The sequence below is a fragment of the Lampris incognitus genome, chromosome 11, assembly GCF_029633865.1.
Source record: "Lampris incognitus isolate fLamInc1 chromosome 11, fLamInc1.hap2, whole genome shotgun sequence".
In the NCBI taxonomy this organism is placed as follows: Eukaryota; Metazoa; Chordata; class Actinopteri; order Lampriformes; family Lampridae; genus Lampris; species Lampris incognitus.
In genome coordinates, this window is record NC_079221.1 from 6,645,169 (window position 1) to 6,789,347 (window position 144,179).

General features: G+C 47.4%; 3 protein-coding genes across 11 annotated transcripts in view; all 3 read right to left on the reverse strand.

The window, feature by feature from the left end:
* Positions 1–12,159: 12,159 nt before the first annotated feature.
* Positions 12,160–26,158, reverse strand: LOC130120452 (ras-related protein Rap-2a). The gene is made up of 2 exons (XM_056288995.1): positions 25,655–26,158; positions 12,160–14,123 (listed from the first exon to the last, which is right to left on the reverse strand). Exons 1-2 carry the CDS (start codon positions 25,966–25,968, stop codon positions 13,886–13,888), a joined length of 552 nt encoding a protein of 183 aa, XP_056144970.1. The 5' UTR covers positions 25,969–26,158; the 3' UTR covers positions 12,160–13,885.
* A 1,802-nt stretch (positions 26,159–27,960) lies between these two features.
* LOC130121289 (muscleblind-like protein 2a) lies at positions 27,961–69,240 on the reverse strand. 9 transcript variants are annotated; one of them, XM_056290177.1, is made up of 10 exons: positions 69,086–69,240; positions 59,674–60,431; positions 38,063–38,227; positions 37,730–37,945; positions 37,366–37,620; positions 35,771–35,824; positions 35,211–35,367; positions 34,221–34,256; positions 33,289–33,383; positions 31,753–31,861 (listed from the first exon to the last, which is right to left on the reverse strand). In XM_056290177.1, the coding sequence occupies exons 2-10, from the start codon at positions 59,845–59,847 to the stop codon at positions 31,847–31,849; spliced, it is 1,167 nt and encodes a 388-aa protein (XP_056146152.1). In that variant the 5' UTR covers positions 59,848–60,431; positions 69,086–69,240; the 3' UTR covers positions 31,753–31,846. The 9 variants fall into 9 exon arrangements, with proteins under 9 accessions (XP_056146151.1, XP_056146152.1, XP_056146155.1 ...); XM_056290176.1 differs by lacking the exon at positions 33,289–33,383 and having other exon boundaries at positions 27,961–31,861; XM_056290180.1 differs by lacking the exon at positions 35,771–35,824.
* A 39,031-nt stretch (positions 69,241–108,271) lies between these two features.
* hs6st3b (heparan sulfate 6-O-sulfotransferase 3b) overlaps positions 108,272–144,179 on the reverse strand; it is a 96,708-nt gene continuing 60,800 nt past the window's right edge. The window contains exon 2 of the mRNA XM_056290020.1: positions 108,272–109,037. Within this exon, the coding sequence (XP_056145995.1) occupies positions 108,272–109,037 (766 nt within the window). The remainder of the gene's footprint in view (positions 109,038–144,179) is intronic.

Genomic DNA, 144,179 nt, shown 5'->3' on the forward strand with positions numbered 1-144,179 from the left:
CCCGGTCTTCCCTCTTACAGAAGGGAGATGCCTTTTCACATGGATACCCGGAGGACCGCGCTGCAGTAATGGGTGGGGAAGGGCAGTAGGAGGAGGTGGTGGAGGAGCAGGAGGAGGGGGTGGGGTGGGGTAGGGGGGTGTATCGGGCGTTCCCGGTCTTCCCTCTTACAGAAGGGAGATGCATCTTCACACGGATACCCAGAGGACCGCGCTGCAGTAAAGGGTGGGGGTGGGCAGTAGGAGGAGGTGGTGGAGGAGCAGGAGGAGGGGGTGGAGTGGGGTAGGGGGGTGCATCGGGCGTTCCCGGTCTTCCCTGTTATAGAAGGAAGATGCATCTTCACACGGATACCCAGAGGACCGCGCTGCAGTAATGGGTGGGGACGGGCAGTAGGAGGAGGTGGTGGAGGAGCAGGAGGAGGGGGTGGGGTAGGGCAGGGGTGGGTATCGGGCATTCCCGGTCTTCCCTCTTACAGAAGGGAGATGCCTTTTCACATGGATACCCGGAGGACCGCGCTGCAGTAATGGGTGGGGAAGGGCAGTAGGAGGAGGTGGTGGAGGAGCAGGAGGAGGGGGTGGGGTGGGGTAGGGGGGTGTATCGGGCGTTCCCGGTCTTCCCTCTTACAGAAGGGAGATGCATCTTCACACGGATACCCAGAGGACCGCGCTGCAGTAAAGGGTGGGGGTGGGCAGTAGGAGGAGGTGGTGGAGGAGCAGGAGGGTGGGGTAGGGGGGTGTATCGGGCGTTCCCGGTCTTCCTTCTTATAGAAGGAAGATGCATCTTCACACGGATACCCAGAGGACCGCGCTGCAGTAATGGGTGGGGGCGGGCAGTAGGAGTTGGTGGTGGAGGAGCAGGAGGAGGAGGGGGTGGGGTAGGGGGGTGTATCGGGCGTTCCCGGTCTTCCCTCTTACAGAAGGAAGATGCATCTTCACACGGATACCCAGAGGACCGCGCTGCAGTAATGGGTGGGGGCGGGCAGTAGGAGGAGGTGGTGGAGGAGCAGGAGGAGGGGGTGGGCTGGGGTAGGGGGGTGTATCGGGCATTCCCGGTCTTCCCTGTTATAGAAGGAAGATGCATCTTCACACGGATACCCAGAGGACCGCGCTGCATTAAAGGGTGGGGGCGGGCAGTAGGAGGAGGTGGTGGAGGAGCAGGAGGAGGGAGTGGGGTGGGGTAGGGGGGGTGTATCGGGCGTTCCCGGTCTTCCCTCTTATAGAAGGAAGATGCATCTTCACACGGATACCCAGAGGACCGCGCTGCAGTAAAGGGTGGGGGCGGGCAGTAGGAGGAGGTGGTGGAGGAGCAGGGGGAGGGGGTGGGGTGGGGTAGGGGGGTGTATCGGGCGTTCCCGGTCTTCCCTCTTACAGAAGGGAGATGCATCTTCACACGGATACCCAGAGGACCGCGCTGCAGTAAAGGGTGGGGGCGGGCAGTAGGAGGAGGTGGTGGAGGAGCAGGAGGAGGGGGTGGGGTGGGGTAGGGGGGTGCATCGGGCGTTCCCGGTCTTCCCTCTTACAGAAGGGAGATGCATCTTCACACGGATACCCAGAGGACCGCGCTGCAGTAATGGGTGGGGGCGGGCAGTAGGAGGAGGTGGTGGAGGAGCAGGATGAGGGGGTGGGGTGGGGTGGGGTAGGGGGGTGTATCGGATGTTCCCGGTCTTCCCTCTTACAGAAGGGAGATGCATCTTCACACGGATACCCAGAGGACCGCGCTGCAGTAATGGGTGGGGGCGGGCAGTAGGAGGAGGTGGTGGAGGAGCAGGAGGAGGGGGTGGGGTGGGGTGGGGTAGGGGGGTGTATCGGATGTTCCCGGTCTTCCCTCTTACAGAAGGGAGATGCATCTTCACACGGATACCCAGAGGACCGCGCTGCAGTAATGGGTGGGGGCGGGCAGTAGGAGGAGGTGGTGGAGGAGCAGGAGGAGGGGGTGGGGTAGGGGGGTGTATCGGGCGTTCCCGGTCTTCCCTCTTACAGAAGGGAGATGCATCTTCACATGGATACCCAGAGGACCGCGCTGCAGTAAAGGGTGGGGGCGGGCAGTAGGAGGAGGTGGTGGAGGAGCAGGAGGAGGGGGTGGGGCGGGGTAGGGGGGTGTATCGGGCGTTCCCGGTCTTCCCTGTTATAGAAGGAAGATGCATCTTCACACGGATACCCAGAGGACCGCGCTGCAGTAATTTGTGGGGGCGGGCAGTAGGAGGAGGTGGTGGAGGAGCAGGAATAGGGGGGGTGGTGGGGTAGGGGGGTGTATCGGGCGTTCCCGGTCTTCCCTGTTACAGAAGGGAGATGCATCTTCACACGGATACCCAGAGGACCGCGCTGCAGTAATGGGTGGGGGACGGGCAGTAGGAGGAGGTGGTGGAGGAGCAGGAGGAGGGGGTGGGGTGGGGTAGGGGGGTGTATCGGGCGTTCCCGGTCTTCCCTCTTACAGAAGGGAGATGCATCTTCACACGGATACCCAGAGGACCGCGCTGCAGTAAAGGGTGGGGGTGGGCAGTAGGAGGAGGTGGTGGAGGAGCAGGGGGAGGGGGTGGGGTGGGGTAGGGGGGTGTATCGGGCGTTCCCGGTCTTCCCTCTTACAGAAGGGAGATGCATCTTCACACGGATACCCAGAGGACCGCGCTGCAGTAAAGGGTGGGGGCGGGCAGTAGGAGGAGGTGGTGGAGGAGCAGGAGGAGGAGGGGGTGGGGTGGGGTAGGGGGGTGCATCGGGCGTTCCCGGTCTTCCCTCTTACAGAAGGGAGATGCATCTTCACACGGATACCCAGAGGACCGCGCTGCAGTAATGGGTGGGGGCGGGCAGTAGGAGGAGGTGGTGGAGGAGCAGGATGAGGGGGTGGGGTGGGGTGGGGTAGGGGGGTGTATCGGATGTTCCCGGTCTTCCCTCTTACAGAAGGGAGATGCATCTTCACACGGATACCCAGAGGACCGCGCTGCAGTAATGGGTGGGGGCGGGCAGTAGGAGGAGGTGGTGGAGGAGCAGGAGGAGGGGGTGGGGTGGGGTGGGGTAGGGGGGTGTATCGGATGTTCCCGGTCTTCCCTCTTACAGAAGGGAGATGCATCTTCACACGGATACCCAGAGGACCGCGCTGCAGTAATGGGTGGGGGCGGGCAGTAGGAGGAGGTGGTGGAGGAGCAGGAGGAGGGGGTGGGGTAGGGGGGTGTATCGGGCGTTCCCGGTCTTCCCTCTTACAGAAGGGAGATGCATCTTCACATGGATACCCAGAGGACCGCGCTGCAGTAAAGGGTGGGGGCGGGCAGTAGGAGGAGGTGGTGGAGGAGCAGGAGGAGGGGGTGGGGCGGGGTAGGGGGGTGTATCGGGCGTTCCCGGTCTTCCCTGTTATAGAAGGAAGATGCATCTTCACACGGATACCCAGAGGACCGCGCTGCAGTAATTTGTGGGGGCGGGCAGTAGGAGGAGGTGGTGGAGGAGCAGGAATAGGGGGGGTGGTGGGGTAGGGGGGTGTATCGGGCGTTCCCGGTCTTCCCTGTTACAGAAGGGAGATGCATCTTCACACGGATACCCAGAGGACCGCGCTGCAGTAATGGGTGGGGGACGGGCAGTAGGAGGAGGTGGTGGAGGAGCAGGAGGAGGGGGTGGGGTGGGGTAGGGGGGTGTATCGGGCGTTCCCGGTCTTCCCTCTTACAGAAGGGAGATGCATCTTCACACGGATACCCAGAGGACCGCGCTGCAGTAAAGGGTGGGGGTGGGCAGTAGGAGGAGGTGGTGGAGGAGCAGGAGGGTGGGGTAGGGGGGTGTATCGGGCGTTCCCGGTCTTCCCTCTTATAGAAGGAAGATGCATCTTCACACGGATACCCAGAGGACCGCGCTGCAGTAATGGGTGGGGGCGGGCAGTAGGAGTTGGTGGTGGAGGAGCAGGAGGAGGGGGTGGGGTGGGGTAGGGGGGTGTATCGGGCGTTCCCGGTCTTCCCTGTTATAGAAGGGAGATGCCTCTTCACACGGATACCCAGAGGACCGCGCTGCAGTAAAGGGTGGGGGCGGGCAGCAGGAGGAGGTGGTGGAGGAGCAGGGGGAGGGGGTGGGGTGGGGTAGGGGGGGTGTATCGGGCGTTCCCGGTCTTCCCTCTTACAGAAGGGAGATGCATCTTCACACGGATACCCAGAGGACCGCGCTGCAGTAAAGGGTGGGGGCGGGCAGTAGGAGGAGGAGGAGGTGGTGGAGGAGCAGGGGGTGGGGGGGGGATGAGGAGAGATGACTCACGCGGTTCCCTTCTTCCTCTTGACATTTGACATACCGATGTGGAGGATCTCAGCCGGAACAACGGCGGTGTGCCGTGTCACAGCTGCGGCGCTTGTGCCTGCGAGCCCTCCACCCCTCCACCCCTCCACCCCTCCACCCCTCAGGTACCCGTGAGTCAGCTCTTATTTAATGCAGACGCCTACGCGCCGGGGCTGCGGGCGCTTCCAGCATTTCCCCCCTCGGTTTTCCCCTCGTTCCCGTTTTCCCGCAGAGGAGCGCAACCTCTCGTTGCGCAGCCCGGCGTTCTTTGAAAGCGGCCTCGAACCCCGTCACAAGGAGTTGCGACGGGAAGGCGGACCGGAGGGAAAACCCCAGCTGCAGGAGGGCACGTCGTTGCCAGACTCCAGTCCTCTTCCGCAGCACTCCTCCGCACTTTCCCGTCTCGGGAAATCTCGTTCTCCTAGTGAAGCCCGCCGAGACCCCCGCTATCGGGTTTTAAAGTCCTCCATCCGGCCTCATCTGCCCCGGACGATGCGGCTCAGCGAGAGTCAAGACAGCCCAGCCAGACTGGCCGGGGGCGGTGGGTGGGTGGGTGGGTGGTGGGGGGGTGCAGCTTCACTCTTCACTGACTCACAGACAACGCAGCAGCAGCGTCAGGTGGGTGAAGGTGGATGCTGACGGGGGCAAGCGGCTAACAGGCGAAGCTCCGGGGTCTATTAGCCGGTTATTTGCCCCGCGGGCCTTTCCCGTTTTTAGTCTGGATCGGGGATTCAAGACGGTCTCCGGAATGAGCCGGGAGGAAAACCAAGGCGAGACCGGGGCCCGGTTCGCCGGTGATCTCATCCTCTGTGGTTTCTGCCAGCCGTCTTCGCTTTCGGTTCCGAGTTCTGTTTCCCTACACTGGAGCCTCCTCCCCCGAACCCAAGGCCTCACTGGAACAGGATACGTATCAACAGAAGGAGTTTTGCTTTTCTCTCCCCCCTTTTTCTCCCTAATTGTATCCGGACAGTTACCCCCACTCTTCCGAGCCGTCCCGGTCGCGATATTATGAACCCTACATAGGCCTCGCCAAAATCCCGTTTCTGGCTTTGTCACGTGTGCGCCACCGTAGCAACGCGAAAATATGTTGTTATGGGGTTAGCGCTCATCAAGGAAACGCTGTACACCCACAATTTAACCTGTCTAAGTTATCCACAATCAACATTAACGTTTTTAACTCAATCTTTGCTTGCTCCACGTTTGAGCATAGGATACTTCACCCCTTATCATGACTACAAACAAAACGAGCTCCTATATTGTAGTAATATGACTTTTACATTTATACACAGGTAACAACTTACTGATCAGCTTTCTTAAATGTGAGAAAGTCTATTTATTAGATATATGTTCATTTTCAGACAACTAACGTTACTTACCTCCGTTCTGTTGTTGACAGCCAGCAGTCCAAAATTACAAAAGCAGCCAGCTGTCCAAAATTGCGAAAAATACAAAATTACAAAATTGAAGGTAGCTAACGTTAGCTTTGCTTCGCACCGAGTTGATAGTTGATTGTTTCCTTAGCAACGCAGCGGAAATCCGGCGTCCGTTCGCGAGATTTGGGACAGGGTACGGGATTTTGGCGAGGGCTATGTAGGGTTCATAATATCGCGTCCCGTCGCTGCTCCGCCCCCCTCTGCCGATCCGGGGAGGGCTGCAGACTACCACGCGCCTCCTCCCATACATGTGGAGTCGCCAGGCGCTTCTTTTCACCTGACAGTGAGGAGTTTCGCCAGGGGGGATGTAGCACGTGGGAGGATCACAATATTGCCCCCAGTCCCCCCCCTCCGAACAGGCGCCCCGACCGACCAGAGGAGGCGCTAGTGCGGCGACCAGGACACATACCCACATCCGGCTTCCCGCCCGCAGACACAGCTAATTGTGTCTGTAGGGACGCCCGACTGAGCCGGAGGTAACACGGGGATTCGAACCGGCGATCCCCGTGTTGGTAGGCGACGGATTAGACCGACGCCCGTAGAAGTTCTGCTCTTCACAGCCCAAATCGACGGTGTCTCAATGGACATTTCCTCAGAACATCGTTCAATTGCTGAGGTGGTTGCACAGCCATTCACTGCTGAATAGTGAACGCGGGGCGTCCGGGTGGCGTGGCGGTCTATTCCGTTGCCTACCAACACGGGGATCGCCGGTTCGAATCCCCGTGTTACCACCGCCTTGGTCAGGCATCCCTACAGACACAGTTGGCCGTGTCTGCGGGTGGGAGGCCGGATGCGGGTATGTGTCCTGGTCGCCGCACTAGCGCCTCCTCTGGTCGGTTGGGGCGCCTGTTCAGGGGGGAGGGGGAACTGGGGGGGAGTAGCGTGATCCTCCCACGCGCTACGTCCCCCTGGTGAAACTCACTGTCAGGTGAAAAGAAGCGGCTGGCGACTCCACATGTATGGGAGGAGGCGTGTGGTAGTCTGCAGCCCTCCCCGGATCAGCAGAGGGGGTGGAGCAGCGACCGGAACGGCTCGGAAGAGTGGTGTAATTGGCCAAGTACAACTGGGGAGAAAATAAATAAATAAATAAATAAATAAAGAATCCACCCATCCATTATCCCAAACCGCTTATCCTGCTCTCAAGGTCGCGGGGATGCTGGAGTCTATCCCAGCATCCATTGGGCAGCAGGCGGGGGGGGGGGGGACACCCCGGACAGGCTGCCAGGCCGTCACAGGGCCAAACAAATAACAGTGACTGCAAATCACAGGTTGGAATCTGCTTGCCAATTTCAATAACACACTCGCACACAATATCCCCCCTCACGTTGTCTGTCTGTACGCCTCATACTGTCTGTCTGTACACCATCATACTGTCTGTCTGTACACATCATACTGTCTGTCTGTACACCTCATACTGTCTGTCTGTACACCTCATACTGTCTGTCTGTACACCTCATACTGTCTGTCTGTACACCTCATACTGTCTGTCTGTACACCATCATACTGTCTGTCTGTACACCATCATACTGTCTGTCTGTACACCTCATACTGTCTGTCTGTACACATCATACTCTGTCTGTACACCATCATACTGTCTGTCTGTACACCATCATACTGTCTGTCTGTACACATCATACTGTCTGTCTGCACACCTCATACTGTCTGTCTGTACACCTCATACTGTCTGTCTGTACACCTCATACTGTCTGTCTGTACACCTCATACTGTCTGTCTGTACACATCATACTGTCTGTCTGTACACCTCATACTGTCTGTCTGTACACCATCATACTGTCTGTCTGCACACCTCATACTGTCTGTCTGTACACCTCATACTGTCTGTCTGTACACCATCATACTGTCTGTCTGTACACATCATACTGTCTGTCTGTACACCTCATACTGTCTGTCTGTACACCATCATACTGTCTGTCTGTACACATCATACTGTCTGTCTGTACACCATCATACTGTCTGTCTGTACACCATCATACTGTCTGTCTGTACACCTCATACTGTCTGTCTGTACACATCATACTGTCTGTCTGTACACCATCATACTGTCTGTCTGTACACCTCATACTGTCTGTCTGTACACCATCATACTGTCTGTCTGTACACCATCATACTGTCTGTCTGTACACCTCATACTGTCTGTCTGTACACATCATACTGTCTGTCTGTACGCCTCATACTGTCTGTCTGTACACCTCATACTGTCTGTCTGTACGTCTCATACTGTCTGTCTGTACGCCTCATACTGTCTGTCTGTACACCTCATACTGTCTGTCTGTACACCATCATACTGTCTGTCTGTACACCTCATACTGTCTGTCTGTACACCTCATACTGTCTGTCTGTACGCCTCATACTGTCTGTCTGTACGTCTCATACTGTCTGTCTGTACACATTATACTGTCTGTCTGTACACCTCATACTGTCTGTCTGTACACATTATACTGTCTGTCTGTACACCTCATACTGTCTGTCTGTACGCCTCATACTGTCTGTCTGTACGCCTCATACTGTCTGTCTGTACGCCTCATACTGTCTGTCTGTACACCTCATACTGTCTGTCTGTACACATCATACTGTCTGTCTGTACACCTCATACTGTCTGTCTGTACACATCATACTGTCTGTCTGTACACCATCATACTGTCTGTTTGTACACCTCATACTGTCTGTCTGTACACCTCATACTGTCTGTCTGTACACATCATACTGTCTGTCTGTACACCTCATACTGTCTGTCTGTACACCTCATACTGTCTGTCTGTACACCATCATACTGTCTGTCTGTACACATCATACTGTCTGTCTGTACGCCTCATACTGTCTGTCTGTACGCCTCATACTGTCTGTCTGTACACCTCATACTGTCTGTCTGTACACCATCATACTGTCTGTCTGTACGCCTCATACTGTCTGTCTGTACACATCATACTCTGTCTGTACACCTCATACTGTTTTTCTGTACACCATCATACTGTCTGTCTGTACACATCATACTGTCTGTCTGTACGCCTCATACTGTCTGTCTGTACACCATCATACTGTCTGTCTGTACACCTCATACTGTCTGTCTGTACACATCATACTGTCTGTCTGTACACCATCATACTGTCTGTCTGTACACCATCATACTGTCTGTCTGTACACCTCATACTGTCTGTCTGTACACATCATACTGTCTGTCTGTACGCCTCATACTGTCTGTCTGTACACCTCATACTGTCTGTCTGTACGCCTCATACTGTCTGTCTGTACGTCTCATACTGTCTGTCTGTACACCATCATACTTTCTGTCTGTACGCCTCATACTGTCTGTCTGTACACCTCATACTGTCTGTCTGTACACCTCATACTGTCTGTCTGTACACATCATACTCTGTCTGTACACCTCATACTGTCTCTCTGTACACCTCATACTGTCTGTACACCTCATACTGTCTGTCTGTACGCCTCATACTGTCTGTCTGTACGCCTCATACTGTCTGTCTGTACACCTCATACTGTCTGTACACCTCATACTGTCTGTCTGTATACCATCATACTGTCTGTCTGTACACCATCATACTGTCTGTCTGTACACCTCATACTGTCTGTACACCATCATACTGTCTGTCTGTACACCTCATACTGTCTGTCTGTACGCCTCATACTGTCTGTCTGTACACCATCATACTGTCTGTCTGTACGCCTCATACTGTCTGTCTGTACACCTCATACTGTCTGTCTGTACACCATCATACTGTCTGTACACCTCATACTGTCTGTCTGTACACCATCATACTGTCTGTCTGTACACATCATACTGTCTGTCTGTACACATCATACTCTGTCTGTACACCTCATACTGTCTGTCTGTACACCATCATACTGTCTGTCTGTACACATCATACTGTCTGTCTGTACGCCTCATACTGTCTGTCTGTACACATCATACTGTCTGTCTGTACACATCATACTCTGTCTGTACACCTCATACTGTCTGTCTGTACACCATCATACTGTCTGTCTGTACACATCATACTGTCTGTCTGTACGCCTCATACTGTCTGTCTGTACGCCTCATACTGTGTGTCTGTACACCTCATACTGTCTGTCTGTACACCATCATACTGTCTGTCTGTACGCCTCATACTGTGTGTCTGTACACATCATACTGTCTGTCTGTACACATCATACTGTCTGTCTGTACGCCTCATACTGTGTGTCTGTACACATCATACTGTCTGTCTGTACACATCATACTCTGTCTGTACACCTCATACTGTCTGTCTGTACACCTCATACTGTCTGTCTGTACACCTCATACTGTCTGTCTGTACACCTCATACGGTCTGTCTGTACACCATCATACTGTCTGTCTGTACACCTCATACGGTCTGTCTGTACACCATCATACTGTCTGTCTGTACGCGTCATACTGTCTATCTGTACGCCTCATACTGTCTGTACACCATCATACTGTCTGTCTGTACACCTCATACTGTCTGTCTGTACACCTCATACTGTCTGTCTGTACGCCTCATACTGTCTGTCTGTACACCTCATACTGTCTGTCTGTACACCTAATACTGTCTGTCTGTACACCATCATACTGTCTGTCTGTACACCTCATACTGTCTGTCTGTACACCTCATACTGTCTGTCTGTACGCCTCATACTGTCTGTCTGTACGCCTCATACTGTCTGTCTGTACACCTCATACTGTCTGTCTGTACACCATCATACTGTCTGTCTGTACACCTCATACTGTCTGTCTGTACACATCATACTGTCTGTCTGTACACCTCATACTGTCTGTACACCTCATACTGTCTGTCTGTACACCTCATACTGTCTGTCTGTACACCATCATACTGTCTGTCTGTACACCTCATACTGTCTGCACACCTCATACTGTCTGTCTGTACACCATCATACTGTCTGTCTGTATACCTCATACTGTCTGTCTGTATACCTCATACTGTCTGTCTGTACACCTCATACTGTCTGTCTGTACACCTCATACTGTCTGTCTGTACACCTCATACTGTCTGTCTGCACACCTCATACTGTCTGTACACCATCATACTGTCTGTCTGTACACCTCATACTGTCTGCACACCTCATACTGTCTGTCTGTACACCATCATACTGTCTGTCTGTATACCTCATACTGTCTGTCTGTACACCTCATACTGTCTGTCTGTATACCTCATACTGTCTGTCTGTACACCTCATACTGTCTGTCTGTACACCTCATACTGTCTGTACACCATCATACTGTCTGTCTGTACACCTCATACTGTCTGTACACCTCATACTGTCTGTCTGTACACCTCATACTGTCTGTCTGTACACCTCATACTGTCTGTAAACCTCATACTGTCTGTCTGTACACCTCATACTGTCTGTAAACCTCATACTGTCTGTCTGTACACCTCATACTGTCTGTCTGTAAACCTCATACTGTCTGTCTGTAAACCTCATACTGTCTGTCTGTAAACCTCATACTGTCTGTCTGTACACCTCATACTGTCTGTAAACCTCATACTGTCTGTCTGTACACCCAGTCCCATTGCAGACGGTAAACACAGGAGTCCTTGGTATTCATGTAGGACTCCTTTTACAGAGACAAAGAAGGAAAGACAGACATAAGGAGAGAAGAACAGATGCGAAGAAAAAGAGGAGAGGACTGAGGAAATCAAAAGAGAAGGCAAAGGAAAAAAGAAAATAGAGAAAAGGAGAGTACAACAGAAGGAAAAAGAGGAGGAATGAGAGAAGAGGAAAAAAAGGGAGAGGGGAACGAGACAGAGGAGAAATGAAAGAAGGAAAAACAGGATGAAAGACGAGAAAGAAAGAGAAGAGAGGGAAAGAGTGAAAGAAAAGAGGTGAAGGAGAGATGGAAGAGAGACAAAAAATACAGACAGAGAGAGAGAGAGCAAGAGAGAGAAGCAGCGTGCTAAAGGCAGCGTATCGGTCTGGGTGTTGCCCTCCAGCGCCCCCTGCGGTCCGGAGACTCATCGACGTCCTTAGACGCCGTGTTGTCGTGTGCTTGAGGCTGAACTGCATCTCCTCGGCCAGACTTCCTCAGGATTCAGCACTTGTGACTTTAAACCCGTCTCGGAAGCCAAGTCACAGCCACGTCTCGTTAAGCCCCGGCCGGAGGGGCTAAACAGTGCTGTTTACTTCAGCCCGTGGTCAAGAAGCCCTCGCAGCCCTCGTCTTCGTAGCCAACACGTCCGTAGTTCGTAGCCAACGTAAACACAAACCCCAGAAAGCCAAAACAACATCGTCACACTGCGTACAACTCGGCAAACAACGCGCGCGGGGGATTACGAGACCCGGACGTGTTGTTTGAACGATGAGCGCACGAGAGCGGGGGGGGGGGGGGGGGGGAGAAGAGACCTCCGGCGAGCAACCCCGAGGCCGCGGCCTTCCACGCCCTCCGCTCTGCGCACCTCCACACTTGAGAAAGCCTCAGTCGAGTGTTAAACGCACTTTTATTTGTTTAGGTGTCAAATGAAACAGTGTCACCATTCATTTAGGGAGGGGGGAGGGGGGGGGTTAAAGAGTAAATGGTCACATAAAAAAATATAAAATCAACGATGAAAATGGTAACACGGGGGGGGGGGGGGGAGTCTGGTTCCCGTGGCAACATAGATGTACAGTTGAAACAGTGTCCAGATCCTGACGTGTATGTGTTCTGCTTGCACATTTCCACAGCCTATATTAATCTTAAACGATAAAAGTCCTTTTTTTGTTGTTGTCTTGTTGTCGTTTTGTTTCACTAGCCATGCATACAGTTGACGATTCCACGTGTGTTTGAGTCAGTGTCTCCGTTAGAGCTGGCACCTTCGATACAAAATATTTACACTACCAATTATCCTCCTCTTCATCGTCGCCGTTGTCGTTACTATTTGTTACTAATAGATTCGAACACTCTTGAATATATAGGAGGGGGGGGGGAGGGACGGGGGTGCTGAAAATCCCAGCACCCCCATTTCACTTTGATACCGGATAAAAACGAGCATGACAAATGTTGGCAATGTTCCTTTAAACGTCACCCGTTCCCAAAAAGAAGGCAAGTTTCTCTCTAAAGGTCGCTTTGTCGAGCTTTTCGAGACACCGAGTGATCGACGACGACCCCCCCCCCCGTCAGGGCGGAGCGGTCACACATGTTAACGCACAGCAATCTGCAGTCGGAGGAAGAAAGAAAAGAAAAGGAAAGGAAAACAAAACGTCACACGATAATGTGACGGACCATCAACTCTCCAAAAATGAGGAAACGGGGGGGGAAGATATATCTGCAAGTAAAGGGAAAGACGCCCGCTTTCCCGCCATTCTGATTCCGTTCCTCCATACAAATAATCACAATAACATGAAACAAAATAACAAAAACGGAGGCGCTTTCGAGTTAAAGTCACCTCTTTGGTTCTGCCTGTGTCGAATACAAAATCCCCCCCCCCCCGCCGCTGACCACCACAAGAAAAAGGGCAAGCCGAGAGAAACCTTTCCACACAAATCAATTACTCATCCATGTTTTAAAAGAACGGGAACAGGAGGCCCGTCTGCCCTCGGGTATGTGTACAGTAGCTAGTGCTTACTTGGTCAAGGCAGCGTCAAATGCTGAAACCTTTGGCTAGTCAAGCTGTGAGAAACGGGGTCGCACCAGTTGTCCCCCCACCTCTACAAAAACAGAAGAAGAAGGAGGAGGGGGAGGGGGGGGGAAGGCTTTAGGGAAACACTGACGGAAGCGGATCGCGGGACAACCCGAACTGCAGATAAGCTGTTCAACTATTCTGCACAAATGGTAAGTACAAGATTTTTTTTTGTGTGTGTGTGTGTGTTCACAACCCAAAAGACAAAAACAAAATAAAACCGAAACAACAAAATACATACGAGTAACATAAGGCGAGTGCGCGTTCCTTTTCGTCAAATTTCTGTGGCGGCAAATTCGTTCCATTCAAATCTACTTATTACTGACATGTCATTCTTGTTATTATGTCATGACTGACTTTATGCACCAAAGAGTTAAAATGAGTTCGACCAGGAGTTTCTTCAGTCTTCCATTTAGTTGGTGTATGAGTGTGTGTTTGTGTGTGTGTGTGTGTGTGTGTGTAGGCATGTGCGCGCTCATGTCCGTGTTTATATTTCTCTCGTGAGTGATTTCTCCTAAGCAGACCTCTTGCCGAGGCCCGTTACGCCGCAGGCCTTCGGGGCTATTGTATATTGCAAGAGGAGCAGCAGGGGTCATCCTTGTCCGGCTGGGCGGCGTAGTCCATCTGCCGAACGATCTCGGCGAACAGTTCGTCTACCATGGTTTTACTCTTGGCCGAGGTCTCCATGAAAGGGCAGCCCCACTCCTCAGCCAGAGCCTGGCCTTCGCTGGACGACACCTCCCTCTCGCTCTCCAGGTCCACCTTGTTCCCCACCAGGATCACCGGAACCTTTTCGTACCTGAGGGGAGACGACAGGCAGGCACACACACACACAAGCGGACACAAATTAAAAATAAAATAAAATAAGAGTAGACGGCGATAGAGAGATGAGGCATACGAGGCTGGTAAACCGCTGGGGGGGGGGGCAATAAGCAAAAGTTTGCTGCATTTGCAGTCTCAAAAGTCGGGCACGCACCCCTTCAGGGTTGGGTCTTTATACAATCCAAAGGCATTAATCACACCTGTGAATCAAACCGTCTTTTCACAGTAAGACATGTCAATGAATTATGCGAATTACTATAAACAATCCCTTTAAAAGAGTCATATTCTGATAAACTGATTTCCCCCTGCCCCCTGCACTGCTGGGCATCCTCCTCATCTTATTCTTCACCCATCCATCCGTTATCTAAACCTCGTATCCTGCTCTCAGGGTCGCGGGGACGCTGGAGCCTATTCCCAGCAGTCACTGGGCAGCATATTTGTCGTATATCTTATAATTCCATTATAATTCTGTTATCCTCCTTCAATGTTGTAGTCTGTAAATTGTGTAAACACAACATCCATTGCACGTTCTTGGGAGAGGGGTCCCTCCTCTGTTGCTCTCCCTGAGCTTTCTTCCTGGTTTTTTCCATCCATCCATTATCCCAAACCGCTTATCCTGCCCTCAGGGTTGCAGAGATGCTGGAGCCTATCCCAGCAGTCATTGGGCGGCAGGCGGGGAGACACCCTGGACAGGCCGCCAGGCCATTACAGGGCCAACACACACACACACACACACACACACACACACACACACACATTCACACCTAGGGACAATTTAGTACGGCCGATTCACCTGACCTACATGTCTTTGGACCGTGGGAGGAAACCGGAGCCCCCCGGAGGAAACCCACGCAGACAAGAGGAGTACATGCAAACTCCACACAGAGGACGACCCTCGAGTTTGGGGGTCCCTGGGGTTCGAACCCAGGACCTTCTTGCTGTGAGGTGACCGCGCTAACCTACTGCGCCACCGTGCCGCCCTCTTCCTATTTTTTTTCTCCCTGTTAAAAGGTTTTTTTTTTTAGGGAGTTGTTCCTTATCTGATGGGAGGGTCTAAGGACGGGATGTTGTTTTGCTGTAAAGTCCACGGAGACAAATTTGTAATTTGAGATGTCGGGCTACACAAATGAGATTGACTCGACTTGCCCTTCTACAAGTAAGCACGGTAACAAAATCTCAGCAATGGGGTAAATATCACACCTCGACAAATGTCACGATTTGCGATAGTCTCCAGATTTACAAATCACATGGTTAACAAGCCATTTTGGTATAGCACCGTTGGTGACGTGACGCCTGGGAACACATGGATGCTCCGACCAATCATATTCGACCTACCGTTTGAATAAGCCCAACCACTGGACAGCTCACCTGTCAGTCCGCCAACCTGAGTAGCGTATTGCTGAATAGTAAAAAAAAATGTGTGGGGGGTGTCTGGGTAGCGTAGCAGTCTGTTCTGTTGCCTACCAACATGGGGGTCACTGGCCCAAACCCCCGTGTTACCGCCGGCTTGGTCGGGCGTCTCTACGGACACAACTGATCAATGTCTGCGGGTGGGAAGCCGGATGTGGGTATGTGGCCTGGTCCCTGCACTAGCGCCTCCTCTGGTCGGTCAGGGCACCTGTTTTGGGGGGAGGGGGAACAGCATGATCCTCCCACGTGCTACGCCCCCCTCCCCCAGCAAAACTCCTCGCTGTCAGGTGAAAAGAAGCAGCCGGCGACGCCACATGTATCGGAGGAAGCACGTGATAGTCTGCAGCCCTCCCCGGATCAGCAGAGGGGGCGGGGCAGCGACCGGGACAGCTCGGAAAATAGGGTCATTGGTCAACTACAACTGTGGGGGGGGGGGAGGGCAAAAAAGCCCCCCCCCTCAAAAAAGTGCTACACCCACCAAAAAGGACAAAAAGAGGATGTGAAATAGTGTTAAGAATTAATCAATTTTCATTATTTTCCTTTAAAAGAAACTTTATTAACAAGTTCCACAGATGCTGGGAAATGATAAAACAGCGCAAACATCACAGGAGTCTTATGAAAAGACCCAGTGTGGCAAAGCGGCGTGGAAACTTGTTATGGAAGCAGTTTGCTGCCCGCGTGCTAGCCGACGCTGCAGCAACACATTGCGGTAACATATCTAGAGACTGACCCAGTGGTGGAACAGGAAATGGGTTATATAGCCCGAGACCCCCCCCCCCGAGGGCAGGAAGTGGCCATAATCTTTTGAGCTCTGAAGTCTCTGTCGTGCTCTTGCGTGCCGCATGCCACTGTGGAGCTGGACTACACACTGGAGAACCAGAAGAGGCGGTCGGTTACGTTGTGTAGGCCAGCGTACAGCACTCCTGAAACGGTGCAGCTTTAACGCACTTTTATCTCCATTTCAGGGCTGCAGTACGTGTTTGCCGCATGCTCATACGCGTGGATGAGAGGGAGGACAGCGGAATGGTGAGGTTGCAAGGAGGGGAGGTGACGGAGGCGTATGAGTTTAAATACTTTGGGGTCAACTGTTCACAGTAACGGGGAGTGCAGGAGAGAGGTGAGGGAGAGAGTGCAGGCAGGGTGGAGTGGGTGGAGAAGAGTGTCAGGAGTGATGTGTGACAGAAGGGTACCGGCAAGAGTTAAAGGGAAGGTTTACAGGATGGTAGTGAGACCAGCTATGTTGTATGGTCTGGAGACGGTGGCACTGATGAGAAGACAGGAGGAGGAGCTGGAGGTGGAGCTGGAGGTGGCAGAGATGAAGATGGTAAGATTTTAATTGGGAGTGACAAAGAAGGACGGGATTAGGAACGAGTATATTAGAGGGACAGCTCAGGTTGGACGGTTGGGAGACAAAGCAAGAGAGGCAAGATTGAGATGGTTTGGACATGTGTGGAGGAGAGATGCTGGGTATGTTGGGAGAAGGATGCTGAATATGGAGCTGAGAGGGAAGAGGAGAAGAGGAGGTTTATGGATGTGGCGAGGGAGGACATGCGGGTGGCTGGTGGGACAGAGGAAGATGCAGAGGACAGGAAGAGATGGAGACGGATGATCCGCTGTGACGACTCCTATCAGGAGCAGCCGAAAGCACATGTTAGGCACACCTCCGACCACATTAGGCTCCTGTATTTTGTGCGCTTCAAAAGAAGCCCAAACAAAGACAACACAGGACCAACAGATCTTGTGTGTTCACATCATTTGGTGAAAAGCAGGGTGTTCTTTCTTTCATGCTTATCTGCATGTGAGACGATGTATTAAAAAAAAAAGCTTCCCTTGTGTTGTAGCCACCGTCTGAAGCAGACACATACCCACACCTCCAACGCCGCCAGAGATACTTTGGCTCGCGATTCGGAGGAACCTCAACTAATCACAGAGGAGTCGGGCACCCGGACACCTCTCAACATCATTAGAGTTTTTGAATGTTTTGCCCTCTTGCCCTATGAAATATTCACGCTCTTCAAATATTTATGATCACTTGACGTGGGGAGGAAAAACCCCGGCCTCATCCTCGACGGCTACAGGTAGACAAGGAAGCGAGGGATGCTGGGAGATGGGGGTGGGGGTGGGGGTGTAAAGTATAAGCATCTGTAATGCTTGACTAAGCCGAGGAGCCTGGGCACTTCTCGGGGGGGCCCAGGGGCTGCAGGTTCCACTGTTAAATGAGCTTTAACTTGGCGAGAATAAGGAGCCGACTTTGATCTCCTCATGAATACATGATCCGGAGCGAACTCTAATCTCAGCCACCCCGTTTTCAGCATCCGCTCGCCGGCCACGAAGAACCGCCGGGATTTGAGAGCAGACTTCAGAGGTCACTGTGCGTGACCAAAACTCCAGACAGAGCGCTCCGTGCTTCAGGGCGACTCGCATGCAACATCTACAGCCTGCCTCTGCCACTCAGCTTTGACACTCGCGGCACCTACACTTCATTCGCAGAATTTCTAAGTAAAGAAAAACGCCGAGTTCAGGATTTCGCAAGGTTCTATTTTGGACCGCGTCTCTGTGGCAGGAGGAAGTCCAAACTTAAATTCCTGCTCCGCTTTCAATTACAGCCTCTAATCATAGCTGTGGGTGCGTAGACTGAGCGGCTAGAAACATGCCTTTTGTGGCCATGCCCATTTAGGAGAAGCCACGGGGGGCAAAGCATGTAGCGGGGGCAGGAGCGTTCATGTTCTTTCGTTGGCCAAAAGTCTCCAGTTACCAGACGCCTGTTTCGTAAATGCTCCCTTACAAAAGCTTTTCGCCGCGGCTTGTCCAGCCCCAAACGATAATCACCGCAGAAAGACGTGTTTCGGTGAAACTGCGCTACTCTGTGGAGCCACGGAAGGCTTACAAAACCCGTCACGTGGATGCGTTGTCATTTGTTGCATAGCGAGAAAAGCGAGTTCGCAGCATCACCATTTCTTCAAGGCGGCTCACGTCGAGCCTATCTACCTGGCTCTTATTGTTCCGGCTGCCTGCACGAGAAAGCTCAGAGAGATCAAAGGAAAGAGACCGGTTATAAATCACGGATGACGGATTTGATCCCGGCAAGCTTCCTTACGTAAGTCATATAGCTCACTCACAGCTCATTACAAGAGGAGTCGAGCAGCACAACAGAAGAAAGAGCTGTCATCTGGCGCCAAAGGGGAGGGTCTATAAATAGCCATAATGACAGAGAGGGAAACCTGCAATCCCATGAGGTGTGAGAGGGCGGCTTCCACAGATAACACAGCTCCCGGGGACTCGGCGTACGCGGGGTGTTGGCCATCCTGGATCTAGGACAAACTGTGGATGACATAAGGGTGTGTCATCGCACAGAGCCTATGCGATAGCGGGGTGAGGGAGGCTGTGGCGTACATGAGTTCAGACCCCGTCTTCAACACCGGTCTATTTCAAACCCGAGTGCCGTGCGGGGCCGAGCGATAACAAGCCGCAACAACCAACACAGTATGCTTGAGCTTCCAGCTTATGAAACAGGACAATGCGTGTACTGGAGGACTCTGACAACAAACACCCGTCCTGGCTCTCTCAGGCGCTCCTTATCTATAATGCATGATGCATCAACTGATACAGGCCTCGCTGAGGGAGAGCGGGACCTGGTGGTCTCTGGCTTCTTCTGATTCAAGCCTGCCATGGAGGGAAGACAAGGGCTCGGCCTCTGTTCTGGGTCTCTCCTCGTCCCGTTATTGGGTCTCAATCTATGCTGTAGCAGCCCTGTCGAGGAGCATCTGCATCCGACTCAGACGAGAGGATTCGGCTGAGTCAGAGAGGGGCGACGAGCTCCCCTATCACAGTCCAGGGTCGAGCAAAGGAAGAGCTCCTCAAGGAGGGATTTCTGGAGGAGCTCCTTGAAAACAAGCGATGAAAACTTCTGGGCCTGGCTCTTTATTGCAGAAAGACTGTGTGGCCCAACAGTGGGATTGTGTGCCAAGAGAGAACTTTGGGTTATTATTATTTTTATTTTATTTAGATAAGGAGAATGGGTGATTAAGGAAACACACAAAACAACAGCTTGGTTAGTTCTGCAGGCTCCTGCCAGAAGTCTCCTTTGGGACATGGTCTGTGCTCCCATGATAGTGTAAGGCAGTGCTCTCTTCCCCCTTTCTCTCCAAGCTCTCGAGGCTGTTCGCAGAGGACAGCACATTTGTCCCAAAAATATCCAAAGTGGAGAAAACAGTTGACGGTATACTTCACTGACTGTATAGGTTAATTGTTTCGGGATCTGCTCGATAGCTATTACCAACAAGATCACACAGCTCTCTCGGGGCAACCGAGCTTTAAATATCCTTCCACCATCCGCAGAAGTACAAAAGTGGAATATATGTGTCAACTCGGTGACAAATCATCCGAAACCTGTTTAGACCACTTTACCATAGCGTAGTTGTGAAAAGGGAATGTGGCAGGAGAGTAGCTATAATTGGTTTAGTCAAATGCATGGGTTTGTAAATAGAAAACAGAGCCCATGTGACACAGTCAATCATTTTTGCCGTTTCTCCCACGGTTGAGCTCCGCTAAGTGACAGTTCCACAAACTCAGCATGCAACATCTCTTACTTTGCAGTGACTGAAAAACAAGTTGGCTACCGGAAACCCCAGAAAGCATTGCACACAAACACAAAAGTTTCATTTTATTATCCATCTTTTTTTTTTTTTTTTTTTAGCACGGCACAATTTTAAGTTTCGACGGAACATACTTATTACCAAAGTTTGTGCCGCTGGATTAAGACGAAGTTAATTGGCAGCTCGGCCGACTCGAAACGTGCATACATGACTTGGTCAACAACAAAAGAGCTATAAATGAGAATTGTGCTTGGGCAACTTTATCCCTCGCTGTTTGCATAATTGCTTGTTTTTTTTCTTCTTCCTGTCTCTCTCCCTCATCATTATCCATGGCAACAGCTTAAAAGTCCTTTTCAGACTTTAATGGGCTTCTCTAATAATAGCACTATGACATATTGTCACTGTCTAGCATGCATTATTTGACCGCAATTCCCAGAGTGCCACTATTATCTACTGCCTTATCCTTTCGGCGGTGAATGGGAGCATCAAGACCAGCTTGGGGATGCGGCAACCAGGCTTCATGAAATACGACTTTAGCTTGCAGCATCAGAAACCCCCCCATGTACGCGTCTTGCTCGAGTTACTCGCTGCAACAGTGAATGACGAGTACACCAGCTCAGGGTGAATATGCCTATAGCGCCCCACCTTAGATGTGAAATGCAACACTTTATTATGAAAGCCAAGTCAACTAAATTAGGGAATCGGCATTTAACTTTAGCCTCTTTCCTTTTACCCGGATTTCACGACAAACTGAGAATCGGATGAAATGGGAGTGCCACGCTGGGAGGAACAAGGCCGCTGCCTCACATCCATTTCACAACAGGGATCCTCTCAACCAACTGGCACACGGACGAGTCCAGTAATGACGACTCCACAATTCGAAGAGCCCTGCAGTTCTACCGTCTATGATGTCGAACCTTTAGCCTCCCACAATATTAGTGTTAGCAAGGTTTAATCGAGTAACCCGTTTCAACACGTCCCCCTCTGCCACATTCAGGTGCGGTGTCAGGTCTTGTGCGGCCCACGGGAACGCATCACATTTAACTGCTGCTGAAATGAGGGGGCGATGAGGTCCCGAGCAGGGCGTGGTGTAATCATCTGCACCCGTGGCCTTTGTGCTAATGCCCGCCTGTGGCACTAGCAGCAGACACTGATGGGCGCCGACAGGGTCGGGAATGAGAGTGACGCACCGCAGCACCTCTGACCCGAGCTGGTGGCAATACAGCCGTGCCGGGGCACCGGCATGTGGCAGCGGTTATGGAAGTTGAAAGAGACGGACGGGAACGATGACGGCGGCTTAAACGGCAGGATTTCTCTCTCCGCTCGTTCCTGGGGTATCGCGCATCAACGTGTACCACTGCAAACTGTTTCTTACCCCACTCTTCCGAGCCGTCCCAGTCACTCCTCCACCCCCTCTGCCGATCCGGGGGGGGGGGGGCTGCAGGCTACCACACGCCTCCTCCCATACATGTGGAGTCGCCAGCCGCTTCTTTTCACCTGAATGGTGAGGAGTTTCACCAGGGGGACGTAGCGCGTGGGAGGATCACGCTATTCCTCCCAGTTCCCCCTCCCCCCCGGCAAAAGGCGCCCCGACCAATCAGAGGAGGCGCTAGTGCAGCGACCAGGACACCTACCCACATCCGGCTTCCCGCTCGCAGACACGGCCAACTGTGTCTGTAGGGACGCCCGACCAAGCTGGCAGTAACACGGGGATTCGAACCGGCGATCCTCTATTCTGTTGGTAGGCAATAGAATAGATCGCCATGCCAGGGGGACGGGGGACGCCCCCCCCCCACACTGCAAAACCTTTCACTAAAATCCGTCCCTGTCACAGACATCCCCGAGTTTGTCGTTTATCGGCACATTTGTGACCGTGGGAAAATAATGTGCGAGCTCCCCGGCAAGTTCGCAACAACTGAGCGAGGAGATTTAAATCATTTGACAGCTGACGCGCAACGCCACGACAAGTATGTCTCCATCGGCGGCTGGATGCGCGAAGCGTTTTGACGACACATCGGCTCCTCTTGGTTATCAATTACAACCGTAAGAAACGGTGAGAATCCAGCTGGACCAACAGGGGCGACTGGGAAACTCGCACAGTTAGCGACCCGTGATGCCCAGTGAACCTCCGTCTCGCTCGCCATCCAAAACAAAACCCCATTAATGGGGGGGGGGGGGCCGTAGCGTGGATATGGGTCACAATTATTTCCCAGACGAGGTGAAAAGGCCTCTCCGTGGCGGGGCATATGAAGTGTAAAGTCATAATTTTAAGCATTAACCTTAACGGCGGCATTAACTTGCTAAGCGGGTTGCTTAGACGAGTCTTTGAAGCTGAAAGAACTTTTTTTTTTTTGGGTTTTTAATTGGACCACAGGGTTAAGCGGTGTGCAGGTTTACATGGTCTGTTGGGGGTGGGGGAGTGGGTGGGTGGGGGGGGGCGGGTGGGGGGCTGTGGCAAAGGAAATGCCTGAATGAAATTAAGGAGTAACGCCAGACTCTGGGAGTTCCTCTGTGTGTTGTGTGTGGAATCACAGAACAGCTGGCCAACACCTGGTGTGTGGTCGCACACATTTATATATAAGGACACACACACCACTGTGTGTGTGTGTGTGTGTGTGTGTGTGTGTGTGTGTGTGTCTGTTTATAAATCTTTCCCCGTCTTCACTATATATGGCGAAAACACGGGTTAACTTCGTTCTCTGAGCCACCGAGTCGTAGAATCACAGACTTACACAAATGTTTACTAGGGCCAATTCAAATGATTACGCTAACCTGCAAACCGTGGCGGCGACGGGGGGGGGGGGGGAAAACGATGACAAATAACGACAATTTAGAGTCTATCAACCGCACTGGTGAACGGCCTCAGCTCTAAGTGAAGAGCCGACGCCTCCGGCGTCTCCGCTGAGAGCTCTCCACCGGGGCGGAGAGGGTCTCGCCGTCCTCCGTTCACCGAGGGCGAGCGACCCGCGCCCACCCTCGTAACACAGCGGATGTTATCGCCTCACGCCACGTGAACTCTCCGGCGCCTCCCGACACCCACCCGAGCAGGGCTAAGGCGTGTAAAAGAAGCCCTCCCCGATAATTCAGGTGTGTGTGTGTGTGTGACACATCGTCCTGGAGCTAGGGAGTACCAGAAGCACGGCGGGCCAACCCAGCACCCTCGGTTAACCTCTGCGTTGCATCATGCATGTGTCAAATCTGCAGACGGCGAGCTCATATCCAGATCACTTCTCTTAAAAGTCAGACGATCTCAAAACGCCGGGCCGCTTGTTCGGCTCTTCCCCCGGCAGCTTCAGCTGGCTCATCAAAGACAAGAGTCTGTCCTTTTGCAGGGCCCGGGAAATCAGCGGCGCGCGCTTACGCGGACCCCCATCTTGCCCCCCGCCGCACGTTTTGAGGTCTGTTGCTGTGAAGCAGGCCTCGCTGCAGAGCAGGGGATCTTGGGTATTCTGTCTGCTTATTTCACAGCGGTTGCAGCATCCAGCACAGTGGACGCTGCATGTTGCAAACAGCTGCCTGGTGAAACGCACTCTCCACCATGTCGTGACTCCAGCAGAGGGACGACTAGTCCATCCTCGCCACGTCGTGGCCGAGTCCATCGCAGGAGATGGGTACTGTTGCTCGATTTGAAAACTGCAGCACAAAGATGTAGAGGACCGACTCTGGCATGAGTACAAAACCGGGGTACCTACTTTTTTTTCTCGAGAAATCATTTTCCAGAACTTTTCAAGGACATTTTCCACTTGAATTTAGACGACAGCTGTTGTTCCTGGACGGTCGTCTCATTCAGGATTAACTTTGAATGGAAACCTCAACGGTCTCTAAGTGGGACTGTGCAAACTTTTAGCTTGTCAATGAACGCGCCGCCCGAACGCCAAGTACTGATGTGCGATCCCAGCGACCACAAAAGTATGACTAAAATGTGCAATTTCAGTTCAAAATGACCCAAAACACTACTTTCTAACCTAACTTTGCAACGATCCATCACCTCAACAACATTTCGAGTATACCCGATCAATTTTAGCATTTCCCAGCTGTTTTCCCATGACTGGGAAAACTAGTCTATAAATTTCCACGTTTTCCAGGACGCGTGGGAACCCGGAAAACAGACTGGACCGAAAAGAAAGAGTCATCGATGACTCCAGATGAACTCTGGGCTTCTTAGGATGCTGGAATTGCAGTCAAAAGGCAATTAGCCACCCAGGAGTTCAAACCTGTGACCGGTGATGTAGCGATGCGAGTAATAAAGTGGGTAAAATCTTGACTTTTAGTCAGTGTTTTGTCATCGCCGGGCAACCAACAATTAACCTAGTCCATATACTCGGGAAAAGCATTAATTCATGCACATCCCAATCGCATAAATTATCCTGCTTTCAGGGTCACGGGGATGCTGGAGCCTATCCCAGCAGTCACTGGGCGGGGAGACACCCCGGACAGGCCGCCAGACCATCACAGGGCCTCCACACGCATCAGAAACAATACCACCCATTAAATAAACCAATGAACAAACTCCTACAACAGAAACACCCCAAAAAACACTAATTTTCTCCTCTTTCAAGGCAAAGTTGAGTTTTTTTTCCTCGTGATTATTAAAGTTATCCCCCCCCCACACACTTATTACAGCCTCGGACCCTGGCTCGAACTCTGCTGATCTCTAAGGTGGGCTAAACTGATGCGCCACCTCAGAGGACTAAGGTCTGCACACTAAAACTGTTCCCAAAAGCTAATTCACTGGCAACGTCAGTTGGCCGTCTGATGCCCGCTGTGGATTCATGTGATGGAGATTCGAGTCAGTCCTAAAAAAAGGTGGGCAGACTCTATTCTGGAGATAATCATGTGGGTAGACTGGGGTAGACTCTATTCTGGAGATAACCATGTGGGTAAACTGGGGTAGACTCTATTCTGGAGATAATCATGTGGGTAGACTGGGGTAAACTCTATTCTGGAGATAATCATGTGGGTAGATTGGGGTAGACTCTATTCTGGAGATAATCATGTGGGTAGACTGGGGTAGACTCTATTCTGGAGATAACCATGTGGGTAAACTGGGGTAGACTCTATTCTGGAGATAATCATGTGGGTAGACTGGGGTAGACTTTATTCTGGAGATAACCACGTGGGTAGACTGGGGTAGACTCTATTCTGGAGATAATCACGTGGGTAAACGGGTAGACTCTATTCTGGAGATAATCACGTGGGTAAACGGGTACTCTATTCTGGAGATGATCACGTGGGTAAACTGGGGGGGTTTGGGCGCATTTACCCTCCGCTACCCCACTTGACGTGACCAGGTATGCCAAAATATAGAGCAGACACATGTGGCCTGTAGGTGCACATCATCTCTCCAGTGGGGCAGTTTCTAGACCAGGCCTGCCAGCCCATCCTGAACCCGCCGGGCCATTAGAAGCCAGGCTCAGTAGAAAATAACACAAAAGGGCACCACATCCCCCACAGAACCACTGGACGACTTAGACGCCAGCTAGGTTTTTAGGATTCCACCAACCTTTTCACTCTTATGATCTGGTCCCTCATCGGCTTGATGTCCTGGAAGCTTTGCTGGTTGACGAGGCTGTAGACCAGTATGAAGCCTTGGCCGTTTTTGATGTAAAGGTCCCGCATGGAGGCGAACTGCTCGGTGCCGGCGGTGTCCAGGATCTCCAGGACCGACGGCGAGGAGTCCACCTCGATCTCCTTGCGGTAGAAATCCTCTATGGTGGGGTCGTACTTCTCGATGAAGGTCCCGGTGACGAACTGGACGGTGAGGGCGGATTTCCCGACCCCGCCGCTGCCGAGGACCACCACTTTGTACTCGCGCATCGCTCCCCGGTCGAGTGGGCTGTAATCAAGAGGACTCGCAGGGGGGGGGGGGTGGTGGGTCGGGAGGGGGGGAATGGTCGTCGTCAATCCATTGAAACGAAGCGAAAACCCCGAGTCACATTCAGCCACCCCCGCGTCCCGTTCCGAACCGGGGGGTCAATAACGCGGAGCCCCGCTCGCGCGCCCGCTCGCCCGCTCGCTCGCGGCTCAGCTACGGCAGAGCACAAAGACTCGGTTGCCCTAAGATGGATTTCATTTTAGAAATTCCCCCACGCAGGCCACACGCGCGCACACACACACACGCGCGCACAGATATCAAGCTGAGCGTGCGTCCGACGACTCGCCGAGTTGCAACAATGTACACAGGGAGGAAGGAGAATAAATATCGCCCCCGACGACGAGGAGGAGGGACGCGGGGCCGCTCATCCGCTCAGCGCTCCCTTCCGCGCATCACACGAAAAAACAAACTTGCTCCATCGAAGACATCGGAGGAGGGGAGGGGGAGGGGAGGGGAGGGGGGAAGGAAAAAAAAAGAAAAGCTGACAAACCCTTGAACGGATCGCAGATTTTCGCCGAGTTTCGAGGGCCGCCGGTGGATAAAAGTCACCGAGGCATCGCGTCGGGGAAGTTTAGCGGAGCGACTTCGGCGTCTCTCTTTGTTCCCTTCTCACCATCTCCGCAAAACCTCACTCGCTCGCCGACACATTCCTAGCCGCCATGACTCTCGGGCGGAGACCCACCGCCGCCGCGTAACCAGCCGGTCCCCGCTCGGCTCCCGTACCGAGCTAGGAGGAAAAAAAAGGAAAGGGGGGGAAAAAAAGAAAAAAGGAGTCCCTCCTTCCAACGGAAAGATGCGGAGACGGCCCAATGGCCTCGTCCGTTCGCGGCACACCTCACTCTCGGCGGCGCGGCGGCGAGCCAGTAGGATTCGGCGGCCGCCATTTCCGCTCGTGCGTTAAAAATCGCCATCGTTCGGTTACCCCGGTGACATCCGACGGGCCGTGGGCCAATCACAGCGGCCACTCCGGGATGTGGTATCCAAGAAGAGGAGGAGGAGGAGGGGGGGGGGGGGAGAGAGTGCGCCGGATGCTGTTGCCATGGTAACGCCGCAGCGAGCCTCCGTCGAAAACCTTGTGTTGTGTGTAATTAATGAGGAAAAAAAAGCTGCTTAGTCTTTTAAACTTGAGACGGACTCTGATTGATGTCACCATGACACACCAGAGGGACAGCGTGACACGCACCCTGCTCAGCTGATGACTACGTGGCGAACCGGGTCCTTCTTTCACCCGGGCGAAAAGGCACCGAAGAGGCGATTTTACACAAAGTTGTTGCCAACAAGATCATATTAGTCTGTTTAAACCAACAGCTGTAGCTGAATGCTGCCCAGACAGCAGAACTGCTGTGGCCCGGACCCGTCCCACACCCGGCGCTCCCATCCGGCCCACATACCGCGTGGAGGGATGGCACTTGGGCGGTCCGCTCCTGTTTGCCAGATCTGGGCCAGAACCGAGCCATGGCAGTGCCGCGTGTGCCACATACTTGCCAAAGGTGGCCCATATTTGTTTTGTGATATCTAGGCCGTATTCACCGTTCACCACACGGGCCACTGCAGGGTCCTGCCAAGAGCAGCACATCTCTGCCAAAAAAAGGCCCACATTTGATTTGGCATATTTGGGCCTTATTTGCTGTTATACATGTGGGCCACTTCAGGCTCGCATCCATTTCGTCAGGGCCAGAAGGCCACCAGCGCCGCATCGCTGCCTGGCGTGGCCCACGTCCGGGTGCCGTCTGGGTAACGGGCAGCGAGTACTGCAGAATGCGTATCTCTTCCTGTGAAGGATGATTCACGGATGGTAAATGTGAGATTTTGTTTTGTTTGAACAGCAGGTGAAATGTGCCCCTTTGATGACAACAGTTATAAAAAACTGCAGAATGCTGTGCGGCCTTCACAGTCACGGTACACAATGAAATACGGCGCACAACGCGTTGTGTTTACATAAATTTTATTCTTTTTTTTAAACATTAGATTTTACACAATTTCTGACTTACTGAAACAAAACTATTTACATCAAAAGAACATATAATCATCATCCACAAATAAAATATTTAAAGTCCTCACATGAACAGATTTAAAATGAGTAAAATCTTATACTTAGGCCCAGTCCATGGTGTTTCCGGTGGATCCAAGTGGCACTGGCACAGTTTTGACATCTGCTTAGCTTTTAGCACAGCCACCCAGAAGAGCCCACCAGCCTCCCCCCCCCCCCCCAGCATCCATCAGGCTCCTCTCACAAGAGTGTCGGTATATCCGTTTTACAATCTACCATTTTGGCCTCAGACTCAACAACTTTTATAGTGATACTTTCACAGAACAGCCTACTGAACTCTAACAGACTTACGGAATTTATATATCGTCAATTATAAAAACTAAATGAGACACATACAAAAGCTGAAACTGAACAGATCAAAAGGTAAGGCAAAGTTCACAAAAGAACTGTCTGCTCAGTTGAACCAACTGCTCAGAAAGTGCTTAAGGATATTTCCATCGGGTCAGCGAGAGCAAACATTCGGACTGTCCATACTTCTTTTGACAGGGCGAGCTAAACTTTTTTTTCAAATGGTGCACGTGTGCGGATGTAACCTCCTGGACGTTCGGGCATTTTTTACTAAAATGAAAAAAAAAAAAAAAGATTCCAACGAACGTCCGATTTTAAATACCTGCAGTTTCATTGTGAATTATGCCTTTCGTTTGCAGTTGAAATAAATTAGGTCAAAAATTGTCATACATATACAAAAACCTACAATTTGAAAAGAATTATATTCTGGGAACAAAAGTGCACTTCTAAAGAGCTACTGAACCACTGACTCAAACCCCTCCACTTCCGCATCTGCCACTTCCTGTACGCGGACAGGTTTCTTTGTGGGCCGAGTTATGCTTTTTTTTTTCTTTTTTTTTTACCGCACGATGTTAACATGCCATTAAAACTATATACTGAACACAAAACGAAACGTCCAGACACACTTTCAGGTACTGGAAGGCTAACTCCCGACGCGAGAAAAGTCAAATTTCCGGCAGTACAATCTAACGTTATCAAGGGTGAAGAGAAATAAAAAGACACCTACAAAAATACGGTCTTCATTATTGCAACCTCGGGTTGCCACGGCAACAAATCAAAAACTGTTATAATATGCGACAATCTAAAGGAAAGTATATTTTTGCAGAATGTGACCTATACAATACAGCTTTTATACATAAGAAAAGCGGTTCTACGGCTTCGCCCAGACTGAGACCTGCGGTCCCGTACGGGTGGCGCCCCCGGGGCAAGGCGGTGACCAGGACCAGACGTCGCAGCTCGGCGCCGCGTCAAGGTTCGGTCCTCGTGCACAGACGGTTTTTGTGTTTTCTCGTGAGCTCCGGCCCTCCGAGGAACCCGCAGCAGAGCTGAAGCCACCTTAATAAATTACATTCGATTTGAAATCATTCCGTAACTAACCTTAAACTAACAAGCTATGTAAGTCTATTTTTCATATAGTCCATCCAACGGTGAGTAAAACGTCCACAAGGAAAACACCATACAGTTTTGGAAAAGAAAGAGGAGCCGGGGGGGGGGGGGGGGTAAATAAAAACTATATGTGATGGTGGATTGTCTGAGTTACTCTCCGTGGTTTTTTATGCAAACTATTTTCAGTCACTTGAGAAGTTCATGGAAAATTTAAAAGGAACATTAAAACGTGTATATATGCAAAGTAAAATAAAATAATACTTATATAAAAGATGATTGAGAGAAAAGAACACATAAAAGAGTGAAAACCATTCCCCATATTGATTTTCTTTCGTTTACATCCTGGATAAAGAGTCCACCCCGCCGGCGTGTGCCGCAGAGCAGACCGGCGCGCCCACAGTTCGCCACACTGACCTCTGTGAAGGACTCTGAATTGCATAATGTGATAAAAGGTCATCATCACACACCTTGCCGCCACCACAACACCCGCCGTCTGGCGTCTGACCTGACATGTCAGACAAAGCGAGGTTACTGTGCGTCACACAGACCGAGACTAAAGAGAGATAAGCCCCACCCAACCCACTGTATTTCACAACACCTCCATTTTAAATGTCATTCCTCTTCAAAATAAAACAAAACAACATTACTCTGGATAATAAGTGGAGTACACAGAAACGTGAGTATCGTTTAAGGTTTGCCAAGACACTCACAGAGAACTAATGCACTGAGTTAGCGTCACACGACACGTTGACTGCCCTCCGAAAAGAGAAAGAACTGGGAGTGTGGAGGAGATGCATTGCACAGGTAAAAGTTGAGTAATTTTCACACCAGTCTTTCCAAGATTAGTCGTCATGTATGTACATCTCTTTAGGCACTTCTAACATTCAAAGAAAACGTGATTTAACAACTGAATTTGTCACTTTAGGATTAAGATTAATAGCCCACAAACTAAACTAACTTGCGACCAGGATCTTTTCGGTTGAATGTCACCAGTCAATACTCGAGCTCTCACTGCAGTACTGACTGTGAGAGCACTACGTCCAGCACCGCAGTCTGTCTGTTGTCCATATTAACAGACTGCAGGGCCGATGTCACAGGATCTGTTTTCTTGGGGATGCAGCAACAGGCCAGCTACCATCCTAACTGATGGTCCACATGGTAATATACTGTTATACCTCGTCCAGCCATTACCCGAACTGCTTATCCTGCTCTCAGGGTCGCGGGATGCCGGAGCCTATCCCAGCAGTCACTGGGCGGCAGGCGGGGAGACTCCCTGGACAGGCCGCCAGGCCATCACAGGGCCGACACACACATTCATACCTAGGGACAGTTTAGTACAGCCAATTCACCTGACCAACATGTCTCTGGACTGTGGGGGGACTCCACACAGAGGACGACCCGGGACGACCCCCAAGGTTGGACTACCCCAGGGCTCGAACTCAGGACCTTCTTGCTGTGAGGCGACCGTGCTAACCACTGCACCACCGTGCCGCCGTTATAAATCATAAAAGAACAAATTTCATCCGGCTCGTATCTCCGTCTTGACCCCACACAAAACTTTATCAGTAGCGTTACCTCATTCTCAAGGCTCAGCGTTTTCGGTTTTTATTTTTCAAAGCCATCCAGCATGCCGAATGTCACCACAAGAGGACACTGTTACATAACCTCACACGAACAGGGACAACTTTTGGATCTGTGGAAACATAAAAACCGGGTGAAAATCAGTTTAAAAATCTGGGTATTTTTCGGTGAAAATGGGTAAAAACCGAAAACGCTGAGCCTTGCTCAGTCTATAGTTACGTTTTTTTGGTTTTTTTGATTTTTTTTTTTTTTTAGCAAACATAGATGCAAGGCAAAGGCACGCCAGGAGGTGGAGTACTGACCCTGTTCTGGGACCCCTTTTCTCAGTGACATTCTCAAGCAACTTTCAAACTGAACTGCTGAACTTGATCTTCACAAGTTTAAAACACCAGTGCTCCTCACCGAATTCTGCTCAACACAAACTCAAACGTGGCACTAGATAAACAATCATTAGTGTGAGAAATACATTTCTTTTTTGTAAGTTAACACAAAACATTAAAAAAAGAAAGGGAAAACAAATATTTACCAATATGATTGAGTCTCTACAATCTCCAGTTTTGTGTATACTATACAATTAATAATTCCATGTAACATAATGAACAGAATGTGATCCAAGCAATTCGGCCTCGTGTTGTATATGAAAGATCGACGTTTTTTCCGGACATTCCCATGGTGATCTTCTCGTCAGCATGCAGCTTGTTGTAGATTGCACGTTGCGCTAACATGGTATTTACAGAGGGACAGTTTAAGACCTTTACCAGCAGCAACTTGACACGCACTTCCTTTCCAGCTGGTTACTTGAGGATGATCTGGTTCAGAGGCAGAAGACACATCGCTCAGCGGTTGCACTCGATAGAATTTATGACCTGGCTTAACCTTTAGTTACAGACAGAAAGTGTTCAAAAACTGACCAATGGGAACCATGAGGACAAATAACAACTGAAGAACTGTCAACATTATATACACCGACGTAACAAAGAAGAACTGGCAACATTATATACACTGACGTAACAAAGAAGAACTGGCAACATTATATACACTGGTGAAGAGCTGAAAAATTCATACACTGAAGTAACAAAGAAATCATGAAATAAAAAATATGTATATTTGGCAACCTATGTAGGATCTTTTTTTTTTCTTTTTTGGATTTTTCTCCCCGATTGTACCCATCCAATTACCCCACTCTTCCGAGCCGTCCCGGTCGCTGCCCCACCCCCTCTGCCAATCCGGGGAGGGCTGCAGACTACCACATGCCTCCTCCGATACATGTGGAGTCGCCAGCCACTTCTTTTCACCTGACAGTGAGGAGTTTCGCCAGGGGGACGTAGCGCATGGGAGGATCACGCTATTCCCCCCCCTCCCCCGAACAGGGGCCTCAACCGACCAGAGGAGGTGCCAGTGCAGTGACCAGGATACATACCCAAATCCGGCTTCCCACCCACAGACACGGCCAATTGTGTCTGTAGGGACGCCCGACCAAGCCGGAGGTAACACGGGGATTCGAACCGGTGACCCCCATGTTGGTAGGCAACGTAATAGACTGCCACACCACCCGGACGCCCAGGATAAAAATGTTTGAGCACCAAAGCATACATACATAACGAAAACCTGAGAGATAAATGACAATAAACTAATTAACATCCATCCCTCAGCTCATCTCCCACACCTTATGGTCTGGACAGTCAGTCACTACAACTACACATCCCTTAGATCCACACACACACATGCACACACACACACATACACACACTTAGCATCAATTCCCAAAGTTTCCTCACAATTAACTTCTGTAATAAGACGATTAAACCACGAGCAGGGCAGAGCGATAACACAGGCACTATTACTTACATTTGTACTCTTGGCTTATGACAGGTGATTAAACTACCATTTTGTGGTTTTATCTAATTGTTTTTTACTCAACGTAGCACTAATTACATGCTAATTCTTTAGAAGAAAAAAGATCGACTCTGTACAAAGCAAAAAGCATGCAAAAAGAAACTTGTGCAACAGAACACAACTACAATGTGCAGATGAGAGGTCTCTAAATAAGTGCTGCCTGTCTTATAAGAGACAAGTGAGACGGATTATTAGCACAAATATAGGTCCAAGGTGATGCGGATCAGGCTTGATGATAAATAGTGCAAGCTGGCTGGTGCTGTATAGTCACCCCGATGATTTAAGAAGCACTTATTTAGAACTCGGCGATTTATGAAAGGAAGCTTTAAAAGGAGCAAACCTGATTGGCTGGTGCTGTTGCTGCGTAGGGGACACTTGTGGCAGAAGTAGTTGCTGCAGAGACAGTAGCAGGCGTAGCACTGTACATCATGGGGACTTTTTCGGGAAGGGAACCATGAAAGCAATGAAAAGGTAGGTGGAGCATTATGGTAACCATAGCAACGTTTTTTTCCCTCTGTCTCTCTCTCTCTCTCTCTCTCTCTCTCTCTCTCTCTCTCTCTCTCTCTCTCTCTCTCTCTCTCTCGCTCTTGCTTTCTCGCCAGACGGGTACAGAATGACATTAGCAGCAAGCCATCATTGGGTTAGACCAGCAGATGGCGTGCAATCACACAGCAAAGCAAGACAGCGGGGGACTCAACCGAGGAGGGCTAATAAAAGACAGCTTAGGAAATTTGTCCATGACTTGACATCCCAAAAGAGACGGCAGCATGTAGTGTCACTCGAATTGTCAAAGAACGACAACATGACTTTTAAAATGTTTGTCTGTGGTAAACTTGAAGTCTGTGAGAAAGTGCTGGATGAAACCTTTTTTGGGATGCTGAGCAAATTTCCTACTCCACAGTGCACGGCGAATAACTAAACAAAATACACTAAGAACAACTGGAAGGGTTTAAATTTATGGACCAATGGGTCCAAAGAATTACATTCACTGAAGCATAAAAATATTTTACAAATAATTTATGTCAAGAATATTCCGGTGATGCTGAGAAAAATACCAACAAGTTAAAACCACTAAAAACATGGTTTGCAAGAAATAAAAATGTGCCTCTTAACATGTGGAACTCAGTGCTGACCCCTAACTCTGAATGGTGTTTATCCTAAACACAACAGAACGACAAGAATATCTTCTATTTTTACTGACAGCAACAACAGTCCACCCATGTTTTCCATTCATTTCCAGACACACGAGAAAAAAAATAAGCTGGGACCTACCAACGCTGGTAGAGGGAGTCATGCACAAGACTGATCCTGTGTGGTTATGCAACGAGAGGTGAAAACACTGGTTAGGCTGAGACTGATTTTAGCATGATTTACACATTTTCCACATATAACTTTGGTAAAGGCGGCTGTTTGAAGACATCACAGTTCTTTAGTGCAGGGAGCCATGAGTGCTCCTAAAGAAAGCCCCATATTGTAAGCGAGCGTGTCGATGTGTTTTCAGGGGAATAAGCATGCATGAATAAAGTACTATTAAATCAGTGACTAGCGAAGAATGCAGGACAGACAGACAAAGCACTAGCTGACAGAAAGCCAGGGAAAGCTTTTCTGTTGCCCTTGATTCCTAGAAGCCCAAGGAAGCCCACATTGAAAAGAGGGACTTTAACTGGAGATTTCACGGCTCATATCTGTCTATAGTGTAAACCTCAGCCACTTCAGCGGTCATGAACTCACTATCAAGAGCGAGGTCTGGGACAAACAAAAATGTCCTTCAGTTTAGGCCTCTCTATGAAGCATTGACGCCTTCATTCACATATGCCCCTTTTCCACCATATGGTACCGGCTCAACTCGTTTTCCATTCCTGGAAAGTCCTGGCATTTTGGTAACTGTTACCACTTTTCTAGTACCACCTTTGTCGAGGTTCCAAAAAAACTGGAGCGGGTACCAAAAATCAATAAAGGCCAGCTACACCAAGCGGGTACTGTTACGGTAATGGAAAATGACACTCGTCGAGTTGAGCCGGTACCATGTCATGGAAGGGGGGCAACAGACCACATACTATATGCTTGACATTAAAGTCTTAGCCATGCTGATTTAAAAGTTGCATTGTCTCTTTCCTTATGTGGAACTCCAAACCCCACTTACCAATGGGATTCAGTAATTCCATATCAAATCAAGCAAAGATAGTAAAACTGCAAAGTAATGTAATTAGCAAACAGCATCAGATAAGCGTCACGGCTTCAAGCCCGAGGTTAAAAGCTTACCTGTGGGAAAGAACGCCGCTGTGGGATGTTGGAGCTGTGCATTGGCCAGAGCCTGTTGGTAGTGCAAAAAACTGGGGTTGAGGAGGGAGGTGGCCCCGTTGCTCTTCTCGAGAGCTTGTCTCTTTGGTAGGGGTTGCAGGATACTGGGGGGGAAAGCCTACAATTGACAGAAGTAGACACGACAATCAAAATCCCACCCAATCTTTGGCAAGTCTTTTTAGTAAAGAGGAACATATTCTACGTATTGTATATTCCTTTTTGTAAATTATTAATACAAAGACGTAGGTATAATTCTACAACAATGGTTACTGCTACAAGAGAATGACAAAATTCAAGCGAGGGTTAATGATTCAAAAAAGACGAATGGAGATAATGCTTCAACAAACATTTAAAAATGTTCCTCAAATTATGTAACTATTAATACAAAAAAAATGATGGTGGAATGAATCTGTACAGAAATACACTACATGAGTCTCTAACAGGTTGTAAATCAAAAATGACAAAAATCAAGTTATTACAATGTAATTAATAGCTACATGCAAAGCAAAAGGTGGAAGTACCAGGTCTACAGTTGCCTCGAGGGGTCGCTTCATTGCTTTGGCAGTCGACTGAGTCTTTTAATAGCAGGCAGCGAGCACATGATGGCAGTGGGCCAATGGGATTCAAGCGTATTAACATACAGGTAACAGCAAGCAGAGGTGCGTCATGGGGGACAGCATTGCATTGTGGATCGGTGAGAGGGAAAACAAAACAAAATAATCTGAATGTGGTATACCACATACAAACCAATAGGCATGCACAGTAACCAAGGACACACATAAGCTAACTATTATTGTACCCCCTGAATTAGTAGGGCAGCATTTACTGCCCATCAATGGCTTCATCTCATAAGATTTAGGAAAAATACTATACAGCTGCTTCGGTTATATTCAAAATAAGGTTATTTTCATTTGTAGATTGATCATTTGAAAGGCAGTATTAGTTGATCAGCGGTTGTTAATCATAATTAAAACACTACAGATATTACACTAAGAACAATGCAACTGTATTCACAATAAAACTCAGGAATACACACTGACAGTAGTGCTTAAAAGATGAGTGTTATAATACGATACACACCAGCAACTAAAGGGACTCTGTCTTCATTCTGTAGCTAAACGAAAGAGCTTCAAGTCTGTATATTGACTTGAATCTGACCAAAAACAATTACACACAACATGAGCAGAGAAAGATCTGTCATTTTATCATATCATAAGCACAGAATGTGGAGCTCTGTTTAATAAGACACAGAGTAGCGGTCACGTTCATGCTACTTTTTGCCTCCTTGGAGGATTTCATCGTATCAGTGCAGGGACCGGCTCTCTGAACTACTTGCGCGTCATAACAACTTACAACGTGAAGTGTCAGTTGGCATTGTAAGCTCAAAGTAGAAGCATGAAGTCATGCAAAACAGGAGACACACAATGTAAATGACAGTAACCATAGTCATGGAATCAATGGCAGACAACGTAGCGGGGCTTAACAAAAGGCAGTCTACGGGGGGGGGGGGGGGGGCATTGTATCATTGATAATCAACAAAAGTTTTAGAAGTAAAAAAGCTTAACGGCTTCTCTTTTTGACAAGAGCCGCGTTAAAATAACTGAACTTAATCACAGTTAATAGCCAAGTCTGCATTCAAAAGACTTAGGGAATGGCCAGCCGCTACCGCTAGTTTCCCTAGCATATATAAAACTGCTTAACAAGCCATTACACAGCTAACTGTACGACCAGTGCATACTACTGAATTCCTTGTAAAAGTTCAATGACCAATCAAACTGAAATATGTCGGAGAGCCCGCTTCAGCGAGCCGTAAGGGACAGTTTTATGGGACAGTCTGAACAACGGAGAATCTCCAGCCACTGGAGTAACATTTTATGCTTAGTTATTAACATTTACACCCCAGCTGAACACTGGAGCTAGAGGCTATGTTACTACAGTAGATCATACTGCATAAATTACATCTGAGGTACAATAAAGCAGTGCTCCACATTCTATGGTGTCATGGTGAATACTTTTCCTTCACGATAAATCTTTCGTTTATCTAAAGAGCAGTGTAATGTACTTTTTGCATGGTGCAATAACCTGCAGCAATCCGAAAAGTAAGGATCTATCTTACCATCGCTGCAGCTGCTGCCTGGGCTGCCACGGCTGTCTGGTTGACCTGCTGTTGGCTGGCTTTGATTTTGGCCTGTAAGTGTGCAGGTGGGTGGAAATACTTGCACTTCTCCCTGGAACAGCGGCTCTTGATGTAGTCCATGCAAACAGTGACAGTGTTGTCACTAGTGTCAATCATTGGACTGTCGCTAGGGTGAGCAAAGCGGCAGTCTGTCTCTCCTCTTGCACAGTTTCCCCGCTGAAACTCACGGCACACCTGAAAAGACGGAACACAGCAAAGCTGAAGGACATGCGTGTTTAAGGACCTGGCCCTTACTGTATGCGTTCTAGATGTCACCATATGACACCTTATTGTTAGTGGATACCTCCAACTTGTCTGTGCGCTGCAGCTTCTGCGAGGAGGACGAGGAAGAGGAGGAGGAGCTCTGGACTGTGACAGGCGGGCTTCCGGGGACAATGACCTGGGTGCTGGGGAGTATCTCTGTGGGTAACAGGCCCATTCCATGGCTCAGGGGTGTAACATAAGGAGCATAGCTAAGACCAGTATTTGCACCGAGCCCCTGGGATACAGGAAATGTCTGCTATGAGAGAAGAGATGAAAAGTTAGTACAACTCAGAAAAACTCACAGCAAGATGAAAGGGAATTCTTGATATGGTGGGGCTGGAAGGTTACACCCTAATGGCCATAATTAACTTACCACAGGCTGCAGGCTGGTCCCAGGGATCATAAACTGCATCTGCTGGGCCAGCATGGCAGCTGCTGTCTTCTGCTGGATCAGATTGTTGCGCCCGTTTATCTCTAATTGGGTTTTTAAGTGCGAAGGTGGATGTAGATACTTACAGTTTTCTCTTGAGCATCGACCCTGCAACCACAAAAAAACAAAGCACAGAAAAGCTGATTTTTCATGCTTTCATATGCTCTCTTGACCCCTCTCCCACTTCCCCAAGTCAACTTAAAAGGCATTATTCAATTTGATTTCAATGAGAAACCTTCATAATTTTTAGGCTTTTTATTACGGTTCATAATGATAAGTACAGTTGATGACTCATAGGAACAAAATTTAGGATGATAACAATACTTATAACCCTGAAGATCTGAATGTCTAAAGAATTAGCTTCACAAACACAACCATACTGATTGCTCCACAGAATCCAGGATCAGGACATGAATAACTCATTGATATACAAAATGGACTCCAAAAAAAGCATCTTGCTCCCATGTACAAGATAACAAACTATGAACAAACCGTTTTAATTCTGGTCCTTAATTTGTTCTTCTAAATAAGTTATTAACCACTCCCTGGGTAAGTTCTCCACTGGGGCAGGGCAGGGTAAACTCTTGTGTGTTACCCTTGGAGCAAGTAGGGGTTAACACAAAATAGCAATGCCAGGGTAAGGGGTTTGATTCTCACTTGGGCTACCCACGCCAAAAAGAAAAGAAAATGTATGCACTCATTATGCTGAATATTGCTTTGAATAAGTTAAATAAATTGGAGGCTATAGACTGTGAAGCTAGTGGTGTCGGGGAGCAAGCAGGTTACAGCAAATGATAACGCTGCAAGAAAAAAACAGACAAGTTACACTAAGATATGTCCTACATCTGAAGGATCAAACTTAAGACTGGGCCCTTAAACCTTTCTTTCTTTTTTTTACCCCCCCCCTTTCTTTTTTTTACCCCCCCCCTTTTCTCCCCAATTGTAGTTGGCCAATTACCCCACTCTTCCGAGCTGTCCCGGTCGCTGCTCCACCCCCTCTGCTGATCCGGGGAGGGCTGCAGACTACCACATGCCTCCTCCCATACATGTGGAGTCGCCAGCCGCTTTTTTTCACCTGACAGAGAGGAGTTTCGCCAGGGAGACCGTAGCGCATGGGAGGATCACGCTATCCCCCCCAGTTCCCCCTAGCCCCCAAACAGGCGCCCTGACCGACCAGAGGAGGCGCTGGTGCAGCGACCAGGTCACATAACCACATCCGGCTTCCCACCCACAGACACGGCCAATTGTGTCTGTAGGAATGCCCGACCAAGCCGGAGGTAACACGAGGATTCAAACCGGCGAGCCCCGTGTTGGTAGGCAATGAAATAGATCGCCACGCCACCCAGACGCCCCTCTCTTAAACCTTTCCGAGACTCTAAAAATACAAGGGCACTTTTCACAAGGGAAGAGCTGATTAACATATTGCTCCGGCTTATCTCCCGACCCGGTCTTTGTTCAACTCTGGCCATAAAATCACCAATGATTCCTTATTGGCTTTAATCACTCCTCAGCCAGTTATAGTTAATTTAATGCAAGCATTCAGTAAGGCTTTCCTGAATACTTTTTGTTTTAGGCTTCAGATATCGAGCAGCAAGTATTCGAAGATATTCAAATCTTCACTACTCACTACGACAGGGGGACCGACAACCAACTGTGCAATAATCAAATTACATAAATTACAGCCACTATAAACGCTAAATTGTTCATATGTTTGCTGTTACTATTAATTATGTCTGTCACATGCTATAATTAGGCTTTTATTGTAATGAATTATTGTGATTGACAGACAAAGGATTTCAAAGTATTTCCTTGTTATTGAACTAAACTTGCTATAAAAACACTTTCACAGTGACATCAGTTGCTCGTGAAAAGAATAAAGAAATAAGGCTTTTTGTTAGTGTAGACCTTTACATGAAATCTTAAATAATGGGATTACTTCTGTTGCCTTAGGATAGAAAAAAAAATTAATGTGCAATGTGCACAACCGAGAAACTACTTCAGTTTTCAGGTGATTTGACAAACTGAAGGAAATTACCAAAAAAGTAAGGAATGAGATAAGAAAAGCTAAAAGAATGTATAATGATAGGATGGAACATAAGATAGTGTGATACATAGTTTTGTTACACTTGTAATTCATTCATTCATCTTCAGCCGCTTCTCCGGGGTCAGGTCGCGGTGAAGTAGGGCACTCCAGAAATTCCTGTCCCCAGCAATGCCATCCAGCTCCTCCTGAGGGATCCCAAGGCGTTTCCAGGCCAGATTGGACATTTAGTCCCTCCAGCGAGTTCGGGGTCTACCTCGGGGTCTCCTCCCAGTTGGCCGTGCCTGGAAAACCTCCAAAGGAAGGCGCCCAGGAGGCATCCTGATCAGATGCCGAAATTACCTCAACTGGCTCCTTTCGATGCGAAGGAGCTCCCTCCAGATGTTCGAGTTCCTCACCCTATCTCTAAGGCTGACCCAGACACCCTACGGAGGAAACTAATTTCAACCGCTTGTATCCGCAATCTCACCCTTTCAGTCACTACCAAAAGCTCGTGACAATAGGTGAGGATTGGAACGAAGACTGACTGGTAAATTGAGAGCTTTGCCTCCTGGCTCAGCTCCCTCTTCGCCACAACAGTCCGGTACAACGACCACATTACTGCTGATGCTGCACCAATCCGCCTGTCAATCAGCCGCCGCTCCATCCTACCCTCACTCATGAACAAGACCCCGAAATACTTGGAACGCCTTCACTTGAGGCAACAATTCATCCCTAATTCTAAGTGCTTTTGTTATTTTTTCTTGTTATAAAGCACTTCAAACCATGCATACCAGATTCCCAAAACATCCTTACATCACCAGGGGGGAGAATGTAGGACTTGCAACTGGGGGGCAGGGACCTTGGGGGGCATCCCTTATTTCGCCACATAGAAGGTGGCAACCCAAGGACAGACATACAAACATACAGACAGAGTCTCCTTCCATTTTAGATAGGTAGCCAATGGTCATGATAACATAAGCTAATGTTGAGTCTTGTAGAGCTAACTTGAATGCAATAGCGAACGTCAATGAGTTCATTTGTTGATCCATAATTTAGCAGCCGACTAGCAAGAAAAATTGATAGGCTATGTTATTGCTAGGAGATCCCTGCACTATTAAGATAATGAAAAGTTCTCTTTTAATGTAACATATGCTTAAAGACATTTCATCCTGGGTTGGGTCTGTCTACCCTGAACAAGCACAAGCGGTGCTATCTTCTCAACGCACCCCTCTCACGTGACTCGGTCTTCGGTCCGAACATCCAGGCTTTCGTCAACTAGTTGGAGACGGCCTGGAAGGTGACAAAGCAGTTGGGCTCCCATCTTTACCCCCAACAGTCCCCTCCATAGAAGCAGTGTCAGCTACCGAGGCCCTGCCATTGCCACTTCTCCGAGAAGTCCCGCTACAAGACCACCACCAGCGTGAGCCACCTTGGGTGCACTCAAGCTTCCCCGCATCCCCGTCGCGGCCAGGCACGTGGTAGGGGTGTCGGCCCCATTCGTTCTGCTTTCTCTGGTTGGAAGCAGAATATTTCTGGTTCTGTTTATAATATATGACCTTCTTGCTGTGAGGCGACCGTGCTAACCACTGTGCCACTGGAGTAAATGATCCATAAAAGAAAAAATACAACAACTGAAACAGCAGATGTCATACGCTGTTTATTTGTTTGTTGTTTGTCGTGATTCTTTTTATCTATTTATCTTCTGCATTTAACACAGTAGATTCTTGCTCTGCGGGAAAAATAAACTTCTGGAACATTCCTATTCACCATCTCTGCTTTATATACAGACAAAAATATTAAATTTATTACACAGAAGTTTAATTGTTGAAATGTGCTTGGCTATGTGGAAAAATACATTATCTAATTTGTGGTTCTACATCATCTAACTTGTGTCCTACAATGTGACTGAAAAATAAAAATATTCTAAAAAAGGGAAAAAAGAAAGAAGAGCACACACTTTGGACTTGTCAAGCAGCTGACAGACTGCGATGAGAACCAGCAGCAAGTAAATCTGCAGCACAGCTTCAAACTGGCGGGGACTTCAAAGCTAAAAGCTATTACTTGCTTATGGAAAAGAAGCTGAGAGGACACAAACAGCCTAGTAGTCCCTGAGTGAACTAACAAAGCCAGACTCTTCTGGACAGCATTATCTCCAATTGCTGGTGAATAGTCAAGTCTATGTATTCAGAAAAACCGTGATGACTGTCTCGTACCGACCTGGTACTAAAACGCTCTCTCAGCTGAACTAGACCAGATACTGGTAAACTGACTGATATTTAAAAAAGCCCTGTGCTATACATTTGTAACGACAGCTTTAGTGTGCCAAGCTACTTTTGTCTACTGGACTCCATGACAAGTCTAAATGCTGTGGTTTCCATCAATCAAGCATTAGCCTCATCACAGATTAGCCTTCAATGTCCTACATATTTAAATAAGAAATCTTCCAATCCAGTGAAAGGAGAACTGATTTAAACTAATTTACATTTCTCCCAAGAGATTCATATCAATTATTTTTTTATCCACTGGGATTAAACAGATAATTTGTTAATTAAGAAACCGCTGCCTTTGAGATGAAAGTCAGAATTGAAGTTAAGGCTGGACGTCAACTTTTACTGCCCATGCTGTAAAACGGGGGCTTGATAACACCAATCAAATACAAGACTTGAAAAAATAGTTTAATTTAAAAAAAAAAGTTTTTTTTTTTAACATAGTGATGCTGGTCCCATGGCTCAGGTCCTGGGCAACCTGCGCATCATATTCTTCATATATTTTATAATTCAATTATAATTCTGTTATCTTCTTTCAATGTTGTATTGTGTAAATGCAACATCCATTGCACGTTGTCCGTCTTGGGAGAGAGATCCCTCTTTGTTGCTCTCCCTGAGGTTTCTTCCTGGTTTTTCCTCCCTGTCAAAGGTTGTTTTTTTTTTATGGAGTTGTTCCTTATCCGATGTGAGGGTCTAAGGACAGGATGTTGTGTTGCTGTAAAGCCCACTGAGGCAAATTTGTAATATTGGGCTATAAAAATAAAATTGACTTGTCTTAAAATTTCAAGTTTTTAATTACACAAATCAGTCTGAATTTCTCTAGATCAGTGCGTTATTTTTGCCAACATTACACAGTATCGCTGCATCTCTCTGACTTTACTTTTCAATCACTTTATTCTTTTATGCAGAGCAACTTAACCTCCAGAACAGCCGTGTCATTGAAAGCAAATCTATGGATGCAGGATGTTTTGTGTGCTTAAAGTCTTTTGTGAGCGTCGTACTATGTCATTTACATTTCGTATGAATAGGACACAGTTCCACACCAGCGACACACTGCTTAACTGTTGGGCTGGCTGCAAAAGAAGCTAAAACAGCTGTTCAGCGCACACAGTCCAGACTTGTTCATAAACAAAAGCTACGACTCCTTACGGACACACATATTAAAAGTACTTCCCATTGAGTCAAATCCATCACGTGTCCTCCGTTCCTATTCACCGCCGAGCAAAACAGTGAGACGCATTCTAAAATGGAAAGGAAGCCAGTGAACATAAAGCACCGGGTTGTTTTATGACACTTCTCCCTTTTTTTAAAAAAAGCAAAATGTTCTCCTTCAGCCTGACGCAGTCCTGCAGGTTTTGGGGCCAAATGAATGAACAAGGCTTCCGAAGTGTCAGCGACGTTTAAAGATAAGCTAAGACTATATATAAGACGATACGCCGAGAACTCAACATCCACATTAATGTTATTTTGGATTCGATGCACTACAATATTTGGAAGGCAGCTGTCCAGTGCTTAAAGTTTGACTTGAGAGACAAAAAACCCCCCAAAAAACAACAAAGCGCTGCATTGGTGCAACAGTTCCTCTCGGAGAACGATCGGAGGAGGTGTTAATGCAACACACGGGGGGAAAGTTATTGTTTAGTAAGTGTTAAATGCCTCACGGGTGTGGTCTGCAGTATGCGAGCTCTTTATTCACTCTGTTGCTCACGAGGGGAACTAGGTGAGCCTGGCTTGCAACTGTAGACTGGCTCACGCAGTTTTCTGCAACGCAATTTTTGGAGAAAATAGTAACCCATCTCCATCCAATTAACATGTCTCCAAAACGACTTATATAATTATTACTTGAGTAGGATTATTGGGAACACTTTATAATAACTACACAAATGAAGCATTAGTTAAGTATTCGTAACTGCTGAATTCATCGTTTGTAAAGCAGGTCATGCACAAATGGTTAGTGTTAATAGATCTTTTATAAATACTTATTAATACTGCAAGTCATGATTAATTCAGGTAGTTAGTAGTTGTTAGTTAAGTATTTTGTATGACCTCACCTAAAGTAAGGACTATCTATGTCTTACAAAGCATTTACACATGAGACTGAAAGGCCAGCAGTACCTTGAGACTCACAAAAGTCTAAAGGATCATAAGATCCTTTAGAAAGTGTAAGTACATGATTAACAAACTATTTACATGTACATTTGTGCATGAATTAACCATGAATTGCAGTATTAATAAGCATTTATAAAACATCTATTAACACACTCACTAACCATCGGTGGACGTCTTGCTTTACAAATTCTTTACAAATGATGAATTCAGTAGTTACTAATACTTAACTAATGCTTCATTTGTGTAGTTATTATAAAGTGTTACTGCATTATTTAAGTAGCTTGTGACATGACAGCTATACTTAATGAAAAATATATGAAAACTACATGTCAGTCTTCAAGTTTAGCAGCGCTCTATTTACAACGTTACACTTTCATTTAGCAGACGCTCTTATCCAAAGTGACGTACATCTGAGAGTTAATACAACACAAGCAAGGATCTAGTCAGGAGACAAACACAAGTAAGTGCCAAAAAACTATTTGTGGTAAATATCTGCAGTCAGTGGACTTAATCCAGACTTGAGTAGCTATAAAAAAGTAAATCATATTACAAGCCATGATTCTACATTAGGCGGCACGGTGGCGCAGTGGTTGGCGCGGTCGCCTCATAGCAAGAAGGTTCTGGGTTCGAGCCTAGGGGTAGTCCAACCTTGGGGGTCGTCCCGGGTTGTCCTCTGTGTGGAGTTTACATGTTCTCCCGGGTCTGTGTGGGTTTCCTCTGGGTGCTCTGGTTTCTTCCCACAGTCCAAAGACATGTAGGTCAGGTGAATCGGCCATACTAAATTGCCCCTAGGTATGAATGTGTGTGTGTGTGATGGCCTGGTGGCCTGTCTAGGGTGTCTTCCCGCCTGCCACCCAATGGCTGCTGGGATAGGCTCCAGCATCCCCGCGACCCTGTGAGCAGGATAAGCGGTTCAGATAATGGATGGTTTCTACATTAGGGGCAGGTGGTGCCCCTCTACGTGGTGCTGCAGTGGGCAGCTTCATCATGGCTTGACATATAAAATATATATTGGCAAGCTCAGCTTGATTAATATTCAAAACAGTCTTTTCTATCAACACAATTACATCGCGTTAAGATTTTGGGGAGAAAACTGTCATGGTGTACCTACATGTTTGTGTGTATACTGGATGTGTGTACTTGTTATGCAAGCTGCGAGGGTGGGGCTGGCCCTTCAGTATTTCTGTGAGGCAGGTCAACAGGAAAACTGCTGTGCACACACTATGGATTCCTTGTGACAGCCTGTGGGGCCAGTAGGGATGGGTACTGAAACTCAGTATCAAATGGGCACCAATACTAAATTATTAGAGACCGAAGTATTGATAAGCTCCAGCGTTAACAGTTCTGCTATCTAACCTGATTACAATAGGTTAAACTCGTTATAGCACAGCCTTGCTAAATTTATGCCAGAAACTTCCGAATTGCAGATAACTGACAGTCTCTAGAGAGTAGAGCGAAATTAGATGAGCTCCTGTTGGAGAATAGTGATTATCATGACTAGTGAAAGGCAGCTGTCAGTCCATAGCCAGCAAAGAATTTCCTGAGCAAAACGCCAAGATGAATATATCTGTAGTTAGGGATGGGTACCGAAACCCGGTATCAAATGGGCACCAGTGCTAAATTATTAAAGACCGTAGTACTGATAAGCTCCTACGTTAACGGTTCTGCTATCGGTATTGGAGAAATCAAGAAAATAAATTTCCAATTTATTTAGGCTACATAAACATTATCTTGCACCTTTTATCTCACCAACTCTGTTTCTAACTTGCAATAAAATTAAGATATTTTATCTAAAATGCATTTTCACTATTCCCAATACAGAAGAGAAATCTCTCCTGGCCCTGTCGTATGTGCAAGCCACGGGGCAGGGCCAGGTCCCTTCCTCCCCTCTCTCAGATACAAGGGCGCACACATACACTGTCATGGTTGTGCGATCTGGGTCATCGGGACTCGCCTGGCCTCCATCCCCTGATTGGTGTTTCGGTTCACCTGCGCCCCATTGCCTGAGTGACCCTGATTGCCCGGCTTCACTCACCTATTCCCCTTTCTCCGACTGGCTGTGCTGTTCTTGTTCTGTCCTGCGCACCTGCGCCCAATCTCCCTGATTGGCACCCCTATGTATATATTCCCCCCGGTTTCCCAGATTGCTTGTCAGTTCGTCTCAGAGACACTCGGTCGCCGGATGCACCATGTCCTGTTGCGAGCCTGCCCTGCGGGCTGTACCTGCTGTCTGATTAAAGCGTTGTTCTAGCACAGTCTGTCTCTGAGTCGTCCATTTGGGTCCTCCATTCCTGCTCTCGGCGTGACATACACACACAGCCTGCTCTAAGTGACAATGGTGGAGAGAGAACGAAACGGTCAGAAGTCTGGTTATACCTCACTAGGGTCGATGCTGACAATGCCCGTTGCCACAAGGGCAAAAAATCTTTTGCATGCAAGGGTGGAAACACAAACACTTTTGAAACATCTAGCGTGTAGCAAGTGCATCAATACAGGTGGAGAAATGCAGTTTTTTTTTTTAATTTTGATTTTTCTTCCCAGTTGTAACCGGCCAATTACCCCACTCTTCTGAGCCCTCCTGGTTGCTGCTCCACCCCCGAGCCAGAGAGGGCTGCAGACCACCACATACCTAGAGCCCATACAGTTAACTGAATTATACAAATATGAGTTAATGATGAAGACGTAGGTCAGGTGAATCGGCTGTACTAAATTGTCCCTTGGTGTGAATGTGTTTGTGTGTCGGCCCTGTGATGGCCTGGTGGCCTGTCCAGGGTGTCTCCCTGCCTGCTGCCCAAAATGACTGCTGGGATAGATTCCAGCATCCCTGTGACCCTGAGCAGGATAAGCGGTTTGGATAATGCATGGATGGGATAATGATTAGAAGTAATGCTCTGTCCAGACATGAGAAAATAAAGCAACATTAATTCTGTTCTTCATTTGTTTTTTCTCTTGAAAAAAAATAAAAAGAACAGACACGAGTACCATTAAAGTACTGGATCGATAAGCAGTATCAGTAAAGGTAGTAGTATTGTTAAAATCTCAACGATACCCATCCCTCGGGGCCAGACTGTGTTCCCTTGCCTTGCTTGTTTGTTGTGGCTTCTACTTGTGAGAAAACATACTGACTCAGTGGCCTACACATCAGCCTAAAAACCACTAGTCATGTTGGCGTTACGATCACAACCAGATTCAGCACCTCAGCTTTGGAGGAACAATTAGAAATTAAACTTATGAGGGCACAAAAAAAGACAAGAAACCAAAGAGAAAACCTTGATTCTGACCCAGCACGGTTAAGGAACAGGACGCGGCTAGCTGCTAGCCTATATAATAAATCACTTTTGTGTTTTCGTTGCCTTCTGCTTGGGGGTCGGCATGTTTGGATCATTATCAGAAGTCCCTGAAATGCCATCAATCTGAAACAAATGAATCTAGATTTCATTAGCAAGGTCAGACGTTTTCCCACATGAAAGATGGCCAGTCAACTGTCCTTTTCAAGAAATGAGCATTATTTGTGTGTCAGTATTTTTTTCTGGCAGATTACAGGGTGTGTATCATATCGCACAGTTTGAATTACTATTATTGCTTAATTAAGTGTGTTTCACTGCAGTGAAATGCTGTTTTTTCACTGCAGGAATGGCGGTCTTGGCGATCAGACAACTGCTGTAGGCCTAGATTATTTTGTGGTGTTTTGTTGGTGTGTTAAGTTGCATTTTAGGCCTGTTGTCGGTGTTGTGTGGAGTTTGAGGTCATGGGCAGGTACTCTTGGTCTACCGGTCAGGAAATTATAGTGTATTTTTCTCTCCCCATTTGTGTGAGAGAGAGACTGAATGTGTGTGTGTGTGTGTGTGTGTGTGTGTGTGTGTACACGTGTTCCCATTTTGTCATTTTATGAATTCATACATCCTGCTGGCTTTAATCGTAGTCTAGACCAGGGTTGGCAACCTGCGCCTCTGGAGCCGCATGCAGCTCTTTTGTCCCTCTCCAGTGGCTCACTGTGGCTTTGACAAAAAATATATGGAAATGAATAATGGGTGTTTTTCTTAACAACTCATTTTTCATTTATCATCGTTGCAGGCCTAAAGTGATTCTTGCGTTCCCCACAATGAACAGAAAAAAAAGCTTTAACATGTCATCAACTAAAATGTGCGTCATAGCCTATATCTACGGCCAGCGCCTTTCCCTCTACATTTTGCCAAACCTCAATAGCGGTGCTAGTCTGGAGACTCCCTACCTCAAGCATGAGCTACACAGTTCAAATATGGCCCCCGCCTCACAGATGAGAGCCCGAAGTACAACCCTGATATGGAGAAGATCTGCACTGACGTTCAGAAACAGAAATCACATTAAATGGGTGAGTGTGCGATCCTTTAACAGGCTATTATACTGCTACCAAGTATCTGTTTTAGCAAGTTGTGATTTTGTCAATGAATTGAATGACCCGTAGCTATTGTGTTTTTTTCCTTTCTTTTTTGCCCCCTTTTTCTCCCCAATTGTATCAGGCCAATTACCCCACTCTTCCGAGCCGTCCCGATCACTGCTCCACCCCCTCTACCGATCAGGGGAGGGCTGCAGACTACCACGCCTCCTCCGATATATGTGGCGTCGCCAGCCGCTTCTTTTCACCTGACAGTGAGGAGTTTCACCAGGGGGACGTAGCGTGTGGAAGGATCACGCTATTCCCCCCAAGTTCGCCCTCCCCCCGAACAGGTGCCCTGACCAACCAGAGGAGGCGCTATTGCAGCGACCAGGACACATACCTACATCCAGCTTCTCACCCACAGACGCGGCCAATTGTGTCTGTAGGGATGCCCGACCAAGCCGGAGGTAACACGGGGATTCGAACCGGGATCCCCGTGTTGGTAGGCAACGGAATAGACTGCTACGCTACCCGGACGCCCCAGGTGTTGTGTTTTATACTTGGGGCCCAAGGGTTGATTGCTGTACAAGGCAGAGGAAAACTGAAGAGGATTACCCCGCAGTGCACTGGCCTTTTTTCAGTCTTTTGTTTTGTTGATAACAGCATCCCCCAATAAAAATAAGAAAAAAATGTAAACGTTTTCTTTATTGTAACTCTATAATTTCATAAATGCAACAAAACATGGTATTATTGTAATGGAAATGCAAAGTTAAAGCACCAAACAATCATAAATACCCACTGCAGAGTAGCCACATGAGGTAAAACATAATGAATGCTCATTTACACCTATTAGTAATGTTGATGAGCTAATTTAGACCTAACAGGCTGTTTTACCTTCATTATGAGGCCCAAATGCGTTTTGCAGCTCCAGGCAGAATTTTTTTTCTTTTTAATTGGCCAAAAATGGCTCTTTTGATAGTAAAGGTTGCTGACCCCTGGTCTAGACCAACTGTGTCCCACCAGAATAGTCTTTCTTAAGTCGCCACTACTTAATACAATCACTTATTCATCCATCCATTATCCAAACTGCTTATCCTGCTCTCAGGGTCACAGGGATGCTGCAGCCTATCCCAGCAGGCATTGGGTGGCAGGCGGGAAGACACCCTGGACAAGCCGCCAGGCCATCACAGGGCACTGGTTCAAATCTCCAAGGATAAATTTGGGGGCATCTGGACAGATTGAATCGAGCCTGTGTGTTACATCAGCAATCAGTTGTGCAGCGGCGGATGCATTAGTTCATGGATGAATGTACACCATCGTGAAGAAGAGCTGTTGAAATCCAAGAGGCAAGTAGTAAGGCAGAATGAGCCATATTTATCAGATTTAGTCATAAACTAAGAGCAAAATAACCCCCCAAAACACACAACATCAACTAAGAGCTTGATGACCCCCTCCACCTCCAACAAACACACACACACACACACACAATGATCTCTCCCTCTCCCTCTCTCTCCCGTATATTGGTTGGTCCGAAGGAGGTGGACCTTGCTAATGATTGCAGTTGTTAAGGGTCAGATATGCCTCCCCCACTTTCTCATTATCACCCCCATTTTCTTCAGGAAATACACCTTTCTAGTTTTTATTATTTAGCAATTAATTTGTTCTGTTTTTCATCATTACCTTCTTTCAATCTGTGCACATTCACCACTTTACGTTGCAGTCTGATGTATAATTGTTTTACACTGAGCGATGGTCCAGCTAGTTTAAATGAGCACGTGATAAGTTTGCGCCTACGCAAAGATCTTACTACTGACATCACGCACAACGCCGGGCATTTCCGCCGTGCCGCACGTAAGACCAAACAGGTAAGACTAAACAGTTTATACGTTTTAACGGCCGACACATTAACACAAGTTTGTGGCTGCTCTTCTATCTTGTATTTGCTTACATCTCAACCGCGTGAATCCCTCCACGTCACTGACTGCCGTTAGCAACAGAGGTGTCGGACTAACATTAGCATACTGGAGCTAAAAATCCCTTATTTACCTTGGAAATGGCGAACACAGAATTTTATTGTAGACGCAGTGCCATGTCTGTAAATTGCAACCAACATTTGTATATGGCAACAGTTTGACCTCCTCAGTGTGTGACTGAGGAGGTCTTGTGACTGAAACAATCACGCCACTTCCTAGTTGGTATCAAAGCCATCATTGCTGTTCTGCAAGACATCGCCTTTGCATTGTTTGTGATGAGATTTTGACATAAGGTGGTGGCTAAACATCACAACTGAGACTCTGAACAACTGAACCACCGTGGTCTGCGTGAAGGAGCAGACAGGTTGGAATTTAATGTCAACAAATTAAAGTCTGAACATACACGTGAAACAACCCTGAATTTAAGTGGTCAAATAAAATAAGGCTTGTCTTGAACAGAATTACTAATTCATTCATATCCATCCATCCATTATCCAAGCCGCTTATCCAAAGTCAGGTCGCAGGATGCTGGATCCCAGCAGTCATTGGGCGGCAGGTGGGGAGACATTCTGGACAGGCCGCCAGACCATCACAGGGCTGATTCCACCTGACCTACATGTCTTTGGACTGTGGGAGGAAACCGCAACACCCAGAGGAAACCCACACAGACATGGGGAGAACATGCAAACTCCACACAGAGGACGACCCAGGACAACCCCCAAGGTTGGACTACCCTGGGGCTTGAACCCAGGGCCTTCTTGCTGTGAGGCGACAGTGCTAACCACTGCACCACCGTGCTTGCCTGGACCAAAGATCATTGACATATTAATTTCTTGTGTGTATTTATTTTTTCTATTCCGTTATTTCCTATAAATCAATGAGGTCCTACAGGTCCAGCAGATTTAATCTGTCGTGAAGAACTCGTTGCCTATGCAAACTGCGCCCTCCATCATGTTCTTAATTTTGCAGCAGGTTTTATTTATTAGCTAATGTAAAGCAAAACACTCAGAAATGAAGGTAGACAGGAGCAACAAAAGAAAATGACATTAACAGAGAGAGAGAGAGAGAGAGAGAGAGAGAGAGAGAGAGAGAGAGAGAGGCAGAGACAGAAAAGGAAAGGAAAGGAGTGAGTGATACATCCAAACCTCTTATTGTACGTTCCCATAATATTGAAAGACTACAGTGGATTTGAGTGTCCTCACCACAACATCTAGACGCAGAGCCCATCAGAAAACACTCAACACAACCCATATCATTAAAGTGAAACCAAAAACAGAATAGGCCCCTGAAGTAACATAGTTTGGTCTTAGTTTTGGTCTATACAGCCAACTCACCATGTGGTCTTTGCTTTAGAAATTTTACTGTACAGTCTGAAAAGAGGGAGAGGGATGTGACCCAGTTGCAGATGAGATGAACAAAAGGGGGAGCGGAAAGGCAAAATTATTTTTTACCTTTACACCTGACGCAATACTCTTACCTGAACAATGCAGTCTTCAGTGGCATTTCCTCTCATCTCATCCCTTCTCAATTCTTTCCATTAAAGGCTAGCAGAGCACTTGTACGTCAGCTCAGAGCCTTGGTTAAAACTTTTTAGATGTCAATCAATTTTCTTTAGACAGTACATTAAAGACTACACAAATCTGGGCATCCGGGTAGCGTAGTGGTCTATTCCATTGCCTACCAACACGGGGATCGCCAGTTCAAATCCCCATGTTACCCCCAGCCTGGTCGGGCGTCCCTACAGACACAACTGGCCGTGTCTGCGGGTGGGAAGCAGGATGTGGGTATGTGTCCTGGTCGCTGCACTAGCGCCTCCTCTGGTCGGCTGGGGTGCCTGTTCAGGGGGGAGGGGGGAACTGGGGGGAATAGCGTGATTCTCCCTGGTGAAACTCCTCACTGTCAGGTGAAAAGAAGCGGCTGGTGACTCCACATGTATCGGAGGAGGCATGTGGTAGTCTGCAGCACCTCCCCGGATTGGCAGAGGGGGTGGAGCAGCGACTGGGATGGCTCGGAAGAGTGGGTAACTGGCAAAGTACAACTGGGGAGTAAAATGGGGAAACCCCCCCCCAAAAAAAAGAATACACAAATTTTCATCTCATAAAATGAGAGCAACACTAGCATTATCAGATTCTAGTGACTCAATGGAGGATTAGTCATTATTATTTAACAATGTTTATTTTCCTGGATGTAGGGCTAAAACCTTTAGGTAAAAGAAAAATAAATAAATAAACCAGTGCTTCCTGAATAATATACAGCAATGCTATAGTACAAATAAGCATCAAGGTTAAAATACTGGAAACACCAGTCAAGGGATCACCTATTTGTCCACTCCATAGCACTGTTCATAAATCTTAGTGGGTGGCATTTTAACAGTTTTGGAGCAAATACATTTTGACAAATGCCAGTATAACAGCATGCTGCGGTAGTCTCCCCGCCCACGCACTGAATGTTAAACACCATTCGACAAAAAAAAACCATGGACAGCCCTACATCCAGCCTATGAGCGTCCGAAGTAAAAAAAAAAAAAAAAAATCCCAGTTTGCTCTTTACTGTAACGCTCTCTATGCCGGGTTCGGGGATTAGATTTGTTCCTGAGGACAAAGCAAGTATTCTCGGTACAAAGCCACAATCGATTTAGTTTTTGTTCAGAGCCGAGTGAAAAATAAATATTTCCATTACCCACTGATCTGTTGGTGTAATTACTCTTGAGTGTGTCAGTTTTGTTTGTATATCTAAAAGAAACAGAAAAAAAACCACTTCAGATATTAGATGCGGGGATAACAGGATTCTTGTATAGACAATCAAGCTGACAACCAAGCAAAAGGCTTGTGTTTTTTTCTGATTCATTGCCACAATATCTTCTTAGATATTATGATAATGAATCTTGGGGTTGTTCTGTGTTTAGATGGTGTGTGAGACATTAAACAAAAACAGAATAACATTGTCAGGGATACACTTTTGGCCACAGCTCTGGACGTTGGCGCGGGACCTATTACGGGGGCTTTAATTACCCAAGAGTGCTGCAGACGCTTTGGTCTAAATCACACGGACAAATCTTTGGTGGACTCACTTAAGTTGTCACACAGCTTGAAAAAGAGAGCCAAAAAGCATCTCCTTGTATGAGAAAGGACACTTCCTTAATTACTTGGGCTTCTTTCATTGGAGTGAGGCAAAGTATATATTCATAGTGGTGAGCGAGACCGTATTCAATAGGTTCCGAGTTAATCTTAATACAGGTCCCAGTCTATAAAGGGTGTTCCCTTCTCTGCCATTTCGCCTGACCCCTGATCGTCTCAAAGGAATGAGCTACAGACAGCAGCCTGGATTTGACCGATCACGGCTGACAGTCTGCTTAGTCTAGTGAAGTCAAGGAGTGGCCAGTGGATGTCATGAGCTTATGTCTGCTCTTTCTTGTTGGTAGTCATGAGATACTAGTCACAATATGAGATCATGCGCACAAAATCAAATTGTCTTAAGTATGTTAGGTCTAATTGGTGAATCAGCAGAGACTTAGTTTGCTGTTTACAGGCTATACTGAGAACGGTAATCCAACATTGCTACAGAATGCTATACTTCATGCCAGATTGACTGAGACAGATTCATGGCATAACAAAACACAGCAGTGCACTTGGCTACATGAAAGCAGGTAACACCATAAAAGTGATTTTTTTTTTGATTTAAGAGGTACATTAGTAGAGTATCAGAAAAGCTAGCTCTACAGACTGCAATCAGTACAGCCTGAGGCAAACAGCCACCTAGCTAGTAACAGCTGACTGTGGCCGTGTCAGTGACAGGCAACATTCAAAAACATCTCTTACAACAGGCTATTCATAAGGAGAAGTTGTGACATCATCACATGACTACAGCAATTGCACATTTCTCGGCCAGTCTCTTCCCTTCAACAGCTTATGTAATTCTATGGTCAGGATACTGGTAACGTCAAAACAAGTGGCTATATAAAATACAAGGCTATATAGGATGTAAGCAGATCACAGTAATGCTTTCCTGGAACAGAACCACATTTCAAAAAATCTGCCTTCATACGTTACAAATTGTGATTTGTATGTGTACCCAAACGTCAGTGATATGTCTGCAGGAAATTATTTTACAAAGACACTGAACAAATACTGCAATGCAGGGTTGATCAACTTCCAGCCACAGTCTAAAAATTACAAGAGAATCCTGACAAAAAAACCCTGACAATATTGGGCGAATACAAGCATGAGTGGGTGGCTTGTGCCCGTGAGCATTATAATCCTGTTTGCTGAGGGCATTAGTGTTGCTCACAATATTTCAAAAACACAATAAAGAAAGGAATTTCAGAGAGAAAATAGCGTATTGCCTATAATGCATTACTGCGATTTGCAAAAGCTTCGCAAAATTAACCTTCAAACCTGACTGAACAGAGCAACAACTTTGATGACTTCGGAAAACCCTACTTAATTTTAGCATGCTCCGCCCTGGACCTGCCTGCAGCCTCTTGTTGGGAGTACTTCAGTCACAATGGACACAATACCACATGAGAGGCATGCTGGATAGAAAGGGAACCATGGGGAAGACTAACTCAATAACTGCACTGTTTAGCAGCTGCTGTGAAAACCGTATGACATTTCTCAAGATTAATCAGATTCTAGCCTTTGCTAAGTGTTCTACTTTTCATTTAAGAAAAGCAGTTGGTAACAATACAATTTAATCTAAATGTGCAACCACTATGTGGAATATTTAACAATATTCAACACATCATTGGATGAAATTCAGAAATATCCAAAACCAAAACAAGTTTTAATTTAATTTAAATAATAAACCAGTTGTCTCCACGCTTGCCGGCTGGCCCGCTGGAGATTGGGGGTTCAAAGCCCGGTTGGGATGAGCCTACAACAAGAGTCCAAAGGCTTAGACTACAAATGATATACAAGTCAACTACCTCAGACCTGAGTGAGTGTAACACAAATAAGAGTCATACCAGCTTGGAGGTTGCCTGGGTTAACAAGGTCCGCGTCAATTGTTGGGGAACCAGGACAACCTGATGAGAAATGGGCTACTGGAACAAGACATTCATGGACAAGGGCCAAGAACCTGGAACTGATGGAATGCTACTATAACAGCAGACCCCAGGAGAGGGGCTTTATGTGGGACCAGTAGGAAACCTATTTCCACACTGACTCAGAAGTAGCTAGTGGCTCAATGTTCAAACGTCAATAGAAGTAAGCTATTGTCACAACTTGAGATTGAGAGGCTCCAACAGGAAGACTATACAATTCAGCACCCTGAATGGCTGCTCAGTAGGAAGGCAATACATGAGGACAGACTCCAACCAGCTGAAACATTCCTACCAGCCATGACAGCTGAAGCACCTGAGGTTCAGTGACAAAGTACTATCACAAAGCCTGCTTGCAGATGTGAACACAGCCTTATGCAATGTCTTGACTGCCACCATAACAGAGACCAACGAGCTTGTATATGCCACTGCAACCGTAATCCCGGAGATGCTTGAGTACAGGATTATGAACACAGGTCAATATCAGTACCCTCCATGGAAGAGTAGGCTGGAAGCCAAGATCAAAGCAGTACGAAGAGATTTTAGCCTGTCAACAGAGGTGCAGGAAGCTGTGATGAAAGACAGGACCTGGTTGAAGAAGTACAGCAAGTTGTCCATAAATGAGGCCCTGGAAACTGCCAAACAAAGGCTCACACCTCTGGCCACCAGGCTGAAGAGATACACTAGAGAAGCAGAAGCCAAAAGATTTAACGGCCTGTTCCTCAAAGAACCATCCAAAGTGTTCTCCCATCTGCAGAGTAACAAGGGAACAACACCAGACCCACACAGAACAGAGATCGAGCAATACAGGAAGGATATACATTGCCAAACAAAGGCTCACATCTCTGGCCACCAGGCTGAAGAAATACACTAGAGAACTAAAAGCCAAACGAGTAAATGGCCTGTTCCTCAAAGAACAAAGAACTAACTCAATAACTGCATTGTTTAGCAGCTGCTGTGAAAACCATATGACATTTCTCAAGAGTCTCAGATTCTAGCCTTTGCTAAATGTTGCACTTTCCATTTAACAAATGCAGTGAGTAACAATACGATTTAATCAAAATATGAAAGCACTATGTAGAATATTTAACAATATTCAACACATCATTGGGTGAAATTCATAACTATCCACAACCTCAGTGGTTCAAACCCCGGTTGGGATGAGTCTCCAGTAAGAGTCCAAAGGCTTAGTCTCCTAATGCTATACAAGTCAGCTACCTCAGACATGAGTGAGTGGAACACAAATAGAGTAATAACAGCTTAATACCAGGTTAACAAGGTCCATGTCAAGTGTTGGGAAAAGTGTATTCCCATCTGCAGAGTAACAAGGGAAAAACATCAGACCCACCCAGAGCAGAGACCAAGCGATACTGGAAGGATATATGGGAAAAAAGAGGCATCACACAATTTCAATGCCCAGTGGCTGATGGACCTAAGAGCAGACCACAGCAACATCTCAGAACAAGAACCAGTTATCATCACTGCGGCCAACATTCAACGATGAGACTCAAGCCTGAAGAGCTGGACTGCATCAGGCCCTGACATTATTCACAGCTACTGGCTGAAGAAGCTAATGGCACTCCATGAATGCTTGGCGACACAGACAAACCAGCTGCTAACATCAGGGTCTCACCCTGACTGGCTAACACAGGGGAGAACAATACTGAACATGAAGGTAGTGTACCCTTGTGGGTACAACACCTTCAAACTACCAGCTGATAACCTGCCTGTCAATAACATCGAACATGGAGTTACTATCAGTTACCATCAGCCACCTCCTATACATGGATGACATCAGGCTGTATACCAGGAATGAGTGAGACATTGACTCACTGATCCACCTCACCAGGATCTACAGCGACGACATCGGGTTGTCATTCGAACTGGACAAGTGCAGTCGAACGGTGGCAATGGAGGATTGAAGGGGTTGAATTACCAGATGGTAGGATAACAGACATACAGGACAGTTACAAGTACCTAGGTAATCCACAGGCAAATGCAAACCATGAGGAGGCAGCACGGAGGTCAGTTTCAGCCAAATACCTCCAGAGAGTGAGGCTAGTCCTGAGGAACCAGCTCAATGGGAATAATAAGATCCAAGCCATCAACACATATGCCCTACCAGTCATCAGATACCCAGCTGGAATAATAAGTTGGCTAAAGGAGGAGGTAAAGGCTACAGATATCAGGACACGGAAACTTCTCAAAATGCACGGAAGGGTTCCACCCAACGTCCAGCAGCCCGAGTCTGTACGACAAGTGAAAAGATGGGGGCCGAGAGTAAGTATCAGAGCCACTATCCAAGATCAAACAAGGAACATCCACGTGTACATCAGAAAGAGCCCCCCCCCCCAAGACGAACAGCTGAGTGAGTACCTCAAGTAGCAGAAGAGAGTGCCGAGGAAGAAGAAGAGGCGCTATCATGGAAGACTAAGCCCCTCTATGGGATGTACCATCCAAAGATGAGGTGGCTGATAGAGAAATCCTACCAGTGGCTAGAAAAGGCTGGACTGAAGGACAGCACAGAGGCTCTGATCAAAGTAGCACAATAACAGGCACCCAGCATCAGATCGGTTGCAGCAGGGGGTCTACCACACCAATCTAGACCCAAGATGAAGGCTGTGCAAAGATGCCCCTGAGACAGTCCTGCACTTAGTAGCAGGGTGTAAAATGCTAAGTGGGAAAGCATACACTGAAAGGCATAACCAAGTGGCTGAGATAGTGTACACGAACTTCTGTACTGAATACAGACAGGAAGTCCCTAAGTCCAATAGGGAGACACCACCAAAGGGGGTTGAGAATGGTAGAGCTAACATCCTGAGGGACTTCAAATTCCAGATTGGTAAGCAGGTGCTGGCTAACCAACCAGACATTGTGGTGGTCGACAAGGAACAGAAGACAGCAGTAGTGATCTATGTAGCAATCCCGAGCGACGACAACATCAGGAAGAACGAGCATGAGAAGCTCGAGAAATACCAAGGGCTGAAGGAAGAACTAGATCGGATGTGGAAGGTGAAATCCACAGTAGTTGCAGTGATTATAGGAGCACTAGGAGCTGTTACTCCCTAACTGAAAGAGTGGCTCCAGCAGATTCCAGGAACAACTTCTGAGGTCTCTGTCCAGAAGAGTGCAGTCCTAGGAACAGCTAAGACACGGCGCAGAACCCTCAAACTCCCAGGCCTCTGGTAGAGGACCTGAGCTTGAGGAAGGCACACATAACCCAAAAAAGGGCGAGGGGGAGTTTTTTATTTTTTTTTTTTTTTTTTTAGATATGTCAAGTGCTTGATCCTTAGGTCACACAGAAAGACTATTGGCCAAGCAAGCTGTGTGTAAACTGAAGACGTAAGAGATAAAATGATCAATACAAGAATAATCCACAGTCCTTTTTGTGCTGCGATAATTGTAAAATTCTGAATGAATTAAACCAGTCCTGGACACATTGAGTAAAGTGCAATGGAGTGAATAAGCTCAAACCCAACTGAAAGCCAGCAATCTATAACCACAGTTGGATGGGTGAGTTCAGAACCTGAGCTGTCATTTGTTGACCATTTTTGAAAAGGTGTGAAATTATACTATTATTAAATTACTGGCAAATTTCCTCCATGTTACATTAAAGTTGTAAGATTTCACCTTACTTAACAGTTTAAATGTACTTTTCTGTAGTGACAGAATATATGAATGGAAACAATGCTTAACTTCCCCTCTTGTGTCAATGACCAATTTTTCCTACATTAAGTAAGAGGATCATTAAATTGCCAGTGAATGTAGTGTGAATTATATTCCTTACCTTTAATGAGTCAAAGCAGGCGATAACTCTCCCATTTTCAACTTGGCAGCTCTTTGGTGGATGTGCAAATTTGCATTCCTCGTCACTACGTGAACACGTTCCTCGCTGAAACTGCCGACACACTTCCAGAGTAAGCCATTTTGTGTCTCTTATTGAGGAAATACTCAAAGCCATGTCCAGAGAATTTAATCTTGGATTGCAAGTTAAAACCTCAAATAATATTGTTCACTAGTACCCTGCGTAACCCAAAAATTCGTATGCTGATCAAGACCTTTTGGCTTTATGTAAAAGGTCCTCTATTAGAATGACCTGGTGTTTCCTCCATCAGCTGGTGTCCATAGGCTAGATGGCTGGTCAGTCTCCTAGAATTTGTCCATCAATCATGGACCAACAAACGTTCAGGGAAGGACAGTGGTGCTTACTCTGTTACACATTCAAGTATGTGTCTCTTTACTGACAGAACCCATAAATATCATGGGCTAAAAGGAGTTTCATGAAAAAAAATCTGCAGACCTGTCAGGTTAAGTAAAATTTCTCAGGTTTTTAGCATTTGGCAGATCTATCACCTCACTAAATCTCAATTTTTGGATTCTAATGACGCTGAAGTTGTGCAAAAGGGAAATGGAGGCAGAAGACTTCCAGCTGAGGTATCCTGTGTTGGTGCTCCAACCTGGACTTAAAGGGAGTATAAGCTTGTCATATACACAGACCAGCTTCAAGTTGAGGATGACGTCTCAAAGGCACTTTCTGTTGGTGATCTGAAAGATATAAAGGTAGATTTACATTAACTGATGACAACAACCCACTTTTCATTTCAAAATATCAAATGTATCACCACACTTTAGTGAAAGGCATTGGTATGCAAATGAAAAACACTTCCTTTAAATAGAGCCTACTTCTTCTTCTCTGTGGAATGGTTAGACAGAAGGAAATCATGAAATTATTTTATTCTGCAAAGAAGCTATTAAGTAGAACTGGCTGTAGCTGTCCAATTGGTCCAAAAAGAGAGTTTTTACACGAATTTTGTCGTTTCAAATAAAAAAAGCTTACTGTAAACAGCAAAGATCAAATACAATCCCCAAAATTTACAAGAAAGTATGTAAGCTCGCTTTAGGTGGATACATTTTTCATTCAGTAAAAAGAAATGCAATACATTGCAATGGAAACACATTTGCTGAATAAAATTGAAACGTGAAAACGATTTAATCACATGATCAGCTATTTCTTCATCTTATGTGGTCCATCTTTCTCATGGCTGTTGAAGTATGGTCGCATGACAAAGGCCTACATCCAGGGTTTTATTTGTTTAAACAGACTGGTGGAAACACACTGTGATTCATTTAGCGACGACATTTTGTTATTCAATTTAAATTTGTTCTAAAATTGGATGGAAACATAACAATGGATAGGGGATAGGTATCGTTAAGATGGTACTACTACTCTTAACGATATTTCTTATCGATCTGGTACTTTAAAGGTACTCTTATTGGTGCTTTCTGTTATTTTTTTTAAGAGAAAAACACAAAAATTAAGAACAGAATTAGCATTGCTTTATCGTCTCATGTCTGGACAGAGCGTTACTTTTAATCATCAAACCATGTTTGTATAATTTAGTTAAGTCTGTGTGGGCTCCAGGCTGCTAGCATACATAACAAAACTGAGGTGGATGGGGCAACGAGAGATGAGCTACGAGCTAGGCAGTCAAAAACTGTGCATTCCTCCACCTGTATTGATCCACTTTCGTTAAATGTTTCAAGATTGCTTGTGTTTCCACACTCACGTGCGAAAGACTTGTTGAACTTGTGGCAATGAGCATTGTCAGCATTGACTCTGGTGAAGTACATACTATAACCAGACTTTTGACTGTTTAGTTCTCTCCGCCATTGACTACGTTTACATGATGTTAGAAAGTCGATTTATTGGGTTAGTCTGACTAAAACTGGACTTTTACTACATCGAATTTCTTGACGTCGGACACACACACCTAGATAATGCAGTCCGATCGATTTACTCTGGCATGTATACGCTTCAATTGGCCCTAAACTGGTCTAGGCGTTCTGCACATGTTCCATAGTTCCCGCGGTGGTCTTTCATCTGGAAGTTGAACAGTGTAGTATCAACAGTATCGACAAGGCGACTGCTAGAGCGAGAACCACGCATTTCTGGACAGACGAGGAGACAACCTTTATGTTGTGTCGCTTGTTTGTCACTTTGTTGCCTGTTTGTCACTTGTTTGTCGATTGTTTGGTATGTGATGCAATAGGTCAACTGGAAGAAGGTCCAACAGCAACCAGCTGAAAGGGGGCATATCACCACCTACCGTACCGGGGTCGGACATGTACTTCTGTAAGTAAATCGATTCTCCCGGTTCTTGTATACTGGGACAACGACAGTAGTCCAATTACATGGCCTAATGGAGCTATAATCGTAGCACGACTTCACTGTGCATGTAAATGCGGTCACTGTCACTTAGAGCAGGCTCTGTGTGCGTGCGTGCACGTGTCTGAGAGAGGGGAGAGGGGGCAGTTGGCCCCGCCCCTCGGCTCGCACATATTACAGGCTCAGAGAGAGATCTCGCGTCTGCATTAGGAATAGCGAAAATGCATGATAGACAAATGTCTTCATCATACTGCAAATTAGATACGGAGTTGGTGGGATAAAAGGTGCAAGATAAAGTTTATCTAGCCTAAATAAATAAGAAATTGATTTTCTTGATTTCTCCAATACCGATAGCAGAACCGTTAACGTTGGAACTTATGGTCTTTGATAATTTAGCACGGTAACCACCCCTAACTATGGATATATTCATCTTGGTGTTTTGCTCAGGAAATTCTTTGCTGGCTATGGACTGACAGCTGCCTTTCACTAGTCATGATAATCACTGTTCTCCAACAGGAGCTCATCTAATTTCGCTCTATTCTCTAGAGACCGTCAGTTATCTGCAATTCGGCAGTTTATGGCATAAATTAAGCAAGGCTGTGCTATAACGAGTTTAACCTATTGTAATTAGTCAAATTATATTCAGTAATGTGCCAACTGTCATGGGACAATCCCGGTCCCTACAGAAAAACAAAAACAAACCATAATGAAACATTATAATAGCTTGTTTACATGACCTGGTAATGGTCGTCCAAAATATTAATTACTTATCAAATTAGGGGGGAAAATGGTGACTGGCGGCTCTATGTGATCAAACATAGATCCGAAATATGTGTGGGGTGCTCTTGTAAAACGGGGAAAAAACGAAGTACTTAAAACAAGACAACAATCCAGGCACTCCAAATATGAGAAAAAGTAGCAGTGAGGAAGGAAAATATTTAAAAATCCTTTATTGTGGCGTCTGAATCATTAAAAAAGCCAACATGTTTCAACCACTTTAGGTCTTCAAAAACAGTGGTCCAAACATGTTGTCTTTTTTAATGATTCAGACACTACAATAAAGGATTTTTAATATTGTCCTTCCTCGCTGCTAATTGTTCTTATATTTGGAGTGCCTGGATTGTCTTCTTGTTTGAATTATCAAATTACCTTGACAAAAAGACTTCACATGTAAAAACATCTGTTAATTCATGGCTAGCCGACATGCCAGCACAACTATGTTTCTTTCACATTCATTTAACACTGGGGGGCTAACACAGCAAGAAAACCACCTTTAGTGCTACAGTAGAGCAGAAAATTGAATTAAATACTTTAAAGTAATATGTAAGTAAAGTTTCTAAATTTTCTTCTTAAGACTGTGACATTATTGCAGAGGTAATAATATTTGCAACGCTGAAAACCTAATCCATATTGGGAATATAGCTGAACGTATTCTTGATAATACCAACGAGCGGACTACTGTATGGGAGCAAAGGGCCAATAACAGATAAGAGTGGATCGACCCTTCAGTCTTCTGGCCAACCGTCCTGCTACCGTTTCCACATCATTGTGCTCTAGTTTTATATATTATAAATCCGGTGGCACAATGGCACAGTGGTTAGCGCGGTCGCCTCATAGCGAGAAGGTCCTGGGTTCGAGCCCCGGGGTAGTCCAACCTTGGGGGGGGGGGGGTCATCCCGGGTTGTCCTCTATGTGGAGTTTGCATGTTGTCTGCGTGGGTTTCCTCCGGGTGCTCCGGTTTCCTCCCAAAGACATGTAGGTCAGGTGAATCAGCCGTACTAAATTGCCCCCAGGTATGAATGAATGTGTGTGTGTGTGTGTGTGTGTGAGATGGCCTGGCGGCCTGTCCAGGGTGTCTCCCCGCCTGCTGCCCAATGACTGCATGGGATAGGCTCCAGCATCCCCACGACCCTGAGAGCAGGATAAGCGGTTCAGATGATGGATGGATATTATAATTCCATATAATTTTATTATTCTGTTTCAATGTTATATTCTTCTCTCACTCAGATGTGTGTCTAATGATTTTTTTTTCTTGTCTCCCATGTATGTGAATGGTGTGAATGGTGTGATGTGAGTCTCCCCTGTATGCATGTAGTAGTCTGTCCTCCTGTCAGGTCTCCATGGTGATGGTGGTTGTGTGGCTCAGGTCCTGGGCTGTTCTGGTGGAGTCTGGACACTGCTCAGCATCCTCATCATATTTTTCATATATCTTATAATTCCATTATAATTCTGTTATCCTCTTTTAGTGTTGTATTCTGTAAATTGTGTTTTATTCTGTACACACAACATCCATTGCACGTCTGTCCGTCTTGGGGAAGAGATCCCACCTCTGTTTGGTCTCCCTGAGGTTTCTTCCTATTTTTTACTCCCTGTTAAAGGTTGTTATTTTTTTAGGGAGTTGTTCCTTATCCAATGTGAGGGTCTAAGGACAGGATGTTGTGTTGCTGTAAAGCCTACTGAAGCAAATTTGTAATTTGCGATAATGAGCTATACAAATAAAACCGACTTGACTAGTTAAGACCACTGGTTAAGGACAACCACCACTTAAGACCATCACCTCTAGTCGTCTAAATGTATGTAGGATGACCTGAATGGGCAGAGCTCACATTTTTTACAGAAATATCCGCCTTATTTTAGCTCTTAACCTCCCAAAAACTTTGTGAGCTCCCACTGGATGATGTCAAACCACAATCCTACCATGTCAACGTTGAGATACAACAGTCTACACCACTTAGGGCAGCTAAGGACATGGAGCATAGCTGACTCTACAACTAAGCTATCCAACACCACTGCATTCCATTAATCAGAGTGACATTTGAGTGATTAATATCTCTGACCTTGAATTTCTTTCATCTTTTAGCTTATGAAAAATTAATTCCGTGCACTATGTGCAGCAGTGCTGAGTTACATTTATCCATATACATCCTTTTAGGCAGACAAGTCCATCAGGACAAAATCATAAATATTTGGGGAAGGAGGAATGAATCATCGAGGTTTTCTTCCAAGATGTCTGAACAGAGATCCTATCCCCATGTGAAGACCTCATCATTTCCATTTTAGATAGAGATATTAGAGACAAATCTATTTTAGGCAACTATTTGATCTCTCTTATATCAAATAGATAAAATGGTAGCCTGAACATTTAATGACCCAGAATTGGCTAACCAGGACTCTACGGGAAAGGAAAGGAAATATGTACTGGTGAAAATAATTGCAAATATCAGGCCATACACAATCAATTCATAAAATTAATTTGATGCATTTCAGCAGAATTTCTTACGATATAGGTGCACCGGGCACAAGTTGTTTTTTCACGCGCAGATTCTGTTGGCTTTGTGTGTCAAGAACACGGCCTTCAGAAAGAATGCATCTGAGAAGTCTTTTTTTAAATCTTTCGTACCGTTGGGAAAACTAACGCCCTAGGAAAGAGTCCAACTCGATTGTTGAACCTCTGGACGTTTTGTTTGGGACAGGAAGATCCGACAGATCGAAACATTGCCGAAGCTGAATGAAGTAAGTATTGGGAGCATTTAAGTATGCAGACCTCACTGCTTTGTTCCTTGTTTGGGATAAGACGTCATCTTTCAAAAATTGTTAGCTATGAGAACAAGTTATTTACTCAAGTTTACTTAAGTACTAGTGTAATAATCTTAGAAGGGAAATCCACTCTAAGCAAACTGATACATGTCATGATGTTATTAAGAAAAACGTCCTCATCTGGCTACGTGATAAGGTACGGGAGAATGACTTAGTATTACGTGTCAGCTTTCACATGTGTATTTCATAGGAGAATTCAATATCAGTTTTGCATTGCTAACAGTTAAGTACAAAATAATCTCCTCTGGTTGTCTCAAGTGTAATAATGGAAGCAATAGGTTGTTGTATTTTCTTGTGTGAACAACTATTTTGGCTTAAAATGACTAACCCTCTCATTGGATGTCAATTATTTGCTCTTTTTGACCATAAATATTGCCGTGTGTTTATTTTTAACTCACATTTTGTTAATCATATCTGCTACAATAATCTACATTTTCTCTAAAATGGATTGATAGGGCTGCTAAATGAGACAAAATGCATGACAGTCCATCGTTGTGTCTGTTCTTTTTACACCTTTTTGTTATGCTGGTCATCGTAACAGGATGACACCTGGCGCCTCACATTTTTGTGATGAAATACAGTGTCTACAGGCCCGCCGAAAGATGTCTATGCAGAACACGAGGAAAGTGCTCCTTCAAAATATGTGCAGTCCTGTGCTAAGGAGTTAAACACCACGGACTGGTAGACAAACAAGGAAAAATGCTGTTACCCCCCCCCCACTGAAAAAAATTACACGAGGTAAACACTTTCACTTAAAGCAGCAAGCAGTTAACGTGAACACCGCGATCTGAAGTAGATTCATAACTGTTAACCCAGATACTCTACTGTACTCCCTCTTAGCTTAACCGCATGGTATTCCACAGCATTATGCAGCAAATTCCTTTAGGCACAAGTCAGGGAGCAGAGCAGGGGCACCAACCTCTCATTTCATGCACTAGTGGGGAACTTCTCTTTCTAACTTCAACTACTTTTAGCGGTCCAGCTTCTACTGTGTACTCACCATCTGAAGACAACTACCACAACAACGGCCATCATTCCCTTCTATGTGCTGTGCCGACACAAAGATTTTCTTTCCACGACAGTGTAGGAAAAAGACTGTCTTCCTAACTCTCTAGCTGAAACATTTCCAGCCACCCCCTTCCTGTCTGTCTGCCCGCCTCCAGGAAAACCCTCCCAGTCTGGAACTGGCCAATAGAAAATGAGTTGCTGTGCTAACTGAAATCTGGGTGAACAGTCCAGACTGACAGACTGCAGGGAATTTGTACATATATCTCAACTCTAGAGGTTGTTTTTTTTTTGGGGGGGGGGTTCTTGTTTATGACTGAAATTTACCTAAACCTCAGTTTTATACTAACTATACGACTTCTCTATTAAACATATCTTTACATGTAATTACTACAGTTCATTTGAACATCTCGGTGCCATTTGATTTATCCATATAAAGACTTCACTTTGCTTTTAGTTTTACATGGTTTTATCTTTTCTGGAAACACTACTTTTCATGCAAATGCATATGGGATTTCCTTACTTCCTCTGCATGCTGCCTTTGATGTACAATTTGCCACATACCAAAAGATATTTTGGTACACAGATCAAGACTAAGAACTCCTAAATTGGACAAAATTAGCACACAAAGCAAATACTGAGATGCTGATTAGAATGGCAACAACATATTTTACTAGCATTAGATGCACTATCACAGCTGTAATATTATTACGACATTAGAGATACTAGTACATAGCCTAGCCTAGTTGTTCAGCTAATGAACGGAAGGGCATATTACACGGAACCCTGCCAATGGTATCATGCAATTCACAATACTGCTCGCAGAGGGGAAACAAATAGCTAGCGGCGAGAAACTATTTTTTTTTCTGGCCTTGCGAGTGTCAAGTCAAGTCAAGTCAATTTTATTTGTATAGCCCAATATAACAAATCATAAATTTGCCTCAAGGGGCTTTACAGCAACACAACATCCTGTCCTTAGACCCTTGCATCTACTAAGGGACAACTCCCTAAAAGAACACATTTAATAGGGAGAAACCCCAGGGAGAGCAACAGAGGAAGGATCTTCCTCCCAAGAAGGTTGGATAATGGATAAGCGTGTGAATACGTATAACACTTTAGTATGGGGAACATAAAAAAACCTTAATTACTAGTGAATTAGTAATGATCAAGATGTCACTTTAGTATGGGGAACATATTCTAAGTAACCAAAACTTAATTTAGAGTAATTTAACACTATGAACACTTGTAGTTTTGTGTTTTGTGATGTAAGAACAGACCATATTCATTACGTGTCAGTAAGGGAGAATAACTCTTCTTGTGGTACTACCACCTTATAAAGGCCACACTAAGCGAAGCATATTGAGATGGTACTACTAATAAGCAATACTTCTGAGGTTATAGAGGGAAAACTCATAGTTAATGGCTTACTGGTTGTATAATAAGGCCATGCAGAATAAGGCATTAATGAGTACGTAATAACGACCAATTAAGAGCCAATATGTTGCTAATTTGCATGCTAATAAGCACCTAATTAATGGTGACTACGCTCCCCATACTAAAGCGTTACCGTATTACCTAGTTTAGTAGCCATTTTGATTCTAATTTAGCGTTCGTACATCATAGGAAAAGCATATAGAGTATACGAAACACAGAGGTTGTTAACCGGAGGCTACAGATGTAGATCTTTGCGTGCCGTTAGGTGTTCGGCTCCCATTTCCGCAACAGCGCGTTTAGTTGGGAGGGATTAACCGCGGACGTTATTTCTCACCAAGTTCGTCGCCGCGGCGGTGGACATTATACGGGACCATCTTCTCCAGCCCGAAGTTAACAGGATATGCGTAACAGCACATCCCCGAGGCCGAACTAAGCTAGGTGTGACCCCGGATTAATGTGGAACCAATGCAACGGCGTGCAACGCGTTACGTACCGGCCCCAAGTAACCAACCTAGCATACGAATACAACTGGCTTTGATGCGGTGGGGGGGGGGTGTAGAAGCCGAGATCGGACGATGCTTTCTCGTATCCGCAGGGGGTGGGGGGGGCTAGCTAGTTAACCCAACAACACGATAACTCCAATCCCCTCTTGCTAGTGGACGTTAGTTCCGGTGGTCTCCGCCGGCTTACCGTCTTTTGCTTGAGCACCGGGCCGCCGGACCAACTTCGGCTAGTCTCCCCACCCCCCCTAAAAAAAAAACACTTGTCACGACCCCCCCCTTTCAGAACCCCGCTGTCGCAAGCTAATGTCACGCAAACGCACCGACGGCGCCGCGGCTAACGTTAGCAAGAGCGCTAGCATAGCATAGCACAGCACGGCACCTGCTTACCTCATCACGAGCGCGCGGGCAAGACCGGGCTGGGTGGAAAAAAACCAAGATGTCAGAAAGCCCAAGTGGGAAGTAAACCTGGAAATCCCTTTTGAGAGAGAATGTACCTGAAACACTCCGGCTTTAGCGGTGTCCGCGGACGCTCGGCCCTGATCACTCTCTCCGGGGACGGCGCGCCGGGGCGTCCTGGCCTCGCTTTTACGCGTTACTTCGCAAGGCGTCGCGCAGCTCTAGAGCGACGAGCTTTTGACAGTTTACTGTACGGGGGCCAAATCGGTTGGACGGAGGGGGGCGGGGCGGGGCGGGGCGGGGGGGGTTCTTCTCCGAGCGAGCGAGCGAGCGCACGGGGTGGGGGGTGGGGGGAAACGGCGCCGTTACGCGCGCGCCAGAAAACGGGGAAACGACCGCGGTCCGTGCGCGGGGTCGTGATCTTTTCGAGACCGAACCGCGTCCGACCGGGTTTTTTTTTTCCGGGTCGCCAACGGACTCGGTTCCGCGATTAAAACGCGAGCCGGCGTTCCCCTACGAGCGCGATTGTGGTACGTCCCACGCAAATGCCGGGAGGCTCGAGAAGGGCGAGGGTTTGCTTGTTACCAAGGGAACAGCGGCGAAACTGCGCGTGTCGAGCGGATGTTTTAGACGTCTCTCGCGATCCTCGTCGTCCGACTTCCGTTTAAGCGAAACACGAAAGTGAGCGGGGAGCCCGCCTTGTAAGTGGCCCGATGACCGGAAACGTGTCGTTTTGAACGGGATCTTTGGGAAGAACACGAACTGGCCGTCAGCCGGCCTTTATTTATACAGCACGCTTTTTTGTGCGTTAAAATGCAATGCAGTGATCGCCTCCAACCATTTGATTTAACTAATTAGCTCACCTCCTGGATCAAGGAGGGAAAGGAACTAGTTTAATCGGGTGGTGTAGTGCAGTGTTTCTCAAGGACCCCCCTATCCTGCAGATTTTCATTGTAACCCTGCATAGGTAGCCCTGCTTGTACTTACTCGACCAATCATCTCGCAGCACTTAATTATGCAAGGTGTGCAACGGCTGACAAAATTCATTGCTGATTGGTTGAATAACTACAAACAGGTACCTATTCAGGGTTGCAAAGAAAATATGCAGGATAGAGGGTCCTTGAGGACTGGGTTGAGAAACACTGGTAGTGCACGGTTGCAACAAATGCCTGCAGACACTGACACCCCTGGTATAGACTGTACGGCAGGGGCGGATCTACGGGGTGGCAGCTGCCACCTCTGGGACACAGTCTTGCCACCCCATTTATAAATCAGATAATATGTTTTTAAAGCATATTTTATGTACATGCGCGGTGAAGGTCAATGAGACCCGCGCCAAACTCGTCTCAAACAGAAGTCGCCGATTTAGAATCCCCCCTCCCCCTCACAGGCGCGGATCTACGGGGTGGCAAAGGGGTGGCAGCTGCCGCCTCTGGGACACAGTCTTGCCACCCCTGTTGCCACCCCATTTATAAATCAGATAATATGTTTTTAAAGCCACCCAAGGAAAAAATCTCTAGATCCACCACTGCTGTACAGTGCACTGTACGTATACCGGTACTAGGCTGTGTCATGTCACATCTACCTCGGCCATGTATGCAAGTGACCTGCTAACATCTGTTGCAGCATCTCTGGTATGTTCTCTGCACCGCTGCACTTTTATCACCTCTTATTTCGCCTGTACATAGCCAAGGTCATCCTTGCGTATATAGTGTGCATCTGAATATTGTTGTGTTGTGTGTTGAGTATTCGGAATATTGTTCTGATTATTCTGATTCTGGATATTGTTCTGAATATTGTTGTATTGTGGTGTTGCGTGTATCTGAATATTGTTGTGTTGTTATTCTATGTTAAGTACACTGAGAGAGCCATGAAACTGGAGTCAAATTCCATGTAATGTGCAAACCTACAAGGCCAATAAACAAGATTCTGATTCTGAATATTGTTCTGATTGTTCTGATTCTGGATATTGTTCTGATTGTTCTGAATATTGTTGTATTGTGGTGTTGTGTGTATCTGAATATCGTCGTGTTGTAGTGTTGTTATTCTATGTTAAGTACACTGAGAGAGCCATGAAACTGGAGTCAAATTCCATGTAATGTGCAAACCTACAAGGCCAATAAACAAGACTCTGATTCTGATTTGCTCACAAATAGAAAGAGGGTAACAATAAAAGAGGACAATTAGACAAGACAATTACAGATCATTAGATAAACAACATTATGAATATGACAAATATTTTTAGACTAGTTTGTTTAATTAAGCTTCCCGTGGGATCCATAGGGGACCAGTGCAGACTGACTACCGCTCAAGTCTTTTATTTCTACATTTTCTATCTCTGCTATAGGCTCAAGGTCATAGATACTCAACTACATAAACTGTGAGAAAGGAAGATGGATCAGGTCAAGCATTTTTGTTAACATTACCCAGATAGCATCTGGATGTGGACCACTTCAGGCAATGATGCGGCACTGATGGTCTTCTGGCGCTGACAAAATGGATGTGAGCCTGAAGTGGCCCACATGTATAACAGCAAATATGGCCCAAATATGCCAAATCAAATGTGGGCCTTTTTTGGCAAAGATGCGGCGCTCTCAGCAACATGTAATCTGGATGTGACCCTCAAGTGGCCCGTGTGGTGAATGGTGAATATGGCCCAAATATCACAAAACAAATATGGGCCACCTTTGGCAAATATGCGGTGGGACGGGTCCGGGCCACAGCAATTTTGCTATCTGGGTAGCAGCCACATTCAATCGACGAATCAAATTTTATTCGTGCTGCACATTTTCTAAATTATAATGCAATGCAAAGATTTTAGCGGTTTGGAGACTGAACAGTGAAATCTCCAGAGTTCCTCCCCAGCCTTCAGTGTCAACAATGCTTTTCTGCAGGGCGGCTTCGTTAGACCCGCTTCCCACCTTTATTTATGTAGCGACGGTACAGATCAGGGCCCCTCACAGTTTGAGATCATCCTGTCTTATTGTGTGCCTTGTAATTGACCTGGCAAAGGGACCTACCCCAAAATGAAACACGTGTTGCTAAATACAGGCCTTTCCCCCCTTTGTCTATCATTACTGAGATTGAGGATTAGGAAAATATTCATGGAGACAACACATTCTTTCCAGGAGATATAAGATGGTGTGTGTGGAGGAAAAAAAAACAAAAAACAAAAAACAGCAGATCAGCTGAGCTAAGCCTGGTGCTTCTTGCGTCACCCAAGTGGCCGCATCGTGACATAGCAACCTCCAGTATGCTTCTTTTTTTTTAACAATGAAGCTGCAATATACAAAAAAAAAGAAAGAGAGAAGTTTATTACAAGGAACTAAAATGTTTTCATAGAAATGTTCCCGCTTAGTGGTCATTAGAACCCATGTTCATTGGTATCCACTAGTAGTTTTCTCATCAGTTTGACCCACAACTGCATCATGTGAACACAAATTCAAGTGTGGCAGCACTGGTATGACGTCTAACTGACAGTAATTGGTTGTGATGCACATGACAATTATAATACAGGCCTACAGCCAATCTCTTTTCTCTCTCTTATTTTAGAGAACATTCAAAATACAACATAAACCAATAGGGAAATAAAATATTCCACAAACCCATCCAACTCTACAGAATCAAAGAGGACGAGAATCAAAAATTACAACACAGGTAGACAAGACAGAACATAGTGAGGCAACCTGCAGGTGTTGGCATGGCTTCCAGCCTACAGACCCCCCCCCCCCAACAAAATCAAAGAAATCAAGCAAAAAAATACACATATACCACACACACTACACTGTTTAACCAAAATCCAGCATCACCCTCCCTCCTTCCCCAGTCACAACAGAACTGCTCCCCTCCACAAATCCACCAACAAGCTCTTCTTCTCTAACATAACCATACCGCATATTAACGTCTCTTTCCATTATACTCCTGAAAATATTCCACACCTCAGCTTTCCCCTTTTCCTAATGGGCTGTATTCCTCCTCGGCTTGACAGTGCACCTTGCATGGCTTAAAACATCCATCCGTCATCCAAACTGCTTATCCTGCTCTCAGGGTCGCAGGACGCTGGGGCCTATCCCAGCAGCCATTGGGCAGCAGGCGGGGAGACACCCTGGACAGGCTGCCAGGCCGTCACAGGGCCTACACACATTCACACCTAGGGACAATTTAGTACGGGCCGATTCACCTGACCTACATGTCTTTGGACTGTGGGAGGAAACCGGAGCACCCGGAGGAAACCCACGCAGACACGGGGAGAACATGCAAACTCCACACAGAGGACGACCCGGGACGACCCACCAAGGTTGGACTACCCAGTTCTACCCATTCATTTCAGTACGGCCTGAAAATCAACTTGCAGAAACTTTTTACGTCGGCGTTGTGGGACAACGTCATTGAAAACCCCCCAAAAAAAACCCTGAAATGAACTCGTGTTTTCAGCTGCATTGTCGATCCATTAACGATGAAGTCTCGTGTGATTTGAAACCAATGGCTGACATGCAAAACCACCAGTATGGTCCTTTAAAGCGATCCATTATATTCATTAATAGTATATAACAATTTCCCTGCCAAAATGTCTCGTTTATTAGTGCATCGTAAATAAGACTTATGAGAAGAGCTGTGATCCACGTAGTTTTTGCTGCTCATATCTGTGATTTGGTTTGCATGAGGCTAAAAGAGTCTGCGAGAGGGTCTTGTGTACACGTCAAGTTTCCCCCCGACAAATTGATTTCCTCCTGCAGTTCGACTGCAGTCACGCCTGGTAAATTACCCTTAATTGTCCATGGGAGTCTGTGTGGGTGTGACCGTGGGCTCTGTGGATGGGCTGGCAGCATGTCTGGGGCGTCTCCCCGCCTTCTGCCCGACACTTGCACCGACAGGCTCCGACCTCCGGCAACCCTGGACTGGATTAAACGGGTACAGACAACGAATGGATGGATGAATGAATGAAAACAAGTCCATTCGTTGATACAGAAATGATTCCAGTGTGTGTGAGACGTTGTTGCCTCAAGAGACAGAAGTGCAAGAAAACATTTGTGGGTGTTGTGTGAACATTCACAGCCATATAGGAAGGTTTGTAGTTAAACTTTTGCAGGGATGCAATATGCAGCCCCCCCCCCCCCCCCCCAGAAAATGAAGATTCTGCACAGAACATAACACATGGGTTTTGTTTTTGCAAACGCTGCATGCCGTGCACCGTGAGATGGTTTGATGACACATCGTTACGCGGTGGAGAGAACGTCTCACCCAGCAGACGGATCCTAACTGGCCTTTCGGTGATCACAGCAGTGCGAGAATGGCATTCTGGGAGAAGTAGAATTGAGAAACATTCGCGCCACGACGAAGCGTTTTATATCCATGATGACACTTCGGGGCGGCACAGTGGTTAGCGCGGTCGCCTCACAGCAAGGAGGTCCCGGGTTCGAACCCCGGGGTAGTCCAACCTTGGCGGGTCGTCCTCTGTGTGGACTTTGCACGTTCTCCCCGTGTCTGCGTGGGTTTCCTCCGGGGGGCCCCGGTTTCCTCCCCACGGTCCGAAGACATGTAGGTCAGGTGACTCGGCCGTACTAAATTATCCCAAGGTGTGAGTGTGTGTGGGCCCTGTGACGGCCTGGCGGGGCGGCCTGTCCAGGGTGTCTCCCCGCCTGCTGCCCAGTGACTGCTGGGATAGGCCCCGGCATCCCCGCCACCCTGAGAGCAGGAGAAGCGGTTCGGATGGTGGATGGATGGATGGAAATAAGGCTTAGTTAACACACAGGATTGAAACTAATAAGAAAAACGAGCAATTGCACTGGTATAATGGTCTACACACACACACACACACACAGATAAACACAAAAAGACCACAAACAGTAACATAGCAGCCATGACTGGTTTATTAATTTGCCTATTCGAGTCACGGCGGGCATCTTGGGGGGGGATAAGAAAGTCACGGCGGATGAAATTTATCTGACCCGTCACGCTGACGGTTCCCTTCAAAAGGACGCCGCGGCGGCATCAAGAGCCCCGTGGAAAGGTCACCATACTGCTCCCTTTGAGAGAAATGTCACCGTCAAACAGACCACACGCGGAACACGAGGACGGCGCGAACCCGGCGACCCGCGAGTCCCCCCCCCCCCCGCGCCCGATTTCAAGCCCTCCGCTTTCGGGCCGATGCGAATAACGATAAACCTGAGAGGCGCCGTAATGCTCAGGCGCGTCAACCCCCCTGGTCGTGTTCCGGCAGGCCGAGCACTAGGAAAGTGGTGGCAGACCACAGTGTGCAGGACTCACCTTGCAACATGAGCTACACCCCCCCCCCGCCCCCCGCCCCCCGCTGCGAGCTCTAAACCAACCGCCCGGGTCCGGGAAGTCTTCGCCGTATCGCCCTAAAAAACAGAAGGCGTTGAGGCCTCGAAGGCCTCGTTTGTCGGCGGCATGTTTCACGCTGCTCAGCGGGATCCTCAGAGCAGCCGAGGGGGTCACGCGACTCGGAATCACACGCCTAATGTCACGCTGACCGCGCCGCAGCATCTCGGTTACACTCTCGAGGGTCGGGGACGATGGGAGATTTGAAGGGATTAATAAGACGGGAAATTCCCCGGCACACCCTGCAGTGCGCTTGGCACCCCGGTGTACCGTGAGTTTGTGTGATTGATTCCTTTCGTCGATCCCTCTTAAATGCACAACTTACATTTTCAGAACACCCACCCATCCGTCCATTATCCAAGCCGCTTATCCTAACCAGGGTCGCGGGGATGCTGGGGCCTGTCCCAGCAGTCATTGGGCGGCAGCCGGGGAGACACCCTGGGCAGGCCTGCCAGGCCGTCACAGGGCCGACACACTCACACCTACGGACAATTCAGTACGGCCCATTCACCTGACCTACACGTCTTTGGACTGTGGGAGGAAACCGGAGCCCCCCGGAGGAAACCCACGCAGACACGGGGAGAACAGGCAAACTCCACACAGAGGACGACCCGGGACGACCCCCAAGGTTGGACTACCCCGGGGCTCGAACCCAGGACCTTCTCGCTGTGAGGAGACCGCGCTAACCACTGGGGCCACCGTGCCGCCATTTTCCATCCGTCCAGCCATTATCCGAAGGGTTTATCCTGCTCTCAGGGTCGCGGGGATGCTGGGGCCTATCCCAGCAGTCATTGGGTGGCAAGCGGGGAGCCACCCTGGACAGGCCGCCAGGCCATCACAGGGCCTACACATCCCCCCCCACACACACACACACACCTAGGGACAGTTTAGTACGGCCGAGTCACCTGACCTACATGTCTTTGGACTGCGGGAGGAAACCGGAGCCCCCGGAAGAAACCCACAGAGACACGGGGAGAACATGCAAACTCCACACAGAGGACGACCCGGGACGACCCCCAAGGTTGGACAACCCCGGGGCTCGAACCCAGGACCTTCTCGCTGTGAGGCGACCGCGCTGACCACTGGGGCCACCGTGCCGCCATTTTCCATCCATCCACCCATTATCCGAAGGGTTTATCCTGCTCTCAGGGTCGCGGAGAACATGCAAACTCCACACAGAGGACGACCCGGGACGACCCCCAAGGTTGGACTACCCCGGGGCTCGAACCCAGGAGCGCGCTAACCACCGGGCCACCGTGCCGCCATTTTCAGAAAATAAAACATGTGGTTGCTATTGTCTAAATTCTGAAGCCTTTTCTTTCTTTTTTTTTTTGCTCATCTTTCCCAGAGGTGACAGTAACACTGCAATTCTAATTTGTCATTAAGCAAAGCTTGCAACACATCTGGATCTGCTTACAGGAGGGGGGGGGGAATAAACAGGCTTCTCTGGCATACAGGTCAAGTTCTTCTTCAGTTTCACTGACTCGGAAGGTCTGGGAACCCCATCTTGCACTTCTACGCCGTTGCCCATAGATGTCAGTCTTCTACTTTACATTTCCAGGAGCTCATAAAACCAGCCCCCGTGCAAATGGATGAGGGCTGCTGGTGGTGATAATGATTCAAGAGGCCCCAAGCTGGACCTTTTGTCTTGTGATTTAAGAAGCCGTATCGCACCCCAAGTACACCAGCGGTGTGCAGCAGGGCGAAAGAGAAGCCCGGCATGCTACAATGTGGATGGATACGCCCGTACTCCGCTCAGAGACCCTGGTTGCGTTATTCCTCCATTTGGCCCCGATGCACAAAACAAGTCCCGGGCCCGGCGAGGCAGAGCTCGTGTCCACACAAAGACGAAAGCCTGAATTTCGGCGTGGCCGGCTGGACGAGAACATCCCGTTGTTTTACCAATCTCATCCAATTATACATAAATGACCGTCGGTTTCTTTTTCTGCGTGTGTGCCGGGGCCTTCTGTTCCCAAGCCCTTACTTTTTATCTCGGTAATTGCATCTTTCTAGCCTCCCTCCGTTTAAGGTCAAGGTGCCGAAGGAAATGATTCTGTCTGTTGTAGACTATTGAGCCGTGAAAATTCACCTCACTCGTGTCATGTCGAGGTGGGTTTTTCATTTCATTGCTCTCGGATGAACCGAATACTAAACCTTCTGCCGAACTGCAGACCCCGCTAGGGGCAAATCTTGTACTGAATTACAGGTCGGGTTCATCTGTACAGCCCAACTTCACAAGGTGGGCCGGAAGGGGCTTTACATCCGTCCGTCCATCCATTATCTGAACCGTTTATCCCGGTCTCAGGGCCGCGGGGATGCTGGAGCCTATCCCAGCAGTCATTGGGCGACAGGCGGGGAGACACCCTGGACAGGCGGCCAGGCCAACACACACACACAAACACACACACTCATACCTAGGGACAATTTAGTAATGCCGATTCACCCGGGGCTCGAACCCAGGACCTTCTTGCTGTGAGGTGACTGCGCCAGCCACTGTGCCGCCCAAGGGCTTTAAAATCAGTACAATATACAACAGTGTACAACATATGACAACCTCTGTCCTTGGACCCTAAACCTGAATGAGGAGAAACTCCACAAGAAAACCTTACGAGGAAGGAAAAAAAGACATATGGGAGAAACCTCAGGGAGAGAAAACGGAGGAGGGCCCCCTCTTCTAGCATGGACAGACATGCAATAGGTGTCAAATGCAAAAAGATACACAAAAATAACAGAATTATAATGCACTACTACTACTACTACTACTACTACTACTACTTTCGGCCGCTCCGGTTAGGGGTCACTACAGAATTATAATTTAACATCATACACTACACAGAGCAAATTAATGGAAATACATAGTTAACGTGGCGACACGATGACGCAGTGGTCAGCGCGGTCGCCTCACAGCAAGAAGGTCTTGGGTTCGAGCCCCAGGGTAGTACAACCTTGGGGGGGTCATCCCGGGTCGTCCTCTGTGTGGAGTTTGCATGTTCTCCCCGTGTCTGCGTGGGTGTCCTCCCACAGTCCAAAGACATGTAGGTCAGGTGAATGGGCCGTGCTAAATTGTCCCTAGGTGTGGGGGGGGGGGCTGTTTGATGGTCTGGCGGCCTGTCCAGGGTGTCTCCCCGCCTGCCGCCCAACGACTGCTGGGATAGGCTCGAGCATCCCCATGACCCTGAGAGCAGGATAAGCGGTTAAGATGATGGATGGATGGATGGATGGATGGATAATGGACATAGTTAATGCAAATTTAAACGATAACCTTGGTCATTTTTTATATCTCGGCAATCGAGCTGAAATTTAAAAGACCTGCTCGTTTTCCCCTCCTTTCCGCAACTGTTGCTCGGGTGAAATGGGAAGTATAAAGATCGCAGCAACGCCAAGCCGTCCGCCTTTAGCATCTCAGTTCACCGAGTCACCTCAAGAAGCTGTCAAGTGAAGTCTCTGCGGCGGTGGCGAGCGCCAACGGCCACTGGAAATAAAAGGGGAAACAGAAAACGTTGTCAAAGCGAAGCCAGGGCTTTTTCGAGCCATGGCCCGCTCCCTGCTGCTAAACAGCCGCGATAATATGACGGCACCATCTGGGTGGAAATGACTTGCTGCAGTCATAGTCTGGAAAGGCTGAGCTAGCAATCTATAGTTTAAACCCTGAGGGGCGGTGAAATGATTAGATGATTAGATACAACCGTATGGTGGACTGTGGCGTGACTGTAGTCGCGGTGTGGCGCCATTGGTGGACTGTGGTGGGACGTGAACCTGAAAGGTGGCTTTCCTCATTATTCCATTTCGATATCGCATGATGGCAGTAGGGCGGCACGGTGGCGCAGTGGTTAGCGCGGTCGCCTCACAGCAAGAAGGTCCTGGGTTCAGGCCCCGGGGTAGTCCAACCTTGGGGGTCGTCCCGGCTCGTCCTCTGTGTGGAGTTTGCATGTTCTCCCCGTGTCTGTGTGGGTTTCCTCTGGGTGCTCCGGGTTCTTCCCACAGCCCAAAGACATGTAGGTCAGGTGAATCGGCCATACTAAATTGTCCCTTGGTGTGAATGTGTGTGTGTGTGTTTGTCGGCCCTGTGTGATGGCCTGGCGGCCTGTCCAGGGTGTCTCCCCACCTGCCGCCCAATGACTGCTGGGATATGGATGGATGGATGGATGAATGGATGGATGGATGGATGGGTGGATGATGGCAGTAATCGTGTCCCACTCCAGTGAGATGCTTCAATTTCCAAAGGCCGACTTCAAGAGTAGAAGAGAAAGTCGAGTCAAGTCAAGTCAATTTTATTTGTGTAGCCCAATATCACAAATTACAAATTTGCCTCAGTGGGCTTTACAGCAACACGACATCCTGTCCTTACACCCTCGCATCGGATAAGGAACAACTCTCTAAAAAAAAAACCCTTTAACAGGGAGGAAAACCGGGAAGAAACCTCAGGTTGAGCAACAGAGGAGGGATCTCTCTCCCAAGACAGACAACGTGCAACGGATGTTGTGTGTGCACACAGTTTACACAATGCAACATTGAAAGAGGATAACAGAATCATAATGGAATTATAAAAATTATGAAGAATACGATGAGGAGGACGCCAAGCAGCGTTCAGACGCCGCCGGAACAGCCCAGGATAACAAAATTATATGGACTTATAAGATATATAAAAAGAAAATGTGATGAGGGGGATGCCAAGCATCGTCCAGGTGGTGACCACCGTCACCACGGAGGCCTGGGAGGAGGACCGACTGCACGTGCACACATGACACCATTCACACGCAGAAGAAGAGAAAGGAGAAGACATAATTCAGCGAGAGAGAAAAGACATGTGAGAGAAGGGGAACAGTTTGCAATACTCATTAGTCATAATCAGTTAAGTCACCAACTAATCATAATCTATACGCTATAATCTCGTCGGCAGAACAGAAGAGAGACTTCATTACCGCTACACACACGCATGCAGGGAGTGGTGGCTGATAAAATGTTCCTCCTGCGTTTTTCCCATCCTGCTGTCCTTCCTCCAGGGGCAGCCAGAAGCAGCGGTGGGCAGTCCTTTCCTTCGGTGCCCGGGGACCCATTTCAGGGACAGGACAGGAGGTTACCGGGGTTCTTTTGCTATTCGAGGAAACCCCTGTGAGCATGGGGAGAGGATGCAAAGTCCACACAGACAGGCCCCTGTTAGGGAGACAACCCACCTGAGCACGGGGGAGAACAGGTGCCGCAGGCCCCGGGTTGCGGTCATGCGAGCAGATTATATTCCCTGTAATACGGGAGAAATAAGCTGACGGAGAGAAACGGAGGCTGCTTTCCAGACGTTGCTCTCAATAGAATTCATTCAAAACCGAATGCATACTCAAACACTCGTTTGTATTTCCTTTGTTTGAAATTTATATAAAAATGTGAATTTGTATAAAACATGAAGGATTCACAATTTTCACAAAATGCTACAAGAGCACCCATACGCCCATTTCCCTTTAACTCGGTGAGCTCGCATTAACTCTGCTATACCACACATATGTATATACTTTAATAAACACCATCACTGTATTAGATTGCCTCCTACAGGACAACCTGACCTAATAGTATTTATGGCAGCATTACCTAATGCATCATAATAATGTAGAACCGGTTATTTTGTTGCCCGGTGCGGGATTCGATATGAGGTGTACTGCACCACAAGGCGACATCGCTAACCGCTGCATGCCATTGGCTTTAAATGTAGCGACTTGCTAACGTGCTCGGGTAGACTATCGCGATGACGCAATCACTGCTAGGATCGCCAGGATGCATTATTACATTGAGACTAAATGAAACATTTCAGAGAGCTAACCAAGCATTAACTTGGCGTTCACCTTAAAACAGGATATTGTGGTGACCCACATCTATATAACGAGAGACATTCACCTAAGAGGACGGTGTACCTTTAAGGGAAGAGGAGAGGGGTCAGATAATGCACTTCCGCTTCCGGTACACAGTTCAGTGTCGTTGTCGAATGTATGACACGCTAAGTTGGAGCTAGTAAACTACCTCGACTACGTCTACTCTCACGTCTCCTGTCTCGTTGTTTTCTCACTCCACAATATGCATGAAAAGACCGTGAACATGCATATTACTACAATACAACATTTACCATTGACTGAGTTCTCAGAAAAGATCGGGAGCTTTGTCTCGGGAGAAAACGGTTCCGCCGTTATACACATGCGTTACTGCAGTGACTACGGCAGCTTAACGTCAAATACACCGTAGCGAATTCGGGGGACAACGCAACCACAGGAAGTGCCGCGGCCGGGAAGCGAACCCGTATCGCCCGCACCGCAGGAAACATCGCTAACCGCTAGACTAAAGGGTCAGACCCACCAGCCAGCGGCCAGCGTGTCTACTAATCCATGCACGTTACAATACGTACATAAAACTTATGTGACTAACACGTTATCCTGTTTACAGCGTCACACTTCACATTCAATACATCTGGTATGTTTGTGCAAACCACTAACCTGCAATACGGGAGAAAGAGGTTGACAGAGAAACGTGTGCTGCTTTTCAGACGTTGCGATCGCCGAGCAACAACCATTCACTCCAGTGCTGCGTACGTTCCAAAGTCAGGGCCCCCTACTGGCCGGGAGGGGCAGTGAATCAATATTAACCAACTTATTATTATTCTCCCATGAATGGATTTTAATAAAACACATACAAGGTATAGCTGTTTCTCATCTGAATGTCTTGCCAACCACATCTGCTGTGTCAGATAATTTTCTCATCAACTTTGAAGCAGTATTGGTCTGTCCAGTTAATGTTGGCCCAGATGTCGTTGCCAATTGCCACATTGGTCCCTCCACTGTAGCTGCATTTGGCCAGCAGCTGCCTGAAGTCTTGGCTCCTTTCACTGTTAGTGACTGACTCTGTTGAAAATTTCACTGGTGACTTAAATGTGGCCCTCTCTTTTCTCCCCGATTCAGTTGCACCTCTCATTACCAGAGCTAGGTGACTAAAGAGGCCTGCACCCTGGTTTAACGACGAGACGCATGCTCTTAAGCGGGCCTGCAGGAGACTGGAACATAAATGGCGGGGATCGCCGGTATAGATCCACGTGTTACCCCCGGCTTGGTCAGGCGTCCCTACAGATACAATTGGCCGTGTCTGCAGGTTGGAAGCCAGATGTGGGTATGTGTCCTGGTCGCTGCACTAGCGCCTCCTCTGGTCGGTCGGGGCACCTGTTCATGCGAGAGGAGTAACTGGGGGGGGGGGGTAGCGTGACCCCCCCACACGTGCTACGTCCCCCTGATGAAACTCCTCACTTTTAGGTGAAAAGAAGTGGCTGGCGACTCCACATGTATCGGAGGAGGCATGTGGTAGTCTGCAGCCCTCCCCGGATCAGCAGAGGAGGTGGAGCAGCGACTGGGATGGCTTGGAAGAGTGGGGTAATTGGCCAAGTACAATTGGCGAGAAAAAGGGGGAAAATCCAAACAAAGAAGAAATACACGTGTGCTCTATCTGCTGCAAAAGCAGTGTATCTCTCTCTCGCTTAATCAATATGAATTAACATAACCCCAGATTTCTCTTTGACACAGCATCTTAACTTACTAAGAGGCAGCCATCTATTAGCTGCTCACCATTCACAGCCCATGAGTTCCTAGACTTTTTTTTGCAATAAGATTGATGAGATCATAAACAAAATTAGCTCTTCAACTCCAGCAACTCCTGCAGATCCTGTCTTACCAAAGTCATATCTATACAACGAGTCACTGATAGTCCCTGTTATTACAGCATTTGAAGCTACCTCTCTCGATACGTTGACTAAGTTTGTGTCAGCTTCTAAACCTACTACTTGCCTACTTAATCCTTAACCAGCAAAACTTTTTAAAGACCTCTGGCCTTTCCTGGGACCTACAATGATAGACACTGTTTATTTATCACTTACTACTGGCACTTTTCCCAGCAATTTTAAGACAGCTGTGGTTAAGCCTCTACTTAAAAATAAAAATAAAACACACCTCGGGGCTTCTGGGTAGCATAGTGGTCTATTCCATTGCCTACTAACATGGGGATCACCAGTTTGAATCCCCATTTTCCCTCCCGCTTGGTCGGTCATCCCTACAGACACAATTGGCCATGTCTGCTGGTGGGAAGCCGGATGTGGGTATGTGTCTTGGTCGCTGCACTAGCGCCTACTCTGGTCGGTCGGGGCAGGAACTGGGGGGAATAGCGTGATCCTCCCACACGCTATGAAAAAACTCCTCACTGTCAGGTGAATAAAAGCACCTGGTGACTTCACATGTATCGGAGGAGGCATGTGGTAGTCTGCAGCCCTCCCCGGATTGGTGGGCTGGGGTGAGGGGCAGCAGCGACCAGGATGGCTCGGAAGAGTGGGGTAATTGGACAGGTACAACTGGGGGAGAAATAGGGGAAAAGTCCAAGAAAAAAAAAACACCTAGAGCCAGGGCCTCTTATTGACCAGTCTCTAATCTTCCATTCTTTTCTAAAGTACTAGAGAAAGTTGTGTATCAACAATTGTCCACCCTTAAAGAAGAAAACTATCAATATAAACCTTTTCAATTGGCTTTCAGGGCCTGTCACTCCACTGAAACTGCTCTGACTAGAGTGGTGAATGGTCTCCTACAAGCTATGGACTCTGATTCCACTTCTGTGCTTCTACTACCGGACCTCAGTGCTGCCTTTGACACCATTGATATTAGACAGAATAAATTGTAATTTTGGTGTCTCTGGTTTAGCGCTCCCTTGGGGTAAGTCCTACTTATCTGGAAGAACAAATTGTGTCTGCTATAACAATATTACATCAAAATTTTCTGATGTTAGATATGGCGTACCTCAGGGCTCAGTTCTTGGTCCTCTACGTTTCTCTGTTTATATTTCACCTCTTGGCCAAATTATACACAGTCATGGAATACATTTCCATTGCTATGTGGATGATACTGTGCCTATAAGAGCTGATGATTGTACTCAAATGATTAATTTAGAGGGCTGCTTGGTGCTGGTGATTATTTGGATGTCACTAAATTTCCTGCTTTTATATTTGGATAAAACTGAGATGCTGGTCGCTCGCACTGCTAGGCTGAGACACCAATTTGATCAAGTAAAAATAACAACCGACAACTCTTGGTGTTATGTTTGATCCCAGCCTTTCCTTTGATAAGAACCTTAAGAAATCACCATGACTGGCTTTTTTCACTTAAGTAGCATAGTTAAAATTCTGTCTTTTCTGTCCATGGCTGACGCAGAGACTCTAATACATGCATTTGTTTCCTCCAGACGTGATTACTGTAATGTTCTGTTTTCAGGTCTGCCACACACTAGTACTGAAAGTCTTCAGATGGCTCAAAATGCTGCATCTAGAATCCTAACTGAAATTAGAAAATTTGACCATATTACACCAATTTTTGCCTCCCTTCATTTGGGTTCCTATCCATGTTAGCTCAGACTCCAAAGTACATCTGCGGACTTATAAAATCCTGAATGGGCTTGCCCCATCTTACCTGTCTGACCTCCTTAAACCATACATTCCATTTCACGCTCTCCGCTCAGAATACAGGGCTCCCTTGTGTACCCAAATTTAAAAAGAAGTCAGCTGGTGGCAGTGCCTTTTCCTATCAGACCCCATTCTTGTGGAATAACCTGCCTGCTGCTATCAGACACTCAGTTTGTTGAATCCTTTAAATCCAAACTAAAAACTGATATTTTTCCTTTTAAGTTGAGTACTTCCTGACCTGTACTGCATGGTGGGTCAGTTTCTGTCTCAATGAATTTACCAAGCACTGTTCTGCCAACGGGATTGTAGAGTATAGATTACTGACTAGTGCAAAGTCATCGCTTCTCTCACGTGGTTTTTTCTCTCTCTCTCTCTGAATGATGTCTTCTCCTTTCTCTTCTCCCATGTAGTATGTGAATGGTGTGATGTGAGTCTTCCCCGTGTGCACATGTTGTCTGTCCTCCTCGCAGGTCTCCATGGTGATGGTGGTCACCACCTGGACACTGCTTGGCATCCTCCTCATCACATTTTTACGTATCTTATAAAAGCATGTAATTTTCTCATCCTGTTTCAGTGTTGTATCCTTCTCTCTCTCTGATGTGTGACTAATCTCTTTTCTTGTCTCTTTCCCCGTGTATGTGAATGGTGTGACGTGAGTCTCCCCTGTGTGAATGTGTAGTCTGTCCTCCTGTCAGGTGCACATGGTGGTGGTCACGTGGCTCAGGTCCTAGGCTGTGCTGGTGGCATCTGGACACTGCTTAGTGTCCTCCTCATCACTCTCTTCAGAAATCTTATAATTCCATTATAATCCTGTTATCCTGTTTCAGTGTTGTATTCTGTAAATTGTGTTTTATTCCGTACACACAACATCCATTGCACATCTGTCCGTATTGGGAGAGAGATCCCTCCCCTGTTGCTCTCCCTTATGTTTCTTCCTATTTTTTAAATCAACCAACCAACCAATAAATCAATCAACCAATCAATCAACCAATCAACCAACCAACCAACCAACCAACCAACCAACCAACCAATCAATCAATCAATCAATCAATCAATCAGATTTTATTTGCATAGCACTTTTCAAACAAACAAATGTAACACAAAGTGCTTCACACAATAAAACACTAAAATCTCCCCCCTCACAAATAAAATAGAATAAAAGTACAGGCACATTTTTATAAAAGTACAGATAAGTTTAAAACTGAGTTAGTAAAATAAATAAAAGTGCCTTAAACACTGATTAATTAAAAGTAACAACAGAGAAGAATATCTAAAAATACCTAAATATATAACACACACACACACACACACACACACACACACACACACACACACACACACACACACAATGAATTTAGGTGTAGGCTGTTTTAAAAAGTGAGGTTTTTAACCTGCTTTTAAATGTGTCCAGTGTGGTGGTCTCTCTCAGGTCCTCAGGCAGGGCGTTCCATCTACTTGGGCCAAATAGATAGTAAATAGATAGTAAATAGATAGTAAATAGAAAAGGCAGCTTCCCCTGCTCTAGACCTGTTACGAGGGATGGTTAAAAGGCCACCGCCATTGGACATGAGAGTTCTTAAAGGGTTTTTTTGGGGTGGGGGTGGGGGGGGAGTTGCGAGGGTCTAAGGACAGGATGTTGTGTTGCTGTAAAGCCCCTGAGGCAAATTTGTAATCTGTGATACTGGGCTACACAAACAAAACTCGTGACTAGTCATTCGCACCAGGAAGCTGTTGTGTTTGACGTGTCATGCAAAGTCACAAGCAGTGAAAAGGCACATCTGTCAGGTTTAAATGTGCTAAGACGTCTGCTTCGCACCCACAGCTACATTTCCCCCATTCCTTTTCACTGCAGCTGCAGCTCAGCTAAAGTTAAAAAAAAAACAAAGGTAAAAATCAGTTGCATGCTGTGCATGTACTGGCGATGTGAAAAATCACAAAACATTGTTGTAATCTGGTCGACCTGCCATTTTTTTCAAGGTCATTCAAACTAAAGAAAGAGGTTTTTGTTTTTAAAGAACTTTATTAACAAAAGTGTACAAAAATAGTATACAACAATGTCAATCAAAAATGGTCACATCGCTGATTGGCGAGTCTGACCCTTTAGTTTAGTGGTTAGCGATGCCTCCTGCGGTGCGGGCGGTACGGGTTCGCTTCCCGGCCGCGGCAGTTCCTGTGGTTGCGTTGTCCCCCGAATTCGTTACGTTGTCCCCCGAATTCGTTACAGTATGATCCTGGATCATACGTCACTGACCTATCCTGGAGATTCAGGAAGTGCGCCACACAGAAGGGATCGCGTGTGCATGGTAGGCCGCAGTAAACACGTAACACCAAACGTTATTTGACGTGTGGACATTGCTTCATTCGAGACACTGCAGAGTGACCGTTAGGAGGCAACCCTTTTAGATATTGCACGGTGTCAGAATCAACTCGCTAGTGCTCACATCGACCTGACGACGAGAGACGGAGGCTACCGGTGTTCCCATGCCGCGGACGGATTGGGACCCGTCCAACCAATGCAGCTACTTGCTGTAATGGATTGGAGAGAAGGGCAGAGACGTCTTCAATACATGGGCTCTCACTGCAGACCAGAAAAACGGTATTGAAAACCTACTATGACGGCTTTGAAGCCTACGTAATGCCCAAAGATAACCCCATCCTTTGCACGTTATGAGTTCCACGAAAAGTTGCAAGGCGAAGGTGAAAATTTCGGCCGGTTTGTGACTGGATTAAGACTGCTAGTGAAAGACTGCTTACAAATGGTCAACACAATTTTTCTTGCATGGGGGTTTTTCAACGGATTCTAGCCAACTTTTGGGTGCTGAATCCAAATCTGGCATTAGTTTTTGCCTATCACGTCAGGTTTTTGAACTATGAAAAATCATTATTTTTGAGAAAACAGCAATTTTACACTCGGGGTTAAAAAATACACTGTTGCATTAGAAGATCGATAGATGCAAAAATGATTACAATGAATAGATAAACACTCAGCCTAGCATGAAATTACTTAGGAAATGAATAGGGGTCATTTTTATCCCCACCAAGATTGCCAGACTAGATGGTCAACTTTTGTAAAATCCTGAATAAGGGGCATACAGATAGCACAAAAACTTGTTGTGAGAGAGCAAATCTGAGCTCGGATTTGGATTCAGCAGCCCTAAATTAGCCAAAAACAGTTTCCAAAGTCCATGCAAGAAAAAAAACTATATTTTTGTAGACCAGTGTTAGCCTAACAGTGACGAGATGGTCAGGGACAGAATTGTGTTCGCCTAAAAACTCAACAAGAGTGAGAGAAAAGCTTCTCTGTGTAGGTCCAGAGCTAACACTGGAACGGGCTATTGACATAGCACGATCTGTAATCAACCAGTCTGTAGATGCAGTTAGCATCTACATAGCAGTTAGCAGTTAGGTGAGCTATTTTGGACACATACAAGAGGGAGTCCAGCCTGACCCCAACAAAGTCAAAGCAATCAAAGACATGCCCCCACCGCAGAGCAAGGTGGAGCTAGACACAATATTGGGCATAATCACGTCTAAGTTTGCCCCCAGACTCTCGGAGGCAACAGCCCCGCTTCGAGAACTGTTGAAAGAGAGCAGTGAGTTTGTATAGGACTCGAACCAGGATGCTGCATTCCAGCAAGTGAAAAGCCTCTTAACACAAGAGCCTGATCCCATACTAGCCTACTTTGACCCCACTAAGGATGTGAAGCTGCAGGTTGATGCCTCTAAACATGGTTTAGGAGCAGTCCTGCTGCAGGATAAGAAACCAATTAAATATGCATCAAAGGCACTGAATGAGACAGACGTCAACTATGCCGAGATCGAAAAAGGAGCTGTACGCCGTGCTCTTTGGATGCAAACGATTCCACCAATACCTGTATGGACGGCAGGTGACTGTGGCGTCAGATCACAAGCTACTTGAGTCAATCATGCGAAAGCCCTTGGCATCTGCACCGCCGCAGCTCCAGCACATGATACTACAGTTGCAAAGATACAGCGTCAACATTGTTCACGAGCCCGGAAATCAAATACCAGTCGCGGACACGCTGTCTAGGAAGCCGATTGAGTACAGTGACAACTCCCTGAGTGAAGGCATGGATTCCCAAATATACACAGTGATCAGCAGTGCTCCGGTGAGCGACCGGAAAATGTCAGAAATCAGGTCTGCCACAGCCAAGGATGAGCAACTCTCAGCCTTGAGACAGGTTATCCAATCAGGGTGGCCTGAAACAGTCAAACAATCTTCTGCTGTAGCTGAATATTGGAATCACCGGGATGAAATATCCGGGACAGATGGCATTCTGTTAAAAGGAGAAAAAATCATTGTGCCAAAATCACTCAGAGCAGACATGCTTGCGCGCATCCACACATGCCATCTCGGCATGGAGAAGTGTAAGCAGCATGCGAGGGAGATTCTGTTCTGGCCAGGGATGGGTAAACAAATAGAGACACTAGTTGGATCTTGTGGCATTTGCCTAGAGCGATGCCACTCCATCCCAAAGAGCCAATGCTGCCACACCCCATTCCTGAACGATCTTGGCAGGTCATAGCCACCGACCTGTTCAAATGGAACAACACTGACTATATAGTTGCAGTTGACTATTATAGCAGGTACTTTGAGGTCGAGAAAATCGCAAACCTCACTTCCCCAACTGTCATCCGGAAGCTGAAGGCCATGTTTGCAAGATTTAGAATACCCCAGTCTGTATTGAGTGATAATGGCCCTTGCTACAGCTCACAGAATTTCAAGAGCTTTGCACAGGCATGGGACTTTGAGCATGTCACAAGCAGCCCCCTGTACCCACAGAGCAACGGGTTGGCTGAGAAGACAGTGCAAACAACCAAAGCGTTCATGGACAAAGCACACACACAGAGGTCAGACCCGTACCTCAGCTTATTGGAATACAGGAACACACCAGTGGATGGACTCAACTCCCCAGCACAGCTGTTAATGAGCAGAGCCTTACGCTCAGTCCTTCCAACCACTGCAAACCAGCTACAACCAGAACTCGCTTGTCGCAGCGCAGTCCACGGCAGGAGAGAACTGTGCCAAAAATGACAAAAACAGTATTATGACATCACAGATGAAGGTCAAGCTGAGTCCCAAAGATCTTACATCATCACAGATGAAGGTCAAGCGCTTCGACGCCATCGACGACACCTTCTACAGACCAACGAATGTGATGCAGGCTAGGAAGTTAACACACACGACCAACAGTTGGAGCCCCAGACCACTGAGTCTAAGACTGTACAGCAAAGTGTGTGAGGTTCCCCAAGAGTGTCACCACAACACGTCACTACCAGTTCAGGACATGTGGTTAAGCCAAAAGTTATCTTTGACCTGTGGCTGTTTGAAATCAACCTAAAAAAAAAAAAAAGCAGAAAGGTTGATATTGTGTTGCAAAAAAAAAATTGTTGAAAATGTGAATTGATGTTGCACTGAAATATGTGTATTATTGTTCATGATGTTCCGGAATGTGAATTGAGCTACTCAGGGCCACTGAAGATTCATCTGCAGATTTATTTCCTTGGTGCAATAATTGAAAATGTCTGTTTTGTTATTTGTTATGTTGACATTATAGCTTACTGCACTTGCATACCACCAAGTAATTTTTTTTTCTTTAAAAGAAGGGGGATGTAATATCCATAGGTCAGGATATAATGGTATGATCCAGTAATGGTCTAGTCCGGCACGACGCTAGGCGATGACGTCACTGACCTATCCTGGAGATTCGGTAAATTCACCAGACGGAAGGGATCGCGTGTGCGTGGTAGACCACAGTGAACACGGAACACCAAACGTTGTTTGATGTGTGGACGTTGCTTCATTCGAGACACTGTAGAGTGACCGTTAGGAGGCAACCTTTTAAATATTACAGCTTCGACATACTGCCGAGCCGTATGTTGCGCCGACAGGAAGTAGACGCATGTTCACGCATGCGTAAAACAAATCGGCCGTTTGCCTCCAGAGCTTCCTGTCAGAAAGCTTCCGGTGTGACAGAAGCGTTCGGTTATGGTTAGAGGTCGAGGTTAAATTGAGGATTAGCTATCGTTTAAGGTCAAGGTTAGCTATCGGTTAAGGTCAAGGTTAAGATTAGCTATCGGTTAGGTTAAGGTTAGCTATCGGTTAGGTTAAGGTTAGCTATCGGTTAAGGTCAAGGTTAAGGTTAGCTATCGGTTAAGGTTAAGGTTAGCTATCGGTTAGGTTAAGGTTAGCTATCGGTTAAGGTTAAGGTTAGCTATCGGTTAGGTTAAGGTTAGCTATCGGTTAAGGTCAAGGTTAAGGTTATCTATCGGTTAAGGTCAAGGTTAAGGTTAGCTATCGGTTAGGTTAAGGTTAGCTGTCGGTTAAGGTCAAGGTTAAGGTTAGCTATCGGTTAGGTTAAGGTTAGCTGTCGGTTAAGGTCAAGGTTAAGGTTAGCTATCGGTTAAGGTCAAGGTTAAGGTTAGCTATCGGTTAAGGTCAAGGTTAAGGTTAGCTATCGGTTAAGGTTAAGGTTAGCTATCGGTTAAGGTTAAGGTTAGCTATCGGTTAGGTTAAGGTTAGCTATCGGTGCAGGTTAGGTTAAGGTAAGCTTTATGCTAAGGTTTGGATTAGGCTGAGGTTAGGTTATGGTTGCGTTAGGTTAGGTTTAGGCAAGTTCAATTAATTTGGAAGAAAACTCAAGGTAAATAACTGAGCATTACACGATGTATCGAATTATGTTGATGCCCAAAAAACGTTTACTGATGTGTGACTATATAGCAACCCAAGCTATATAGCCATTAGCCTCTCTATGAAACAGTATTGCCAAAGCACACTTGGGGAACCAAACACATATATGTAAGCGATATAAGTATGAAAAAGGAAAAAAAACGTTTTTTTTCTTTTGTCACGCATGTAATCTTATTATCTACATAAATTTGTGTTTTACAGAGACCACAAACGGCACAGCCAGCGCAGGCGGTGATGATGAGCTGCAGCAGCCACCTGAGCCAGGATCCATTGGAGAAATGGTATTTGTGTGTGTGTGTGTGTGTGTGTGTGTGAGAGACAGAGACAGAGACAGACAGACAGAGACAGATAAATTTGGGATATTTATATGATCATACAGGTCTTGTGAAATGGGTTATCATCTGCAATTTTGGATATTGTAATATAATTTAGCTTAGAATTTGTGTCTTTGTGGCCCTAAAGGTGGGATATGTAAGAAGTGATACATTCTTTTATTAAATAATAATAATGATAAACTGTACTAGTGATATTTAATCGTCAGTGGCTACATGCCTCAGTCTTCTTGGACATTATATGTGTGTTCATAATAACTTAGGTGTCTGAGATACTGTTGCATCAATGTTGAGATTTTGTATGTGTCGAAGTCCTACCTTAATCTTTACAATGCAGATCAGTTAGGAAGGTCAAAAGAGAGGAGATAAATACAGGTTTTAATGAGGCAGATGACTTAGAGTCATTAGATACTGGACCTCAACAAGTCAGCCTTCATTTATATCCACTGACTAGCTTCAAACAACAAAGAAGGTCATTTCAGCAACAATGGTTTAAGTCCTTTGAATGGTTGGAATACTTTTCATGCAAAAATGCTGCCCCCCCCCTTTTTCTCCCCAATTATATCTAGCCAATTACCCCACTCTTCCGAGCCATCCTGATTTCTGCTCCACCCCCTCTGCTGATCCGAGGAGGGCTGCAGACTACCACATGCCTCCTCTGATACATGAGGAGTCACCAGCCCCTTCTTTTCACCTGACAGTGAGGAGTTTCGCCAGGGGGACATAGCGTGTGGGAGGATCACGCTAGTCCCCCCAGTTCTCCCTACCCCCCCGAACAGGCGCCCCAACTGACCAGAGGAGGCGCTAGTGCAGTGACCAGGACACATACTTACATCCAGCTTCCCACCCGCAGACACAACCAATTGTGTCTGTAGGGACGCCCGACCAAGTCGGAGGTAACACGGGGATCCGAACCGGCGATCCCCATGTTGGTAGGCAACGGAATAGACTGCCACGCTACCCGGAAGCAATGCTACCTGTTTTATGCTTGCAGACTGTTTGGGAAACATCCTTCACGAATGAACAAACATGGTCTGATTAGCAAAGCAGGATTTTGCAAACTGGAAGCGAGCCTTGCAAAGTAAGTTAGAGAGCATGAAGCAAGTGCAGGACACAAGGCCTCAATGCTTGCATGGGGGAGTTACCAGGCTAGTTTGACACAAGGCAGTGACATTGATCAAATCGATGTAACCCATGTGGGGGAAATTGTTGCGAGGAGAGAATATGTGTGCTGTGTTGTTGCTGCCACCACTTTTTTAGGAATGCAAGGCCTTTCTGTGGCCATGATGAAACCAACTCAAGCAACAATAAGGGGAACGTTTTAGAACCGATGAACCTTTTACAGCAGTTTAGCTCCTTTCTCCAAAGCTACAAACCTCCCTGCAATACTACTTGTCTCTCTCCTTCTTTACAAAATGAAACAATAGAGAGTTATGCAAGTGAAGTAACGGCCAGAATCATTGAAGAGCTGAAGCAGTCAAAAATGTAGGCAGTTGTGGATGATGAGGCATGGGATTATCATGTAAATCAGCTTGCTGTTTGTGTGCGTTATGTCACTGGTGACGGCATAGTGAAAGAGCCCTTCCTTTAACTATCTGGCCTCAATGCTTTTGATGGCATTTCAATCACAGGTGCAATTGAATATGTGCTTGAATTGAATGGGCTGACTGTCCTAGAATGTGTGGCTCAAGCCTATGATGGAGCAGCTGTGATGAGTGGGGAAGTTGGAGGTGTTCAATCTCGCTTCTGTGAGTAACATCCAAAAGCAGTCTATGTTCACTGCTATGCCCCTGAGCTAAATTTGGTACTGTGCCACACTTGCAGGGCTATACCAGAGGCAACAGAATTTTTTGAAACTTTGGAGAGTGTATATTGCTTCTTCAGTGTTTCCCTGGTGAATAATGAGAAATTTGTTGGCATACAGAAACAACTGGGCCTAGAGAGGAATGAACTTGTCCAACTACCCAAAACAAGATGGGTATGCCAGCTGACTTCAGTGAAGGTTCTGGTTGAAAATCTTGTTGCTGTCTCGAGGTGCCTGGAAGGAATTGCGACATCTGTGGCAGTTGGAGTGCAGTTCTAACTTTCCAGGTTTTCCAGTGTCTACATGATGGCGATGTTCAGGACTATATTGTCCACTACAGAGGGGCTCCAGAAATACCTGCAGAATGAATCTGTGGACTTGGCACAAGCAACATTCTTCAAAGATGCAGTGTTGGAAACACGGAAATCAATGCAGGTTGGGTACCATTCACCTTTGAACCGATATCGGTCCCTACATATAATTTGGTACCCGTACCCAACGATACCTTTATCTATCTATCTATCGATCGATCGATCGATCGATCGATCGATCTATCTATAACATTTATTTAGAACATTTTGTTGTAATATACCACACAAACCCCTCCCTACCTCCCCCTCCCCTCCCAAACCCATCCCTGTAACCTCGAGCCTGTCAATCACCAGGGCAAAGTGCAAGAATGCTGTCATGTGTGTCTCAGAGGAAGCATGTGATATGCTGGTCTAGGAGTCGTAGCAGCGAGGTTAGTCACTGCAGTGGGGTTTGGAAAAGGGGGAGAAATGGGGAAGAAATAGTAGATAAAAACAACAACAAATGAACAATTTTCAGCTCGCCGTTGCCCTGTGACTGTGTTGGACTTGGAACAAGCTGTAGGTTTAGGGGCGGGGTAAACTTAGTCTCGCTCTGTCTCTTTCTCTCTAACGTGTACTCTCTCACCCAGATGCACTTGCAACAGGCGGTAAAGCAGAAGGGATCTTACTTTTATTTTAGTTCACAATACCACCAGCTCCCAAGGGACTGACATTTGGTACTGATTGATCAAACGTGAATAGATATTCGGCGGTACCAACGTTTATTCGATCGAAAACTCTTAAAAGTATCGAGTACCGAATGGCAGAGAAGCTCTACAAGGAAACACAAGAATTTTGTGAGTGCAGCAATCTCACAGAGACCCTGACTGGTCCCAGGTGCAAACAAAAACGGAAGGCTGTCTACACAGTTGAGTCTTCCTTGGGCACCAGGGCTCACGTCTCAAACATAACCTTCTTTTTTTTTTTCTAAATTTATTTCTGATTTTTCCCTTTTTCTCCCAATTTAGTGGCCAATCGCTCCCTATTTTAGTTCAACCCCCCCCCTTCCCGTACTGCATACGTTCGCCAACTGCATCTCTCCGGCCGGCAGTCTCGAATGAGACGCCTCGCCACATTCGTGACAAGGCGAATCCAGGCCGAACCACTGCTTTTTCCGACACAAACAGAGACGCATTCATGTGACAAACACAAGCCGACTCCGCCCCCCCTCCCAAAGACAGCGTTACCAATTATTGCTGCTTCATTGAGTCTGGCCATAGTCGGATCTGACGAGACTGGGGCATGAACCCCGGTCCCCAGTGGGCAACTGCATCAACACAAAGCCGATGCTTAGACCGCTACGCCACCGCGGACCACTCGAACATAACCTTTTTTATCCGTTTCTGGACTGCATGATAAATGAACTGAACACCAGATTTTCTGGTGTAGGGGTTGAACTAGTCTCGCATCGCCAGACCTATCTCCGCACTTCGTTTTAGCGCTGAACTCTGTACCAGCACTGGAGAATTGGGCTTATGAAGGGCATTCAAGCATGCAACCCATCAGCGGATGACTTCCTTGGCGAAGATTCTCTGAATCTTATTGCATCACTTTAAACCATGAAGCGAAGTAAAGAGGAGATAATGGTGGCAAAACAGTTCCTTGTGAAGAAAAAAAAAAAAGAGGGCGCAATTCCTGGCCTGTGCCGTGTGTACAAACTGCTTGACCCAGACATGTTCCCAAGCTTGAGTGCAGTCTTTCAAGCTGCCTTAACAATAATAGTTAGTAGCTGTAGTTGTGAGAGCTCATTCGGTGCGCTGCGTCATCTACATACACGGCTGAGGTAAACAATGGGCCAGGACAGGCTCACTCATGTGGCACTTCTTTCAATAAAAAAGGACTGCGTTGGGCGCCCAGGTGGCGTGGCAGTCTATCCCGTTGCCTACCAACACAGGGATCGGCTGTTCGCATCCCTGTGTTACCTCCGGCTTGGTTAGGCTTCCCTACAGATACAATTGGCCGTGTCTGCGGGTGGGAAGCCGGATGTGGGTATGTGTCCTGGTTGCTGCACTGGCGCCTCCTCTGGTCAGTCGGGGTGTCTGTTCGGGTGGGGGGAATAGAGTGATCCTCCCACGTGCTATGCAGTGGCAGCTGGTGCTGAAAAAAAAATTGAGGGGGGGGGGCAATTGGCCTTGGCGCAGCATACGTGACAGACGCTTTAATGTCCACACAGTCACAGAGTTATTAAGAAGGACAATGTAGCCTATAGATTTTATCAGGGTTCGTAGACGGTGGATAATTGACAGTCGAGATGAGGCGTGGTGGTGGGCGTGAACATGATTGACAGCCACGAGAATTATTCAATCACATTAGATCCAAAAACATTAAGACGATACCAATTCGCTGCCAATAAAAGTGAAGAAACCAATCAGACAGCAGCCTCAGGTCACCTGCTCGCCACAAGTTTGAGGGCTTGCATAAGGTATCGTTTGGCTGGCGCCCCTCACCCAGGAAGTATATGTATTCAGACAGAAATCGACCAAATACCATTTGGAACCAATGTTTAATGGCTGCTGACAGGCGCTCACAGACTGAAAAACACATTTACTTTATAATTATTTGCATTATACAATTAAATTATATTTAACATGTTTAAGTAGATTTTCATATCTTGATATTTGAAGGGGGCGGCGCCCCAGCGCCCTGTACTGGCCAGCCGCCACTGGTGCTACATCCCTGTGGCGAAGCTCCTCACTGTCAGGTGAAAAGAAGCGGCTGGCGACTCCACTCGTATCGGGGGAGGCATGTGGTAGTCTGCAGCCCTCCCCGGATCGGCAGAGGGGGTGGAGCAGAGATCGGGACAACTCAGGACTAGTGATCCTGAGTTGGTCATTGACCCCTTTGCCAAGCTAAAGCCCAGGAGGCACACCCTCACAATTCCACCCTCACAAAAGTAAGGAAGGATAGCAGCAAATAGGACAGTCTGCCACTATTCTCCTGTTTGACCTTGACAGCAGGAGGATAGTGACCAATCAAAAGACAAGGAGAGAAAAAGAAAGACATGTAAGCCTACAATATAAAAGAAAATGGAAGGACGAATCTGGTAGCCTTTTAAGACAACAATAAAGGGGCAAAGAGGGGTGCCAGACAGCAGCACAGGCAAATAAGCAAAGACCACAGGGTGGGAGCAGAAGATGAAGGGCAAGGAGAAGGGAGAGAGAGCAATGCCACCTAGAAGAAAGAAAACATCCAGAGGTGAGTCATGCTCATAATGCAGTGGATAAACTGCCATCATGGTGTAAGCAGTGTGTGTGTGTGTGTGTGTGTGTGTGTGTGTGTGTGTGTGTGTGTGTGTGTGTGTGTGTGTGTGTGTGTGTGTGTGTGTGTGTGTGTGTGTGTGTGTGTGTGTGTGTGTGTGTGTGTGTGTGTGTGTGTGTGATGCAGATCAAGGTAACCATGCTTGTTCTTTTTCACCACCAGGGCCAACAGCAGCCATGAGGGATGGAGACTGAGGTGAACTGCAACAGATTTGGAAGAGACGAGATGAGCAGTGCACAAATCAATAGTAAAGATAAGTAGCATATTAACCTCTGAATGGGTGTGTGATATTATTCAATATAAAGGTAGATATAACCTCCCCAACCTACTGATGCTGATCTCCCGTAGAAAATGACGGGCGTCCGGGTAGTGTAGCGGTCTCTTCCATTGCCCACCAACACGGGAATCGCAGATTCAAATCCCCGTGTTGCCTACAGCTTGGTCGGGCATCCCTACAGACACAATTGGCCGTGTCTGCGGGTGGGAAGCCGGATGTGTGTACGTAGTCTGCAGCCCTCCCCAGATCAGCAGAGGGGGTGGAGCAGCGACTGGGACGGCTCGGAAGAGTGGGGTTATTGGACAGGTACAATGGGGGGGGGGGGTAAACCCCAGGCAAACTTGACTTAGCCCCTGATCTTTTCAGTAGCTAGTGCTTGGTTGGGAAAACTTCCATATCTATTGCATATGATTGCGTATCACACTTGTAGCTCATCAGCGACATCAGTGTAAGATGGAGATGCTTCACCTGTAAACAATCGTGACGTAGTATGGAAGAACATTAAGACTCCATCTGCAACAGCAGGTCATGCATCATTTATTCTCTTTCATAAATGTGAACATTATTATGGTATAGTCAAGGTCACAGTGGGTGAGTGCTTTCTGACTGACTAGTTTATTTGAGGTGTGTTTTGGAGGAGTTGAAAACTTCAGGATCATCTGTAAACAGCACCGGGCATGCTTGTCTTTGAAACTGCCACATTAAGTCGATGAAAGTAGCAGACAGTTCCTTACCTTGTTACCTCTGAATAGCGGCGGCGAGACCAGCGATTACAGACCCTGTGAAGGTTTGGGCTATTTCCATCTGAACACTAGGTATTATGTTTTTGTTGACCTTGTATGAGATGGGGGGAAAAAAAATCTCTGGGAAAAAAAGAACATTCTAGCATGCTATTCTCCATCCACATCAGAAAATTATGGTCTACTTTTTCTAAATTCACAAACTTATTCATTCATAAGTTGAAAAGATAATTGGGGCATCCGGGTAGCGTTGCGGTCTATTCCGTTGCCTACCAACATGGGGATCGCCGGTTCGAATCCCCGTGTTCCCTCTGGTTATGGTCGGGCGTCCTTACAGATACAATTGGCCGTGCCGTGTCTGCAGGTGGGAAGCTGGATGTGGGTATGTGTCCCGGTTGCTGCACCATCTCCTCTGGTCGGTCGGGGTACCTGTTCAGGGGGAAGGGGGAACTGGGGGGAATAGCGTGATCCTCCCACGCGGTACGTCCCCCTTGTATCGGAGGAGGCATGTGGTAGTCTGCAGCCCTCCCGGATCCGCAGACGGGGTGGAGCAGCGACCGGAACGGCTCGGAAGAGTGGGGTAATTGGCCAAATACAATTGGGGAAAAAGGGGGGGAACCCCCCCCCCCCAAATAATAACAATAAGCTTATTCCTCACATAAGCTTATGAAAAGACTGGCAGGCATGATTAATTAGCATTAAATGGGAATAATGGTGGTAATATTAGAAATATTGACGATGAAGTTGGTAGTAATTGGTTATCTCTTTAATTATCTTTATCTGTGTTTACATCAGGGCTAAAATGTCAGTTTATCAATATCACTTTTTAGGCATGTGGATTTTGAAAGGGATGCTATTATTACAGAAGAAATATCCACGGTGAAGCCCCTTTTCCCTGGGGTACCACTTTACATTACAGCTCGGTAGTAACGGTAAAACCAGGGTTGTTAACATAAGTGGTACCAACTGTTGAATACTCTGAAGCATTACTTCAGAAACAAATAACTGGTAATCACTTTTTAATATTTAAAAACGATCTCAAACCATTTACAAACCGTTCATTGTAAATATGAACACACCTTCCACAAGTTCTTGACATTTGGTTGAAACCCTGGAAAGTGTTAGCTGACATTTTAAAAGAGCTAACTATTCATGTGGAATTCTACAGCCAACTGGACAACATACAACCAGAGCATGGGACGTTGGTCCTCAGGTACCTGACTGAGAACCACCCAGTTGTATTTTTCCAGGTGTAAAACCTCCCTGATTGGAACCAGAACCAGAATCAGAATCAGAATACTTTTTTCATTCCCGAGGGGAAATTTGGTGTTGGAAATTGGAGGCTGATTAACTGGAACAATGTAATGAATCACCTGCTAAAATAGAAAACCAGTACCTGAGGACCTGATTGAGAACCACCAGACTGTATAGACACAGGACAGACAGCAGGATGGATTTCAAAAGAGCTTTAGAGCAACATGATTGGATATACGTTTAATATGGGAATGGAGCCTTTAACCCCAGCAGTGTCACTGCCTTGCTTACCGGCATTCCATGTTTCAGCAACTGTGACTCGGGAGCTCAGATCAGCCAGCTGAGTCGTGAGGTATCATGGGGGCTGAGCGGTAAGGTATCATGGGGGCTGAGTGGTCAGGTATCAATGGGGTGAGTGGTAAGGTATCATGGGGGTGAGTGGTAAAGTATCATGGGGGCTGAGTGATAAGGTATCATGGGGGTGAGTGGTCAGTTATCATGGGGGTGAGTGGTCAGGTATCATGGGGGCTGAGTGATAAGGTATCATGGGGGTGAGTGGTCAGTTATCATGGGGGTGAGTGGTCAGGTATCATGGGGGCTGAGCGGTCAGGTATCATGGGGGCAGAGTGGTCAGGTATCATGGGGGTGAACGGTCAGGTATCATGGGGGCAGAGTGGTCAGGTATCATGGGGGTGAGTGGGAAGGTATCATGGGGGTGAGTGGTCAGGTATCATGGGGGCCGAGTGATAAGGTATCATGGGGGTGAACGGTCAGGTATCATGGGGGCAGAGTGGTCAGGTATCATGGGGGTGAGTGGGAAGGTATCATGGGGGTGAGTGGTCAGGTATCATGGGGGCCGAGTGATAAGGTATCATGGGAGTGAGTGGTCAGGTATCATGGGGGCTGAGTGGGAAGGTATCATGGAGGTAGGAATAAGGTGGATACTTACCCCACATACAGAATGACATTGCTTGATTTTCCCTAAATCAACACAGCTTAGTCTGTACAAGCCTAAAGTCCACCCAAACCCGGTTTGGGTGGACTTGGACTTGGTATATATCCGTGAATATATATATACGGATACATATATACCAAGTCCAGCTGCACTTGATTCAACTCCTTTGGAAAACCCAAACCATCTCCAAATGTATAATCCTATATATAAAATCTAATATATATGATAATATACACATATATATGTATATTATATATATAAAATCCAAATATGTCTGTGTTACAACAAGATATAGTGGGTTGTTTGATGTATTTCTGTAGATCTACAGATCATCATTCAACATTAGTCTGGAAAAACCCGGCACATACAGCCGCAGTAACAGATGGCGTTAATGCCTTGGCTCTGCAGCAACAGCAGACAGAAAAGAATGCAGAACATCATCACAGCACGGCCAATCAATGAATGCATTTATTTCTCATATCTGATGGAGAATCCAAACAAGTTTGCAGGTCTAACAAGAAAATTGCAGATTAAATAAGACATGGCAAATGGGATTTAGACTTGTCGATTTCATCACAATAGTTCGAACGGCAGCGTAGTACAAACTCTTGCACAAAGAAAACCCACTTTCATTGTCGCTGTGGCGTTGGCAATACAGTACGTTTCCATCAGGCAAAGTCATTCTCTTGCAAAAATTAAAAATATATGAATAAACAAACAGACACAGGTACAACCGTCCCTGAGAGACGTGTACTTTCACTGAGGGGCAGTTCAAGTTTATTCAAATTACTCTCGCACGTCGTGGCATGCCTCAGACTTCCGGGAATGGCAGTACAATTTAGAGTGATAATCTCCTCTTAGCTTGTGTTTCTACACCTCATTTACACCGTGGTCCAACTTTCACTTTTCCAACTTCAGAGTCGGGGACTCGGAACCTGTTTCATTTCATATGGCGTATAATAACAAAACCGCAGAAATAATAAAGCTGCTGTCTTTGCGGCAGACTCTCAAACATTTTTATTTATAATTTTACAGCATAGCAGGCAGTTCGGCGTCAGTGTGTATTTTCTCTGTTTAGACGGGGGGGGCAAACAGAAGTTGACATTGATGGATCGTAGTACAGAAAGTGCTGTAGCGGAGAGTCATGAAATGCAGCCTATCCAGGGCCAGTGGCTGGCACACAGGTTTCGTAGATGCCTACCCTTATTCGTGTGACCATTTCTCATCCTCGGAAGATGAGTGGCGTGACTTGTGTAAAGCGTTGTCAGTGCTCGGTCAGCTCAGTGTATGGTGAATGGTACAGCAGTTATCACATTTGCAAGCAAGTTGTATAAAATTTACACTAATAATAAGCACACACTCTCACACATGCACACTCGGATATGTACAGATGTGCCACAGATGTGCACGTCCGCATTCACGTCACATAAAATCCAGTTAAAGTCACATTCCGAAAGCTTCAATAAGTTACAGACGGGCGACAAATGAGAGGGAAAACCAACAATAAGTGTCTCAGTGAGGTGTTGGTGCACCACGAGCCTCAAGAGCATCTTCAGTGCTCCTTACAAGTCTCCGAACCCTACTGGAGGTATGGAACGCCATTCTTACAAAAGATATTCCCTCATTTGGTGTTTTGATGGTGGCGTTGTCTAACACGTCGGTCCGAAATCCCCCATAGGTGTTCAGCTGGGTTGAGATCTGGTGACTGTGAAGGCCATAGTATGTGATTTACATCATTTTCATCCTCATGAAACCATTCAGTGACCCCTCGTGGCCTGTGGATGGGGGCATTGTCATCCTGGAAGAAACCCCTCCCATCAGAATAGAGAGGTTTCATCACAGGGTAAAGGTGATCACTCAGAATAACTTTTTTTTTTTTTATTTCTCCCCAATCGTACTTGGCCAATTACCCCACTCTTCCGAGCCGTCCCGGTCACTGCCCCACCCCCTCTGCCGAGCCGGGTAGGGCTGCAGACTACCACGTGACTCCTCCAATACATGTGGAGTTGCCAGCCGCTTCTTTTCACATGACAGTGAGGAGTATAACCAGGGGGACGTAGCGCGTGGGAGGATCATGCTGTTCCCCCCAGTTCCCCCTCCCCCCTCAACAGGCGGCCTGGCCAACCTGAGGAGGCGCTAGTGCAGCGACCAGGACACATACCCACATCCGGCTTCCCATCCACAGACACGGCCAATTGTGTCTGTAGGGACGCCCGACCAAGCCGGAGGTAACACGGGGATTCAAACCAACGATCCCCGTGTTGGTAGGCAACGGAATAGACCGCCACGCCACCCGGACCAGTTCCCCCTCAGAGTAACTTTGTATTGATTTGCAGTGGCCCTTCCCTCTAAGGGGACAAGTGGACCCAAACCATGCTAGGAAAGTGCCCCCCACAGCATAACAGAGCCCCATGACCCCCCTCACTGTAGGGGTCAAGCAGTCAGGTTTTTCCCCTTTAATTTATCACCCGTCTGTATATGGCACATTCATGAATACTCAACCGAACCATAAGCCAGCTTTTATCGATGGTTCATGTAATACTGGCAGTACACGTTGTGGCGTTGTTGTGGACGAGGGTTTACTTAAGCAGCTGAGCTCTTTTCAAAATAGAAAATCACGTCAGCATTTATCATTTTTGTAAACAGAACCTCTGGCCAATTACCCCACTCTTCCGAGCCGTCCCGGTTGCTGCTCCACCCCCTCTGTCGATCCGGGGAGGGCTGCAGACTAAAACGTCTCCTCCGATACATGTGGAGACGCCAGCCACTTCTTTTCACCTGACAGTGAGGGTTTCGCCAGGGGGACGTAGCGTGTGGGAGGATCACGCTATTCCCCTCAGTCAGTTCCCCCTTCCCCCCGAACAGGTGCCCTGACTGACCAGAGGAGGCGCTAGTGCGGCGACCAGGGCACATACCCACATCCGGCTTCCCACCTGCAGACACGGCCAATTGTGTCTGTAGGGACGCCCGACCAAGCCGGAGGTAACGCGGGGATTCGAACCGGCGATCCCTGTGTTGGTAGGCAACGGAATAGACCGCCACGCCACCCGGACGCCCAACTGAAGTTCAAGCCATGGAATTAGCCAAGACAGTTAAAGCCATGTAAATAGTTAACCAGCCTGTAGAGAGGAAACTATCAATATTTAATTGGTTGAACTTGTGATATAAGAGCACATCCAGAGTGGAGGAAAATAGGCACACAAAATGGTGCGTTACACAAAGGGAGTGCTGTACAAAACCAGCATTATCACACTGTGACAATGACAGCCAACTTCACAGCAAGTAAAATGTGCAAGTTTCCAGGAGAGGTTTTTTTTTTTTTGGTTTTGTTTTTGAGTTTTCCTCGTTTTTCTCCCCAGTTATACTTGACCAATTACCCCACTCTTCTGAGCCGTCCAGGTCGCTGCTCCACCCCCTCTGCTGATCCGGGGAGGGCTGCAGACTACCACACGCCTCCTCCGATACATGTGGCGTCGCCAGCTGCTTCTTTTCACCTGACAGTGAGGAGTTTCACCAGGGGGACGTAGCGCGTGGGAGGATCACACTATTCCCCCCCAGTCCCCCCTCCCTCCCAAACAGGCACCCTGACTGAACAGAGGAGGCGCTAGTGCAGCGACCAGGTCGCCTACCCACATCCGGCTTCATACCTGCAGACACGGCCAATTGTGTCTGTAGGGACGCCTGACCAAACTGGAGGTAACACGGGGATTCGAACCGGTGATCCCCATGTTGGTAGGCAACGAAATAGACCGCCACGCTACTCGGACGCCCTCCAGGAGAGTTTTTGATGGAACAAACTCTAAACCCTTAAACTGACGCAATACGACTGCTATGCCACAAAATACTTACTTTTAAATTAACATCTTGTTCAAAAAAGATGTCTTGGTTAAATTGCGATTCAGGAATGTGCCAGCTAGCTGTTTTGACACTTCTTTTCAGGTGTCTTCAATGTGTTAATAATAATAATAATAATAATAATAATACACCTTTTAACATATTGATCAGTGTGTTGTAAACCATCTTAATTTTAAGTCTTACCTCAGCAATCCCGACCCACTCTTCCGACACTCATATGCTAACACAAGCTAACAAGTAAATAATGCACACCCACACCCATATACATACAGTACACACACACACACACACACACACATACAGACACACGTAAAAATTAGTGCAGACCAGTGGCGGCTGGTGCCAAAAAAAATTTTGGGTGGGGGGCGCAAGTTACCTTGGCGCAGCACACCTGACAGCTGCTTTAATGTCCACACAGTCACAGAGTTATTAAGAAGGACAATGTGGCCTATAGATTTTATCAGGGTTCGTAGACGGTGGATGATTGACAGTCGAAACGAGGCGTCGTGGTGGGCGTGAACATGATTCACAGCCACGAGAATTGTCCAATCACGTCAGATCAAAAAAAACATTAAAACAATACCAATTCTCTGCCAATAAAAGTGGGAGTGTCTGGGGCGCACAGAACTGCGCCCCCTGGAAAATCTGAAGAAACCAATCAGACAGCAGCCTCAGGTCACCTGCTCGCCACAAGTTTGAGGGCTTCCATAAGGTGTCGTTTGGCCGGCGCCCCTCACCCAGGAAGTATATGTATTCAGACAGAAATCAACCAAACCCCATTTGGAACCAATATTTAATGGCCCCTGACAGGCGTCACAGACTGAAAGCACTTTTATTGCATAATTATTTGCATTATACAATTAAATTATATTTAACATGTTTAACTAGATTTTCATTCTTGATATTTGAAGGGGGCGGCGTCCCAGCGCCCTGTACTGGCCAGCCGCCACCGGTGCAGACACCCATGCAGACAGAGGTGCACCCATACAGGTAAGTGCACACATATACATTGCTAAAAGATGAAACCTGCACTGCTTAGCTGACTGCATCTGTGACTTACACGAGTTGCTCTAACAAGATAAAACACGGTACTTGATTTCCAGGAAGCAATGTTGTGCCAGTAGAGGCATCGGTAACTAATAAGCATGAGAAATTGCTGTTAAAATAGCAGCAGCAGAGTGACTTTAATGTTGACATTTACGGAGCGTTTAATTTGATCCATCAGACCTTTTGAGAGAACATGAGGTACGAGGCGTGAGAGCTCCGCGGTCTCAGAAGCCTGTTTAAGCAAACACAAAATAAAAAAGAAGCAACGTCCTCATTAATCTGTTTGATATTGCCACACACATCGTATGGGAGGGACTGGAAACTGTCAGCCAGAGGAGTTGAGTGACACGTTTGATTTCTCGACTCGTGGCTTTGAGGCCGGCCTTTTGTAGACGGGCAGCCTGCAGGCATTAGAGCTCCCTCGCTGCCCACAGGGGGGCCAGTTGGCACGGGCTCGACAAACATGTAAAAAGCAGCCAGTGTGACGGCGAGAGGGGCGAGAGGCGAATGCTGATCGCCTCATTCCTAGTCCAGGCCACACGCGCCAGCCAGCACCGACACGTTTCCTCCGCGGTGTTGGCTAACTTTTTATCGGCGAATCCCAACGACTTGGGGGGTGGGGGGGTGGGGGGAGAAGAAGCTCCGCACTCAAATCACTTTAGCCAAATTATGTTCCCCTAGTCACGGTACTTGAGCACTTCTTTCATTTGTTATGTAAAAGCTTAATGTTTTAGCAAAGGTTTGTGGGGGTGGGGGGTGGCAACGCTGAAATGAAATAAGACTGATTTGCTTCAGTAAGTAATCCCCTCTTTTGTGGCTCTTTGATTGAGTTCCCACTTCCACTTCACACAGATAGCCGCTGAAAAGGGGGAAATGCAAGAGTTTCAGAATATGAATAGGAAGTTTGGAAAGCCGTCTTGAGAACAGCTTGTTACCGGGGAAGGTATTGCAATCTGCAGAAAGGACCGCATTGCATTACAAGCAAAACATAAGCGTAAGCGATGTACTCTCAAAATCTGGTCACAACATAGAAAAGCACCCCTACTTGCACGGGAGCCATATGGAGCTACAGAGAAGGTTTCAGTCACTGCGTTTACATGCACAGTTGAGTCGAGCTACGGTTACAGCTCGATTAGGCCTCGTAATGGGACCGCTGTCGTCGTCCCAGCATACAAGAACCGAGCGAGAATCGATTTATTGACGGAAGTAGTATGTCCGACCCCGGAACGCTAGGTGGCGATATGCCCCCTTTCAGCCGGTTGCTATTGGACCGTCTTCCGGTTGACCTGTTGCGTCACACACCAAACAAGCGACAAACCAGTGAGCAACTTTAGGATATTTGACTCCTTCGGCTGACACAACATATAGTTTGTCGCGTCGTCTGCCCAGAAATGTGTGGTTCTCGCTCTAGCGCGCGCCATGTTGATACTACGCTGTTCGACTTCCGGGTGAAAGATCGCCGCAAGAACTACGGGTCATGCGTAGACCGCCTAGGCCGGTTCGGGGCCGGTTGAGTGAATCGATCCCCAACCGCATAATCTAGACCAGTGTTTCTCAACCGGGGGTCCGCGGACCCCTAGTGGTCCGTGGTGTAATTGCAAGGGGTCCGTGAAAATAAAATATCTTTTAAAAAAAAGATCCTATGACATTTATAGAAATAGGATTATTTTACTCAAATGTGACTGAGACCTTTATCTACCTAAACTATAAAGGGTAACAGGACTTTTTTCTTTAATTACCTCTGTTTCACAAGTGTAATTTATTGTATTTTAATAAGAGATCTCGCTCCCGTTTGCGTTGTTAAAAGTTACTGCATAAGAATTCTGTGTTGTTAACTATATCTAAGTTACAACTGAAAGCTCTTATTTTTGCCCCAAAGAGTGAATAAATGCTATAACGCAATTTAAAATGCAGTTTCTACTGTTTCTATCAAATTGCAACCCCCCCCCCTCCCCCAAGATCAGGTGGAGGGGTCCTCTGGGTAGATCAAAAATACGCAGGGGGTCCAGGACCCCAAAAAGGTTGAGAACCACTGGTCTAGGAGGCGTGTTGGTCCGACTTCGAGAAATTTGATTCAGTACGATTTCAGTCGGACTAACACGTTTACGTGTATTTTGAGAGTCCAGTTTTTAGTCTGACTGACCCAATAAATTGAGTTTTTCGAACATCCTGTAAACGAGCCGAGCGTTTAAAAAAAGGTAAAAAGAAAAGAGTGTCTTGTTCACTTTGGCTTTTTATCTTTTCTTTTGGAAGTCGCTCTCTGTTTCCCCAATTGTAAATACAACGTGGACATGTGACATGCAACAATAACATCCTTTATATATAATATTCAAGTGTAATGAGTTTTCCACCAGCTGCAACAACGAAAACAATGATCGACGTTCACCTTTTCAGGGTGAATTTCAAAATAGATTAAAAAAAAAAGAGAAACTAAAACCACACGAGTCCATAAGCAGCTTCTTTCTTCACTCAGCTTAATTTGCTGTCTTTTTGCACGGCTATCGTAATCAGCACGGTGATAATTAACCAAGGCAGAGAATCTGAAGAGCCAAAAAAAAGAAAGGTCAAGAGCTATTACAAAATAATCAGTAAAACCATCCATTTTGAAGATTTAAGACACCAAAGGGCACTCCAAGGCAGAGCTGCTGTGAGACTCGCAGGCTTTACAGTTTTCATAACCAGAAAGGAAGTATAGCGAAGCGCTTGGATCACACTGAAGCTGAGGAGCGGATAGATACAGAAGATAGATGACACCAGTGAGACGAAACAGTGAGAGAGAAAAATATTAAAGACTCAAAAGTACCTATTGAGTCTGTCTTCTGGGGAATCCCATCCCTCCCTCTCCCTCTACTCTCTCTACTCTACTCTCTTTATACACATGGGGGTTATGCGGCCTCACCAACGGGCCACTTGGCTTGCGTAGTCTTCGGTAGTGGTCGGCGAGTCGCCGTCGCTCTCCCTCTCGAACCCCGCGCCTTTCCCGTCTCCGCTCCCCTCCCCTCTGCGTCTGGGGAGCCGGGGTCGGCCCTGCCCCCTCTGCTCCCGGAGCCAGCGCCGCTCCTCGCGCCGCTTGGCGCGCTCCTCCTGGTGCTCCCGCTGGCGGGTGAACTGGAAGCGCTGCAGGAAGAGGTCCTTCGCGTACTCGTACAGCTGCATGTCCAGGAAGTTGAGCTCTTCGATGCGTCTGCGCACGGGCTCGCTCAGGTCCACGTTGGCGGCGCGCGTGCTGTTGATCTGCGTGAAAGCGGCGATGAAGCGCAGGCGGAACGTCCGCTCGAACAGGTACTGCGTCTTGCGCTGGAACTCCGTCAGGCCGTAGAAGGCCATGTTCTTCAGGTTGCTCATGGCGCTGCTCAGCAGGATGTGGCTGCGCTCGCTCTCGTTCATCGACGACAGGTTGTAGCAGCCCACCAGGCTGAGATCGGCCAGCATGCGGACCTGCCTGTTGTCGGCCAGGTTGGACGGGCAGTTCATGAACTCCGTCAGGGTGACCCCCGACCAGTCGTCCCCGTTGTAGCAGGTGGGCAGCTCGTCCTGGGTTGGCGAGCGTCCGTCGCACATGTGCAGGGAGGTCTTCCACGTGGCCCCGCGCTGCACGTGCTTCCATTCGCTCAGGTAGCGGGAGACGGGGTCGCGCAGCATGGTGATGTAGTAGAAATTCCTGCAGCCAAAAACAAGCACAGTCAGAGAGCCGTGAACACGTCAACATCACAGAGGGCTGCCCCGTATTGTACTGACAGATGGTGACTTCTCCCAACTATGTGTCACACTTCAAGGTTGAACGCTAATTGGCAGACTGAAAGTTTCCCTAATGAGATTATCAAAGAGAGTTTTCTGTCTGTTGTCCTTGGATACTGAACTCCGGCGTCAGAGTGATAAAACTGATCAAATAAAGTGTGATTAAAATCTTCCCCCCCCCCCACAGTATTTTTGTTTTAATCTGCCAGCTCTGAGGAAAGTTAAAGGGACGTGCTTATCGTTATGCATATCTTAGACCATTCGCCACCAACTGGCGTATACTTTCAATTCCTCTGGACTATATTTTCCGAAACGCACCGTAATGTCTCGGATTTTGGGATTTATTCTGCCCGTCTTCTTGGGAGCCAATTATTTCTATTGATTTCAGTGCGAAAATCAGCTCGCGCGGACTTGAACTCGCCTGAGATAGGTAATCCATCACGGTGAACATTCTGTTCATGTTATTATTTTTGTTTTTTTGTTTTTTGGGTCAAAGGCATGCTATCGTTGCAGGATAATGCAGCTGACAGCAGGGCTTGTTGTGAAACGTCTTCCAGGTGGGACGATCCACTGTGCTTTGATTTCCCGAAATTTGAGTGTTGGCTGCCGAACAACAACCTTTTTGATGCAAGAAGCTACCAACTACATGTTATTACTGTCACAACATCCATGTTTATTATCCCCCCCCCTTTTTTTTCTCCCCAATTGTACCCGTCCAATTACCGCACTCTTCCGAGCTGCCCCGGTCGCTGCTCCACGACGCCCTCTGCCAATCCGGGGAGGGGCTGCAGACTACCACACGCCTCCTCTGATACATGTGGAGTCGCCAGCCGCTTCTTTTCACCTGACAGTGAGGAGTTTCACCAGGGGGACGTAGCGCGTGGGAGGATCACGCTATTCCCCCCAGTTCCCCCTCCCCCCTAAACAGGCGCCCCGACTGACCAGAGGAGGCGCCGGTGCAGCGACCAGGACACATACCCACATCCGGCTCCCCACCCGCAGACACAGCCAGTTGTGTCTGTAGGGACGCCTGACCAAGCCGGAGGTAACACGGGGATTCGAACCGGCGATCCCCTTGTTGGTTGGCAACAGAATAGACCGCCATGCCATCTGGAGGCCCAACGATAGTGTACCTTTGACAAAAAAAAATAACGGCGACAGATTTTTCACTGTGATGGATTTCCTATTTCTAGCGAGACTCGAGTTCCTTCAAGTTGCTTTCCTTACTGTACTGAAACGAATGGAAACCAGTGGCTAGCTGGAAGGCAGGAAAACGCGTTGAAATATCTAAAACAAAATGTGTTTCAAAAAGTGGTCAGGAGTAATGGTGAATATGCATCATTTCGTCATTAATGGGCTAAAACATGCAAAAACACTGTCCCTTTAAAGAATAAAGAAGTAACAACGAACCCACGGATGTGAAGGGAGTGTAGCATCACTGACCCACCTAACCCCAAAACTCCCAGCGTTCAAGAAGTGTAAGAATGTGTTTGTAGCTCAAATCTGTTGCTCTTTCAAACCGTGTGTTCTACCGTTCATTTGACAGCCAGTCCCAGCAAGGCTTTATAGAGCAGGAAATATATTCAGCTGGCATTTTGGCGGTGAGGAGCTGTTAAATGAGTGATATTCTTTTCTATACAGACCACTGCCTCTCCTGCAGAGGGTGACTATCCCCTCCATCCTTGTAAGCCTAAGGACAGCCAGCGAATGTGGAAGACAAACGAGGGCGCTTTACTTCGATTCATCAGTTTTCTGCAGTGCCGACATAAGGACATTCAAAGGAGAGGACACTGCTGAGGCTCGTTGGTCAAGGCCGGAGAGCAGCCACGACTGTGCCGTGAAAAACTTGTCGGTGTTGTTGTTAAAGCTAAAATTCGGGATTTTTATCCGCTAGTAAAGAGTTATTCTAGACCATGGAGTCAGGTATATCCTAATACTGAATGGTATCTTCACCATGGTGGGGGACTCTCTCCTGTAGGGCCGTGTGGTGGGACCACTGTGCGTGTCTGTATCTGTATTTGTTGGACTGCTTAGAAATTATTTGGGACTGTATTCAGAAAGAAACCAGAACTGGGCACGGCTTGAGCCGAAAATGGTTCAAAACGACAAGAAAACATGCAAATAATCCATTGCCATCTATAGCTGTCATACACACACACACACACATATCAGCATATCATGTCATATCCTATTAATAAAACTAAAAAGCTTTAAAAAATATCTCATGTAGTAAAGCTGGACAAAAGTAGTCTAAACCCTTATGTTAGACAACAGTAACTCAAACTGTACAGTACGTATACAGACCCAAATCACCATCAGCTGAAGTTCTGACCAGGGAGGATGAACACTGGTGCAGCGGCTGACACATCCCCGTCACACGAGTATGTGGAGATGTTTCTACTGCACAGGTAATCTAGGCCAGTGTTTCTCAACCCAGCCCTCAAGGACCCCCTATCCTGCAGATTTTCTTTGCAATCCTGAATAGGTACCTGTTTGTAGTTATTCAACCAATCAGCAATGAATGTCTTGAGTTTGCACACCTTGCATAATTAAGTGCTATGAGATGACTGGTTGAGTAAGTACAAGCAGGGCTACCTATGCAGGGTTACAATGAAAATCTGCAGGATAGGGGTTCCTTGAGGACTGGGTTGAGAAACACTGATCTAGTCAGTTCTACAGTCAGGACAGTGCAACAGTGTTCCATCCATTATCCATCCATCCATTAACCAAACCGCTTATCCTGCTGTCAGGGTTGCGGGGATGCTGGAGCCTATCCCAGCAGTCATTGGGCGGCAGGCGGGGAGGCTCAGGCTGCCAGGCCATCACAGAGCTGACACACACACACACACACACACACACACACACACACACACATGAAATTATTATATTATCAAATGGATCAAATTGTATGGGTTTCGCATGCAAATCCGTGTTGGCATATGACACGTGGTCCTTGTTTGTGGTCGTCGTGCCATGGTGTTTGTGTTGCATCGTTTCCAAGGGGTGGGGATTTCTGCGGTCGACTTTACCGTTTAATATTTGTATTGCATTAGCTCGTCTGTGTTGGCATTGGTCCGAGCATGCTGTTTTTTTGTTTTTTTGTTTTTTTAATATAAATTTATTTCTAGTTTTTCCCCTTATCCCACCCGATTAACCCAGCGGCATATGGCCGGAACTCTTGTCGAGTAACTCCCCCGGCTCACGTTTCCACCGGAAGGAGATGGTCGTTAACGCCAGCGTGTCGGCTGCTCTCGCTATTTTACACGCTGAAGCCTCGCATCATGTATCACCCTCAGGCCGCGAAGGAGGCGTAGGGTGAATGCTTTCAGTCGCTTGGCTGCAGGCGCCCGGGTGGGCCAGAGGGGTCGCTGGAGAACGACGAGTCCCGAAACACTACACCGATCTACACCCACTATCCCCCGGGTAAGGGTGGGCTAATGAAGGCCTTACCCCCGTGGACGCCCTGGCCGTGACCGGTTACGGCGAGTTTGGGATACGAACCTCTCAGCCACATGACGAGCGGGTTGCAAGGACGGCGGTTTATTCCGCTCGGCCATCAGAGCGGCCTCGAACATGCTGTTTCTACGAGGGGGGGGGGGCTGTTTACTGCTGAGCTGATGGCACAAAAGCGATAATGGCCGCTGCAGTGGCGCCCCCAAGGGGTGGCCAGGGCCACCCTGATACTATCCCTGGCCCCCCCAGCCACGAGTCGCATATGCAGAATATGCTTCTGATTATGCATAATATGCTTCTATCTGATATTTTACATTAGGTGCTGTTCATTTAAATCAATAATGTATATTTCTCTTAACTCTCATATTGACAGTTTTCCACTAGGCTATACAGTATACTACAACAGCAGCATAGAATTCCCGAAATTCAGTCATGGCTTTTGGTTTTGGTGTGCCACCCCAAGATTTTCAGTGGCCCCATTTGCCCCCCCCCTATGAAAAATTTCTGGGGGCGCCACTGGGCCGCTGCACCTTGTTTTTAGTTCTTGCTTCCAGAAGGAGGGACAGATGAGGGAAATCACGGATTTCAGCTTTACACAGCACGTAAGCTATAAGACCCGTCTACGAGAGCTTGGTTGGAGATCTGCTCACCACGTAGCAAAACGTCCCTGACTTCTTCTGCCGTTGCGTTTAATTCAGACCACACCAGTTGCACATGTTGTTTTTGCCGTCGTTATTGTTTTCCGTCAAGATGCAGGGTCATAGGCGTTTCTAGCCCATTTTTGGGGGTGCTGCAGCACCCCTAAATTGAACCCCAGCACCCCTAAAATTGAAGAGATTTTTTATTTTTTACCGTATGTCCATGTTTAATAAGCTGAAGAAATGTCAAAACCATATCCGGTATATGGTTTAAACGTAATTTGTTAACAACAAAAATACAGCACCCCCCATGCTTCGAAAATGGTTTGATCCACCCCCCCCCTCCCAAATTTATCTTGCCTGGCGGGCCAGCACTCTGGGTGCTCAGCACCCCTAAAAGCTCTGATCCTAGAATCGCCCCTGTGCAGGGTGCTGGACGAGGGGCCGGGCTGTCCATTTGCACAAAACGTCTTATCTGCCCTTCGTCCAAACTCTGAGGTCCTCGAAGGACATCTCATCAGTCGGCTGAACCGCGGGTATGTCAGAACGGCTTCCGGCGGGGAGCGGAGATGGGACAGGTGTTCGCCGTGCGAGCCCTCGCTCACGTGACGTCCTCCTGAGTGCCTTGTGCATATTTAATGGCGTGGCCCCGGAGAGCGGGTCTGGCCGGACAGGGTGGAGTGCTGCCGCGCCGCTGTGCTTTCACGCCGGCTCCGAAGCTGCTTCACGCGCCACTTGTTTCCAGACAACGAGCACATCTGCGCGAGTCTCGCACCCGGGTACGGCAGGCGGAGGGGTGCACGTGCAGCGCGTGCTGTGACAGCCTGTCGCTAGCGCTGTTTTATTACGCTTGTCACTCCTTCGGTGCTGTGCAGTTTTGGTTATTTTTTTTGTCATTTGAAAATTTTATTGAATTTTTCTCAAAAAAGAACAGTAACGGGAAGGCTAGTGGTACGTCACCCCTTCAGGGTCCTGACTTCATTATATATGGCATGAAATAAAAAGAAGTAGAATATAAAAGAAGTAAAAAACCAGTACGCCTGTGGAAGTAAGAAACGCGGTCTGTAATGAGAAGCGAAAGGAGCGTGCCGCGGTCACTGAGGGTTCTTGGTTGTTCTTGAGCTCTCCGCAAGACCTCCACCAGGCTTTGTGAGTCCAGAAAAGATCCCAAGGGGTAGTCCCATCTTCCGTGTTGCCTTCTAACCCAGGGGTGTCAAACTCCAGGCCTCGAGGGCCGCAGTGTCTGCAGGTATTTGTTGCAACCGTGCACTACACCACATGATTAAACTAGCTCCTTTCCCTCCTTGATCCAGGAGGTGAGCTAATTAGTTAAATCGGGTGGTGTAGTGCACGGTTGCAACAAATACCTGCAGACGCTCGAGGCCTGGAGTTTGACACCCCTGTAATCTAACCTGTTGAACATGGACTCGTAGGATGCAGTATCAGTCTTTTCATTTACCCAATCTTTCAAATCTGGTGTGTCAAGATAATTCTAGAAGCTGTGACCAGACCCACCATAATAACAGAAAAAAACACCTTTCGATATGTTTGGTGTTTGAGATCTGTCCCCTAATAGACATAAAGCAGGAGTCAGGGGGATTACAGAGCCAGACCAGCTACTCAGGACCTCCACCACTTTAACCCAGAGTGGCTTCACTAACGTACATTCCCATATACAGCGTAGGAAAGTTCCCACCTCCGTTTTACATTTCCAACACAGCTTGTCCCTCATCAGTTTATTTACCCTACCATTTCGAGCCGTCCCGGTCTCTGCTTCGCCCCCTCCGCCGATCCGGGGAGGGCTGAAGACTACCACACGCTTCCTCCGATACACGTGCAGTCGCCAGCCGCTCCTTTTCACCTGACAGTGAGGAGTTTCGCCAGGGGGACATAGCACGTGAGAGGATCACGCTATTCCCCCCAGTTCCCCCTCCCCCCTGAACAGGCGCCCCCGACCAACCAGAGGAGGCGCTAGTGCAGCGACCAGGACACATACCCACATCCGGCTTCCCTCCCGCAGACACGGCCAATTGTGTCTGTAGGGGCACCCGACCAAGCCGGAGGTAACACGGGGATTCGAACCGAAGATCCCTATGTTGGTAGACCGCCGCGCTACCCGGACACCATCAGTTTCATTGTATAGTCTTGTTGGAGTGTGGTAATATCTATATATTGTCTTATACTGTGTAAACTTCCCTCTTGCTTCCTTTACATATTTTCCACAACCTGCCAAAATATGGAGCCAGTTCCCTTGTTTAAGACCACATTCAGGTCCCTCCACCACACCAGCTTCACATTAGATGATTCACCACTGACAAAATAGTTTGCAAGTTTATAAAAAATGTGAAGCTGTGTGGCCTATCTTTGGCATATTCATTTAATCCAAAATGGGATTTTCTGTACCCCCACTCAGTGGGGGTACACTCAGTGGGGGGTACAGAAACACTAATTTGTAAGTATTTCCAAATTGAAAAGTATTTCCTAATTTCCTATTTCCTAATTTGTAAGTATTTCCAAAAATGTTGTTTGCCTTTAAGATTTAAGTGGCAAGTTAACGCCCCATAAGACGTAAATTTACCATCTTTATATAGATCTCCTCTAGTGTGTAGGCCATTTAGATGCCACTCCTTCCAGTATTTTGATGTTTTTCCCAATACGGATAGCAAGACTGTGCCACAGTGAAACATATTTCTGTACATAGTGTGACAGCTTATACATTTGGTGTACCTTGAGCCATACTTCCCTAGAGCGAACAAGGATTGAGACAGTCTCTCTTTCGGATTAAATGGTGAGCAAAACGTTGTCTCAGTGTCTACCCAGTCTACTCTGTTTTCTATCATTTTCAAATATTTGGCTAATTTAGCCATTTTGAACGATAGACCATATAGTCTCGGGTCTGGTAGACCCAATCCCCCCTTCTCCTTAGGAGCACGTAGTGTGCTTAAATTAATCCTGGCTTTCTTTCCATCCTGTAGAAACTGTTTAACTATATCATCACACCTCTTAAAGATGGCAGGTGGTGTCGTGATTGGCAACAGCATAGCTATGTAATTGAATTGAGGGGCTATTATCATGTTTAATCTTCTCCCACTCGTCTGAGTTTGTTTTAATTTTTTTTGGTAATACTGGGTTTAGAGTCAGTACGGGCAGCTCTCCCAAATCTTGACAGAGCCTGATTCCAAGAGACTTCACGCCTTTAAGAACCCACTTAAATTTGAATTTTTCCACCACATATGGGTAGCATGAGGCAGATAGGGGCATATTCTCAGACTTATTCCAATGAATTGTGTAGCCCGAGAGTTTACAGTATGACTGAATAGTGTCCATCCAGTGTGGTAAGGATGTCAGTGGGCCGGTCACCGCAGCTAAAATATCATCAGCATGAAGCAGTAGTTTGTGTTCCTGGCCACCGCCCCCAACTCCCCTAATGCCATTATCCATCCTTATTTTTTTTGGGTTCCCCACCCCCTTTCCCCCCCCAATTGTATCCGGCTAATTACCCCACTCTTCCGAGCCGTCCCGGTCGCTGCTCCACCCCATCTGCTGATCCGGGGAGTGCTGCAGACTACCACATGCCTCCTCTGATACATGTGGAGTCGCCAGCTGTTTCTTTTCACCTGACAGTGAGGAGTTTCACCAAAGGGACGTAGCACGTGGGAGGATCACGCTATCCCCCCCCCCCCAGTTCCCCCTCCCCCCTGAACAGGTGCCTCGACTGACCAGAGGAGGCGCTAGTGCAGCAACCAGGACACACACCCGCATCCGGCTTCCCACCCGCAGACAATTGTGTCTGTAGGGACGCCCGACCAAGCCAGAGGCAACACGGGGATTCGAACCAGCGAGCCTCGTGTTGGTATTCATCCTAATTTTAACAGCCAATGTTTCTATAAAAGTGGTGCTGTGCGTTGTTAACCGAAAGCTGTCTTTTTAAGTGACGTACTCACTCAACGATGGCATGTAAGCTTTACTCTGATACCTTCATACAATAGAGAGAGCTGCTCTCTCACTTGCGTTGCTTTTACAGTCCTCTTAACTACCTCTCGTTCCATTTTTACACGTGCTCATGCTGTTAAACCAGCCCTCGGGTTTCAAAGACACAAGCATGGAGACGACGTCCTGTCCGTGGCTGGGGTCTGGGGTTGCTATTGCTCATCATCCATGACAACACTGACGACGATATTAATCATCGGTGCGAATGGGATCGTTACAAGTGTCGAGCACAATACCACCAGGGGATGATTATTATTACTATATATAAGTATCTCAATGAAAATAAATAAATACATACAAATATTATAAATTGCTTTTCAGTCTTTCAAATTTAACCAATGGAAAACAATTTAAATTATTTCATGAAAAGTGCTTTTAGGAAAAGCTGAGGGGGGAAATAATCTGGTTTGATTTATATATTTGTGCTGAGGGGTGCAAAGTCAGGTCTCATTAAAGACCAAGAATCCCATTTCCTCCCTGCCGCTGGAACCGAGGAAAATAGATGCGGGGGCTTTTATAGGAACTCTAGATGGGATCAAATTGCAAATGTTTCCATTATCTTATCAGAGATAATTTATTTGTGCTCAGAAAACACAGACTGTAGGAGATATCATATCGTCGCTAAGACATATAAACAGCGATATTCTCTGACTGGACTGACCAAGACACGCCTGAAAATAAACACCTTAAAATAAAAACCTTCCTCTTCTGGTGTGGGGGAGATGGCGGCGCGAAGTCAAGTTTGTGGTGGCCTCACCCAGTACCGACCATGCAGTGTCTTTGTCCCCGTCTACGTCTGCGTCTAAATTTGTGTCGTCGTGTGAAGTTTTTATTTTGATCGTCGATTTTTTTCGTTTAATGGCTGGGTCTGGGCGTTGGATCGGCTGGGGGAGCCTGGTCTGCTGTGTCCTGTGGGCCCAGGGACCACGGCCCTGCCCGGAGCTTTGCCCGAGAGGAAACAAGGAGGCGGTCTGGCGGCGGCCTCGCCTAGCGTCAGCTGTGCAGTGTGTTTTTGTCTGCGTCTGCGTTTGTATCGTCGTGTGGAGTGCAGGGGAGGTGTGTTGAAGGTGTCTGGCGGGGAGAGCTCGCGTTGGATCGGCTGGGGGAGCCTGGTCTGCTGTGTCCTGTGGGCCCAGGGACCTCGGCCCTGCCCGGAGCTGCGCCTAAGAGGAAACACCGAGGGCAGTCTGACAGGATGCGGATGCGGCGCAGGCTAAGCTAACTGCTAGCCCATGCAGGCCGGCAGTTCCGACAGTCATCCTGGCTGGCGTTCGTTCTCTGGACAGAGGAATTTTATGGACTGTGTTGGACTGAGTGGACTGTGTCGTTAACTTTCTTTGTGTACGCAAGTAAGAAATGATCATAAATTGTTCCCGATTCCTGATTCCTAAAGTTGACTCGGGAATGGCTTGTTCCTAAAGGTGCCATACATTACCTAACCCAACACATGTCAAAGGCATAAAGCTGGGATTAGAGTCCTGTTGGCAGCAGCTGTATCCTGGCACTTAGGCCTGGAGTGGGCCGGCTTCAGACACGTCCTCATTAGACCGTCTCTGGGACATAAACACATGCAGCAAGTGTTGTCTGAGCGCACTCAGCAGCCCAAAGGTCAGCCGTGTGCACCATCAGTGTCACAACGCATCAGCGTCAACGTGTCGGCGGAGCTGTCTCCGGCAGGCTACCCTTGAGTGATACAGATGGATTTCCGAGGGACGAGAAGAAGGACTAACGAGTTACCCTTACCACCGGCCTGTTTCTTTAATCAGTCTCTACGTACCCGTAATAACGTCACAATATTCCCACTCTGTAGGATGCCAACAATTTGCGAATTTATGCGATCGGAAGCATTAAGGTTCGCCCATCCTCCGTGGACGTCTCCCAGTCGACGCCGAGGATCCTAAAATTATGCCGCTTACCGTTGTCAGCAGCTGTGTCGAGACATTATGTTAATGTGGCAGATTTCTCTGTGCAGCGACACGGTGACAGAGATGCATGTCCCTGCCAACTGTCTCCAGCTCATTTAAAGTGTTTAAGTCGAGGGCCCTGCTGAAATAAAGTTAATCATGGATCAATAATGGATGGGAGGCATATTGCGACTCACTCGGCTCCAGGATGCTCATCTCCGAGGAAGCGGCATCAACAGCTCGAAAACTGGAGCACAGATTAAACAGGGGTCATTAAGAGGAGATGGAGGTGGAATGGGAATATATAGATCAAAATGCTTGGAATGATAAGTGCATATAGGGGAAAAGGGACAAAGTTAATGGGAATGCCGCAGACTTGTGGCATTTTAATGGATGTGGTTAAAGTTTGATAAGCAGTCTCGAAACACAGAGTGCGTAGAAGAAGAGATATGGGAAGAAGAAGAAAAATCCAGCATGTCAGCTATGTGAGGAAATCATTCAGATGTTATCAACCACTTTCATCTGACTTAAATTAACAAGCACCCTTGGTTATTTCATATGCGGCGCGGTGAACATGCAACGCAGTGTAATAATAAAACAGAGCACTGTTATCCCCCCCCCCCCCAAGGTTGAATTTGTTTTTCATGATTTGGAATTGGATGCTCTTACAGAGTCTTGGAGGAGTACAAAGGACACCAGCGAAGCGGAGCGGCACCACAGGATGTAGGTTATGACACCAGTCCAGCCCCTAAAACTCCCAACACCCCCACGCAGCACACAGATAGACTCTGAGTGGCCCGTAAACCCCCTATACATCCTCACCAAATGTCAGCGTGGCAGCCAACTGGCTTTTAATTACCTGTAATTAACCTCAATGACACGATTTCAACCCACTGCCGCTCCGTGATTGCATGCTACTAAAACAAGGACATCGTACTTTTAGCCTCAGCGCAGGGGCCTCCGGTGGGGGGAGGCTTCGACTTCACTTGTCAGGCGTGGGGGTTGGATCTTGTTGCAGGTGTCCGAAGGTGGGCCAGACAGCAGGGGGGAAAGCGAGACAATAACTGTCTCTCTGAGACGAGCAGAGCTTTGCCGAGAGGAAGAGCTAACACAGCGAGTGGTAAATAAGTAAAGACAGACCTTGGCCCGGCACAGTGCCGAGACTGACTGATGTTGTTGGGAGTCTCCCCGTTTGAATCAATCGCCTGATATCTTACCCAAGTTGGGGGGGGGGGTTTGTTTTGTTTTCTGGCACAAATCTACTCGGTTACTGCAAACCAGCCTCCCTGATTTATACTCAAGCTTGGAACAAAAGCCTCCTTCCCTCCGTTTGTCCAGGAGAATTACGGAAGGGCTGGTAATTGAACCCTGAATTTAGCTCTTGTGTTGTGCCACTGATTAAATCTGCTTCACACCTTATTTTTATTTTTACCCTTTTATCTTGGGTGTGAGAACGCCAACACGGCGGCGCTCAACCGGGGACTCATGAGTATCCCCACACCTGCCCGGCGCCTGTCACCTGGGCCAACTCCGGAAAAGTAATGAGTCCAGCCCCGCTCCAGGAATTTGGTACCAGAGCCCGTTCTATTTGTGGAGGTGAGCCCAAATATATCTAGTTGGTACCGCTCCACCTCCCACACCAGCTCAGGCTCCTTACCTGCCGTTCCACGTCCTGAGGACCAATCTGCTGCCAGGACCCTCTTTTGCTTGCCGCCTGGCCTGCATTGCATCCTACCCCAATGCTCATTCCCGCGTGTGGTGGGTCCAAGGGGTGGTGGCTCCATGTTGTTTTTTCGGGCTCGGCCCGGCCACCAGGTGCTCGCCGGCGAGCTCCCTTACCACGTCTGGCTCCAGGAGGGGGCCCCGGTTTCCCTCTTCCGGGCTGGGTGCTGTAACTCAGCTTTGATTGGGAATTGTGTGTCTGATCTTCGAATTCAGGGCCCTCTCCAAGCAACGCACTATGTGGGTGTCTCCTCGGGGCCTCGGGACACTGATTGTCCTCCCCAGCAAAACTGCAGGGGTCAGACACGGCATCCCCATATTAAGAGCAAGGGCAGCTTCCACCAAACAGTCACTGCGGGGCTCATAACAGCTCTGCATTAGCCAAGACAAATTTTTTGACTGTCAATGTTATTCAACTTAATGTCCTCAGCGCGGGACAAGGAGTGAAAAACATCTGCCTCTGACCGCCTTTGTAATTTATCGAACATAATAAAAGGACCATTTTTTTCCCCCCTCCCCTCAGCCCTTCGAACTATCTTACTATATTTGAATAATCAATAACAATCCCCGGGAGGTAAAATACAGTAAATCACAGAGATAAATGTGTCAGACACATTAGTCCTGGGATGCTAGACTGCAGAATGGGGGGGGGGGGGCTATGAGAAATGTTTTACTTTGGGGTGAAGCTCCTCCGGTTATTCCCCCCCCCCCCCACTCCTGCCCTTCTTTCTCCTGCATGTCCTGCAGACGTTAGTGCTCCCCCAGGAAGCCCGGCTTCCCCTTAAAGGTTGCGGGATTAATCACGTTCCTGCTCACTCTCCAGTCCCCGTCCCTATCTCTGGTTTATCTCCCCGTGAGGTGCACTGCTTTCCTTCTCCTCTTCGCCCACCGCCCAAAGAATTAGATATCGCCAGACGCCAACTTATGGATCGAAACCCCCACTTTTTTGTTGCCGTGCTCTATATGGCTTTTTCCAGCGGGCCACTGACACAGGAGAGTATTCGTCACGAGGAAGGCTGATAAAAGAGAAACTCAACACGGGCGCTGATGCGATGTACGGTTCTGTCGGGAGGAACAAATCAAGGCTGATGTGTGTTTTCTTCTTCAGGATCTGGAACCAAAGTGGAAAGTGAGAACCCGCTGCAAGGTGCTCTTGAAGAAGTCACGTCCTGGTGGAGACAGTGTGCCGGCCGGACCAGACTTTATTATTATAGGGGGATAGGAGGTTACAGAGTGTAGAAAGGTAGTTTTTATGACTCCGTGCATGGTTCATGTACCTTCTTTCATGGCATCACACACATCCTCCCGGTCGTAATGCAGTTATTCAAAATGAAATCGAAAGTAAAATGGCAAATACAACGATGGAAATGTGTCCTCTTTTTTTTAGGGACCCCCCCCCCCTTTTCTCCCCAGTTGTATACGGCCAATTAGCCCACTCTTCCGAGCCGTCCTGGTCACTACTCCACCCCCTCTTCTGATTCAGGGAGGGCTGCAGACTACCACATGCCTCCTCTGACCCAGATAGCAAAACTGCTGTGGCCCGGACCCATCCCACACCCGACACTTTCATCTGGCCCACATACCGCTTGGAATGATGGCACTTGGGCGGTCCGCTCCTGGTTGCCAGATCTGGGTCAGAACCAAGCCATAGCAATGCTTCATGTGCCACATATTTGCCAAAGGTGGCCCATATTTGGGCCATATTCACCATTTACCACACGGGTCACTTCAGGGTCATATCCAGATTACATGTTGCCCAGAGCACCGCCAAAAAAGGCCCACATGTGATTTGGCATATTTGGGCCATATTTGCTATTAGACATGTGAGCCACTTCAGGCTCGCATCCATTTTGTCACGGCCAGAAGAAGGCCATCAGTGCCGCATCATTGCCTGAAGTGGCCCACATCCGGATGCTATCTGGGGATACATGTGGAGTCGCCAGCTGCTTCTTTTCACCTGACAGCGAGGAGTTTCGCCAGGGGGACGTAGCGCATGGGAGGATCATGCTATTCCCCCCCCCCCGAACAGGCGCCCCGACCGACCAGAGGTGGCGCTAATGCGGCGACCATGATACATACCCACATCCGGCTTCCCACCCGCAGACACGGCCAATTGTGTCTGTAGGGACACCCGATCAAGCCGGAGGTAACGGGGGGATTTGAACCGGCGATCCCCGTGTTGGTGGGCAATGCAATAGACCGCCACGCCACCCGCACATCCTGAAATGTGTCCTGTTTACGAATGTCTTCAATTTATTTAAAGGTGCTCCAATGCACTGAAAATGTAATTACGACCAAAAAAAATCACTAACCACCTTATTTTAACAGAAATGAGCTCTTTCAGAATGTGCTACTGTGACCGTGTGTTGTGGAACCACGGGATGCTTTCCGTTGTAGCAGATGCTGTTATGCCTGCTCCTATCATGTTGCCTACACGAGCAGCTGCATCTGATGTGACCCGGCGTCCCAAGCGGCTGCATCTTGTCGAGCTCTCCGGCAACATCAGATATGATCTGAGCAGCGGATCGTGTCCGGCCTTGGCAGTCAGCGCTAGAAACTTGCGGGGATAGCAGGCATGCCATCGGTGTTGCCCTGGGCTAAAGTATCACAGCTCTGTGAGAGATGGCCCGAGCCTCCCGTCTTCCCCTGCAAGCAGCGCTCACTTCATCTTCTTCGTTTAGCAGAAGAGTCAGAGATTGGGACGGCTTGGGAGAGTGGGGTAATTAGCCGTATACAAATGGGGTGGGAAAAAAGGGGGGGGGGACTGTAAAGGCTAGCCCTCATTAATATTCATCAGCTGACTTTTGATTGAAAAGTACAACCAAGAGTTGGCGAGAAGGCGGGATTTCATACTTTGATGATTTGATCTGATTGGCTGCATGTAAATGAGTGTATCTGATGACGTCACAAGTATCAGAAAAAAAGATCGGCTGAGAGAAGCTGATGTAAAGAGAGCTCCTGTAAACAGAGAAAACGAAAAAAATCTGAAAGGTAGAATTGAGCTTATCAGTAGAAAGAGAAATTGCATGACGACGATAGTAATTAGTGACGTTAGAAAAGATCATTGTTTCAATTTTGGTGCAATATTAACTAATTGCAACTCCGCGTATATAATGTGACGGTGTACTTGGTGATTACCGTTGTGTTTCTTGCAAGGGGACGACACAGTTTCAAGTCTACTGTTGCTGTTTTTAGAGATTCTGGAGATAAGCAGGAGGCTTCTACTTTTGTCAAAGAGTGTGTCGAGGACAAACTGTCTCGGTCTCATTAACACATGCGGCGAGACCTGAGGGAGGAATCTGTTCGCCCAGCAGGTGCGACAGCAGCACTATAGCACGCAACTAGAATCCCAATAAAAGTCTACCTGTAGTGCTGCATGGTGGAGGAACACACCACCCTGTGCTGTGAGAACTTCACCACACTGGAGTTTGCCCGGCAGGAGCGTCTCCCTGAAGATCGCCTGGCGCGATTCCAAGGTATAATTTTACCGCCAGTGTGGTCCTGCAGCCTGAGGCTTACCACTATAAATACCTACCGACCTGCTCCCACTTCTCATGAATTATGTCCTACCTTGACCGTGTGCCGCTACATACCCCTTGCGGAAATCCCGGCATGTCAGGCTTGCATGTCAACATCGAGGCATGAATGTCAGTGTAAATCTGTAGATGTGAAGTGTAGTGATGTGGAGGACTGCATAGTGGTGCTCTCTGTACCTGTTGTATACCCAGTACTCTTAAGACTGATCGGGTAATCCTGAAAGGCTTTATATCGATTGAATACATCCATCCATCCATTATCCGAACCACTTATCCTGCTCTCCGGGACGCGGGGATGCTGGAGCCTATCCCAGCAGTCATTGGGCGGCAGGCGGGGAGACACCCTGGACAGGCCACCAGGCCATCATACAGGGCCCACACACATTCACACCTAGGGACAATTTAGTACGACCGAGTCACCTGACCTACATGTCTTTGGACTGTGGGAGGAAACCGGAGCCCCCGGAGGAAGCCCACGCAGACACGGGGAGAACATGCAAACTCCACACAGAGGACGACCCGGGACGACCCACAAGGTTGGACTACCCTGGGGCTCGAACCCGGGACCTTCTTGCTGCGAGGCGACCACGCTAACCACTGCGCCACCGTGCCGCCCCGATTGAATACAAGTTAAACATACTCCATTCATCCATCCATCCATTCTCCAAACCGCTCATCCTGCTCTCAGGGTGGCGGGGATGCTGCAACCTATCCCAGCAGTCACTGGGCGGCAGGCGGGGAGACACTATGGACAGGCCGCCAGGCCACCACAGGGCCTAGACTCAAGTCAAGGTGACCTAATCTAAAACAAGTGCAGACTGCATAGATGCCAGGACGACTGTGTAGGCCTGCGCTCATATCTGTCATTCATGTGTTTCTTTGAGTAGAGCGGCATATTTCCGTATCACAGTGCTGCACATGTAGGCTAATCATCATCAAGTGGGGGGTGTTTTAACGGGAGCCATTCTTCTTGGGTAAAGTATTTAGAGAAATTAATAGAAAGAGCAAAGCGTTGCTTCTCCGTGGAAGGAGCTGAGTGGTGAACGTTGTGGCAGGCAGAGAGGAGAGAGAGAGAGCCGTGCCCGTACAAAATTGACATATTCGTAAAACATATTCATTAACCTTTAACCTTTGCTTTCAGCTTTCCGAGCCCGTATTAGCATCCTTTCAAACTGATGTGTAACTAATTGCAAAATTGGTAGGTAAGGAAAAGAGAGTTGCTGAATTGTGCTGTAGATTCATTTGGGAAGATGACCTACAAACAGTGTCGTCCGTCTGGGTTGTGCAGTGTTTGGTTTTGTGCAGGTTTTGATTTCCCCCCTGCACATATCAGACTTCCTTACCTAGTCTGACAGCCTGAGTTCCCATCATACCCTTTGCGCTCACAGCGTGCAACACGACAGATCGTCAGAGATGAGGAGTAGCCATTGAACGACAGAAGTTTCTAGATTGAAGGAGCGGCACTCACATTGTGTTTGAAATGATTTCCACCTCGCAGGGACTGTCGGACCAATAGAGATTTCCATTCTCCGCACTGTGGGGAGACGCTCGTTGAGACACGTTCAGATGGAGAGAGTTGATTTGAGGAAAGTCAGCCTCGGAATATTCATCGCAAATAATAGCTAAAATTAGGCGCCGCGGTATAAATTTGAATGCAATTTCCTGCCTGTCTACAGATGTTATTTTACATGTTACTTGCACCTCGACTTGCAGCCGTCAGAGCTCGACTGTCACTCCGGAGAGCTTTTTTTGGTTCGAGCATCTGTGATACATATTTCTGTTTGTGACTGCCAGCGTTGGCAGCGTTTAGCCATGTTTCCCCCATCGCATTCCCGCTATGTTCTCCCGGCGAGAGTGCAGCATGGCTCCGTCACACAGTCATCAGTGAGGATCTTAATGCTGCAAGCCCGTGGCCCACACAGTGCCAAGGAACATTTAGCTGTCTGTTTGACATTCATAGTCTGCGAGGCTTTCATTTGTACAAAAATCACTGCATATGAAGGCAATTTAGTTCTCTCATTAAAAAGACATAAATGCCGCGGAACCTAATGGCATCTCACAGTGAAGGAGTGAGCCTTCAGAGTTGTGAGATTACATTTTATGATTCTCGCAGTGAAACTGGAAAGGCTTTCCTGGGCTCAGTGTTGCCTCCTCGTCACAACTCGGAGGGGAAAATGGCCTGCAGTGAAAGCGTGCAGCCGTCCGACTGTTCACCTGGAAAGTTCTGCAACACGCAGACAGATCGTCCTACTATGTAGGGCTAAATCTTACATGTTGAAATACGTTCTTTCACTGGTTTCATCTAAATCTCCCCCCCCCCTTTTCTCCCCGGTTGTACTTGGCCAATTACCCCACTCTTTCGAGCCGTCCCGGTCACTGCTCCCCCCCCCCCCCCTCCGCTGATCCGGGGAGGGCTGCAGACTACCACATACCTCCTCCGATACATGTGGAGTTGCCAGCTGCTTCTTTTCACCTGACAGTGAAGGGTTTCGCCGGGGGGACGTAGCGCGTGGGAGGATCACGCTATCCCCCCCCCCAGTTCCCCCTCCCCCCTGAACAGGCGCCCCCACCGACTAGAGGAGGCGCTAGTGCAGCGACCAGGGCACGTACCCACATCCGGCTTCCCACCCACAGACACGGCCAATTGTGTCTGTAGGCAGTGGCGCCCCCAAGGGGTGGCCACGGCCACCCTGATACTATCCCTGGCCCCCCCAGCCACGAGTCGCATATGCAGAATATGCTCCTGATTATGCAGAATATGCTTCTGTCTGATATTTTACATTAGGTGCTGTTCATCTAAATCAATAATGTATATTTTTTCATAGTAATTCATGTCAAAGAAAATAACAAATGCATAGCCAGGCAGCCAGCCGCGTTTGATCGTCCGTCACTGCGTCACACATACGTATACATTATAACAATGAATGGTCTAACACGTTACAATATACTATACAGATACATAACACATTAAAACAGAATTGTTGCGGAACTCATAATGTTTATGCACATCAGATATTTAGTAACATTAACTGTAAAAAAAATAAGAAACCGAGGTATTTCAACATGCGATTCCTTAACTCTCATATTGACAGTTTTCAACTAGCCTATACAGTATGTACAGTAGTACTGCAACGGCAGAATAGAATTCCTGAATTCAGTCATGGCTTTTGGTTTTGGTGTGCCACCCCAAGATTTTCAGTGGCCCCCATTTGGCCACCCCAATGAAAAAATTTCTTGGGGCGCCACTGTCTGTAGGGACGCCCGACCAAGCCGGAGGTAACGCGGGGATTCGAACCAACGATCCCCATCTTGGTAGGCAACGGAATGGACCGCCACACTCCCTGGATGCCCCTTTACCAGGTTGTTTTTTAATTCTATTTCTTTTTTGCGTAGTGCACAGAATCTGACTTTATATTTGAATTGCCACATTGCTTTTTAAACTCAGATTGTGTTCTACTGAAGTATTGATTAGTCAGGTATCGGTTGTGGTATCTGTGCTGTCATTGCCAACGTTCATCTGTTGTGCTGTCCAATTTTTTTTTTTCCATTTTAAGGTAAATTGCTGTTTTTACTCTCCCAGCAGAGGCGCTTTTTTTTTTTTTAATGGAATGATACGATCAATCAAGAAACCCGTTTGTGCCTTGCCTATGTTCGCATGGGGCTTCATATTGCTGATGGGTGCTTGTAGTGAAATGGGCTCTGCCACGAGAGTTTCTGTCGAGACTGCCTAAAAGACAAAGCAGGATGTGGATCAAACAGGTAGAAGGAGGACCTGTAACAGCGACTGTTTTAGTTTTTTACACCCTAGAACTTTCTTCCCTTTCTTTCCTTTTCATGTTTCTGTATCTGTACCCTGCACCCCCATTCGAAGAGAGAGGGTGCCGTGTGGGCCTTTTTTTAGGGAGTTTGCACGTTCTCCCCAAGCTCTCCAACCCATACGACCACATAGGTCGTTTGGTCCTACCCTCTGATACGACCCACAGGAGCGTGTCCTAAATTAGCGCCCCCTACCGACACGTCAGCTCTTGTCTCTCAAACTCCGTTCAGTGAAATGTGTAGACCCCCCCCCCCTTCTTGGCTCGTCGCATTTTGATTGATAATGAAGGTCAAAGGTCATATGATGACGAAGCACCCGAGATACCAGATTGTCGTTATTTACATGACCGCTAGAGGTCGCTTAACTTTAAAACGTAACGATAAGTAATAAGCTGCTTGTACAAACGACCTATGGGGTCGTTTTTTTTGGTGGAGGACAGTCTCCTACAAGCCCTCCAACCCATACGACCACCTCCTGCCTGTGCCCCTGAGCAAGGCAATGGAGAGAAGAACCGGAGTTGGTCCCCGGGCACTGCAGCTGCCCACTTTTCCCATACAGTAGGATGGGTTAGATGGAGAAGATCAATTCGTTGTAACCAAACATCTGCAAAATGATCAATCAATAAAGTGGCTTTCTTTTCTAGAAAGCAAAAATATGATAAATCCTGCTGGACCTGCGAGGCCGTCTGTGTGCAAAAGAATCATTAATTAAATATGTCTTTGGATTAAGTCTCGTTTTGATTATTGCGCCTTTACCCAGGGATGCTGCAGCCGTGGCATGTGCTTAACCTTGTGGAGGCACAGCCTGATGGTGCTGCACCGTGCACTACCGGCGAAGATGCTTCCAGAGAAATGACTTCTCTAAGTAATGACCTCCTCCATCCCTGCGGTCTTTAATTTCAGCCGCCATGAAAAGTGACATTGATATCGCCAGCAGTAAGGTTATTGAGACTGATTAGGACTCTCTTATCAGTCCACTTTATGAACTGTAATGTGATGTATCCCCCGTCCCTTACAAAAATCGAGCAATAGAGACAATCGCAAATATGCTGAGATGAGACGAGGACACAGGCGCATTGCTCTTTGAAACATCAATATCACGTATCGGTGGGGTTGTTTTGTGTTGTTGTTTGTCTGTTTTTTTTTTTTAATCGTTCAAATGTCGTGCTCAGTTTTAGAGTGGAATTACAAGGTGAGCTCCCGACCTTGTCCTGCCTTCTCTTCCTCCCTCTCTCCCGCATCTCTCGGGCGGTGAGATGCCCTTGGTCTGTGAGAGCGAGGATGTTATTCGGCTGCACAGTCTCTGCGGTGCATCTGTACATCCCGGCGATGTCCCTCCTTCCTCCGACAAGACGAGAATGAGACTGGAGACATGCATTATTTGTAACCGATATCGCTTCTTAATGGTGTCTGCGTTTCCCCCTGGCAGCCCATAATGGACCACTTTTGAGGTTCTCGGCGTCTTGTTCGGTTTTTTGATGGTGACGGAATGGGGACAGTGGGTGTCACCTGGGAAGAAACAAGAAGAACGATGGGGCCTTTCATTTACTTGTCAGGAAACTGGCGTCGCCAGCACTTGACATGGTGCGCATACCGAAAGTGCTTGTACTTGCAGTGGCAGATAACAACAAGGAGAGAAACTGCCCTTCAAGGGAGACACGTTTCATCCTTTGCTCTCAGCTGCAGGAGCTCTCAACTTGAAAGGGAAATGCCACATGTCCAAATAGGGAGAAATTAATGTCAGATTCTGGGTTGAAATGAAAGTGAGCGAGTGCCGACATCAATGATCGTGTCATCCCGGGTATGAAGGCAGCCCTTGAATATTCGTGACTACGGCTCCCCACTCCTACAGCGAGGAAGAGGAAGCTAGCTACGGTGCAGTTGTCAAAACAATCCTCCTGACCCAAGACGCATAAATAACCTTACTGGGTAGAATAAAAATGTCAGCAAAGATGTCTGCCGGCTGACAAGCTGAATGTTTGACGACGCAGACAGAAGTGTCTTCTGGACTATTTGTGTGTCAACACATTTCTCAGATGAAATACTCATCTTGAGATCATAAAGCCTCAGCGTGGTCTGAAATCCACCCTCCATAAGGGCCCCCACGCAAAGGCTCCCGATTCACTCCCCAGATAGCAAAACTGCTGTGGCCCGGACCCGTCCCACACCCGACCTTCATCGTTCTTTCATCCGGCCCACATACCGAGTGGAATGATGGCACTTGGGTGGTCCGTTCCTGTTTGCCAGATCTGGGCCAGAACCAAGCCGTAGCAATGCGCATGTGCCACATATTTGCCAAAGGTGGCCCATATTTGTTTTGTGATATTTGGGCCATATTCACCATTTACCACACGGGGCCACTTCAGGGTCACATCCACATCACATGTTGCCCAGAGCACCGCGTCTTTGCCAAAAAAGGCCCACATTTGATTTGGCATATTTGGGCCATATTTGCTGTTATACGTGTGGGCCACTTCAGGCTCACATCCATTTTGTCATGGCCAGAAGAAGATCATCAGTGCCGCATCATTGCCTGAAGTGGCCCACATCCGGATGCTATCTGGGTAACGTCCCGGTGTAGCAGGCCAGATTCACCCCCCCCCCCCCGCCGCCCCGCCAAACTATACGCGGGTGTATAGTCTGGCCTCACCTAAACTATACCTACTACTACTACTACTACTACTACTACTTTTGGCTGCTCCCGTTAGGGGTCGCCACAGTGGATCATCCATTTCCATTTCTTCCTGTCTTCTGTATCTTCCTCTGTCACACCAGCCACCTGCATGTCTTCCCTCGCCACATCCATAAACCTCCTCTTTGGCCTCTTTAGCCTAAAATATACCCCGGGTATAGTCTGGCCAAGGGATATATCTTGGGCTGTTACACCGGCTCAGAGCAGCGCCGTGGAAGAAAAGTAAGTTGGGAAGGAAAAAAAAAAACCAAAATCATTACCTGAGGCGAGACCTGAAGTATAACCTACACACTTAGAGGACGACGAACACGCTGTTTACCTGCTGAGGGATCCACTTTGGGACGCGGCTCAGCAAGGCGACTTTCTCCAGTCCTAATCTGAGTGACTTGCGTATCGTTAATGAGATCTCCCATCTCATTTCGACACCTGCTTGACCTCCCCTCTGTTTGTCAAGTGGCGGAGGAAAAAAGCTTCAGTCGATGGCTACAGGCCGAGCTGACATACGCGAGCAGCGATTGGGACAGATTTAATATGTTACTCCCAAATGAAATGATACAGTTTTAATGGGCAAATGCAACTCTGCTGGTTCATATAAATGAGGACATCTAAGTGGGAGATTGGAGGTAAATGTCTAAATGGAAAATTAATAGGCAGTGCCATCATAAGTACCTTCCCCTGAAACAGGTGATGCATGGCTTGCACAAGTAGGTGGGACAGGAAACCAGAGTGTTATTAGTCGGCGAAGAGAAACTCCACGCTGTTTTGATTCATCTCCTGTAATTTGAGACCAATTAGATATTCTGATATGACAGCACAACTTCAATTACCAGGACAGTGAAACCCCTCCCGTCTAATTATGCTGTCCCCATTCATTTCTAACTAAGATCTCTCCAACAGGCGGGACGTGGGGGGGGGGGGGGGGACGAGGAGAGAACTGGTACAGTCTCTGAATTGATAATAATGCCGGCAGAGATGCAAGGACACGGACCAGCAGGAGAAACCGTGGTGCACGTCACATCGCATAACACACAGCGGAGGTTTTGCATGCTGTCGCGGTGACTTTTGCGTCCCTCCATAACGGTGAAAGGGCCTCATCGTCTTGATCCCGGCCCGTGACCCTTTAGTGCCATTGTCGCAAACATCACGGGGCACTTCGCTCACCGTCACCATTTTCGTCCACGTCTTCGTCGCCCTCATCGACGCTCTCGCCATCGCCGCGACGGCCTCATTCGCAGCTACCGCCACCTCCACCGTCCATAACTCGTTATCATCTTAATCACCATCGCCGTCATCTTCGTCATGATTATTCATGTTCAGTGAATGCTGAGACGGCAAGCTGGGTGGCGAGTGAAGAGGCAGAGAGTTGAGGAATTATTAATGCTATTTGGATCCATACTTAGGCTCAGGCTTACAGATGTTATCTACTGATGCTACTTCATAAAGGCTCAGCGCTTCTGCACCGTTTTGCGGTGACCGACCGCATTTTGTATCGAAAACTGAAAAGCCTGATCCTCCCACGCGCTACGTCCCCCTGGCGAAACCCCTCGCTGTCAGGTGAAAAGAAGCGGCTGGCAACTCAACATATACCGGAGGAGGCATGTGGTGTAGTCTGCAGCCCTCCCCAGATCGGCAGAAGGGGTGGAGCAGCGACCGGCGCGGCTTGGAAAAGTGGGGTAATTGGCCGGATACAATTGGGGAGAGAAGGGGGGGGGGGTTAAAAAAAACCAAACCCATGTTTGGTCACTTGGTGGTGGGAAGCTGCTGACCCAACAACACCGGTGACTCCGTGTCATTTCAAACGAGTGTCTGGGATTTAGAGCGGCCAAATGTCAATGCGTAACTGCTTGTGTCACCATTGGCGTCAGCAAGTTAAGCAAAAAGTGATCATCAGCATAGTCACCTTAAGCAACCTGGTGGCAGCAGAGCCAGCGGACCATGGATTCTTGTGACAGTGTTGTGACAGGTTGACAGGATTTAAATGCATGTTGAAGTTGTAAATTTGTGTACCGCTGTAAGTATTATGTCAAAAGGAAACTGTAGTTACCTTCAGTACTGTATAATGGAAATCCCGAAGTTGCAAAGAGCAGTATCCCCCCCCCACCCCCCACCCCCGTAGATTAGTCAAACTCTTGAAATGTATACTTTTTATCCACACTTGAGGTATTATAAAACTCCAGAGTTAGGATTTAAATAGGTTATGATAGACAGCCAACCTCTAGTTTATTCCGCGGGATAAAAAAAAAAAAAAAAATTAAGCTAAGGCTCAAAGGAATCTTACATTTTGGCAAACTGTAATTGAGCCGTCACGGGCCTTGCGTCACTAAAATAAAATCTCCCAAACCTGATACCTCCTAGATGATTTCTCAAAACACCTTTCTTGGATAATGACAAAGCAGTGGTAACCGAGGCCAACACATCCGTTTTCTGATGTGACTGATAGGGATGGTCTGCAGATAAAAATGACAATAATAGTAATAATATCATTAATAATAGTAGTATCATCATCAATGCTGTCATCATCACCATCCTCACCGATCTCTCTAGCTCTGCTCGTAGGTTGTTTATTTAACTGACGATGACTTCTGTTATATAAGGTATCCTGATTAAATCCTTATTAGGCTACGTCAAGTTATTATGAATACATATGATTAAGAACAATGCAGTGGACATTGATATATAAAGTGAAACAGTTGATTTAAAGATGCCGGGCAGGTTGAAGTAACCCTAAGTCTGACCTGCATGAGTGAGACCAGGTAATATTACCTCTAAATATACAGTTTAACTGCATTTATTTCATCCTCACAAATACTCTTATGTGACTAATTACAACCCATATAACAAATAATTGTGTGTCTCTATGCATACTCAATAATCCAGGTAAGAAAATCAAAGAAGGCTGAATCAGTTCATCTGGTTACAATGTTTATTGACAGATACAATTATTATCAAAGAAGGCTGAATCAGTTCATCTGGATACAATGTTTAGTGACGGATACAATTATTATCAAAGAAGGCTGAAACAGTTCATCTGGATACAATGTTTATTGACAGATACGTTTCACGAAACGTATCTGTCAATAAACATTGTATCCAGATGAACTGATTCAACCTTCTTTGATAATAATTGTGATGAAACGTATCTGTCAATAGACATTGTATCCAGATGAATTGATTCAACCTTCTTTGATAATAATTGTGTGTAATGCACAGTTTTAATGGAATGGCTTCTTTTTTAAGTTGTGTTGCATTGTCGGCCAAGTTAAAGTCATACAGAGAAAAGATGTGGTACAACTCTGCTGAGACCTCGCGCTAACTTGGCTCTATTTGTATTCAGCTACTTTGTGTATCCCACAATTTTGATTTTTTTTTATTTTGATATACTCTATTGATTCCCGTAGGGAAATTACGCTCTGCATTTAACCCACCCCAGCTGCGTAGCCAGGAGCAGTGGGCAGCCACCGTGCAGCGCCCGGGGGACCAACTCCAGTTCGTCTTGCCAGGCCTCGGTTAAGGGCACGGACAGGAGTATTAACCCTAACATGCATGTCTTTTTGACGGTGGGGGAAACCGGAGCAGCTGGAGAAAACCCACCGCAGACACGGTTAGAACATGCAGACGCCACACAGAGGACGACCTGGGATGACCCCCAAGGTTGGACAACCCCGGTGTTCGAACCCAGGACCTTCTTGCTGTGTGGCGAGAGCGCTAACCACTGCACCACTCTGCCGCCCAAATGAACGTTTACACAATTAGCACTGATCATTTACATATCATGAGGGTTATGAAATAGGACCTTTATATAAATTCTGTCTTTGATCTTGGTCCAAGAGTTTTCCCTAAACACCTAACCAGGTAAAACGTAACCTGAGTGTCATTGTCCCGTGTATATATATATATATATATATATATATATATATATATATATATGCATGGCAAAAGTCTTGGACAGAGACGAAGGTCTGTGTAGGATATGTGTGTATATCCAGGGCAAACACGTCTGGTCCTCCGACTTCCTGCAGCTCATTCTAAGTCTCTTGTTGGCACAGAAGCTCAGATCAAGCCAGTACTGGAAGAGGTTTAAGCACGGCTAATCCCTGTCCTGCTGAGGGTCTGCGGAATTTGATGTGTATGTGCATCCGTGCCAGTGTGTGTGTGTGTGTTTTTGTGTGTGTGTGCGTGCATATGTCTGAATTTATGTAAGAGTTAGAAAAAGGATAGAGCCAGAGGGAGAGAGTTGATAGTAATTTGCGTGTATATGTGTTAGAGGTGTAAGTTAACGGTACACAAAAATCACGGTTCGGTAGGTTCCTCGGTTTCAAAGTCACGGCTCGGTACGTTTCCGGTACAGTGTGTGTGTGTGTGGGGGGGGGGGAACATAAAATTAATTATTTTTCTCATCCAATGGTGGTTTTCTGAACAAGCACCGGCTATGAATGAATTGAAACGCAGATTGCGCTCGTTGTGTTTGATTGATTTCCTGTAGTGAAGCCAGCCTGCGCACCTGACCGGAGCCTCTCGGGAGGCCGCAGCGGCGTCTCGCATCTCACGTTCATTTCACTCTGAAATAACTTGAAAATGGTGCGATTATCAGGCGAAAACCTCAAGACTTCCGGGCTGAGCTTAGCCCCCAGTGTTTCAAGAGCCTAGCAAGGCCTCTGATAACTGATAATCAATCGATCAGAGATTTTCTTTCTCTCTTTCTTGTTTTCCAGCCAATCACCCCACTCTTCCGAGCCGTCCTGGTCTCTGCTCCACCCCCTCTGCCGATCCGGGGAGGGCTGCAGACTACCACATGCCTCCTCCCATACATGTGGAGTCACCAGCCGCTTCTTTACACCTGACAGTGAGGAGTTTCGCCAGGGGGACGTAGCACATGGGAGGATCACGCTATTCCCCCCCAGTTCCCCCTCCACCCTGAACAGGCGCCCCGGCCGACCAGAGGAGGCGCTAGTGCAGCGACCAGGACACATACCCACATGCGGCTCCCCACCCGCAGACACAGCCAATTGTGTCTGTAGGGACGCCCGAACAAGCCGGAGGTAAGACGGGGATTCGAACCGGCGAGCCCCGTGTTGGTAGGCAACGGAATAGACCGCTGCCCGGACGCCCCTTTATCTCAATCTTGATTGTTTGAAGTCCTATAAGGATCAAAGTCCTTTTAGCGCATGATTTCAAACCATATTCATGAGTACACAACAGAAGTCTTCCTTCTCGTTTGTTCTAATTCGTGGAAACCAAACACTTCCTCTACCCTCAGTTCAGCTCAGGAAATAAAGTGAATTAATTCAATGCAACACACAGACGAAGAGACCACAAATAAACACACAAACATGAAAACAGCGTTCTGCAGTTTCTCCAGAGCAGTGTGGGCGTGGCCCGGCCAGCACGTTTTCATCCACGTGTGCACGTGCGTGCGAGTTAAGCGATGTTATGAAAAACACGGTGAAAATGTAACAAAAACTAATTTGTCCAAAGTTTGGAAGTTATTGAAATCACATAATTTTTTCCACAGCTCATTAGGAAAACAGGACATTGCACACGTAGGCATGTTTCAAAATGCCAGCCAATAAATACATAAAGGTAGATAAATAGTGATGTTGTACATAGTCTTATTTGCAGTTAATTGCAGTGAGAAATAATTAAACCGAGCGAAATGTGGAATGGATTTTTTTTGAATTGCTGTATCTGTCAGTTTAGATATTGGCCGTTCATAAACATCTAAGCTCGTGATTATGAGGATGAAATACGAGAGGCAGAGCGATAGAGAGGGGGAAGAGAGATGGAAAGAGGGGGGAAGAGAGATGGAGAGAGGGGGGAAGAGCGAGAGGGGGGACAGAGAAGAGAGAAGGAGAGGGGGACAGAGAGAGATAGAGAGAGGGGGGAAAGAGTGATAAAGAGGGGGAAGAGAGAAAGAGAAGCGGAAGAGAGATGGAGAGAGAAGGAGAAGAGAGATCGAGGGGGGACAGAGAAGAGAAGGAGAGGGGGAAAAGCGAGATAGAGAGAGGGGGACAGAGAGATGGGGGAAGAGGGGGGAGACAGAGAGATAGAGGAGGACAGAGAGAGAGAGATAGGGGGACAGAGATAGAGAGGGAGACAGAGAGAGATAGAGAGAGGGGGGAAAGAGTGATAGAGAGGGGAGGCAGAGAGAGAGATAGGGAGATAGAGAGGGGGACAGAGAGATAGGGAGAGGACAGAGATAGAGAGAGTATATGCGTATGTGAATGGAAGGAGGTGTCATGGAGGCAGTCAGACGTATGGGGGAGAGAGGAAGCGGTGGCCTGTGGAGGTGTAGAGACAGAGAGGGGGTCTCGTGCTCGTTCCTGCAGGTCTTCTTCACTCAAACACCAGAAATCGTTCCTGCTGACGTTTCTAACAACTCACATTTACACCCTGCAATGGGCAACAATGCTCTCTCTCTGCCCCCTTCTTTCTCTCTCTCTCTCACCCTCCTCTCCCCTCTACCTCTATCGCTCTCTCTCTCTCTCCCTTACCCCCTCTCTCCCTCCTCTCCATCCTCTCTCTCTCTCTCTCTCCCTCTCCTCTCTTGCTCTCGCTCTCTCTCCATCCTCTCTCTCTCTCTCTCGCTCTCTCTCTCCCCCTCTCTTGCTCTCGCTCTCTCTCCCTCCTCTCTCTCTCTCTCTCTCCCCGCAAGAGAGGATTTGAAATGACACGGAAGCCCTCAAACACATCTTGTACACATGTAAGAGCTAATAGCTTAATTAACAGGTAATGGTTCAGGAGTGGGACGCTCAGAAATGTGCAAAACGTGTTCGGTTCAAACACACATTCAGTGTTAGATGACGAATACCACGAAGACATAAACGAATTGAAATGATTGTATCTCATATATATATGTCGATGTAAACATGCATTATGACCGTAATTCAGTTTGTTAGATGTTAAAAATAAGCTTACAGAAGCGCGCAGCCAAGGGCTAATATCACTAAATTCCCTCTACGTCTCTTTCCCCTGATAGCTAGATGTTTATGTGCATATTATACATATATACATATATATAGCGTTTTTCCCCCCCAGAAACCATCAATGGTGTTGTTGATAAAAGTGCTCAACAAATGAGGAGCAGAATATTAAGATAGATGTAGAGAAAAAAACTTAAATACATAGCAGTACAAGTTTGTTTTGTGTGTCATGCACTCATCATATATATATATATATATATATACACACACACACACACACACACACACACACATTTATATGGTTGTAGCATAACCAAATCCTCAGCAGTGCACCCATAACCTAGTTGACTACTAAACCACCGACTAGTCTTAACAGTTTGGAGGCTTCTGGCTGATGGCAGACATCTTGGGATTCTTCCAACACTAATGTGATAACTGCAGATTAAATTATTCATCGGTCGTTATCTCTCTCACGTTATAGGGAATACCACTACGATCAAAGAGCGCCCCGTCTCAGGCCAGACGTCTTGGCAAATGTCCACCTAAGAAGGACGATCAAAGCCCGCAGATCTGAGAACCGGTTGCAGCACACCATGTACCACTGCGAGCTGAGGCACGCACCATCCCATCCTGCACCCTCAAAAAATGGATTCCCGAGAAAACTGTGAGTCAGATATGAATGCACAATACACACGGTGTATACTGGTTATACAGGCTGTGCATCAGGCTCTTTGAAGTGAAATAGGGTAGTAAGGAGCCGCGACTCCTGTGCTGTGCCTGGCAGCGGTGTTTACAGGCAGCAGGGCAGAGAAACCTCCTTCAGATCAGCGGGTTAATCAGACGACACGGAGATATCTGAACCTGGCAAAGAGTGGAAGGAATTATTCATAATTTTGACGGCGTTCCTGGGAAAGAGGCCGCCGGTGCTGAAGGGGATCAAGGCGGTGTGTGCGATGCGTGTGGTGTGCATGAGTGCAAGCATACATTATGTACGTTCCAAGTGTCGATGGGTGTCACTCGAGCTGTGGAAGGTTCAGATGCAATTGAGATGCATCCCCGGGATTTGTTTTTGCATTGAGGCGCTTTCAAATGCTTTTTTTTTTTTTATTTACCAGACGTCTCTTCAGTTATTCCCAGATAGCAAAGAACCTTTGACCCAAATATGGCCCACGTCTGCAGTTATCTTACGGCCCACATTTGGCCTTGAGTGACGGCGTCGACTCGGGGTGAGTGTGGCTGCCTCAACTCGGCCACAGGTCATTACATTTGGGCCACTTCTGGCCCACATAGGATGTGCTGTAACCCAAGTCAAGCCCGGTTCATTACATTTGGGCTATGTCTGGCCCACACAACAGTTGCCAGTGCCGTAACCGAGCCGTAAGTACAAAAAGTACCCCAGATTAGGCCCAGATGTGTCTGCTGTCTGGGTAGCAGACCAGATTCTCATGTTTGCTGGTGTGACTGCCTGCGAGCAGATCCATTGAGCACGTGCCGTACTGTAATGGTTGGGAATGTTCCTCAAAGGCGGAACGTTCTTCCAAGGGAAGACATGTACCGTATGTGTCTCCCATGTTGGAGAATTAGTGAAAATCACCTGCGTCAGCACCACTGAGAGACACTGAATACATCAAAACCCAATCCTCTGTGTAATCCCATTACTCGTAGGCTACCGTACCACGGCAATATTCAAGATGTGAATGAAGTGAATGGTCATGGAGACCCTGAGTGGAAATAGCTATGTTACCTAATGAAATATTCAATAGGTTCAACTTGACAAATTGAGTACGGCGAGCTCCGTGCAGATTAAGAGGTCTTCGATGCACTTGGCCTATGACTATTGGTGGCATAATCATCACGTCAGCGTTATCCGAAGAGCAAAGCAACGCCGAGCTCAATGCCGCGTTGAGACGGTAATATTCCTGAAGATTTGGTAATTACAAGGCAAGGTGAAGGTAAGGCTCCAAATGCTGATCCCTCCTGGAAGACACTGGTGTGCGCATGTCAGCTGAGCAGTTCTGCTACATTAGGCAATTATTCATACAGGCTTTTGGTGTGCCGTGTCAGACTGAGGGCCGGGCGTACTTAAAGCTACTGTGTGCTCCGCTGCCTCCATCAGCCTGGGCCAACTCTGCCTCACTGGACCATAACTCAGCCTGCAACCCACCTTACTGTCAATCCCCTTCAACTGACAGGTCGCACCCGGCTGTACTTGTTAGAGGGGTTCTTTGCCTTTCCTGACCGATAGGTCTAATATGTGCAGAACATACCAGCAGGGGTTTCTGAATTGGTGGTGATTGAAACAAAGTAAATTACATCTCCTCCACACCCGCCTCCACCACCACCACCACGTCCCAGATTTCTGATTTCAGGGCGTCCGGGTAGCGTAGCGGTCTGTTCCGTTGCATACCAACACGGGGATCGCTGGTTCGAATCCCCGTGTTACTTCGGGCTTGGTCGGGTGTCCCTACAGACACAATTGGCTGTGTCTGCGGGTAGGAAGCTGGATGTGGGTGTGTGTCCTGGTCGCTGCACTAGCGCCTCCTCTGGTCGGTCGGGGCGCCTGTTCTGCGGGGGGGACTGGGGGGAATAGCGTGATCCTCCCACGCACTGTCAGGTGAAAAGAAGCAGCTGGCGACTCCACATGTATCGGAGGAGGCATGTGGTAGTCTGCAGCCCTCCCTGGATCGGCAGGGGGGGGGTGGAGCAGCGATCGGGACGGCTTGCAAGAGTGGGGTAATTGGCTGAATGCAATTCGGGAGAGAAGGGGAGGGGAATCCCCCCCCCCCAAAAAGTTATACACACCCCTTTAAAGTCCTAAGGCTCAGTTTTTTTCCTGATCACCTGGGTAAGAATTGAAAATTTCTAAAATTTCCTAAAAAAATTTTAATTGCAAAATACTATAAAATATTCTAAAACACCAATTAACAGTAGATCGTATGGATGTCTGCTCAACACACACACACAAACACACACAGAACTGTAATTGTCAGGTGAAGTAATGGTGGGCTTTGACTTTGGACTGTCCTCCACCAAAAAAACGACCCCATAGGTCGTTTGTACAAGCAGCTTATTACGACCTATAGTTAAGTTTTATAGTTAAGCGACCTCTAGCGGTCGTGTAAACAACGACAATCTGGTGTCTCGGGTGCTTCGTCACCATGTGCCCTTTGACCTTCGTTACCAATCACATTGCGACGAGCCGAGAGATGGGGGAGTGCAAGAACTATTTATGCTCTTGTAAACTGTTGGTTTCTTCACAAATCTTCCCAAGCTGTGTTTGCTTACTTTTACACCTTCGCTTTGCATGGACAATAATAAAGTCCCAGTGTCCTCAAACGAGGTCAGCACAGTAGCGCAGTGGTTAGCACGGTCACCTCACAGCAAGAAGGTCCTGGGTTCGAGCCCCGGGGTAGTCCAACCTTGGGGGTCGTCCCGGGTCGTCCTCAGTGTGGAGTTTGCATGTTCTCCCCGTGTCTGTGTGGGTTTCCTCCGGGGGCTCCGGTTTCCTCCCACAGTCCAAAGACATGTAGGTCAGGTGAATTGGCATTACTAAATTGCCCCTAGGTATGAATGTGTGTGTGTGTGTGTGTGTGTGTGTGTGTGTTGGCCCTGTGATGGGCCGGCGGCCTGTCCAGGGTGTCTCCCCGCCTTCCGCCCAATGACTGCTGGGATAGGCTCCAGAATCTCCGCAACCCTGAGAGCAGGATAAGCGGTTCGGATAACGGATGGGTGGATGGATGTCCTCAAATGAGTACTTCGTAATTAGCAGCGCCGCAGGGTAGGAACAAAACGACCCATGTGGTGGTTTGGGTTGGAGGGCTTGTTGATAAATACACAGAAATATCGACGACGGTGCTATTTTGTCAGATTTCTGGTTGGTCCTTTCAGTGATTCAGGGAGCGGCGTGTCTATTTTGGATGTCTGAAATCTCAGCAGAGGTGGAAAATAGTTAGGCAGACAGACCCTTTGCATCTTTGATGAGTCTTGCCCACTTTCATGCTGCCAATTAGGTCTTGGTGGAAAGAGCGCATCATTAGAAATGAACGGAGCAGTTTCGAACTGTTGAGGGTGTTGAAGCAGCTCTTAAATAAATAACCGTATCAGTCCCTGTACATTACTTAACTCCACATATCCATGCTGCCGGTGTTTTACTCTTAGAATTTCTTTCAAATGGCCCCCGGTAGAGGGGTTTGGTTTGTCTGTGATGTCTTTTTGCTAGCAGTACTGAATTCTGGGGGGGATGCGTTGCCAACACAACACACCATCACACGTCAGCGTTTGAAGGGTCTTTTGTGTTCACTGGTTGTGCCTGGGTAGGAATATATCCAGATGTATCGTAATTGTATTGTAAGGTGAATGGGCAGCAGGGGTGGCGCAGTGGTGCCTCACAGCAAGACGGTCCTGGGTTCGAACCCCAGGCCGTCCCAGGTCCTTTCGGCGTGGCGTTTGTGTGTTCTCCCCGTGTCTGCGTGGGTTTCCTCCGGGTGCCCCGGTTTCCTCCCACCATCAAACAGACATGCGTGTGGGGCGTCCGGGTGGCGTGGCGATCTATTCCGTTGGCTACCAACACGAGAATCGGCGGTTCGAATCCCCGTGTTACCTCCGGCTTGGTCGGGCGTCCCTACAGATACAATTGGCCGTGTCTGCGGGTGGGAAGCCGGATGCGGACGTGTCCTGGTCACTGCACTAGCGCCTCCTCTGGTTGGTCCAGGCGCCTGTTCAGGGGGGGGATAGCGTGATCCTGGCGAAACTCCTCTCTTGTCAGGTGAAAATAACCTACAAGTCCTCCAACCCATACGATCACATAGGTCGTATACCCTCTAATACAGTGTTTCTCAACCCAGTCCTCAAGGACCCCCCCATCCTGCAGATTTTCATTGTAACCCTGCATAGGTAGCCCTGCTTGTACTTACTCGACCAATCATCTCGCAGCACTTAATTATGCAAGGTGTGCAACGTCTGACAAAATTCATTGCCGATTGGTTGAATAACTACAAACAGGTACCTATTCAGGGTTGCAAAGAAAATCTGCAGAATAGGGGGTCCTTGAGGACTGGGTTGAGAAACACTGCTCTAATACGACCCACAGGAGCGTTTCCCTGAATTAGCGCCCCCTACTGGCGGTAGGAGGTATGCCACGGATACTTTTCGCCTCTGTGCATTGTGGGTTTCTACCTACTTGTTGACATCCTTTTTACAACGCCTCATACACAGGCTAATAAAGGTGAGTAGTCAGTAAATAGTGATTAAAACAACTTGAGTACAATAGACTATGTAGTCAGTGCGGTTTTGTGTTGTTTCGCCGTAACTGAGATTGCTATTGGCAGCACGACCGCTAGAGGTCGCGTAACTTTAAAACGCCACTATAGGTCGTAATAAGCTGCTTGTGCAAAACCACCTCTGGGGTCGTTAGGGCGTCCATATCGTATGTGATCCTATTTGTAAACCCTAAAGGACGCCTCTTCTGGCCGAAATCACCGCTGCCGTTTCCCGTTGTGTTTATCAGGCAGGGTGACAACTCACAATGGTATTTTCTTGGTCCAATTAACCGAGCCGCCTCTCTCTGTTTTGTAAATGGGATTGTATTGATTTTCAGCAATGTAGCCGGACCTCAAACGGTCTCCCTCGGTCTGTTGCCCTGCCATGTACCTTTCTCAAAGATCTGCGATGGAGAAATTAAGACCCTGAAATCGATACGTGCCCGAGACAATTTTCATTCATTATCATCAAGATCCCGCGAGTTATCAAGAGCCAATTCCGGGAAAATGCCTTCACCAACGAATAAAACATGAGACGCACAATCGGCTCCCTGTAAAAACCCTCTAGAATGGGAGTGTTCATAATCAAAATGAGAGTAAATGAGAGTAATGAGTTGCCCCCGAAGCAAATCATTCAATTGTTCAAGCAGTTATTGTTGCCATGGTGGATGGGATGGATGCCTCTGTCTTTTCTCCTTCCCTGCCCTGTAAATGGGCGTAACAAAAAGCAAGAATAGGTAAATGTCAGTTTAATGAATTTATACAGCTGATTAATAAGTAGGTGGAACGAGTTCGAAGATTTACATTGTCATGATTGAATAGAGATGAGAAGTGTGTGTGTAAGCAATACCCAAAGCCCTCCTCTCAGGCTTTGGCAGCCAAACAAGTTTTTAATGACGATCGTTCGTCCTGTAACAGCAGCCGGTTCAGAAAAAAAAAAACTGAGCGAGCAAATAATCATACGTTATCCTGCAATGTGAGACTGTCCTCCACCAGAAAAAACGACCCCGTAGGTCGTTTGTATTATTACGACCTACGTTTTAAATTTAAGCGACCTCTAGCGGTCGTGCGGCCAATAGCAATCTTAGTTACTGTACTAGACGTCACAGCAACGCACTGACTACGTGTTCTATTGT

Coding starts and splice junctions, on each gene's coding strand:
- LOC130120452 (XM_056288995.1), bottom strand. CDS start 25,968: ATGCGCGAGTACAAAGTGGTGGTCCTCGGCAGCGGCGGGGTCGGGAAA. Junction 14,124..25,654: donor CAGATCATAAGAGTGAAAAG/GTTGGTGGAATC, acceptor GTCTCCCCTCAG/GTACGAAAAGGTTCCGGTGA.
- LOC130121289 (XM_056290172.1), bottom strand. CDS start 59,847: ATGGCTTTGAGTATTTCCTCAATAAGAGACACAAAATGGCTTACTCTG. Junction 37,946..38,062: donor GGACCAGCCTGCAGCCTGTG/GTAAGTTAATTA, acceptor CTTCTCTCATAG/CAGACATTTCCTGTATCCCA. Junction 37,621..37,729: donor AGCGCACAGACAAGTTGGAG/GTATCCACTAAC, acceptor CCGTCTTTTCAG/GTGTGCCGTGAGTTTCAGCG.